The sequence below is a fragment of the Pleurodeles waltl genome, chromosome 4_2 (genome assembly GCF_031143425.1).
Source record: "Pleurodeles waltl isolate 20211129_DDA chromosome 4_2, aPleWal1.hap1.20221129, whole genome shotgun sequence".
NCBI classification, from domain to species: Eukaryota; Metazoa; Chordata; class Amphibia; order Caudata; family Salamandridae; genus Pleurodeles; species Pleurodeles waltl.
The window spans coordinates 117,853,600-117,986,078 of NC_090443.1; the positions used below are offsets into that span (position 1 = coordinate 117,853,600).

General features: G+C 45.1%; 1 protein-coding gene across 1 annotated transcript; it reads right to left on the reverse strand.

The window, feature by feature from the left end:
- Window positions 1–36,689: 36,689 nt before the first annotated feature.
- LETMD1 (LETM1 domain containing 1) lies at window positions 36,690–121,643 on the reverse strand. The gene is made up of 9 exons (XM_069230909.1): window positions 121,364–121,643; window positions 94,343–94,518; window positions 92,099–92,214; window positions 90,443–90,525; window positions 64,661–64,847; window positions 63,729–63,830; window positions 58,540–58,692; window positions 55,635–55,731; window positions 36,690–38,762 (listed from the first exon to the last, which is right to left on the reverse strand). Exons 1-9 carry the CDS (start codon window positions 121,438–121,440, stop codon window positions 38,689–38,691), a joined length of 1,065 nt encoding a protein of 354 aa, XP_069087010.1. The 5' UTR covers window positions 121,441–121,643; the 3' UTR covers window positions 36,690–38,688.
- Between the last annotated feature and the right edge of the window lie 10,836 nt (window positions 121,644–132,479).

A 132,479-nucleotide genomic window follows, 5' to 3' on the forward strand; every position in this document is an offset into this window, starting at 1 on the left:
CAAAATAATAAAACATCACATACATACAGAGCAGTCTCAACTAGGAGATCAGTAGGGGAAATTTCACCAAAATTCAATACATTATTCACTGACGAAGCCATAATATTCCCATTATTTAACCCAGATATTAGTGTTTGTGGGGCATCCTCTAGCTTTGTAGATGGGTTCTTCAATCGCTGCATGTAGCTCCAGAAATAGGTGGTGCCTCTGCATTTCCATCACTGTGCAATCTCTTTTAGCCAGTAATGTGGGAATCCCAACCAAGGTATACTTCCCCGATGCGAGGGCAGTGCTTATTGCCAGTAAATAATTTGAGATCTCCGGGCACATCTAAACCATATGGAAGACTTCAGCACCTGGGCATGTACACCAAAAGCATGTAAGAGTAGGAAGCTTGTTTGTTCAACGGGCCAGAGTCATCAAGGGGTGAAACAGGTATCAAAGTATTTCATCTGGTTAATCATCAAGTTGGAAATTTCTTGTGGGACCATCTTAGCATCCCTCCAGTCAGTTTCATCTAGGTGTCCTACCCATGTCTCCCATTTCTCTTTCAGAGCAAGAAATCGATCTGAAGTATTAATGATCAAAGATTTGCAGATCTGTGACATCCACCCCTTGCCCAATCATGGTTTTGGGCTCTAAGGAGCTACATTCTGGAAGGTTAGACTTTAAGGGCCGGTGACTAGTGTGACACATTGGGTTTTCTTTTTTTTTTTAGAGTATTCTCTTTTTTTTTTCCTTTTTATTAAGTTTCACAAAGAACGAAGCCAGCCTGTCCCACAAGAATGGCAAAAACAATTCCTCATATGTGACAAAGCAAAAATCAATTAACAGATATATAGATCAGCATTTCCAATATCAATTACATGGAGCACTCGACCCCTTGATCCTGTCGAACATGTCCGGTTTCTACACCCACCAACAGGCGTGCTGAAACGTTGACTATCACAAAGGCAAGGAACAGCACCTGAGAAAGATCCCTAGGGCTGTAAAACACCACCCACAACAAACAGAAAGAGATAGAAAAGGATAGGATAAAAAGAGACACAAAAAGCAATGCAATCATCCATTCCAGTACATCGGCCAAGGCACATGGATGTTAGAAGCAGGATTCTAAACCTCTGTACACGTGGCGAGGTGCAGCTCCCAATCTACAGTCTCACAGGTTGAACTCTAAGAAAGAGCGTTGCGGAGACCCTATATCCCTAGGCCGGGATCCCTCAGGCATCAACTCCCAATAGATCATTAGTTGTTCTTGGCAAAAAGAGGCATCCCGCAGCCATTCAGATCCTTTGGGGGGGCCGCCCACGTCCCCAACACATTGCAACTCTGCACTTAGCCAACAGTAGCAGTAGCAGTAGACCCACCAGCCTCTTATGAGATAACGGTATCTCCTCCACATAGCCAAGAAGCGCAAGTTTAGGGGTAAAAGGCAGAACCAGACCAGTCATCTCCTCAATCATATGCAGCTCCTCAATCCAGTAGGCACGCACGTCCGCACAGCTCCACGCTAGATGTAGAAAATCTGCATCCAGGACACCACACCTTACGCAACAAGAATCCACACGCAGACCCATACCATGCAAACCACGGGGGTGTAGTACAAGCGATGCAAAAATTTGAATATGGATAAGACGCAGTCTATAATTGGGGGACAGCACCCTCATATGTGTGCAGCATTTTCTCCACATCTCAACAGATATGGCCTCACCAATGTCCACTTCCCACCGCGCCTTAGCAGTAATTTCTGTTCCCATCTTCTCACTCTGCAAGCAATTATGTAACTTAGTAATGAGCTTGCGTGGAGATTGCGCACAATACATCAACTCCAGAGCCTGACACACCAACAGGGCCTCAGGGAAGTGTGTACGGAGCATCGCACCAATGCGCAGCACATACAACTGATGTAATGCACAATCTCGTCCATCCCCCAGCACTATCTCCGATGCGATAAACCGCCCCTCCACAAACCAGTCCCCCAATGCAGTTAAATTCGATTCACGGAGAAATTCACGCAGCCGGACATCCAGAAACATCCGCTCATCCATGACATCAAGTACCGACATCGATGGGGCGAATGGCTCGCGTACACCAGCCCGACGCAGCAAAGCAGTCCAAGCCCGGGCCGAACAGGCCACCGTATCCACTCCACGCGGCCTGGGCAGAGACGGGTTCCGATCACCCGCGACAGTCCGTCCAGCCACACCGCATCACTTTCTGGCGCAAGATGCAGTAAATATCAAACAGGACATATCCAGAAATGTGCAAAGTGAGCCTGCGTGCAGTGATAGTAAAGCTCCAAATCCGGAGCAGCAAGGCCACCCAAATCAAATGGGAGTGTCAACTTCTCCCAAGAAATTCTGGGCTGCCCGCCCGCCCAGGCCAACAGTATCAGCGCAGAGCGGAGTCTCTACAAAAAGCTTGCAGTAAGAATAGGAGGTAAGTTCACAAACAAGTATAAAAATTTGGGCAGCACCACCATTTTAGCTATCGCGATATGTCCAGTAAGCGAGAGCAGTAGCGAGCGCCACGTCTCTACCCAGTCTTCCAGCCACACTATTGCCTTACCATAATTTGCAGACCAGAGTGTCTCCACCTCTCCACTCAGCCAGACGCCCAGGTAACGCACCGGGCCATCAGCCCATTCATTAGGATACCTGGAGAAAAATGGTGGCGTTCCCGCGGAGAGGGGTATCACCACTGACTTAGACCAGTTGATCGTAATTCCAGAGAAAGCACAAAACCGCACTATCTCATCCAGCAGGACATCAAGATGATTCCGCGGCTCGCGAACATACAGCGCAATATCGTCCGCATACATGGATATTAATATAGGGTGTTGGCAAAACGCAAGTCCTCTCTGGTTATGGTGCTGTCTCAGACACGCCACCAGTGGCTCCATTGCAATTGCGAAAAGCAGCAGAGATAGAGGGCAACCATGTTGAGTCCCCCGAGCCACCCGAAAGGAGTCAGAAACAATTCCATTTACTCACAGCCTAGCAATAGGCTCCAAATACAGCAGGCGAATCAATTGTACAAACCTCACGCTCATTCCTACTCTGGGTAGCAGCGCAAATATATACTTCCACACCAGAGAATCAAAAGCCTTAGTAGCGCCTAAAAACACTGCTGCCGCATCATCCTCAGCTTCAATCGTACTCGCAACAGCGAAGTACGTACGTATGTATGTACGTAGATTATATGATGTAGAGCGGCCCGATAATAAAACCAGACTGGTGCGGTAACACCAGCTTCGGGAGCAAAGGCTGCAATCGCGCTGCTATCATCTTAGCTAAGATTTTATTATCTATATTAATCATGGAGAGCGGTCGATACGAGTCACAGCTGCACGGATCCTTAACAGGTTTTAGAACTGAGACAATCAAGGCCTCACGGAGAGAAGCGGAAAGAACCCCAGTCTCCATAGACTCCGCGTAAACCTCCAAAAGGTGTGGCATTAGCATATCTGCATATTACTTATAAAAGGACGGAGTTAGACCATCCAGGCCAGGAGCCTTATCTCCTGGCAGACTGCGAATCGCCTGTTTGACATTTTCCACAGAGAAGGGGACATCAAGATAGGACCTGTGCAAATCATCAAACCAGGGCAAGCTAATCACGGAGAAGTAGTCCTGTGCTGCTACAACGTCCAGTACAGAAGGTGTCGCACTGCAACGCACCGCACGAGCCGAACACTCGGCTCGGGCCGTGGTCCGCGGCGGTGGGACATGCCGCTCCCCCAGCCTCTCCTGTATAACTTGAGGCCCCAAATTTGTCATGGGGCCTCGTTTCTCTTCTGGCGCGGCACGCCCCCATTGAATATTAGCATTTCCCCCACCTACCTTCTATTGTATTCCTTGCTCTCGCCCTCGTTTTTTCTCCTTTTCTCCCATCATTCCCCTCTCTTCCCAGGATACCTTGGTTCCCTACTCACTATGGTGCCTTGTCTATTGCCCTCTATGTATTGTTCCCTATCGAACATGGTGTCCTTTTACTTCCTGTCGGTCGTTTCCTGTTCTGTGGGTATTTAAGGGCTGTGATTTCTTTTTCTTTTTGCGCTGCAACACTTCCTTTTGGATAGTGGTCTTCGCTCCTTCTCCTTTGCATCAGATACTGGCTCTGCTTTTCGTTCCAGTTTTTCCTGTTCATTTTTGGTCTTGTGTTCTGAAATTATTGATCTTTTTGCTCTTATTTCAGGAGGTCCTTTTTGAGGTTTCTTCCCCTTTTTTATGGTTTTTTTCTCCCTGGCATTCCTTCTGAAGGACACGGACTGCCCTTGGCGTTCCCATCGCCTGCAGCACAGTGGCTACCAGAAAGAGCTGCCCCTATCTGGGCCAAGGCAGAACCTACAAGAACAAGAACCTCATCACTCGTTCTGCGGACTCCAGGCACAAGCAACGAGTAAGTCGTGACAGATTGCAGCGCCACATAAACCTGACTTTGTCAAGCAGAATGGATGATACAGTAGCGGCGGCTGCAGACCCTGACCAGTCCCTTCTGGCAACCATTCAGCAACAGGCCCAGGAACTGCAAAAATTCCAAAACAAGAATGCTGCCTTACAACAAGCTTTGGCCTTCCGCAGTACAGATGTTCCTACCGTTTCTACCTCAACTCCTCGGTTTTCTGATGAACCAACTAAGCTGCGAGAGTTTTTGGATGCGCTGACTGTTTACTTTGCTTTCAGACCCACACAATATTCTCACAACAAGACAAAAGTGGGTTCTCTCATCAGTGCCCTGTCTGGTCCTGCCTTGGCCTGGGTGACACCGATTGTAGCCTCCAATGACCCAGTGTTGTCTGATTATCCAGCCTTTGTGAATCATTTCAAACAAATGTTTGGCCGCCCAGGATGAGAGACCTCCGCTGAAGAAGCACTCTGTGACATCCAACAAGGCTCTCAAGATGTCCTCCAATACATAACACGCTTTAGGCAACTGGCTGCCAAAACAACATGGGTGGAGTGTACGTTGGTTACCCTTTTTCGTAGAGGACTACGAGAGGAGATTAAAGACGAACTAGTGCACTCTACCCGAGTAGAAGATCTTCGCGGTCTGATGGATTTAGCTCTTTCCATCGAATACCGTCTCCAAGAACGACGTTTGGAGAAAAGAAGAAATAGAGACCTTCCCAGTCAAGCACCTCATGTGTCTTTGTGCACCGTCCGGAGGAACCTCGACCTCCCTTAAGAGAAACCGAAGGTGAACTTATGCAGGTGATTACTACTCATAGCCCACTTTCATTCAGTGAACGGGAAAAAAAACGGAAAAAAGGATTGTGCCTGTATTGTAGTGCTGCTGGTCATATGCTCCGTACAGGCCCAGTTCATCCTCTAAAGCCATCAGGAAATGCTACTTCCCGTCCTCTGTAAGAGGGAGGGGACGGGATCATCTGCAATACCTTCCATCAGTTCTTTCAAGGACAATGCCACCAATTTGTTCATGTTACCTGTGACCCTGCAGTTACCTGATGGTCGTGAAGAAAGGACACTGGCCCTACTGGATTTTAGAGCTAGTGGCATTTATATGGATATGTCCTGGGCTACAACACAACGAATACCAACACGGCCTAAGGATGTCCCGGAACAGGTACACACTGTAGATGGGTCCTTAATATCCTCTGGTCCAGTTGATACTACTACCCCGATTCTAAGTCTACAATTTGGGAACCACCAAGAACACCTCTCCTTTGACTTAATATCTTCCCCCAATCATTCTATAATTCTAGGGATTCCTTGGTTCATAAGACATAATCCTTATGTAAATTGGGAAACCAGGACTATTTCTTTGTCCTCTCAGTTTTGTCACGAACATTGTTATGCCTCAGACACTTACTGGTCACCCAAGAAAATTATAGCCTCTGAACCTACTACAGGCTGTTCCATAAATACAGTCCAGGGGGTTCCTGACCACTATTTGGACTTTTAAGATGTGTTCCAAAAACCATCCAGGCCTGTTTTGCCCCCACATCGAGATTATGATTGTGCAATCCTCCTGGAGCCCGGGGCGATTGTTCCCTTTGGGAGAAAGTATTCTCTCACTGAACCTGAAAGGGAAGTTCTCAAAGACTACCTCCAAGAAAATCTTCACAGTGATCTTATTGTACCATCTTCATCTCCGGCGGGGGCTCCCCTTTTTTTTGTACCCAAGAAAACTAAAGATCTTCGCCCCTGTTTGGACTTTTGTGGTTTAAATAAAATCACTATAAAGGATCATTATCCATTACCTCTTATCAAAGATATTCTGGAAGCGGTGAGAGGGGCACAACAGTTTACCAAATTAGATCTTTGTGGAGCCTACCACCTTTTGCGCATCAAGAAAGGAGATGAGTGGAAGACTGCTTTTCAAACTCCATTTGGGCATTATGAATACAGGGTTATGCCTTTTGGCCTAACTAATGCCCCCTCAATATTCCAAAGATTTATGGACTCTGTGTTCTCCGATTTGTTGAACCATACAGTTGTGATATATTTAGACAATATTCTTATATATTCTAGATGTCCTGAACTTCATTCTACACACGTTAAACAAGTTCTACAAAGACTCGAGCAACATCAACTCTACTGTAAACCAGAGAAATGTGAGTTTGATAAAAACCGAAGTCAAATATCTAGGCTATCACATCAGTCCCAATGGTCTATCAATGGATCCGGAAAAGGTTCAAGCCATCCTAGACTGGTCCTCCTTTTCATCTATCAAGGAAACCCAATGTTTTCTAGGGCTGGCGAACTTCTATCGTCAATTTATCTTGGACTTTGCGGAACAGACCAGTCAAATTACTCAAACACTAAAAAAGGAGAATCTACGAAATGGATTTATCTGGACAGAAGCGGCTGAAGCAGCTTTTCAAAACCTAAAGAAGGCCTTCACTCAAGCACCGATACTGAGACATCCGGACACCAACAATTTGTTGTTGTTACTGACGCGTACGAAAGAGCCATTGGAGCAGTATTACTACAACAACAAGATGACGATGGTTTAGAACATCCAGTTGTTTATCTGTCCCATGTACTCTGTGTGTCTGAACGACATTATTCTTTCCTGGAAAGGGGATTATTAGCCCTTAAAACTGCTTGCCAGGAGTGGAGACAATTCCTTATGGGTTCCAAAGAACCTTTTGAAGTGAGAACCGACCATTGGAATCTGCAATGTTTACGTAACTTTCAATGCCAAAACAGTCGTCAGGCTCGTTGGGCTTTTTTCTTTAGTCAGTACGACTTCTATGTCACCTATATTCCCGGATCCCAAAATATTCTGGCCGATGCCCTGTCTCGCCGTTATCCTGATTGTACTCCTACCACACCACAGTATCTACTTGAGCCTAGCAAGATCAATCATTCCTGGATGAAGTACAGCTGGAATACTCAAACCTTTCTGAACAAGAACTTGGGGATTTATACCCCCAGATACACAAACAGAAGGGATATTATTATTATAGGGACCTTTTGTTCCTCCCCACAAAAAGGGTGCATGAAAGGGCGCTTCAGATGTGCCATGATTCTCTGATTGCTGGTCATAGAGGTATCAAAGCCACGCAGTAATTACTCTCGCTATCCTTTTGGTGGCCTACTTTGAAACCGGATGTCAAAAGTTATGTAAAGGCCTGTCCGATATATGTCCAAGTAAAAATACCCCGTACCAGGCCAGCAGGATTACTGCAACCGTAACCTGTTCCACCAGCTCCCTGGCACACAATTTTGACCGATTTCATGTGTTCACTACCTCCATCAGCAGGAAATCGGGTTATCATGGTAACAGTAGATTCCTTTACGAAAATGGCTCACTTCACTGCCCTGAAGAAATTACCTACCTCACAAGAACTAAGTCAGATATTCATCCACCAGATTTTTCGTCTCCATGGACTCCCACACAGCATTGTGTCAGACAGGGGACCTCAATACATCTCTCAGTTTTGGAAACATTTCTGTAAAACCTTGAACATCAATGTAGCATTGTCATCTGGATTCCATCCCCCAAACCAATGGGCAGACCGAACGTCTCAACCAAGGACTAGAGCAGTATCTTTGTTGCTTCTGTAATTCTAATCAGAGTAACTGGAACACTTACCTTCCTATCGCAGAATTCTCTTACAACAACTCCGTCCATAGTGCCTCCAAGGTTACCCCTTTTTTCTGTTCCTACGGCTATCATCTTACCTCTTTTCCTACTACTCCTAAATCTACCTCTTCTCTTCCTGCTATCACCTCATTTTCCAAACGACTTCAGAAAATCCATAGACTGATTCAATCTAATCTGCTGGACACAAAGAGATACATGAAAAGAGTGGCAGATAAGAAATGCAGTGAGGCTCCAGTGTATCACATACAGGATAAAGTCTGGCTTTCTTTGAAATTTCTGCCCCTGCGGCTCGCTCAGAATAAGTTTACACCTCGTTACTACGGTCCTTTACATATTCTTCAGTTAATTAATCCTGTCACTGTCCGTCTCTGCTTACCTCAAACCTGGAATATCCATCCGGTCTTTCATGTTTCTCAGTTGAAACCCTATATGTCTGGTCCTTACTCTCAGCAGTTCCCATGTCCTCCTCCCTTGTTGGTGGATGATGCACCAGAATACGAGGTACAGGAAATTTGTGACTCTCGTTTCTTTCGAAACCGTCTTCAGTATCTGATTCATTGGAAGGGTTACCATCTTAGCGAATGCTCTTGGAAGATGCTTCTTCTGTTCACGCCCCTCTTCTGATTCGTCAATTTTACCGCTTGTTTCCACACAAACCTGGGACTCCGGGGGTGTGGGGGAACCTACTGTTGCGCTGCAACGCACAGCACGAGCCGAACACTCGGCTCGGGCCGCGGCGCACGGCGGTGGGACACCCCGCGCCGCGCCCCCAGCCTCTCCTGTATAACTTGAGGCCCCAAATTAGGCATGGGGCCTCGTTTTTCTTCTGGCGCGGTACGCCCCCCCCATTGAATATTAACGTTTCTCCCACTTACCTTCTATTGTGTTCCTTGCTCTTCTTTTCGCCCTCGTTTTTTCTCCCTTTTTTATGTTTTCCCTTTTTCCCATCATTCCCCTCTCTTCCCAGCATACCTTGGTTCCCTACTCACTATGGTGCCTTGTCTATTGCCTCCTATCCAATATGGTGTCCTTTTACTTCCTGCCGGTCGTTTCCTGTTCTGTGGGTATTTAAGGGCTGCAATTTCTTTTTCTTCTTGCGCTGCAACACTTCCTTTTGATGGTGGTCTTCGGTCCTTCTCCTTTGCATCAGATACTGGTTCCGCTTTTTGTTCCAGTTTTTCCTGTTCATTTTTGGTCTTGTGTTCTGAAATTATTTATCTTTTTGCTCTTGTTTCAGGAGGTCCTTTTTGAGGTTTTTTCCCCTTTTTTTAGGGTTTTTTCCCCTCTGGCACTCCTTCTGAAGGACACTGACTGCCCTTGGCGTTCCCATCGCCTGCAGCACAGTGGCTACCAGTAAGAGTCGCCCCTATCTGGGCCAAGGCAGAACCTACAAGAACCTCGTCACTCGTTCAGGGGACTCCAGGCACAAGCAACGAGTAAGCCATGACAGAAGGCTCTGCATACAATTCCGCAAAAAAATCAGTAAAGACCTGCATGACTACATTCATTCCCAGCACCCGCTCGCCAGAGGCACTGTTCAGTTCAACAATGTACTTACTGGCCCATGGCTTACGCAGCATACTCACCAATGTACGCCCGCCCTCTCTCCCTCCCCATATCTCCTTGCCTTAGCATGTTTCCCCAAAAAGCAGATCTTGCGCAGAGAAGCCTCCTCATAATTGTAATTGTAATTGTAATCGTATTTATATAGCGCTTACTACCCCTGACGAGGCGTCGAAGCGCTTTTCGATGAGTAGCACGCTACTCCGGTACCCAACAAGAATTAGTGATGGATTAGTATAATTTAATATGGAGTACAGTTTTAGTATTATTATGAGTTAATTTGAGTTGCGGATATGAGAGTTTGTTAGTTAGATTGACTGGAGTAATGGAGGGGTGGAGGAGGAAAGAAATCCAGAAGTGTTAATTGGGAGTTTGTCCTTCATTTGCTCAATCCAAAGGCTTGAGATGAATAAAAGGGGGGCGGAGGGGAAAGAGGATGTGGAAGGGTTAGGGAGAGCATAGTAGCAGGGTGAGATGAATGCAGGAGAATTTAGTAGGGTTGTGTTGGAGGTCACAGAGGTAGAGTGAGGTTTGGTGAGTTAGATGTGGGGGTGGAGGGATGAGCTTAGGCAGAGATATTTAGGAGATGGAAGTGGTCGAAGGGATTTGGGATGAGTCCGAGTGAGAATGGAGGATAGTTTGATAGAGACATGACATAAGAGCGATGAGTAGATAAGTGTGATAAAAAGAGAGCAGAAATTCATAGAAACATGCCAGGCACAGAAACAACATATACACATATATATATATATTTATACACACACACACACATGACTATACACACACATCTGCACATACAATACATAATTAGAAACATGGGTAAAAAATACTTAGTCGTCCATCCATCATCCTGGTAAAAAGGCGGGAACTCCCCCACCTACCTCGAGGGTGGACGGGGCGTGGCCCAGCGGGCGGAGCCCACAGGTGCTCCACAAAGGGAGAAAACCTCCACTCTGTGTCTCCAGCAGAGGAAGACAGAAACCGCGCGTCCCAGTCAGACACAGACCACGCTCCAGCACATCATCAGCTCACCTCCAGGAAGGATTCCAGATCCCCTCCGCCATGGGATCTCTGAGCGCACAGCCCCGCCCGCCCCATCCCTGCTAAGCCCAAGAGCCAGGGTGGGCCGTCCTTTCCAGAAGGTGAGCTTCAACCGCGGCATCTGCCGAGTCCACATTGTACACTAGGGTACGTGATGGGCCACGGGGGCAAAACGTCTTCAGCAACCTTGTGTGCCCCCGGCAATGTCATTGCCACTAGTGCGTCCCCGCGGAGATGTCCTCGCGCCCCTGCGCATCAACAACGCACCACGCGAGTCGGCGGCAAACGCAGTGGGGTCGCCTTGGAAAGCTGTCCATCATTCTGGCAAGAGGCGGGAATTCCCCTACCTACTTCGAGGGTTGACGGGGCGTGGCTCAGCGGTCGGAGCTTACAGGTGCTTCATAAAGGGAGAACCTTCTACTCTGTGTCTCCAGGAGAGGAAGATAGAAACCGCGCGTCACAGTCAGATACAGATTACGCTCCAGTACATCATCAGTTCACCTCCAGGAAGGATTCTGGATCTTCCTCTGCTATGGGACCTCTGAGCGCACAGCCTTGCTTTATCTTTGCCAAGCCCGAGAGTTAGGGTGGCTTGTCCTTTCCAGAAGCTGAGCTTCGACTGCGGCACCTGCTACGTTTATATTGGTAAGTGCTTCCTTTGAGGTTTAGTTTCTGTAAAATGAGCATCGTGTCCTACACAACCGGAGTATTTTCTACGAGTATGTCAGTAAGCGTTACCTAGCATGTTTTATATACCCTGTTTATATTGTACACTAGGGGTACGTGATGGGCCACGGGGTAAAACGTCTCCAGCAACCTTGTGTGCCTTTGGCAATGTTAATTGTTACTAGTGCGTCTTTGTGGAGGTGTCCTCGTGCTTCTGCGCATCAACAACACACCACCGGAATCGGCGGTAAACGCGGTGGGGTCGTTTTGGAAAGCTGTCCATCATCCTGGCAAGAGGCGGGAATTCCTTTACATACTTCGAGGGTGGACGGGGCGTGGCTCAGCGGGCGGAGCTTACAGGTGCTTCATAAAGGGAGAACCTTCTACTCTGTGTCTCCAGGAGAGGAAGATAGAACCCGCGCGTCACAGTCAGACACAGACCACGCTCCAGCACACCATCAGTTCACCTCCAGGAAGGACTCCAGATCTTCCTCTGCTATGGGATCTCTGAGCGCACAGCCGTGCTTCATCCTTGCCAAGCCCAAGAGCCAGGGTGGCTTGTCCTTTCCAGAGGCTGAGCTTCGACTGCGGCACCTGCTACGTTTATATTGGTAAGTGCTTCCTTTGAGGTTTAGTTTCTGTAAATGAGCATCGTGGCCTACACAACCGGAGTATTTTCTACGAGTATGTCAGTAAGCGTTACCTAGCATGTTTTACACACCCTGTTTATATTGTACACTAGGGGTACGTGATGGGCCACGGGGTAAACGTCTCCAGCAACCTTGTGTGCCTTGGGCAATGTGATTGTTACTAGTGCGTCTTTGTGGATAAGTGTTTCTGCGCATCAACAACGCACCACCGGAAACGGCGGTAAACACAGTGGGGTCGTTTTGGAAAGCTGTCCATCATCCTGGTAAGAGGCGGGAATTCCTTTACCTACTTCGAGGGTGGACGGGCGTGGCTCAGCCGGCGGAGCTTACAGGTGCTTTATAAAGGGGGATCTTTCTACTCTGTGTCTCCAGGAGAGGAAGATAGAATGTGATACAGTGCTTCTCAACACTGCTAGCGTATCCCCAGACCAGTCAACAACCAGACATTTTTCCCAGTTCTACTATCTGCACCTCCAGGTCAGCCAAATCCCGCCGCAGCATCTTCAACACGCCATGCTGTTTAGAGGGGCATAAACCACAAATTACCACCTTAAATGCCTCCCATAGGGCTCCAGCAGAACTCATCGACCTGCATTTCTCAGCAAAATAATGAATAATGGCCTCACGAACTTCCTCCCAAAACACCTGATCCTGTAGTGCCCCATGCGGTAAACGCCACGTGTATGCACGGCCAGGACCTCCCGGCACTGCCAGCACTAGCTTGGCCGGCGAGTGATCCGACAGGGTATGCGCCATGTGCTCAACCGACTGCGCCCAGAGCTCCATGTCCCTCGTACCCAGCCATCGATCAATGAGGGACCAGCTATTTTGAGCATAATTAACACAGGTGCCCTCTCTGACAGACCCGTGCTTTGCCCTCCATATATCCACCAGGGAACCCTCATCCATTACAGATAGGGCCTTAGCAGCTGCAACCTGCTGCACCCTGGCCAGGCTCTCGCGGTCTGCCCATGGGTCCAGAATCACATTAAAATCCCCCTCAGATCAATGTACCACTCCCCAATGACTCAATCAGCCACCACACTTCTCGGAAAAATTCGGGGTCATCGGTATTAGGACCATAAATCGAAACAAGCCTGCATGCTCTGTCTAATAAAGTGCCACTCAACATGACATATTGGCCAATGGGGTCCACTATTACTCTCTGAGTGCTCCACTGCAGTCCCTTCCGCAACAGGATCACCACCCCTCTTGCATAGCGCGAGAACACTGCTTCGTGGTACTCTCAAATCCAGCCAGCCTTCAACCAATTCTGAGTCGCCGCCACTAAATGAGTCTCCTGCAACATGCATATGTCAATCTCCTGCCGCTTCACATAATCAGACGGTAGCCGCATCTTATGCCCATCATTCAGACCACGCACCTTCCAAGTGAGACAGCGCACCGGTGTCACATTTCCACGCAAAATCGCATCCTCCAATCAAACATACGGCACATCCACAGCTTCTCATTATAATTGCCTACCACATATATGCAAAAGAGCAAAGTGAGAGAAAAGAGAAGTAAACTAGACCCAGAGCATTCCCCTCCCCCACCCACGCAGACCCCCCCCAATCGGGTCAAAGCAAAGATCTCACCTCCCCTCAAAACTGTAACCCCAGACACAGCAGTTGACATAACAGAAGGACTCATCCAAGGGGCGTGAGCCAGGCCATCCAACCCACCATCCCAGACGGGACAGGTGGGAGGGGGCAAAGGGCCCTTTAACAAATTATACATCAGAGCAGCCAATAAGAATAAGTAACACAGTAACATGGCACCCCCATACAGCCACCAGAGAGATAACCCCAACCATCACCACCCCACCACTTTAGTAATTATCACTTAGTGTGTCTCTCTCAACTCCAGAGGCCTCCGGACCTCCCGATGCTGTCTTTTAAGGCACTGTTTTGGCAAACTTAGCTGCCAATTTCGGGTCCGTGAAAACATGCAGTGTGCCCCCATGTTGCACTCTCAGCTTTGCAGGGTAAATAAGAGAGTATCTAGCATCTGTCTGGCTCAGAGTGCGTTCAATTGGCAAAAAAGCTCTACGAGCAGCCTGTACTCCTGGGGTATAATCAGGAAATATACACAGTTCAGTGTTCTTGTAAATCACCGGTCGACGCTCCCTCGCCAGCCTGAGAATAGTATCCCTGTACGGTAATTCAACAATCGAACAATAATAGGCCGTGGCGGCGTACCAGGCGGAGGCCGAGGACCCAACGATCTATGAGCTCTCTCTACCACCACCAGCCGTGAGAGTTCTCCAGGAAAGAGGTCAGATAGCATGATTTCCACAAAATCCTCCATCCTCCCCATGGCCGTGGACTCCAGAAGGCCAACTATGCGAATGTTAGTGCGGCGTGACCGTGCCTCCAAATACTCGTTTTTATTATGAATCACTTCCAGTACGCGCTGCATACGCAGCAATTGTTCCCCGTCACCACAACGCTGATCCTCCAGCTCCGACGTACGTGCCTCCAGATGGTCAAACCAGGAATCATGATCATCCACCCGAGCCTTAATCCGGACCATTTGTTCCGCCAGGTGGTCAAGCTTAGCGTCAATGCCTGCAAGGCTATTCTTGCGGTCCAGAAACATAGCCTTGACTGAAGCATCCGGGGCCCCCTCCTCCGCAGACATCTCCTCCGACTGGGAGCAGGATATTCCACCCTTCTTCCTACCCCCATCAAATGTGAGCTTCGCCTGTCTCTGCTACGCCTTTCCCATCCTCCGCTTCTATGTGGATCCAGCAGCAAGGGACTCTCTGCAGCCGACTTAAGGAGACAGCAGAGGGTATGAAACCCACGCAGCCAGAGAGCACCAACAGCTCCCCCAATGCGGCAGCAAAGTTCAGCACCACCAGGGAGATGAGCAGCACCCCTACCCCAAACACAGTCCCTCCACCAGTCCCTGCTGGTCAGCAGGGAGTCCCACCTCGCCTATTCAGTCCAGCAGTCCCTTATATATTGCGGCACTCAATACACTGAGCTGCCGCAGCCGGGCTCCCAACAGCTGGTGGTCCAATTCTCGTCTACGTACTCCGCTCAGCTGCCGCTGTGCCTCTAATATCGGTGCAGCCCAAGAAGTAGGGTTCCAGAGGCTGAATTTAATCTAAGCAGCCCCCCCCAGCACACTAGAAGGCCGCGGTCCGACCTGACCGCCGAAGGAGCCCCCAGCTGGGGAGCCCAAATCACCCACCTGCTCACCGCAGCAGCCACCGCCAATTCACCGCCTCAGGCAGCAGGATCCTGCTCTATAGACGCTTCAGGGTCCTCCAGCGTCGCAATCCACCAGCATCGAGGCACCAATCACCTCCCGAGCGGCCGGGCCCATCCTCAAGGGCAGGGAGAGAACCCCCACTGAGGCCTGAGCCACACTCGAGTGGCCCCAGGTGCAGTCAGACAGCCCACACTTGTCTCCCCCCTGGCAGCTGAAGCCAGGAGCCCCGGCACAAGAACCCAGCGCAGGCCCCACTCCCCTCCAGGCCGTGGTCTGACCCGACTGTCGATCCGGTATCTAGAGGGCGAGCCCACTGCTCACCTCCTCCTCTCAGCCGCCACTCCCGCAAACGGCACCGCTAACCCAGCAGAGCCCGCCAGGGTAGACAACGCACCCCCCGGCACAGCGCGATCCAGACGGCCGCAGGCCCCGCCTCACTCATAGGCTCCAGCGAAGCTCCCGCGCCACCAGGCCCGCCTCCTCTCCGCCAGGCGCACTCGGAGCCAGCCACCACCGTCAGGCCCGCGAATCCAGCAGAGTCTCCGGGGGCCTCACACACAAAAATCTGCACCCAAAAAGGCCACTCTCCAGGATAAATTGTAGAATTAGGCCCCCAGCCCAGAAGAGCCTCACAAGGTGATGGCCATCTTGCTGGTCGGCCTAGCCACGCCCCTCCTTGACACATTGGGTTAAGGGTTTTGGAGGGGGTCAGCCTTTCTCAAGCAACAACTACAATCTCTTTCAAGATGAACCACTAGGGTAAACAAATTAACCTGTGCTTAACCCTCTGGTTGCTTGGCACAAAAGCTGTCAAGCTTAACTTAGAGGCAATGTGTAACGTATCTATGCAGGACACAAGCAGTAACAAAGTGAAAATACAACACAATAAAACTCTCACACCAATTTAGAAACATAGAGTACATTTTAATAAGTTATTTGGTACCAAAATGATAAACATCCAATTAGTAGAACTGGAGATACCAATTTTAAATGGCTAGGTAAAAAGAGTGCTTAAAAGCACAAAGCTCTAACTGTGGTTATCTGGTTGCGCTGGGCTGGGACAAAGTCACAAGTTAAGGATGAGTGCGGGACGGACAAAGGGACTAGGTTATGCCAACTGAGAGTTGTACCTAATGTCTCCGATGCAAGGTCCTTCTTCGAGGTGTGTTGTGTAGGGTTGGTTCCGATGAGCGATGCGGGGTCCTGCATCAGGTCGCTTTGTGCTGCGTTAGTTCAGAGGAGGAGCTGGAAGACGAGGTGGGTGTTGAGCTGCATTGCGCTGTGCCTGTTTTGATGAGGAGTTGTCACACCGCTTCGGATCTGATGGGGACCATATCAGGGCTGGCAGAGCACTGTAGTACAACTTCCAAGGGTCCAGGATGGGAGAGGCACCACTTGGGAGGGTGGGGTTGGGGGTGGCGGGGAATGAGAACTCACAGCAGCCACAGTCCAGGTTCAGGGTTCAAGATGGTTGGACCCATTTCTGTTCCTGGGTCTATGATCAGGATGCCAGCCAACCAGCCCTTGTAGTCACTCTGGTGGTCCAAAGTTCAAGGTGCAGATCCAGTCTTTCTTCTTTGAAAGCAGACCACTTCTTCCTGTAGCAGAGTAGCATGTAGTAGGGCAGCAGAGCAGTCTTTCTTTTGGGTCTTCCAGAGATCCAAAAATTATCTGAAGAGTGGGTCTATGGATCCAATATTTATACCTGGTGCCCACTTTGAAGTTGACAAGCTTTTGGAGTTTCCCCCTACAGACATGTCTGGAATTTCCTGCCTCCCTGCCCTGGTCCCAGCGTGTCCGGGGGCACAGTAGGCTATTGTTAAGTCCTTTGTGAGTGAGCTGAGCCAGTGCCTTTCAAGTGCAAGTGTGGCAACAGCTCCGCCCCACCCCACATCAAGTCAGAAATGGCCCACCCAGACCCTCTATTGTGATGCTGTCTGGGTGGAATACACAAAGGCCAACTGCCAGCTACACCTAGCCCAGTGACCAAGGACCAAATAATTAGGACAAGAAAGTGCCAACTTTCCAAAAGTGGAATTTTCGGAATTGTGACTTAATATTCAACTATGTCACTAAAGAGGATTTTAAATTACAATTCTTAAGACACCAAACTTGACTTTTCTACATGCTCTCAATCAAATGTTAGCACTTATTAAATGTAACAAGGTAACCCAATGTTATCCTATGGGAGGTCTGCCTCAGAGTAGTGAAAAACGTATTTGTGAATTTTTCAGTACCAAGACACCTAAAACTTTAAAGTACATGTCCCACTTTTTAATTACAATGTACCCTGCCTTATGGGCTGTTTAGAGCCTTCAAAGAAAAAAACAAAAGGGGCGGATTTTAGACTTGGCAAGGGGGTTATATTGCAGAGTAGAATTGGCAGCTTAAAACAGCTGGCAGCCTGCAATGGCAGGCCTAAGACATTTTTTTTAAAGGACTACTTAAGTGGGTGGCATGATACGTTCTGCAAGCCCACTGATAGCATTTAAGTTACAGGCCCTGGGTATGTGGTATACCACTTTACTAAGGACGTATAAGAAAATTAAATATGCCAATCAGGTATAAGCCAATATTGCCATGTTTAAGGGAGTAAGCACAGGCACTTTAGCACTGCTTAGCAGTATCTAAGTGCAGAGTCCTAAAGCGAACAAAAACAAATTCTAGGAGGGATGAAGGGAAAATGTTGGGGGTAAGGGAGACAAGCCTAGGGCTGACAGATCTAACAACTAGCAAGTGCATGCTGGAGTCGTAGATATTTACAGAATTGCAACTTATGTAGGTCAAATACTACTTGCAACTCCTGGAAAAACCTCAAGTGCAAGCCCTGCCAGACTTCTTTCCAACCTAGAAATGCCGATACCCATTTTCTAAATCTTTCCAGTTGGGTAGTGTGACATACCAAATTACCACATCCCGCCACAGATTAGTCTCCTGCATCTGTCTCTGCTTCCAGTCAGATGCACAGATAAGCCAGACTGGAAAAACAGCTCTGTAAGGAAATGCCTCCTTGACATGGTTACCCCCTAACTTTTTGCCTTTGCTGATGCTAAGTTATGATTTGAAAGTGTGCTGGGACCCTGCTAACCAGGCCCCAGCACCAGTGTTCTTTCCCTAAACTGTACCTTTGTCTTCACAATTGGCACAACCCTGGCACTCAGGTAAGTCCCTTGTAACTCTGTACCCCTGGGTCCAAGGGCCCTGATGCCAGGGAAGGTTTCTAAGGGCTGCAGCATTTCTTATCCCACCCTGGGGACCCCTCACTCAGCACATTCACACTGCCTCACAGCTTGTGTGTGCGGGTGGGGAGAAAATGACTAAGTCGACATGGCACTCCCCTCAGAGTGCCATGCCAACCTCACACTGCCTGTGGCATAGGTAAGTCACCCCTCTAGCAGGCCTTACAGCCATACGGCAGGGTGCACTATACCACAGGTGAGGGCATATGTGCATGAGCACTATGCCCCTACAGTGCCTAAGCAAAACCTTAGACATTGTAAGTCCAGGGTAGCCATAAGAGTATATGGTCTGGGAGTTTGTCAAACACAAACTCCACAGTTCCATAATGGCTACACTGAAAACTGGGAAGTTTGGTATCAAACGTCTCAGCACAATAAATGCACACTGATGCCAGTGTGCAATTTATTGTAAAATACACCCAGAGGGCATCTTAGAGATGCCCCCTTAATACCAATCCGACTTCTAGTGTAGGCTGACCAGTTTCTGCCAGCCTGCCACACACCAGACATGTTGCTGGCCGCATAGAGAGAGTGCCTTTGCCACTCTGTGGCCAGGAACAAAGCCTGTACTGGGTGGAGGTGCTTCTCACCTCCCCCTGAAGGAACTGTAACACCTGGCGGTGAGCCTCAAAGGCTCACCCCTTTTGTTACAGCGCCCCAGGGCATCCCAGTTAGTGGAGATGCCCGCCCCTCCGGCCACTGCCCCCACTTTTGGCAGCAAGGCTGGAGGAGATAAGGAGAAAAACAAGGAGGAGTCACCCACCAGTCAGGACAGCCCCTAAGGTCTCCTGAGCTGAAGTGACCCCTGCCTTGAGAAATCCTCCATCTTGAGTTTGGAGGATTCCCCCAATAGGCCTAGGGATGTGCCCCCTCCCCACAGGGAGGAGGCACAAAGAGGGTGTAGCCACCCTCAAGGACAGTAGCCATTGGCTACTGCCCTCCCAGACCTAAACACACCCCTAAATTCAGTATTTATGGGCACCCCAAATCCCAGGAACACAGACCCCTGCAACCTGAAGAAACAAGAAGGACTGCTGACCTACAAGCCTGCAGAGAAGGAGGAGGATGACAACTGCTTTGGCCCCAGCCCTACCGGCCTGTCTCCAACTTCGAAAACCTGCAACCAGCGATGCATCCGACAGGGACCAGCGACCTCTGAAGCCTCAGAGGACTGCCCTGGACTAAAGGACCAAGAAACTCCCGTGAGCAGCGGCCCTGCTCAAAACCAGCTACTTCTTTGCAACAAAGAAGCAACTTTCAAAGACTGCACGTTTCCCGACGGAAGCATGAGACTTCACACTCTGCACCCGACGCCCCCGGCTCGAGATCCAGAGAACAAACACCACAGGGTGGACTCCTCGGCAACTGCAAGCCCGTGAGTAGCCTGAGACAACCCCCCTGAACCTCCACAGCGATGCCTGCAGAGAGAATCCGGAGGCTCCCCCTGACCGCGACTGCCTGTAACAAGGGACCCGACACCTGGAACCAGCACTGCACCCGCAGCCCCCAGGACCTGAAGGAACCGAACCTCAGCGCAGGAGTGACCCCCAGGCGACCCTCTGCCTAGCCCAGATGGTGGCTGTCCCAAGAACCCCCCCTGTGCCTGCCTGCACCGCTAGAGTGACCCCCGGGTCCCTCCATTGTTTTCTACCTAAAACCCGACGCCTGCTTTGCACACTGCACCCGGCCGCCACTGTGCCGCTGAGGGTGTGTTTTGTGTGCCTTCTTGTGTCCCCACAGTGCTCTACAAAACTCCCCTGGTCTGCCCCCCAAGGACGCAGGTACTTACCTGCTGGCAGACTGGAACCAGAGCACCCCTGTTCTCCATAGGCGCCTGTGTGTTTTGGGCACCTCTTTGGCCTCTGCACCTGACCGGCCCTGAGCTGCTGGTGTGGTAACTTTGGGGTTGCCTTGAACCCCCAATGGTGGGCTGCCTATGCCCCAGAACTGAGTCTTGTAAGTGTTTTACTTACCTCCTAATCTAACCTTTACTTACCTCCCCCAGGAACTATTAATTTTTACACTGTGTCCACTTTGAAAATAGCTTATTGCCATTTTTACAAAGACTGTATATGATATTGCTTTTATTCAAAGTTCCTAGAGTATCTAAGTGAAGTACCTTGCATTTAAAGTGTTTACTGCAAATCTTGAACCTGTGGTTCTTAAAATAAATTAAGAAAATATATTTTTCAATATAAAAACCTATTGGCCTGGAGTAAGTCTTTGAGTGTGTGTTCCTCATTTATTGCCTGTGTGTGTACAACAAATGCTTAACACTACCCTCTGATAAGCCTACTGCTCGACCACAGTACCACAAAATAGAGCATTAGAATTATCTAATTTTGAAACTATCTTACCTCTAAGGGGAACCCTTGGATTCTGTGCACACTATTTCTTACTTTGAAATAGTATATACAGAGCCAACTTCCTACAAACTCTGATCACCCTTGCGAGGTACAGAGGTACAGGGTTGCTATAATGCATTACCATGACATTGTCGACACCCATGAGATCCAACTCAATCTGCGTGGCTGGGTCGTCCCACCCTCCACAGAGCCATCAATATGTGCAATGCCCAAAATACAGTCCCTGATTGGTCACACCATTATAAGTCAATTGTCGACATTTATGGAAATATGATACGGAGAGGGTGGCCCACCCATAGCAAGAGCGGATTGTCGCCCCTATTCTTGTGAAACATTGTGGAAGGATTATCAAAGGGAGATTTTGTAGTATGTAGAGAAATTGTGATATGATCATCATTTCGAAAAAAGCTACCCTACCCAGGATGTGTAGCTGGAGTTTGGCCCATCTTGTTAGGTTACGTTTCATCCTAGCCGCTAGAGGGAAGAGGTTAAGATTTCATTCGAGACCAGGCTTAAGAGCAATATGCACACCTACAAGTTGGAATCTAAATCTTCGTATTGGAAGACAGGTCTGCCAGTCCACTGTCTCCCTTGAGAGGGACAAGAAGAACATTGGCCCAGTTGACCTTTAGGCCAGTTGTCTCCCCATAAAGTTCTAGGATTTGGATAAGATAGATTCCTGATAATTGAGGTGGGACAGAATAGGTATGTCATCAGTGTAAAGTGCTATTCTAACTTCTATGCCCTCTTTCAAGTGCAAGACCCACATCTGTGCATCACAGCAAATTCTCTGCGCTAGAGGCATTATTGCATGAGCAAAGAGGAGTGGGAACATCGGGCACCCCAGACTGGTCCCCCATCAGATTGGGAATGAGGGTGACACAATGCCATTTATTCACACTTCTGCAGAGGGCTTGGAGTACAAGACTTGCCATACTTCCTGAAGTGGGAGCCTAAACCCATGTGAAACAGGATTTCCTTTAAAAAAAAAAAGAACCAGTCAATGGAATCCAATGTCTTCATAAAGTCTATGAGCATGAGTTCGCAGGGGTCTCTAATTTAGGTGAGTTTTGAAGGATCCTAGTTATCACAGAAATGGGGCAAAAGGCGGTACACTGGTTCAGAAAACGGACAGTTTTGTGGATGACCATGATAGTGGCCAGATTAGCTTGGGAGGAAAGGAGCTTCTCTCAATACCTTAATTATACATATTTAGTATACGGGGAGAGACTGCCTCTTGAAATTTACACTGTAAATGGTTGATCGAGTTTATCCCTGAAGGGTTGATATGCAAGAAGCAGTCTAATGCGTTTCAGAAGTGTCTGCCCTTAGTAGGCCGTGAACACAGAAGCAATCTCCACTGTTTTATACATTCACAGGCCTTCTTGGTCCAGAATCTCTGGGATCACCCTGGAAGCTGTCGTTGGTGGCCAGCCAGAAAACAGCTTCCTTGTTTTGTTGCCCCATTCATAGACCCACAGAGACGAAGTGATCCAGCATAGCTCCAATTGGCGATGGATTTTAGCCAACAGCTCCTCCAGGCACTGACATTCAAGTGCCAGAATTTTGGCTTTGAGCATGGCAACCTAACGTTGTTTGTCTTTCTCTTTGAGTGTAAAGTAGGCCCGTGCCATCCTTCTGAGGGTAGCTTTTCCGGCTGACCACAGGTTACCTACCGAGGTCACTGTTGCGTGGGTTAATTCAAAGTAGGACTTCAGCTCTGTCAGTGAGTATTGTTCATATACCAGACACTGAGATGCCAAATTGGCCAAAAATCCCTCAGCGGGCACACCTACAAGAGTGTTTCCTCCTCTAAAGGTCTTATTGGCTTCTCTCAAAGAGATATTGGCAAGAAAGGGGAGTAAAGGAAAAGCTACCTGGGTGGAGTCAAGATAGCAGCCTGTGTGGATGCTTAAATCAGAGCTCCGTGGAGGCCCCTGAGAATTTATCCTGCCGTCGCGTTGGACATGGACCAGGACGCACTGTACTTTGCGCACAATCCAGAGAGAGGCATCTGAGCCTCAGAGCGACGGCCGCGCTCTGCGCGATGGAGGCAACACGGACGCTGAGGCCCTGAGGCCTAGAGGAAGCAGAGTGCTGGGCCTGCATTGCGGTGATCCGGGCCGGCAAGGGGGACAGCTGCACGTGGGCAGCTGTATCAGGCAGCGGCCCACGGGTTGCTGCCGGACCTGCAGCGGAAGGTGTGCGCCCCGCACGGGTCTTGGTGTCACTGGCAATACCGGTGGAACCGGTGCGGAGCCGAGCGGTAGCGGAGAGTCCGCAATTGTGTCATGAACCAACACCAGCTGCTTTCTCTCGATTTATGGAGCCGCGAACTGGGGGTTGCCACCTGCCGGATCGGGAGTGTGTGACTGCTGGCACTGGGAAACTCTGAGGCACCTCGTGGTGGTAACCAGGGGGCCTTGCAGCAACATCTGGTGAGTTGAATGGAGGGTCACACATGCAGACAGAGTAGTGTCCCGCAGCACCAGAAACAAGAGGGAATTTCAGCTAACGGCCATCCACCAGGGGTGAACCCCCCTTTTCCCCCCCCCCAACCAGTGCAGAGGGATCCTCTGACTGAACCCCAATCTGCCTGGAAATTTGAGTTGCACCTCCATATGTAATACCCCTAATTCAGGGGGGACTCTGCACATTGGGCCTGTAAAGGAGACGGGAGCCACACCAGCTGAGGTCTGGGCATGACAGTAGTGCTATACCCACCACACAACCTCCTACAGCCCTACCTGTGCTCTTAGCCACTGTCTAGAGCAACTATCTGTGAATATTGTGGTAGTGTATTGAACTTCGGCGAGAGGAAAGGCCCCCCTGGTGACAGACGACCCTCACCCCCACTGTGCTGAAATGATGGGTAAGGTTAAAGGCTCCAAAAACATAGGGCACAACCCAGACCAACCCCTGAGAGACAGAGGTGCGCTGGAGACCCTTACTCAATTAGACACAACGCTCAAATCTCACCCTGCTCAATTTGATAGAGTCCTCCAAAACATTCTATACACAAAAACTTCACTGGAAGCTAGGATCAACGCAATAGCAGTAAAGGTTGATCTGCTCAGGGTGGATCATAGTAACTTGGCAGAACGAGTGTAAGGAGCGGCGTCCTCGCTTGCCACCTTTTTCCCTGCGGTACAGGAACTTCAGGTCAAGATGACACAGGTGAGGCTGGAGATGACTGCTCAACACAGGCGGTGGAAGATGCAGAGGGGAGGATCCTGCCGCAACAACATTAGACTGGTGGGATTCCCTGAGCGAACGGAAGGCTCCAGTGTGGAAGTCTTTGTAGAACAATGGCTAATTGACACCATTCTAAGTGGCAGCCCCTCAAAGTTCTTCTCAGTTGAAAGGGCCCACAGGGTGCCAGGCAGGCCCCCTCGCCCCGGTGCACCTCCACGACCTATAGGAGCCCGTCTCCTTAATTTCAGATACCGAGATTTAATCTTGCAACTCTCCCGCTCCAATGGACCGTGGCGTCACAACAATGCAGAGATCTCAGCTTATCCGGACTTCACCTCTGAGGTGCAGAAACAGCGTAACTCCTTCGTTAAAGTGAAACAACGCTAGAGAGAACTGAATTACAAATACACGCAGTCATTCCCTGCAAAACTTCGGGTGATTGATGGTGAGGCGACACAAGTGTTCAACTCTCCAGAAGACGCTTGTACCTGGCTGCATGCCAAGGGACTAATGCACCCCTCTCAGGAGTCTCAAGAGGATGCGACATGGCTGACCTCATGAGATAAAGAGCGCAAACAAAAATCCAGCAGAGCGAGGCTATCCAGAGCCCAGGCAGCCAGGGAACGAGAAGAGGGCAATAAAAGAAGCATCGCAGCTGTCCAATAACCCCTTTTTTGCACTGGCGGACAACCCCCTGGTTCCCTCTGACATGGATACAGGAACCCCATCGCCCTCTGAGAACTCACTTGAAGAGGAAGGCCCGACATTAACCCCACGCATGGCAGATGACCTCTGATAATACCGGCACTCTGTTATTGTCCTCATGAGCCAACTAATCTAATGTGGGAAGGAGGTTCCCACGGACCAATGCCTTCCATCCCTCAGGTTTGCTGTTTCATCTGGTCCTGGGCTTGGGCATGTTCTGACCCCCCCGGCCATACAACGCGGACATGCGGTTCATATACAGCTTCCTTCAACACCCCCCCGAAGAGAGGGAACGAAAGGCCCAGTGCCTTGACCGAAGGGACGCATGTATATTACAGTTCTTAAAGCAAAGTTTGAATGTTTGGAGAATTTTGGTATGATACTTGTTGTGGATCAGGCCTGGGTTTGGGGGAGTTGTTTCTCTTGTTCTTACTGTTTTTAAGTGCCTGGTGGACAAGGAGGGTGCGGATTGGATGGAGGGTCCGGGGGGGCTGGAGGGGGGGAGTGGATGTGGAATTGAACATTATCTGTTGACCTAATGGCTGTAGAATATGCTGTGTTACCTTGGAATATTCGGGGAATGGGTAATCCTATTAAGCGATACAGGGTGTACTTCTAACTTAGGCAGATACATTTTGCGGTTCTACAAGAGACATATTTGACACAAGCGGAATTACTTAAGCTTAGCTGTCGCTGGTGGGCGGGGGAGGAGGGGCAAATTTGTGGTACTGAATATTCAACATACGCCAGAGGCACGTTAATTTGGGTAGTGCCGGAAGTGTTTTTCATTAAAACCAGGGCGCATATAGATCGGGAAAGGAGATACGTTCTATTAGAGGGACAATTAAATGGCCGCTCAATTATGCTGGCATTGATATATGGCCTTAACACTGCGCAAGGGACTTTCCTAAACAAGTTGACCTCGACTTTATTACATGACCCGGGGGCCTGGGGGGAGAATTTATTTGTGTACAAAACACAGCACGAGATTGCTCGACCCCTCCTCTACCGAACACCCCTGGCCTACAAGCTACTAAAAGTTTCCAACACTGGTCTCATTCCATGTGTTTACATGATATCTGGCGGTTACACCATCTCGAAACTAGGGAATACTCTTATTACGCGCCGAGATACCAAATACACACAAGACTTGATTATATCTTCTGTGACACACTCCTATGGCCCTCTATCTGTGGTTCTAAATACCTGGGCAGAACTCTATCCGACCATAACCCCCTTAGGGTTACTCTTAAGTGGGGTAAATCCAAGCCGACAATGCCACTGTGGAGGCTACGGGTGGAGACCCTGCAGGATGTGGCATAAAAAAGCACAATAGGCACCACTATCACAGAGTACTTTCAGCAAAACTCTGGATTTGTAGGTGAACCCAGAGTGGAGTGGGATGCGATGAAGGTGGTTTTGCGAGACCATTGTATGGCCACCTCCTGGGGGGTGAAGTCTACCCTAACAAGTAGTATACTGACTCTTGAGCATGATATACGTCAGCTGGGAAAGGAGGCTATATGTGACCCCTTGGCATGTCCGCTGTTGCTAGCTCAACGCTGTCAATACTGGGAAGGATTGCATAGGCTTCGTAGGGTAGATTATAAGGCGTATTTGACCAAACAGTATAAGGACGGTGACAAGCCAGGACGCACATTGTCCTGGCTGCTGCGTTCAGAAGTGCCCCTGGGAGCGATTCGGAATGATGGAGGGAAGTGGTAAATACCCAAGAGGCAATTAATGAAACCTTTACACAGTATTATGAAACATTGTATACAGCACCACCTACACCCACCACCTTTCAGAATCACTCAATACTGCAAGGTCTTCCATTGCCCACCCTGACGCAGCAGCAAAGACATGACTTAGAACAACCAATACAAATGGCCAGAGGGAAGACCCCAGTTTGGATGGGTTCTTAATTGAATTTTATGCTGCCTAAAGGGACATTCTTGCGTCTCAGTTGCTAGATATGTACAGGACGTCATATCAACGAAGGGATCTCCCGCCGTCACTGTGTGAGGCACTTACTGTAGTACTACTCAAGCCAGGTAAAGACCCGCTGGACGTGAGCTCATATCGACCCTTATCTATGCTTACCATTGACTTTAAGATACTAAGTAAGACCCTAGCGAAAAGATTGCTCCTGATGATTACTAACCTGATACTCCCTGATCAGAATGGATTTGTACCGCGTAGGGCAACATATTACAATACCAGACGTCTGTGTCACATCATAGATGCGGTTTCCAGCAGTACGGGCCATGCTTCCAGTGATTTCTACACTGATACACCCTGATCAGAATGGATTTGGACCCTGTAGAGCCACATATTACAATACCTGATGGCTGTGCCACATGATAGATGCGGTTTCAAGGGGTACGGGCCAACCGGTAGCTGGGTCCCTGGATTACGAAAAGGCATTCAATTCGCTTGGGTGGGCCTACTTACTGTGGGTGCTGGAACAATTTGGGCTGGGTCCTCGATTTATATTGTGGATACAGTTACTCTACACCGCCCCTCAGACGAGAGTACGCACTGGCAACCAGGTATCTTGCACCTTTCCCATTCAAAGGGTGATGCATCAGGGCTGTTCGCTTTCCCGGGTGCATTTAGCACTCGCTATGGAGCCGCTGGCGGCACGACTGTGGATGAAAGAATTAGAGTGGGGACTTTGGGTGGACGGACGGTGGCATGTTGCATCTTTTTCTGCAGACGATGTCTTAATTTATCTGCGTGAGGCTGATAGTGCCCTCCCGGGTTATTTGCTCTGTTGGATCAATTTAGCGAGGTGGCAGGCCTTAAGGTAAACTGGAGTAAATCGTGTGTATTCCCACTGGGTGGGGCTGGCGGCATGTCAAACCAGCTGGCAAGCGACGGGCTACTTGCATGGGTCACAAGGACCTTTCGTTATTGAGGGATCAATATGTACCACTCAGAAATGGATATAGTGGAGGGTAACTACGGCAGGTACCTAGCCTCCACCCGACAATCTTTGTCCTTCTGGCGCGCCTGCCCCTTTCCCCTATGGGTAGAGCGGCCTTTGCCAAAATGTTGATTCTCCCTAGATTGCTTTACTAATTTATGGCATTACCGGTTCCGCCATGCATGCAGTTTGCTGATAGCACTTATATGGGGATCTGGACGCAAGAGGGTGTCTCTGGATGCACTCCAATACCCTTTGCTTGAAGGTGGCATGGTGGTACCACATATAGAACTATACTATGCAGCAGCCCAACTTCAGTGGATGATGTTCTGGTTGACTGGAAACCAGACAATAGAGGGAGATATGGTGTGGAACGCAGTGGCCGGAGGGTGGGTTGCTCAGATGGCTCCTTGCACCTGACGTGCGGTGCGGAATCAGGGCTCAGTCAGCCTGGACTCGATATATTCATCCAAGAAGACAGTTGCTCCCCTACTCACCTCGACTCCCGATATACCTTGATTACAAGACCTTACTCAGATGTATGACTAACACATGAAGAGAGGGTGGCCATATTTATATATATATATATATATATATGGAAAATGTCACTTACCCAGTGTACATCTGTTCGTGGCATGAGTCGCTGCGGATTCACATGCTTTGCACATCCCGCCATCTAGTGTTGGGCTCGGAGTGTTACAAGTTGTTTTTCTTCGAAGAAGTCTATTCGAGTCACGAGATCGAGGGACTCCTCCCATTTCGGCTCCATTGCGCATGGGCGTCGACTCCATCTTAGATTGTTTTCCCCGCAGAGGGTGAGGTAGGAGTTGTGTATTATAGTAATAGTGCCCATGCAATGCAGTGAATATGTATGTACATAATGTAGTTTAAAGTGATATTTACAAAGTTACAAATGTTCAAGCTCAACTTCGAAACGGCTACAGGCTCCCGGGGAGGCGGGTGGGCGCATGTGAATCTGCAGCGACTCATGCCACGAACAGATGTACACTGGGTAAGTGACATTTTTCATTCGATGGCATGTGTAGCTGTACAGCTGGTAGTGACAGCTGTACACATGCTTTGCATAGACTAGTAAGCAGTTATCTCCCCAAAAGCGGTGGTTCAGCCTGTAGGAGTTGAAGTTGTTTGAAACAATGTCCGTAGTACTGCTTGGCCTACTGTGGCTTGTTGTGCCGTTAACACATCCACGCAGTGGTGTTTGGTAAACGTATGAGGCGTAGACCATGTGGCTGCCTTACATATTTCAGTCATTGGAATATTTCCTAGAAAGGCCATGGTAGCACCTTTCTTTCTAGTCGAGTGTGCCTTTGGTGTAATAGGCAGTTCTCTTTTTGCTTTGAGATAACAAGTTTGAATGCATTTAACTATCCATCTAGCAATGCCTTGTTTTGAAATTGGAATTCCTGTATGAGGTTTTTGGAAAGCAATAAATAATTGTTTTGTTTTCCGAATTTGCTTTGTTCTGTTAATGTAGTACATTAACGCTCTTTTGATGTCTAATGTATGTAGTGCTCTTTCAGCTACAGAATCTGGCTCTGGGAATAACACTGGTAGTTCTACTGTTTGATTCAAGTGGAACGGTGATATGACTTTTGGTAAGAATTTAGGATTTGTTCGTAAGACTACTTTATGCTTGTGTATCTGAATAAATGGTTCTTGTATGGTAAATGCCTGTATCTCACTTACTCTTCTTAGAGATGTGATAGCAATTAGAAATGCAACTTTCCATGTTAAGTATTGCATTTCACACAAGTGCATAGGTTCGAAAGGTGGACCCATGAGTCATGTTAAGACAATGTTGAGATTCCACGAAGGAACTGGTGGTGTTCTTGGTGGAATAATTTTCTTTAGGCCTTCCATAAACGCTTTTATGACTGTTATCTTAAATAATGAAGTTGAGTGCGTAATTTGCAGATAAGCTGAAATTGCGGTAAGATGTATTTTAATGGATGAAAAAGCTAGCTTTGACTTTTGCAAATGTAGTAGGTAGCTTACAATGTCTTTAGCAGATGCGTGTAATGGCTGGATTTGATTATTATGGCAATAATAAACAAATCTTTTCCACTTATTTGCATAGCAATGTCTAGTGGTTGGTCTCCTAGCTTGTTTTATGACCTCCATACATTCCTGTGTAAGGTCCAAGTGTCCGAATTCTAAGACTTCAGGAGCCAAATTGCTAGATTCAGCGATGCTGGATTTGGGTGTCTGATCTGTTGTTTGTGTTGAGTTAACAGATCTGGTCTGTTTGGTAGTTTGACATGAGGCACTACTGAGAGGTCTAGTAGTGTTGTGTACCAAGGTTGTCTTGCCCAAGTTGGTGCTATTAGTATGAGTTTGAGTTTGTTTTGACTCAATTTGTTTACCAGATATGGAAGGAGTGGGAGAGGGGGAAAAGCGTATGCAAATATCTCTGACCAATTCATCCATAACGCATTGCCCTGAGACTGATCCTGTGGGTATCTGGATGCGAAGTTTTGGCATTTTGCGTTTTCTTTTGTTGCAAATAGGTCTATTTGTGGTGTTCCCCATCTTTGGAAGTAAGTGTTTAGTATTTGGGGGTGAATCTCCCATTTGTGGATCTGTTGGTGATCCCGAGAGAGATTGTCTGCTAACTGATTCTGAATCCCTGGAATAAACTGTGCTATTAGGCGAATGTGGTTGTGAATGGCCCAATGCCATATTCTCTGTGCCAGGAGACACAACTGTGTTGAGTGTGTTCCTCCCTGTTTGTTCAGATAATACAGCGTTGTCATGTTGTCTGTTTTGACAAGAATGTGCTTGTGGCTTATTATGGATTGAAATGCTTTTAACGCTAGAAATACTGCCAGTAGTTCTAAGTGCTTTATGTGAAACTGTCTTTGGTGAGTATCCCATTGTCCCTGGATGCTGTGTTGATTGAGGTGTGCTCCCCACCCTATCATGGAGGCATTTGTAGTTATTACGTATTGAGGCACTGGGTCTTGGAAAGGCCGCCCTTGGTTTAAATTTATATTGTTCCACCATAGAAGCGAGGTGTATGTTTGGCGGTCTATCAACACTAGATCTAGAAGTTGACCCTGTGCCTGTGACCATTGTGATGCTAGGCACTGTTGTAAGGGCCGCATGTGTAATCTGGCGTTTGGGACAATGGCTATGCATGAGGACATCATGCCTAGTAGTTTCATCACCATCTTGACCTGTATCCTTTGTTTTGGATACATGGCCTGTATTACATTGTGAAATGCTTGTACCCTTTGTGGACTTGGAGTGCCAATCCCTTTTGTTGTGTTGATTGTCGCCCCTAAGTATTGCTGTGTCTGACACGGCTGAAGGTGTGACTTTGTGTAGTTGATTGAGAAACCTAGTTTGTGGAGGGTTTCTATGACGTACTTTGTGTGTTTTGAACACCGTTCTAGCGTGTTGGTTTTGATTAACCAATCGTCTAGGTACGGGAACACATGTATTTGCTGCCTTCTGATATGTGCAGCTACCACTGCTAGGCATTTTGTGAAAACTCTTGGCGCAGTTGTTATTCTGAATGGCAACACCTTGAATTGGTAATGTACCCCTTGGAATACAAACCTTAAGTACTTTCTGTGTGAAGGATGTATCGGTATATGGAAATATGCATCCTTTAGGTCTAGTGTTGCCATGTAGTCTTGTTGTTTGATCAGTGGGATTACGTCCTGTAATGTCACCATGTGAAAGTAATCTGATTTGATGTAGGTATTTAATGTTCTGAGATCTAATATAGGTCTTAGAGTCTTGTCTTTTTTGGGTATGAGAAAGTACAGAGAGTAAACTCCTGTTGCTTTCTGTTGAATTGGTACTAATTCTATTGCTCCTTTTTGTAGCAGCGCTTGGACCTCTAGTCCTAGAAGGTCCAAGTGTTGTTTTGACATATTGTGTGTTTTCGGTGGGACGTTTGGAGGGAATTTGAGAAATTCTATGCAATAACCATGCTGGATAATTGCTAGGACCCAAGTGTCTGTTGTTATTTCCTCCCAATGTTTGTAAAATTCGGTTAGTCTCCCCCCCACAGGTGTTATGTGTTGGGGATTTGTGACATGGAAGTCACTGCTAGTTTTGAGGAGTTTTGGGACTTTGGTACTTCCCTCTACTCTTTTGGAATTGTCCCCCTCTATATTGTCCCCGAAAACTTCCCCGCTGATACTGGCTCTGATAAGTGGGTCTTGTTTGTGAGGTTGTGGGTTCTGTAGTTTGTCCTCGAAATCCCCCTCTAAACTGTGTTTTGCGAAATATGCCTCTGCTCTGTGGGGAGTAGAGTGCGCCCATGGCTTTGGCCGTATCAGTGTCTTTTTTAAGTTTTTCGATAGCAGTGTCCACCTCCGGCCCAAACAACTGCTGTCCGTTAAAAGGCATATTCAGCATGGCTTGTTGTATTTCCGGCTTGAATCCTGACGTACGCAACCATGCGTGTCTCCTTTTGGTTACTGCTGTATTTACTGTCCTAGCAGCTGTATCTGCTGCATCCATTGCTGACCGTATCTGGTTATTTGAGATACTTTGTTCTTCCTCCACCACTTGTTGTGCCCTTTTTTTAAACTCTTTGGGTAAGTGTTCAATGAAATGCTGCATTTCGTCCCAATGAGCCCTGTCATATCTTGCCAGCAGTGCCTGTGAATTGGCAATGCGCCATTGGTTGGCCGCTTGTGCTGCAACCCTTTTCCCTGCAGCGTCGAACTTGCGACTCTCCTTGTCTGGAGGTGGTGTGTCTCCCGAGGTGTGAGAGTTTGCTCTCTTGCGAGCTGCCCCTACTACCAGAGTCTGGTGTTAATTGCTGCGTAATATATACAGGGTCTGTTGGCGGTGGTTTGTACTTTTTCTCCACCCTTGGAGTAATGGCCCTGCCCTTCACGGGCTCCTGAAACACCTGTTTTGAGTGTTTTAGCATTCCAGGTAGCATAGGTAAGCTTTGGTATTGGCTATGAGTGGAGGACAGTGTGTTAAACAAAAAGTCATCCTCAATAAGTTCTGCGTGCAAGGTGACATTATGAAATGCTGCTGCTCTTGACACCACCTGTGTGTAGGCTGTACAGTCATCAGGTGGTGACGGCCTCGCTGGGTAACAGTCTGGGCTGTTATCTGACACCGGCGCATCATAAAGATCCCATGCGTCGGGATCATCCTGACTCATTCCAGTATGAGTTGGGGATTGCATCAGTGGTGGAGTGGCTACCGGTGATGTGTGTGTTGATGGTGGTGGAGACGGTGGCGGAGTTGTTTGTTTTGCCACCTTTGCCTGTGGCTGCTTGTCCTTTTCTTGAAAGGCAAGTCTTTTTTTCATTCTAATTGGTGGAAGAGTACTTATCTTCGCTGTGTCCTTTTGGATGTGGAGCCTTCTCTGAGTGTAGTCTGGCTCCATTGACTCTAGTTCTTGTCCGAACTTATGTCCTTGCATTTGGGAGGACAGTCCCTGTTCCTCTGTGTAGGAACCTGATTTCGGTTCCGAGGCTGGATGTTTCAGAATGGAAACCTTTTCGGTAGCCTTTTTCAGCTCCGACAACACTTTCTTTACTTTCAGTGTCCCGGTCTCTCGGTGCCGACTCGATTCGGTGCCGCCCTCTCGGTGACGAACTTGCTCGGACCCGCTGTCTCCGGGTCGAGGTTGCTGTGTTCCGGTATCTCGACCAGAGTCGGATGACTTCGACACATGCGTGCCCTTTTTCGGTGCCGATGATCGGTCACCTATTTTTCGGGTTAAGCCATGACCTGTTGGCGGTGGCGTCCCCTGGGCTTTTGTGGTCTTCTCGTGAGTTTTGTGTGTTGATGTCTTACTCACGGTTTTAGGCGTCTCTTCGGGATCGAGCTCGTCCGAGTCAGACTCCTGGATGGAGAAGGTTTCTTCTTCCTCCTCGAAGTGTCTTTGTCCTGTCGGCGCCGACGCCATTTGCAGTCTTCTTGCTCTTCGGTCTCCTAATGTCTTCCTCGACCGAAACGCTTGACAGGCTTCACAAGTATCTTCTCTGTGTTCTGGAGACAAACACAAGTTACAGACCAGATGCTGATCTGTATAAGGATACTTGTTGTGACATTTGGGGCAGAAGCGGAATGGGGTCCGTTCCATCAGCCTTGAAGAGACACGTGGTCGGGTCGACCAGGCCCCGACGGGGGATCGAAAAAAACCCGAAGGGCCACCGGAGCTCTTCCAAATATTGGTGTTGATCTGTTGTAACTAACCCGATACCAAACGCAAACAATACCGTCAAATTTTCCGAGATTCTAACTATCTTTCCGAACCGAAACACGGAGCGAAAAGGAACACGTCCGAACCCAATGGCGGAAAAAAACCAAATCTAAGATGGAGTCGACGCCCATGCGCAATGGAGCCGAAATGAGAGGAGTCCCTTGATCTTGTGACTCGAAAAGACTTCTTCGAAGAAAAACAACTTGTAACACTCCGAGCCCAACACTAGATTGCGGGATGTGCAAAGCATGTGTATCTGCAGCTACACATGCCATCGAACATATATATATAGGCAACCACTATGAGGAAAGGCGACTGCGTTCCTTTACGAACTTATGCAAGACATTTGGTCTGGATGCAGGGCAGTTTCTTGGCCATGCGGCACTGCAAGCAGTGATCGGGAAAGTCTTGCAGTTGGGTTCCCTGGAACCCGCAACACACCATGGTGTACATTATATACTAACAGGAGGATCAGAGAGGAAGGCGGTCTCTAACTTATACATACTATTGAGGGGGACACAGGGCGTGCCACATCCCTGTAGCAAGGATCGGTGGGACGACTGGGCATTGATTTAACCGAACAGCAATGGAGAATGGCGCTAGAACGTGTGAGGTATGTGTCACAAAATGCCAGACTGAAATATTTGCACTTCAATTATGTCCATCAAACTTACCTGACGCTACATCGCCTTCATGTTATATTTCCGGGAGCTTCTCCGTTGTGTCCATGAAGATGCCACTTTCTTACATATGACATGGGGGTGCCTGGTGTTGCGCAGTACATGGACCCACATTACATAACATGTATCAGACATAGATATATGCCTCCCACTGGACCCACTCCTCTGTCTACTGGGGATAACCAAGAGAAACAAAGAGGCTAAACACTATTTAAAATGTATAGACCTTGCTTTTGTATTATTTAGACGACTTATTGATATATCCTGGAAGGCAACCCACCCCCAATGTAAAGGTCTGGCTGCAAGCAGTAGCCCGTTGGGCTACAGCAGAAGCTAGCGCATTAGAACAGGATTGACTTGTGCAGGGTGGAGGTGGGGGTGCAACACTATAGGACAGCTACCTGATGAAACTGGCGAACAAATTGACCCCACAGGAGACAGACAACACCAGCCCATTAGGATCATCCCAGCCAGCAACGAGAACTTCCACTAAACAAACAAACACTCTATGACAAAACTACATGCTTGTTAGAGCCCGAAACTCTTCTTGCCCCTGCCCCTCCCCGCTAAGAGACCATACACTTCCCTGGTTGCCTCATCAGACCTTTGAGATCTTTGAGGGGTCGGGTTGGCTAAACACCCTATAGGCGTGCTGGAGGGACACTTTGAACATTGCTCTGGGAGTACTGACCCCGGATTGCCCGCTCCTCCCCCTTCCTCCCGACTCTGACTGACGATTACCCTCGGGGGTCAGAGTCCCGACTGAGGGACTCACCGGGGATACCCTCTGCACTGAACTGCGCACACCAGACACTCCATATAGTTCTTCTTTTCTCCAAGTTGTGTTCCCTTTCGCCGTATTCCCTCCACAAGGGCCTTACAGCAAGTGACGCTGACTGACTACATTGTTCACTTTGGTTGATAATTGGGGATTGTGATATATAACAGAAACTGCTTAGTAAAGCGATCACTATATTTCTGTTATTAGGGTGACATAACAGTGCTATAAGTAAACATGAGACGCCGCTGTTAGATTACTGTGTCAAGTTACCAGCTGATATATGATATTCTCTATCCTATCACAGCTAAGAGACCGTTTTTTTATTATGACTGGCATCATTACTATTGGCTATCGACCTCGTACTGTTGAAATCTAATTAAAAAAAAAATATATATATATATATATATTTTTTTAAATAAAGGAAAAGCTATTAGTTGCATCTTATTTTCAGTTTGCACTGGCCAAAATTTACAAACCACTGCATTTGGTAATTTGCGACTCCCTCCTGTTAGGGTCAGATTAGTAGATTTAGATTTCTATTTTTACTTAGTTATTCAATATCAATTTAGCATTTTCGAATAATGTGTAGAGTTACAAATCGCAGATGTTTTGAACTAAAACCAATATCTAGATTTCTTTTTCTTCTAACAGGTGGAGTATTTTCTCTATGCCCCTTTTATCTTAGTGGTGTCACTATATCCCTCACACTTAGTTTTGTGTCCCCCCTTCTATTCAAATACTTCTATCTTCTAATCATATCTGATTCCTTCAATGTGCGTTCCCCAGTTCACTCCCTTGCACTACTCGTCTTCCCAGCTCTCTCCTTTCACTTCTGTCCCATTCAATCTTGCCCTGCAGCTGTTTCCCTTCCCCGTTTCTCTTGTATGCCTCTTCTCTCACAGTCCAATGCAATCTTTCTGGTAAAAACACAAAGTGTGCCCTTGTCTGTCTTGTAAGCAACTCGAAGTAGATTTACATTTTAGTGGAGAAGTGATTTGTTTTTGTTTCCAGTGGTTGAAATGAATGCAAATTGTGATTCTTCTCCGTGTTATTCATCCGTGGTAGACCTCACCTCCAACATCTCCCCTCGTTTTGAAAAAGGTTTTCAAAACATGTTTAGCCATGAAGTGGCAAGAACTGTATTTAGGGTACAGGTTTCACATTTCCTTTACATACCGGGTTTCACCTTTCAAGTCCAACCACATTACAACCCCGTCCCAATGTTTGGATCGAAGGATTATATTGACTTCCCTATCTGTTAGTCTTGGGCCTACTCATTTGAAAGACACTTGGGTGATAATCAGTCCTGTAATCTGAAGCACAATTCTTCTTTTCTGCTGCTTACAAGAAACAACAGACAGAGCAACATTTTGTGTTCACAGCCTACGCTTATTTAATTAAAAGATCATTGTCAAAAAACATAAATACATGGTAGACCAGTCCATAAATTATTTATATGCATCTATTTCCCCCATTCAAACACTATAGTGCACATATGGTTAAAAAAGATAACTTGTAAAGAAATACGATATTAAAAAATAAGACAAACCAGTGGTACAGAAAGGCAAAACTAGGCAATTATCATCACACATTAACCTGCGTGCATCACTGAACTTTTTGTACTATTGCTCATAAAAACAATTCCTTTAACATGCAGGCTTACTACCGATTTAAACCCTGTGAAGACATGGCAAAAGGATCCTCTGAAAACCAGAGGCGAGTAGGCTTGTGCATTTAAGGCTGACAGAATAAATTGTCTTTGGAATGTGGCCTTTTGACTACCAGTGCATTGAAGGAGACAGTCTCAAACAGACTTGTAGCAACATTCCCCTTGGGTCCCCAAAACACAGCCTGAGCCACCACCATATAAAGTGGGGCATGTTCTTTCTTAAAAGAATCTAGATATTAAGTTGTCCCATGACAGGTGTGACTAGTTTGTACAATCCCTCCCCTTCAGATTCTTGAAAACCTGGCCCTGCACAGGATAAAGGAAAACCCACAGGCACCAGAATGCAATGAAAAAGTATGAGTGGATGAAGATATTCCCAAATGAGATCCTATAGTTTTACCTTTTTTGTCACACTTGCAGTCAGGTCTCAGTGAAATGTGCAAACTGATGAGCAGTGTGAACGAAAGTTGATCTGTGAGAGAACTAAGGGCCCGAAGTACAACAGTAGGTAGCAATTTGCAGAGAGTAGTAAATAAAGGTGCACCAAAGCAGAAGCTCTTATCAAATGCAAAGCCTTATTTCCCCTTCCAAAGAGTCTCATATTTGGGGAAAATGGAAAAAGCTGTTTTTCGTTGTAAAATTAGGTAACAGTTAACTGGTATATGCCACAGCCTTGCAATTTTTTAAAGATAAACAATCGTCATAATTTAGACAAACCCTACCAACCACAGAGGAGCCACCCAAAACTGAAAAACAATCTTAAAATTGGCCCAATGGAGGCCCTAAGCCGAATACAATATTATTCTTTAGTTATCTATTTGATTCCTATAACATACTAAAAGTAATTACAAAAAAAAAAAAAAACCAAAAAAAAAAGGAGGTGGTTACCTGATTAACAAGGATGGAGGCACTTTGAAATTAATTACCTGAAATTGATATTAAGATGTGTTTTAAGCAATTCTTCATTGTTACCTGACATATATTAAAACAAACTTTAAGGACTCATGCACTTGGTTGCTCTGTTACAGATACTCTCAATTAATGGATAGCAGTCTAATGCTAAGAAACGTTGCTGCTCCTGGCTTGTGCTTCGCTCCTTGAGTAACAGACAGAGGGGAGGGAATAAATGCTCAAGATCTCAAGAAATAGGCCGAAGAAAGAGTGGTTTCTGTTCCACTGCTAAAATCTGGTCGTCTGTGATGGAGCAAGATTCTTTCACGGTCTAGGATGATGCATGCAGGATGCAGCAGTCGGTTTCCTGTGGTGAAATCAAGGGGTGCATGAGAACGTTTGGGTGCTCCTCAGTTCTTTTTCACAAGTAAATATATATTTCAGCAGGCAAAATTTAATAACATGGAAATAATTTACATGTCTTCTATCTATGCCTTTTTTAATGAAACGTGCTTTCAGTCTGTAACTGATGATCGGAGTGTCAGCTCAAATACTTGTTTTGAAGCACCCAGCAACAATGAACTCTGAATAATACCCACGGCTCAGCTTCTGTGGTGTTCAGATGTGTATAAAAAATTGTGTCTGCACAGTTACCAGAACAAAGTTCAGTGTAATGCCTTGGCATTTTGTGTCTGAATTGAAACCTCTGACAAACAAAATGCCAGGTCACTGTTAAGGAAAGGGACTGGCCAACATATTATCCTTTTATAAGTGGTGAAGCAGGACGCGTCCAAAGGGTCAGCATCGTCATCGCTTGGTGGCATGGAGGTAGTTGGCGGAGAGTAAAACCACGCAATGTAACAACAGCGACGCTTCAGACTCTGAAATATACAATCAGAAAATATGGCTCTTTACAATGAAATGAGGCTCGCTTACAGGTTTAAGGCACTGAGGCATTACTAGTAGCCAATAAAAACATACGGTCAGCGAATGATAAACACCAGTCTCTAAACATGTTAAAATCCGTCACCTGTTACTTCAAACCCATTACTCCAAATAAAAATCTGCACTGGATTGCCTCAACGATGCTTGTACCATGCATTTAAAGAACTTCATCTGTGGAATGCACCCACACCATCCGTATGTAATATATACTACAATTTTTTCATTTGGGGGAAGTTGTAGAAAGGGAGGTGTAAAAAAGAAAAACACAACCTATCATTATTATTATTAACGGAGGTTCAAAATCCATGATGCTGCAATGCCACTGTAGCTGCAAAATAAATGGGGGAAAGCCCTAGTAACCTCACCATACCTGAGCTAATCAACAGTAATAATACAGAACTGATGTACAGTAGGGAAAGATACCCATGAATAATGCATCACAGTGAAAAACCTAATTAATCACTGGAAAAATATTTTAATTCAAAAATATATTCTTTATACAAATCAATATCCCTTTGTCTTGCCCTTCTTCATAAACCACAACACATATAATAAATAGTCAAATACACATCACTAGAACAAATATATACATAGATATCACACCAAAATATACATAAGAGTTTACAAAAAACAAAAAGCAGGTACTAACACCCCACCGCTGCATACGTAATCTCATATTTATGTTGGAGCACAACACGTAGATTAGGTCATGTCTAGCTGTACCATACTTTTCAATAAATCTGGCCTCCATTTAATTTAAAATGGTTTTCACCTTCATTCCTGTCGTTTTATTTCTGCCACATATAATACTGACCACCAAACGTCATCCCCTTTGTGTTCTTCATCTATAAAGTGTTCTACCCGGGGGACCCTTGTACCGAACATCTAATTCTAGATCTATATTGTAAAATACGTGATTTAACTGGTTGTACAATTTGGCCAATTAATACCAGTGGACAAGGACATCTTGGACAATAGATAACGTTTTTCGTATTGCAGTTAGAAAATCTAACCTGTTTGTGTATTTTTCCATTGACACTTATCCCTACTATACATCAGTTCTGTATTACTATTGCAACGCCACTGTAGGCAGTGTCACAGCATACTGTGTCAAGCTTGTAAAACTTCAATCTGTGGGGGCCCTGGCCAACGAGGCCATCATGGCAGAAGCAGTCTGCTAGAGCTTTGCTTGGGAACCCCCGTAATCCCGCATAAATCCGGTACAAACATGACCATCGGATCATGAAGCGAGCCCGCTGGCCTCCCTGGGTGGACCCGCGTAAGAATGCCAAAGAGCGACAACCGAGGTCGGGTTGTGAGAGCTCCAAATGCTTGGTGGAGAGGGCTACGGCCGCAATCGTGATTGGAGCAGCCTTGCCCCTGACTTGCAGCCAGCCCTGAGGAGAACCGGACCAGGAGCCCATGACAACGACCCGATGTAAAGAAATGGGGACGGACATGCGGGCCCCCTCTTGTGGCCATGATGGCGAGGGCAAAGCCGCATGGGCCTGGTCAAGCCAGCCACCTGCAGGGGAGAGCTGGGAGCGTGCTTGGCGGTACCTCCCTCCCCCCGCTCTGCCCGCCGCCCAGATCAGGCACCGAGAAGAAGGTGCGGAGTGCCATGAAATGGAGCCTGGAGTCAGACCGGTTGCGGTCCACTCCGTGCATGCGGCCTGCCCCGACTGGGATGGAAGGACTGGGGCCCGCGCTGGAGAGTGAGGTAGGAGCCCTGACACTGGAGCTGGAGCGTGTGAGGGGAGGACGACGTGTGGAGCCTCGCTTTCCCGCAGAGGCAAGACAGAGATGAGGCAGCGTGCATTACACCACCGGGGCCACAGGGCGGCCCGTGCCCTGCCAGGTGAGTGCCTGGCAGTGTGGTTCCCTCCACACACTACCTGCCCGCCAGATCAACGCCCCTGACCCCAGTGAGAGGACCCAGGGGTGAAATATCGGAGAGTGGTGGCTGGGCCGCAGTGAGTGGATCCGGGGTTGCAGGCGAGCAGCTGCGGCCGCAACCGAGAGACCCTGGACGGCCGTCCTTCGCTGGGGGAGGCGGACGTGCGGAGCTCCACCCCCCCCCCCCCGCTGGACTGAGCTGATAGGAGGCGTGTAGCCTGGCATGGACGTACCTCACGATCCTCCCGGTGGAGCCAAGTGAATGTCTACAGTGTGCTACTGCCCATCCCCACCAGTCTCCTTACAGTCCACACAAACTTTGCTCTCCTATGCTGCCCTGGCTGGTTGGAGCTGGGGCCTTGAGGGGTGCGCCACTGACAGCAATCCATGGCACTGGGGGGCGGAGATGGTTGGCCCCCTGGACTCTCCCCTCCTTTTGTAGTGGCTGAAGTGGTGACCCGCTCTCGGCTGGGTGCAAGGACTTCAGTGGAACTCCCAAATGACAGAGAGGGCCGTGACCCCGACTGTCAATGCGAGGTGCAGAAAAGCCCTGAGGGAGATAGTCTGAATTATCTGCAGTTTGTTTTGGGATGAACTCTGCCCGGGTCATGGAGACTGGGGGCCTGCCGCATGGAGGTGCAAGGCCCTATGAGACTTCGGCTGGATCCTTGGGCCCTGCAACCAAACTCCTGGCTGTGGAGGGGGTTTTCTCCCCCATTCCCTTCCCATTTCCTTCCCTCCCTGTGAGGCGAGGTGAAGGGAGTGTGAGGTCGCCTCCCGTTGACTGAAATGCTACCTCAAAGGACAGTGCTTATTGCCCATTGGCCACTGAATTGAATATTACAGGGGACCAAGACTCTTGGTGTGGGACCTGGTGCCGGAGGTTTGTGGGTGTGCGCCACACACTATCCCAGAGTGGTGGGGTGGTCCCGGTGGAACGAGCTGTGTGGTCCTTGCCCAGAGAGTGCTGGGGATCCTTCTCCACTCAGAAGTTCAAGCGGAGACCACTGGACTATCATCGAAATGGGCAATGACAGACACACTCGCTGTACCATGTCCTGAACACAGATTGACCATGGGGCTGCCGGTGGCTTCCAACGCAAAGGACTCATCAGTCTCCCTGTCCAGTGACCTTGCTGTCACTCTCCAAGCCATCCAGTCATCCCAAGCGGTGGTAGAGACGAAGTTTGGAGGAGTATGCATGAACGTGACACTATTTCGATAGGCTTTCTGAAATGCCACTGCAGGCATCGTAGAAACGGAATCCCATATATCTACAGTGGAAGATGACATCACAATGCTTAAATCCTAGGTATCCTCGTTACTCACCCCCACCGCCAACCTCTACAGACGGGCTGAGGATGCTGAAAATCTCTCCGGGCGCAACAACCTGTATGTGGTGGGTCTTTCAGAGGGAGCCGAGGGTGCTGATCTTAGGAAGACAGCTGACTTCGTGGAAAAACGGATTAGATCCTGGGTACCTCCAGATCTCCTGTCACCCTGGTTTGCAGTGGAGAGGGCTTACCGGGCACTGATCCCCTAGCTGCCTCCTAGGCCCCCCAGACCTATCATTGCACGTATCCTTAACTACAGAGACAGACGTGGTCCTTAGGGAGGCCCGTAAGCAGTCGGACCTCCGCTGTTATGGCACCAAAGTTCTTATATTTCCCGACTACACCTGTGAAGTACAATAAGAACAGAAATGATACACAGACGTTAAGCAAAAACTTAAGAGCTATGGGGCTTCAATATCGTCTGTTGTTCCCAGCCCAGCTACGGGTCATCCACAAACAAGTCACATTTCTTTGACGTTCTAAAGAGGCCTGGCAATGGCTCACTGAAGACTGCCACTCCGGAGACCATCCGCCAACTATGAACACATCTGAATTGAAACATCAAAACCCACTGACCAAGCAAAAGAGGAAACGCAACCGATCCCGGAGGCTACGAAGGAGTGCTCGCTCAGCGTCCCCGCCTCGATCCTCTCTGGGTCAGGCCTCACCCAGGCACCACTCGGCATCAAGGCCGATCCTGGACGGAGATGATCAAGAGAGGGATGCGGCTAGATCCAACTCACCCCAGTCACCAGCCGCATTAACTCTCCAAGTTGACTCGGATCTGTCTCGTAGCCTGGCCCCTAGCCCTCGAATTCCACCGGCCGGCGGGCCTCTCCATGGACACGGAGGACTTTACGATCGAGGAAACCATCCTGACAGTAAGGATATGAACCGTGTGGAGCTCTCTTGCAGGAACAGAACACTGAGGATAAGGGTTACATGAGAAATGCCTTGATATTGTTTGCTCGCTTTGAGCGGGTGTTCCCCCCCCCCCCCCCCCCAAATCAGATGTTTTCCTAATGGAACATAATGTGCCAGTTTTAACCTTCGTGGGTAGAAGTATAGGGAGGGGTGGGAGTTGGGGGGGGTGGGATGTTGTATGCTTATTATTGCTTCACCTTGGCTATTTAATGTACGTGCTACATGTCCTGTCTCTTCCTTTTCCCTCAAAATGCAGCACACACTTCAACAGAAGCCTGAAGTGCGGCTTAAGTCTGCTACGGTTACACAACACGGGGTCAACGAGCCCCACTTCTAAAATGGAGCTTGTGGGGGGTCCTCCCCCCTTGAAATCTGATAGGCATTATCGATCACCGATCCCAATGGTATTTAGCTTTATAAATTATTGATTGATTGAATGTCGTGGAATGTTAACGGTCTCTTGGATTGGGTGAAGTGTGCAGATGTATTTACATTTGCTCACCGCCACCTCCCTGACATACTACTACTCCAGGAAACCCATCTTAAGGGATCGAGCTGCCCGTTCCTTGCCCGCAAGGGGTTTGACTGAGTCTACCACTCAGGATATACCTGGGGTGCCATTGTCTTGAAACGCTCCTTCCCCATGACAGTCACAAGTGTGTTCCACGACCCACAGGATCGCTTCATAGGCCTGACAGGGACCCTAGAAGGGCAGTTGGTGCACCTTGTCAGTGTATGTGCAGTCCGCAACTCTTCTCAATTGCTTTAACAGTCTATTGGAAGTCCTCCTGAACCTCCCGAAGCACATCACAATTTTAGAAGGAGACTTCAATGTGGTCCCAGACCTGGATTTTGACGTTTTGGGATCCCCCTCGAATGCGAGACGGACTGGGACAGGCCACCTCAGGGGATGGGTCGGTAGGCTCGGCTATGTGATGCTTGGAGGACCAGGCACCCGTGCAACCGTCAATTCATCGATACTTAGGCCATACATCGTGTCTGCTCCAGTATCAACGGATTCTCCTACCGTCTATGTCCTGCAAGCTCTTGTCCCAAATCCAAATCCTCCCTTGCAGGATCTTGGACCACTCCGCTGTCCTGTCTAGTGTGGGCTTCCCAAGACTTGACCAGAGACCAAAGTGGCACCTCAACAGCTGGTATCTTCGAAACGACCAGTTTGTCCAATTTCTGCAAGAAGAATTACAGGCGTACTTCAAATCGAATGAAGGGTCTTTCTCACAAGTCACCCCACTACGGGTCTTGCGCAAAGTAACCATATGAGGACATGCCAAGGGTCGGATTTGTGACCAGGAGCGCAAGAGAGCCCAATATACTACCCAGCTGGAGGCACGGGCCCTTCGGCTGGAGAGGGACCTCACTTACGACTCTCGGGAGGAGATCTCCCGCCAGCTAAGCCTGGTCCGCGAGGAGATATCCCAGCACTCACTGGAGGCTGCCAAGCACCTGTGGAGAGCCACTACAGCCCAGGTCTACGGTGGGAGGACAAAAGCGTTAAGTTGCTGCATTGGTTAGCCTCACATCATCACGCTTCGAGAATTATACCAGAGATCATTGATGAGGAAGGCATGCAGAGGCGCTCTCTTCCAGAGATTGCCCAGGCCTCTGCCCATTAATATGAACAATTGTACACTCCCCGGGGCAGCGAAGTTCACACTCCAACAGTCATTTTCTGGAGGCAATACCCCTTCCCCGTCTGTCCCCTGAGGAATCACAAGTCCTAGATGAACCCCTTGCTGATGTAGGGGTTGGGGATGCGATATCTAGATTAACAGCCGGTAAGACGCTGGGCCCCAATGGTTTTCCATCTTAGTACTATACATGGTTCTGGGATATCCTTTTTCCCCATCCGTTCTCATGATATGGTTAGGCCTGCCAGCTTCCCTTTAGAGATGGACCAAGCTACAATAGTACTTTTTCCTAAAACACAGCCACCATCGACATCTTGCAAAGAGTACCATTCCATATCACTCCTCAACATAGAAATCAAAATGTTTGCGACCATACCGGCCAATAGACTTGAAGCAGTCCTCCCTAAACTGATCCACCCAGATCAATGTGTCTTTATGCCTTTACGCAGCACAAGACATTGTTTTTGAAGATTTCAGGTGGTCCTGACCCACCGTCACAGGCTATCAAGGGGCTGCTTCTAATTGATTTTGAAAAGGCATTTGACATGGTGGATTGGGAGTACATTCAGTCAGTGCTGACACGTGCAGGTCCGGGGACCTAGGTTCCGGGCCATGGTGAAGGCGCTGTACTCTACACTGTCGGCTCGAGAGCAGGTTAATGGGGTACTGTCAAAAGCCTTCCCAATACGACAAGGAACCAGACAGGGATGTCTACTGTCGTCACTCCTCTTCACGCTGGTGATCGAGCCGCTGGCCCACCTCATTTGTACTGATACACAGCTCAGAGGGTGGAGGTGGGAAATGACGGAGGAGGATTGTATAGCGTTGTACGGAGACAACGTTCTACTATACTCTCTATACTTTGAGGACACCGCGCATAACAGCCTCCGCTGTATCCACCTGCTCCATAGGTTCGGAATTCAGTTGGGCCTTAAGGTGAACCCAGAGAAGTCAGTACTGATACCCCTTAGCCTATCAAAAGACTGCTTTGACTAGCAGACTAATATTCCTGTTCATAGACTAAGCTTTAAATACCTGGGTGTGTGGGTCACGTTCCACCCAGAGCTTGCCTGGTCTCTCAATCTCCAGCCGTCGGTTAAGAAAGCTAAGACCGACCTCACCCTTTGCAATCTTTCCCCCTGAACATGATGGGGCATATAGCCCTGTTCAAAATGATGCTCCTCCCCGTTTCTTGTATGTCTTTCAAAACCTGCCACCTCACCTACCCAGATCATGGTTCAATGCTTTTGAGAGCATGGCACGGCATGTTTACAGGCCATGCTCTATGGGTCTCCCATACCTGAATCCACTCCCTTGGTAATCCAGGAAGTCTTCCAGGACTGGAGGGCAGCATTCCGACACACGATGGGGTAACCAATTCACTCACAAGACCCTCCTTTGCAATGGTACCTGGTTGGGGGAGGTTGCAGCTCTCCCGGGGTTTGGGCCCGGGACCGAATAGCAATAACATGATTAGGAGATATATGGTCAGGGACACTGATTCGTACCTTTCAAGACCTCCAAAGTAACTTTGCTCTCACTCTCCCAATTCTACAAGTACCTGCAGTTGAGGCACTCTCTCCAGGCCCAGATTACAATGTCAGACCCATTACCTGAATTTAGCCCCATAGAAGCAAAACTCCTTATGGGTTACCTGGGGCAAGGGGGTATCTCCCAAATATATCATAGATTGATTGCCAATACGCCTGACACACTGGAGTATCTGCAGAACAGGTGGGAGGGATGGATTGGCACCCTGGCGGAAGAGGACTGGTGCAATGCCCTGGTGACCCCACGGCAGCTTGCCTTTTCCTACAGATTGCAGCTAGTGCCGACATACTAGCTACACACTATCTTACGCCTCTTCGTATGCATAGGCCTGTCCTCCGTCCCAAACCATCCTGTCCTAAATACGGGCACGAGTCAGCAGATTTCTACCTCATGGTGTGGGTCTGTCCGGTAATCACACTTTATTGGGCCGGAGTAACGCAGGAACTGACACAGACCTTAGGCTGGGAAGTGCCCCTTTCTCCCAAGCTGATATTACTTGGGGTGATGGAGGGCAAGGGGGGCTCGAGAGCCGAAAGATTATTCCTGGGTACAGCTCTGCTGGTGGCCAAGAGAAACACTGCTGCACGCTGGATGTCATCCTCCCTCGCGCCTCATGTGAGTGGCGAAGAGGGGTGGACTGGTTCGCCCGACTGGAACGAGTGGTGTACGAGGCCCGAGGGTGTCTGTGGAAGCACGATAGAGTCTGGGGCAAATAGCGGGGCCTATTGGGCTAAGGTGGTTGGGACAAGAGGGGGTGGGGGAGGGGGGCTCACGAGTAAAAATACTCTCATACTGTGATCATACTGATGGAAAGACAAAGGTGGTTGTTCTTCATTTCCAGGTGCCTGGTGAGCTGCTTTTGTGTCATAATCTTAATGTTACTGCTTTTGCATGTATAATAATAAAACTCAATAAAATTGGCTTATCAAAAGAAAAGACTTTGATCTGTGAAATAAATAGCCTGAGAATTCTTCCATCACAATATATAAGTTTTCGAAGTTCAACCAAAACATGAACCTTATCATTTCTTAATGTGGTAATTAGAACTCATTAAAATGCCTAAATATGATGTCCTGAACGCCTTGCTAATTTTGTAACTTCCAACTGTGATTTCTAAAAACAGTTGTTCAGTAAGCTGTTAAAGGATTTATCACCAAACAGTTGTGAACATCTTCACAATATCGAGTTTCATTAAGTAAAATAAACTTCTCACCAGAACAAGCATGTATGTTTAGGATACAGGGATTACAACTTTTCTAATGAACAAAAGATTTATTCTTGGAAATGCATGCATCACATATAAAACCGTTCCTCATAATTTTCTGCCACACATTGAACAGAAATGAAATATTTTGAGAACAAAAAGACACTCAAAGACAAAAGAAACGTCACTGTACAATTCAAGAAACAACAACCGTCAATTTTTCAAGTACTGCACCAAGAATCTGACCTGTCAGGCCCCAACAACAACCTCTAACACGAACTTCAAAATACGGATGACAAAGTTCTTAGTAGACTGTAAAACAGAAGGCCAGTCTACCATCCTAAGCTCAACCTTACAAACATTTTAACATAGTGAAACATAGCAAAAGATTAGCTGAATGACCATTTTCACTGCTTACAACTGCAAGCAAGTTACCCTTAAAGTAAATAAAAGTTCTGAAAAGCGTGACGTTTTCTTTGACCTTTTTATACCAGTATATGCGTAACCTCACGCAGTAGCATGATAAGGACCACCTAAATGGCAATGTCGGGCACATCAGAGTAATAGTCATTGGAAGGAGAGGAACAGAAGGGAGGCTGATGCTGAAGGCAGTCTGGGTGGCGGCAGAGGGAAACCAATCGGAAGAAACGTTCTTCATGCATTCAGAGACAGCACTCACATTGTGCCTAGACAAAAGAGCACAAATGGATAATAAAAACAGCCACAGGTAGAATGTCTCACAGAAAGCCATGACGGACCATGATGCACCAAAGAAAACCTAAGAGGTCACAAAGGTAGATTATCAGAACCTGCAATGAGGCCAATTAAGAAATTTAATTTTTATTTTGTGCATTAAACTCAAATGTTACCCAACATAAATTGTTAGGCATAACTAAACTGGCCATGACATTAAAAGTTGAAGGAAAGTTCTGGACACACAAAATAAGAGTTGGGAAAACTAACAAATCCTGAGACCATATATAACTCAGACACACTAAGAAAACAGTAAACATTATGGGACACATTTTCAAAATATAAAGAAAAAAAACAAATATGATGAACTGCTTACAATATGCACAAAACTGTGAAAAGAGCAGGACTGGGGTGGTCTATGTTTCTGGGGTGACCAAGGAGGAACCTTGTTCTGGACTTTAGTTGATGATATGGCATTGCGCTGAAACTGCAATCAACATAAAGCTTATGAGTACAGAGAGCCACATATTTACCATGCCACTACTCACTGTGACCACCGGCAGAAAGTGATCCATGAAGCAATTAGAACCCAAAACACCCCAGTGCGATTTCTGCTTTTGCTGCAGTGCAAAAGGCAGCTAAAAACAACTTTAAAGACTGTGCAATGGAAGAACAGATATGACAAAGGAAATACAAGTGACTAGTGTCTAAGCAAGGCCAAATAAAAGCTTCATCTTGTTGAGAACTACAACACTGAATGCAATGCACTCATCTATCACAACGTTAAGTAAAGTAAAGGACAAGTGTGATAGTCTTGAAAATCATTCAAGACAATATAAAAAGAAGAAATGTGGAAGGATCCTTGAAATGGCAAACATTGAGAACTTCTGTTCTATCACGATTACTTTGCAGGTATAGTAAAAGCACACACAGTTGGGGCATGGAGGTCTTCAACAGGATCTCGCTGAGAAATATTTTGGCCCAATTAGCTTCTTGTTCACCTAAAGACAAGCCGCTATAAGTAGCAAGAAGATCTAACACCATTAAGTTTAAAGACTCTTAAATACCAAGTTCTATCACTAATATCGGATTAATAAAAGGACAGCCCTAATGGAAGTAATGAGAAAATTCAGAACACAACAGATTGGATACAAATGGGAAATTCAATCTGTTATGTGGTTTCAGTCAGATGGAACATCTCACACAATTATTAAGAAGGAAAAACAGATATCCAGTTAGCTGAAAGAAAGGCTTCCGATTCTCAATGCAAAAGATAGCAGGAACCCAGAAATGGAGGGAAATGGAATCAAGTTTGAAACAATCCGAGAAGAAGTGGTAGTAGGAGTTTGCTTACTACATAAACTGACCTGACTGAACTGACAGAGAAAGAACCCAAGATTGCTAATTAATTCACAGTTCCTCATTAGCTGGTGAAGGCTGGCTGGCTAAGGAACTGAATTCACCACCTTGTTTACGGTAACACTATTCAGGTACTGTAAGCTCAGGGAATATCTGCTAAACCAAGTTGAATTTCCATCGAGGGGACGTAAGGGAAAAGAGTGGGAGGGTAAAATGGAAATTTAATGGATATCACAATCAACACCCCCCAACCCGATGGTCTATTTTATCAAACATATGTGGATGCCAAAGACCTTGATTAAGAACCTTAAGATGTAGGGAGCTCGGATCCCCAAATCCCTAGATACATTATGCACACAGGACAACAATCCACCTTTCTAAACATACCAGGCTAATGAATCAACTTCTATTTGACTAAGTTTCAAAATTCAGCCAAACAAGAGGCATGCAGAGTAATATTTGCAATGCATAAAAAGCTATCATTCGAAGTGATTAATGTAATTAGAGATAAAAAAGAAGGATAATGTGTGATGGCTGTGGGAAAAAGAGCGGGTGAAATTGAACTCTAGTTATTTATCCTAAACGCAAATCAATAGAAATTCTAACTCTCTAAAACTGACATAAGGGAGGGAAAGAAGGATGGATGACCTAACAGGTTTTGTAACTTCAATTTAATAATCCCCTTCTGTTAGCAAACCTCTGATCAACAGGTACCCAGGTTGTGGAATATCTTAGATTAATTTGATACAAACTGAAAAATCAGAAAGAACATTCCTTAGAATTAAACAAAGGTTCTATGAAAAAAGAAGGTAAACATTTAGGGCCAGATATAAAAAGCATTTTTGCTGTCACAAATCCTACAATTCCCAAATATCACAGGGTTTGCAAATGCAAAATGGTTTTTGTGATCCATTTCAAATTGTATTTAGGTATAGGAGTGAAAGTGGTTGCAATGGCCTATATCAAACCACTGATCAGTCCAAGAGAGATCTAAGGTGGTGCTAACTGCTTCACAACGACATTTGTGAATTACGTTAGCAGCTTTGGGCAAAGTAGGAAGCATTCCAGGGAGATTGATGCCTCCTTCCCCGATGGATGATTTCTCAAACATCTTTTTTTCTTTTTTTAAAGCAGGACCATCTCCTTATGGAAAACATGTTGCTTTGAAAAAAAAAAAAAAGATTCCCGTATGGAAACACAAACACAAAGATGGTGATCCACCACCCCTGTGTTTGTAACAAACCATTGGGGGGGGGGTCAGTCACATATAGCCAGCTGCCTAATAAATGTTAATTAGGTAGGTCGCGCTTGGAAAGACCCAGATCAGTTAGGATTTACAAAAAACACAAGCAAACATTTGGTAATATAAAACCAGTACTCCATTTGACTGACAAATCATACAAGCAGATTATACAAAGCCAATTAGACATGTCAGTCAGTCAAAACTTTTATTGTATGCCTATTTAAAATATTTACAATTACCACCTTCTTTCTTAATCAAATGGAAGATCATGACAGATGAGCAAACATGAACAATAGTACGTACTTTCGGAGACAAAACAAAGCAACAATTATTCCTTCTCATCTTAAAAGTATCACAAAAGTTAAAAAGACCCGGACAGATATATAGAAAATGATGATAAAAGGCCTCTGGATACTAGTAGTACAAGTCAATAACACTTTGCCAGAAGGAGAATACAATCTGCCCAGTTATCTCATGTATTACAGTTTAAAAGGGTGCACGCTAGATAAGTTGAAGTGGAATTGTCCAGTATTCTAGTTTGAATACTGCTCTGCAGTCTGATTTACCGGGGTAATAAGTCTAACTAATCTTGGAACATTCTTTCAGAAGTTTTTGTAATTGGTGGATGTACTTTCCAAATCTGGCCCAATCAGATGGCTCCTGCAGATAAAAACAAAGATCCTTGCCTCATTAAAAGTTCTTATTCCATGTGTCAAAAACGGGGTTTTACCAAAGTGTGACATGCGTTTAACAGTGCCGTACAGCAGCATAATAGGTGGTTAAAAGACTCAGATTGATAGCCACAAAGCCTGCAGTTCAAGATCATAGAGAAGGAATGCCATTTTGGGTTTGTGTCCTTAATGTGGAGAGCCTGGAGCCTTGCCACCATGATTTGTGTCAGGAAAACTTTCCCAATTGCACACTTTAGATTTGGCTGCGGCGTCAGGGACTGTGGATATTTATCATAGGAAAGTGAAATGGCCGCTGTCACCGGTGAGCTGTTCAGTTTCACCAGGTCACTTGACATGGAGAGAGTTTTTATCTGCTTTTTCAGTACAGCTTTAAGCGCAGTATGGGAAGGCACCTTCTGATCTATTTGAAGGGTTCCAAACGCTTTGGATAAGTACAGCGCCCAATGGTTAATTTTTGAGTCAAAGATTGAAGGCAGAGCTGCTTTCAGTGTATTTGGCAGGGCTATGATGGTTCTGCAATAATACTGTAAAAAACGCCCATATTAGCCCACTTCTCACCTTCCAGGCCAAGTTCTACTCTGATCAGACAACCTCATAAAGACCGAGGTAACATAAACACTCTATTATAAGATTTAACTTGTATTTTTTCACTGTTGTAGTGAACTGCCCAGGAAAAGCTTCATGACCATAATTTACCACCGGTTAAAGTGAGGCCCTCGGCATGCGTCGTATTGGGAATGACAAGGGGCTTTCCAGTAGAGTGTTAAACTTTCATACTCTTGAAATTATAAATTCAGCCTTAGCTTTGAGATGAGACAAATGGGTAAGTCAGCCACACTCCTAAGGAGTTATATGATTCTGCCGCACTAATTTTTAAAGGGCCCATATTCCGGATGTTTTGGACGAACCCCTGAAAGTTATTTCTTTGGTCTTCGCTGTGTTTGCCTTCTTTTTATTTGTCTTGTTGAAGTTGCTGAGGGCGGTTAATACTTTTTGAAGCCAAATTCTGGAATGGTCTAGCTAGCAGAACAATATCATCCGCTTATTGTAACAGCGTGGCTTTAAGATCTCTAAATCTTGGTGGAACCAAGTTGGCACATTTTAAAGCTAGGATCATATCCGCTGTATACAAGTTAGCAGTGGGGCCAGGAGGCAGCCTTGCTTTAGGCCATTGTTTGTGGGAATTTTCCTAGTTGCGATAGTTTGTGACAACTTGACCCTCACCCAGGTCGACATATAGAGTGATACTATTGCCAGCAGCAGATTATTCGGGATGCCCCAACCTTGTAGCTTCCTCCATAAAAGGATTCTATCCATTGAATCTAGGAGGAGCAGAATAATCGACAAAGCAGGCATGGAGGGGAGGAGACGTCTTGCTCGAAGCTTGATGTAAAATGTAGGAGAGAGCCACTATGTTGTCCGTGATTGAAGAGTTCGCCCTGAAGCCTGTTTGCCACAGCAGGACTATCCCATTTGCATCCACCCAATTTTCCAGCTCTTTTAGAAGGACAGAGGAATACGCCTTGGCTTCCATGTCCAGAAGGGAGATAAGGCAATAGTTAGCTCTGTCCTGCTTGCCACCTTTCTTGTATATTGGATGTAACATAGAACCCCTCCAGCTGTTGGGTACCTCCTGGGTCAACACGCATGTGCAGTAGTGTTGAGAGTGTTGTAGACCACAGCTCTATATCATTCTTAAAGACTCGGGCAGGAATATCTGTTGTGTGAAATTAAACAAGATCTTTATAGATGGCAGTCTATTTTTATATCTTGGATAAATAGGAAATCCGTCCTAAAATTAATATTCTCCTAAGATTACTGTATATGTTGCAAGCAGTGTCGGTGTTGATTTCTAGACCAGAAATGTTAAGCACTTAATAAGCCTGTGATGCACTTGCATGGCAGAGGAAAATAAAATGGTTACCAAGGAAGCTAATGCAGAGGGGACTAGGGCTTCTGAATATTGAACACTATCATAGTGCTGCACAAAAGAGTAGTATTAGATGGTCCTTATAGGCCACAGAAAAACAATGGCCCTCATATAGACTGCACACTAACAAGCATATCAACGTGGGACCTCTTGTCCCTTCCTAAGCAATACAAACCAATTATACCATATGTATCTGAAGCAGTGCTCACTCATTGACATCGGAGACAAATTATCGAAAAACGCGAATGCCACATTCCTATCTCCCTTCAACCCAATACTTTGAAACCTGGATTCAGCATAGCACTCACTGGAGACTACTTCATGATATAGAAGGAAGGATAGTGTCATTTGCTGATGCCCTATTTAACGAAGGGCAGATCAAAATGTGTGAATCTTTGAAGAGGGACTATTAAGCTGAGGAACAGGAAAGGCTTTCCTATAGACAACTCGGGCTTTGGGAATTTTTCCTGATTAATAAAGAGGCAGGACAGGAATCCTATAAGGGCCTTACCGCTAATTTATAAGCTGCATTATTATCACGGTGTAGGGCACGCCGAATTGGAAGGTTATGACCACATGGGAAAGATTTGGGAAAGAGTCATTATTTCAGAATAATGGGAAAAATTGTGGCGGCACTTGCCAAAGAACGGTGTGCATATGACACCAGACAAATTAAAAAAATATATATCTTTGTACTTGTGATTGTGTTGAAGGGAATGCAGGAAGAAGGAGGATGAGGATATGGTGGTCATGTCCATGCTTATAAACATATTGGAGTGAAGTGATGAGTCCCATCAAAAAATCTTTAGGATATCCAATACCAAATTAACTCTCTAACAATAATGGGCATACGCCCGTGAACAATGAGAGGCTTGTCAAGAAATGTTGACACTCAGATTATACATATTGTTGGCAAGAAGAAAATAGCAACAAATTGGCAAAAAATACATTGTCCCTCTATAAATAGTTGGTGAAGAGAATATGGACAATCACAGTGATGGAAATGCCGGCACATGATCTGAGAAACTAACACAATGTGTGATTACAATATATTGGGACCCATATTAAGCGTCCGAATTGCGAAGACATGTGTTATGCAAACTCCGATGTTTTGAAAAGATTTGTACCAAATAACATTAATCAAAGAGAGATGCCACCCATAACAAGATGTAATAAGCTTTTTCATTTCAACCTGTTCTGGTAAAATGGGCCTAAGGGTGAGGGAAGAGGTTGGTTTTTACCAGGTATAAAAACAACCTGTCTAGAGTAAATGGGAAAACTCTAAAGCTTTATGTTTCTGGATGGTCAATTTATGTTACTGTTAAAATCAATAATACATTTTCAAAAAGATGCCCTTAAAGAAAACAATGGCAAGCGAAGTGGCAGTATGTGGGTCTTGAAGTATTAAAGAGCCAGTCCTCTACCAATAAAAATCATTCACTTTCCTGATACCCAGGTACAAACCAGAGAAAGCAAAACATTTCAGGCTTCATATGTAACATCAAACTCATTTTGGATTTCAAGGACTAAATGCTAATAAAATGAAGTACAGATTTATAAACAGCTACAACTTGAAACAAATTTAGTAATGCTATGTAGTGTTCAAAGAAAAATGCTCTGTATGTATTATACATTTTATCCTGTGGAAGGGAAAGCAGTGCCTACATCCTGATACTCCAGGAAGGATTATCATTCCAGTGCTTAAATAACATTAAAGGAGCAGACTGAATTAGGGGTACGACAGGTAAAGCATGTAATATAGTGCCCTGCCTGGAGGGACTCAAAGAGTGCTGAAGTTCACCTCCTACTCCTCACACTACCTGTCAACCTCACTACAAAGTAAGACTGGATTTAACCATTAAAGTAACTCTGTAACCACTCCATCCTCACCGTGCCCCCAAGCCTTAAGGGTGGAATTATGCAGTTAAGATTTTGTAGACTATTCAAGTATTGTGCAATGTTTTCAGTGAAAGAGCAGCTGGTGGATGTGTCTAGAGGTGGATCCTGTCATCCTGCATGTTTTCATGGAATGTTGCTGATGCATCATTATCATCTAAAGGACACACTCTGAATCGCTACTCAAGTGTGAACAGGGTGAAGAGGTATTAGTTAAAATCAACTTTATTCCCCCAAATGAAAAAATACATTATAGAACACAGGCTGGTCGTTACTTTTTTAAGTGCTCTGTTCTTGAAATTCAGATTTCAAAGAATACTCACGTTCTCTTGACTTTTTGCTACATTACTGGTAAGCTTCTTGCCTTGACCTTAACCGTGATATGCCAATCAGATATGACTTTTCCGAATAATACTGTAACAAATAAGTAATTTTACCTTTAAGGTTGTCGGAGAGTTTGAGCCACTGGGTCAACCAAGTTCTGCATTCTGATGAACTAATTTCCACAGAGTTCAGTCCACGGACATAACAAGCCTGGGGAGTAAATTAAACAAGCAAGTAAGATTGTGTAAGGAACCATATTTGCTTCAGAGCAGTACAGAAGATTGCTTCTTTTATCCTCACATGTGGGCCACAAGGGACCAGTAATCATGCTTTGAAAATGTTCCCGTCACTATGAAAGCAATTTAACAGGTGAGCCTGTACTTTTTAAAAGCATTAGTTGTTCTGATAAGGACAACAGAAAAGGGCTCCCTGGAAACTGTTTCATGCAGGTGCCCAGTGAAGCATATGCCACCAATCAAAAGATCTTATTCATCTTAAATACTGCAGATCATCAGCTTTGTCACTGTTGCAGTGCGAGTCACTGGGTGAGTAATAGCATTAATAGTGAGGGAGAAGCAATTAAGGTCGGTCCTGGTGTATTAGCTAGCAGCACTGACCACGCATGCTCTGACCTTCAGAGCCCTGGGTGTAAGGGTGAGGGAGGTAAACTAATACACCTGCATCTCTTCGGCAGAGTGATAAAGGACAAAACTGCTTGCAGAAGTCTCCCTCTACTACCTTCCTACCAGAGGCCTTGCATAGGTTGAACTTCTTTTATAATAAGTTCATATGCCTACTTCTACAGTTGGCGCATTCTGGAGAAGTGCTTCTGAAACAGAAGTCACATCCTCGGGCTCATAGAAGTGAACAGTTCGGACAAATCTCGAAGGAGGCAGAGGAGAATCTTTAAGGAAATTAAAGCTACGGCGAGAAGAATAGCAGGATCTTCTCACAAGCAGTGTCTCCAATATACAGGGAGTGCAGAATTATTAGGCAAGTTGTATTTTTGAGGATTAATTTTATTATTGAACAACAACCATGTTCTCAATGAACCCAAAAAACTCATTAATATCAAAGCTGAATATTTTTGGAAGTAGTTTTTAGTTTGTTTTTAGTTTTAGCTATGTTAGGGGGATATCTGTGTGTGCAGGTGACTATTACTGTGCATAATTATTAGGCAACTTAACAAAAAAATATATATACCCATTTCAATTATTTATTATTACCAGTGAAACCAATATAACATCTCAACATTCACAAATATAAATTTCTGACATTCAAAAACAAAACAAAAACAAATCAGTGACCAATATAGCCACCTGTCTTTGCAAGGAGACTCAAAAGCCTGCCATCCATGGATTCTGTCAGTGTTTTGATCTGTTCACCATCAACATTGCGTGCAGCAGCAACCACAGCCTCCCAGACACTGTTCAGAGAGGTGTACTGTTTTCCCTCCTTGTAAATCTCACATTTGATGATGGACCACAGGTTCTCAATGGGGTTCAGATCAGGTGAACAAGGAGGCCATGTCATTAGATTTCCTTCTTTTATACCCTTTCTTGCCAGCCACGCTGTGGAGTACTTGGACGCGTGTGATGGAGCATTGTCCTGCATGAAAATCATGTTTTTCTTGAAGGATGCAGACTTCTTCCTGTACCACTGCTTGAAGAAGGTGTCTTCCAGGAACTGGCAGTAGGACTGGGAGTTGAGCTTGACTCCATCCTCAACCCGAAAAGGCCCCACAAGCTCATCTTTGATGATACCAGCCCAAACCAGTACTCCACCTCCACCTTGCTGGCGTCTGAGTCGGACTGGAGCTCTCTGCCCTTTACCAATCCAGCCACTGGCCCATCCATCTGGCCCATCAAGACTCACTCTCATTTCATCAGTCCATAAAACCTTATAAAAATCAGTCTTGAGATATTTCTTGGCCCAGTCTTGACGTTTCAGCTTGTGTGTCTTGTTCAGTGGTGGTCGTCTTTCAGCCTTTCTTACCTTGGCCATGTCTCTGAGTATTGCACACCTTGTGCTTTTGGGCACTCCAGTGATGTTGCAGCTCTGAAATATGGCCAAACTGGTGGCAAGTGGCATCGTGGCAGCTGCACGCTTGACTTTTCTCAGTTCATGGGCAGTTATTTTGCGCCTTGGTTTTTCCACACGCTTCTTGCGACCCTGTTGACTATTTTGAATGAAACGCTTGATTGTTCGATGATCACGCTTCAGAAGCTTTGCAATTTTAAGAGTGCTGCATCCCTCTGCAAGATATCTCACTATTTTTGACTTTTCTGAGCCTGTCAAGTCCTTCTTTTGACCCATTTTGCCAAAGGAAAGGAAGTTGCCTAATAATTATGCACACCTGATATAGGGTGTTGATGTCATTAGACCACACCCCTTCTCATTACAGAGATGCACATCACCTAATATGCTTAATTGGTAGTAGGCTTTCGAGCCTATACAGCTTGGAGTAAGACAACATGCATAAAGAGGATGATGTGGTCAAAATACTCATTTGCCTAATAATTCTGCACTCCCTGTACACTTTAGAGCTGCCTTTATAATCATGGCAAGATACATGTGGGTGTGGAAGGCAGACACTCTCTACTTCAAACCAAGGACTCTCAAGCAGCCTGCCGTTCTACCTTTAAATGCTGCCTTTACCCCCAACACAGAGACTCGATTACGGATTAATCATGACAGGATGGAATGTCTGGTCATGATGTGGCAAGTGTGCAAATGTCACTAGCAAGGTCAACACACAAACAACCCTACTATTCCATCACCATCCAATAGTAGACTCGTGAGGAACGATACCACCAGAGTTCACAATTATCAAGCAGGAATGAAGTAAGTAGGTTTGCATGACATAAGACTATTAGCCATAAGATAATGTCAACTGTAGTACAAAGAACAATTAAAAAGCAAACACATTTTGCAGAAAATGAAGTTAATAAGCAATATGTTTTAAAAATACATCACAATTTCTAAGTAACTGAATAGGTTATTTCAACGAGCTCTTACAGTTCGTAATTCTTCATCTGACAACTCCTTCACTCCTAATTTCAGCAGAGCCAGGTCCAACTGATGAAGTTCATAGATATGACTTAGAAGTCGCCGACGTAGAATGAAGCTCGGATAGCGAGGGGTAAGGAACATCACCCGGCTCAAAGCTTTCTGAACTTGCCAAAAAAAGAGAGCAGTTTATTAGGACACTGAGAAAGGAAATATACCTTTCACTCAGCACTAGCTACTAGGCAACAGTTGTAAAGAATGTTGCCTGCAAAACTGATAATCTCCTTCAGCAGTTTAATTAAAAAAAAAAAAAACATTTCCAAGAAGACAGTCACTGAAGTGCTTAATAAGGAACCGAACCCTGGTAGATTAACAGAAAAATATGCCTCATTAAATTTGCACAATTGGCTATTTTTCACATTGCTGTAAAAAAGCAGTGACAACAGAAGTGTAGGATTTTCTATCCAATAGCATTTAAGCCCTACTGTTCAGGCACACTTTATTAAATAGAATAGGAGAATAACGGTGTCTCTAAAAGAGAGAGTTAGAAAAGATGGACAAATTATAATGCAGATAATCATGTCTACCTTACCACAAGCTGCCTGAAGAACTATTATCTTACCAAATAGTTCTCTGTCTTTTACAAGTTCTAAACCAAGACGCTGTATAAGCCGACACAGTCTGATAGTTTGGAATCACTATCAGCTGTACACCATCTCTTTGGGAACCAGTTCCCTGCAAGGTCCCATTTGGAGCCTACAGAAGTGGCAAATTAAGTAAAGACTTGTACCGAACATATAGCAATTTATTTTCGACACAATCACTAGTCCCATATCCAAAACTGTTGATTTGTACAAGCGTCCTATCATTTACACCTCAAAGGTCTTGGCAAAAATCTTGAAAACTGGAATGCTTACAGACATGCACAATATAGCCCAGACACAGAACTTAAACAAGCATATAACAACAATCAACAAGTTACAGTCCAGTAAGTGAGTTTACCTAAAAAAATACTTTAATCAGTACAAGCAATCTAAGGACATGAAATACAGAAGGCAAAGTGATACACCAGTTATGAATGAAATGGCTGGGATATTGGGTCAGCTAGTACTGATTCCAGGCTGCTCCCAGACTCTTACAGGTAGGGAACTCTGATACAAGCTCAGCGCACACTATTATTAATTGGTCGAGAAGTTTGTGCAAATCAACCTACTTTCACTTTCTCAGGGCTATAGAAACAATTACAATGCTGGCAAGATAATGCTGCTTTAGGAGATACTCGTTACAGCCATGGTTCTGGTTACGCTAGTCTCGCAGGGTCTTTGTTATGAACTATCTTTAAAACATCAATGGTGAGGTTTTCTGCTTTAGTCTGCCGGCCCTTGGCCGTGGAGCGCTGCTCACACTTGCTTATGGACAATGGAGTGTCACCACTAATTCTGCCCCACCCAGACAACTCCCAACAACCTCTGCTGACCCGTTGATGTGAGGACTGCCTGGGCACAACAAAGGGGCGGCACTCTGCTCACTCCAGCAAAGGGAGTGGAATGCCTCACCTTGGATCTTAATTGGGCCCAAACTCGAGCCCACCTCCCAAAGGATAAGTCCACATAGTTAGCAGTGGTGATCTTGCTGGGTGCTGAAATCAAACTGCTGGATGCAATTATGATTACCATACCACCACGCCATCACAGTGCTTCCTCTTCTCGTCTGTCTCTTGTAGTCACTTGCTCATTATCTGTCTGTGTTGCAAAGCTTTCCCCAGATTGGACAGGAAGAGATCAAAGTGCCCAAGCACATGCTCTGGAAGCAAGCAAGCACAATGCAAGGAAGCCAGGGACACAGGACCTCACCACGCAGCCTGGAGTGCTGATGCTTCCCTGAATTACGGTGGGCCTACATCCAGTTCTTCCTGCGCAGCACTCCTCTAGGTGGCTTTTACCTCCAGCACCTGTGCTCCTCCATTTGACACAGTTCAAGGTAGCTTCTTTGAGCAAGATCGAGTGCTTTCAGATTCCAGCCCACAAACCTGGCAAGGGGAGACGGCAGTTAAAGACTCCAACCCCAGGAGTATGCAACTCCTCAGGTGTAGGCAACAGGTTAAAATGCTTATTCCTTCTGCTATAAACAGTTGCTGTCACCATGGCACATCAAGATGTTGTTAGTCCCCCTCAGAAAAGCAGGTTAATCCCTCTAGATACAAGCCTGTCTCGGTTTCATGCCATTTTTTCACACAGGCCTTCAGCGCACACATATGACTGTCCTATTTGATGAGGTGAAGCATGAACAACTACACAAATGTGCTGTGAGGGCAAAAATCAAGGCATGGGTGCACTCTCTACCGAGCCATGCAGGAGCACATTTCTGTCCCAAATCAACAGAATGATTACCAATGGAGCAACAAAAAGATGGGATACTAAGCTTGGCAGCTAAATTGAGTTTAACACTGCGCCAAATCAGGGCCAGTGGAATTAAGCAACAGAGAAGGACTACATTTTGTAGCAGGCTAATGCTTGACTAAATTATGCAGCAAGAAAGGACAAATAATGAGAAGTAATGCAGCACGTGTCCGTATCACTTCATAATTGTGTTATTTTTACACATGTTAACACTGTCTGCGCAAACATTTTCCCTTTTAGTACCACTTTAACATCCAAGTTATGTAATGAGCAATGAAAAGGTGACCAGTTAACCTTAGTGTAGGGCAGTGGTTTTCAAACGTTTTAATGCAGAGTCCCCCCCCAGAGGGGAAAAAAACATCACCCCTCACCAGAATTTTCCACAATTACTATATTAAGTTGGCAATGTTTAAATATGTCTGGATTTATTTAAACATTGCAGTTAAATTCTGTTACCTTTTTAATAATGCACTCAATGTTTTTTCTGCTTAAAACATAGCACTATTATCTGCATAATGCTTCTTTTGTTTAGAGGCTGGCACCCCCTCCCCCCCCCCGGGATCCCTTGAGGCACCCCTATGGGGGACCACCCACAATTAAATGCACCTGGTGTGGGGCCTTCCACAGTACAGCAACACGTGTTGCCACAATTTTAGAAATTTTTGATACTTTGTAGCTAGAAACAATGTTTTTGTCAAAATCTGTAAATTATGCAGTATATTATGGATTGATTATGTGGCACATGAAGCAAATTCATAACCATACATAAATGCTGCAGGTGCAGAATAACATTGTTCCAGTGACCCTATACTAAATAAATGCAAATCACAAAGATGAATCTAAATATGCATCCAACAAAAATACAGAAATGAATATTCAACAATGTCCTTAATCTTTAGCGATGCATAATGCTACAGTGCTCAACTGACTTTTTGGAAGAGCCTCTCTAGAGTAAAGAGCTGATAATGAGATTAATAGCTATTCACTGTTCCATTAAAAGATCAATAGCACCTGCACTTTTCATCCTGCACTGGTTTGTTGGTGTGTTCTGATAAGGCAGTATCTGTGGCGCTATTCCACAAGAGGGTACTGTTTTTCAACTTCCAAACGGAAAACTGTCCATTAAGGGTAAAGATACACAGCTATATTTGCATAGGTGACTCCAAATTAATAAACTACACTTTTAAATGTAAAGATAGTTTAACTTGCACTCTGGGTTCAGTTTTTGACCAGGATCTGTCCTTCGCCCATTACATGAGTTTAGTGGTGACCAACTGCCATTTAGGAATACTTTGCAAAGTACAACTACTGCTTCAGACAAATCATGATTATATGGACCTTGTGATGGCATGCTAAAGTATTATGTGGTGTACATGGGCCTACTCAAAGGGCTCAGTTACTGAACTAAAATAGTGCAGAATCTGGGGAGCAACTACGCCTTCCGTTGAAACAATTAGGACCAAATAGACAATGTCACATCACTGGCTATTTGTAGGAGTCAGGAAGCGGCACCACTGCTGTTACTTCAGGGTTGGCGTGATGTAGTTGAAATGTTTCAAACTCTTTGATGAGACATGCTGCAGCTTGTAGCAGACCTTTACTTAGTGTCAGGAATACTGTTGAGCAGAGGGTTGGTTTCCTTCAATCAGAGAACTTTATTCTGAATTAGTTTTTTGGTAGGCAGAGTTAGTACCATGCTGTCTTTGTTTGTTTTGGTAATGGTTTCAAAGAGGGAGAAAACGTGAATCCTGGAGTTTTGCTTTGGATGTCAACTATTGGGTGACTGTTAACGTTCATTTTGGAATGCCAGGCTGGCTTTTCTAGTCTGATGTCGTTAGTGAAAGAAAGAAGCTCTCTATTATTTCCACTGAGTTTTAAGGACAAGTTAAGCATTGAGTTCTAAATGGATTTGACGTAGGTTTTGAGTTACTCAATGGCATGACTAGAGAGAATTACATCAAAGTGTTCATTTACCTCAATGGTGGTGTCAGTGAGTACCATTCCACAGGCTAACATGTAGAGTTGAATATACTGTTGGGACAAACAGGGATCTGTTGGGTTTTCTGAAGAGGAGCCACTGACTTCTTAATATTCTCATCTAAATGAACTGATGGCAGTTGGTGAGGAAGGAGGCGAACCACTGTAGGACCATGTCAGAGAAGCTCATGTGTGAATCAATGCTTCATGGGTGACAGTGTCAAAGCCTACTGCAAGGTTAAGCAGGATCAGAAGGCATGAGTCTCTCGTCAGTGATTAGGATGCACACTGCCCACACTGTCACTGACTGCAAAACATTCAATAATTAACTCACGGGGAGCAATGTGCTCTTAAATCACCATAAGACTATGTAAATAAATAATCTCAAAAAGGTAACTGGACCTTCTGACACAAACAGATTTTTTTTTAACTAGCAGCTGGAAAGTAACAAGCCACAAAATTCAGTAATGAACCAGAGACTTTACTTGTCACCCAAAGCTCAAGCACTAATTTATGATTTCTTAGCAGCTTAAACAGCCAACTGGTAAAATACAGTCATATACAAAAAATGGTTGCCTCCTGGAAGTATATTTGCAGTGTACATTATCAAAGATAGAGCTATCTGACTATTCCTATTCTGCATCAATGATTTAACTGCTTACGGCTAAATCTAGCTCTTCCTTCACAGACGAGAGATCCAACGTCGAGTCCAAGCCTTTAATAGTTTGCTCATCTTTGATATAAACTAGTATGCTCTTTTGCTGCATGGCCACAAGTGAATCACCTGTTGGTAGTTTGAGACCACAACGAAGTAGCACTTACCATTTGTTGAGTTTTAAGATGGCTCATGCTAAGGGGAGATACTGTAAATGCTGGTGCCACTGCTTGGAGATGTGCGGTCTCAGGATGAGAACCTTGCTGAATCTGTAACAAGAAAGTTTCTTTATTTTGAAGAAAAACATTTCCTTTCATACAAACCGTGTTAGCATGCATCGGCTTATCTGACATCAGAGGATCAGTGCCACGTTATATCGACATTGAGGGGGTCATTCTGACTGCATCTCAAAACAATAGCAGACTTCAAATATGTGGAGTCACCAAAATGCCAGACAGAACAAGTGATATCATGCCCTCTTTAAAACTTTGCTAGAGTTGGAGATTTACAACTTACCTTTCTGCATAAGAATGATATAGCCTTCCAGATTCCAGCACCAGCTTTACTACAGCTATGCACCTTCAAACAGACTACATTAGTACATTCACCAAAAACATTCTCCCAGTCTCCTTTATTACGGGTGCCAAGGAGCAGATTACCACCATAGAAGAATTATCCAAAGAAAAACGAGTGACAACTCAATGCTGCTGAAGTTATGTGTAAAAGAAGGCTACCAGAGTGGGAAATTACTCACATATGAGGCTCATGCCAGTTTGGATAATGTTTTACTCTCAATGACACCCTACACTGGAGCAATGCTTGCCCCGTTGCATACCAAGGCATCAGAAAACACAAGCCGCTCACAGAAGTGAATGACAACAACTTGGATCCTCCAGCTCATCCACTAAAGAGTGCAGTAACAGAAACTGGAAAGTGAAAATTTGACTTACCATATCTTTCCCCAACTCCGCCTATTGAGACTGCTAATATATTGAGTGGATGATTGTCATATTACAGATATCCGCCCACTAGAACTTCAGGAGTCTGGCGCATTTCTGCAGTAAAAAGGGTGAAATCCCAGTAACGAAATGTGGAGTACCTGTATCACTAGCTGTTGTAGCCGCTCTTGAACTGTCTTCTCTCCAGCACTTGGCACAGCCTGCAACAAGCCATTCATGATTTCTGGGTAGGCTTCTACCCGCATTCTATGGTACAACTTCAGGAATTCAGTGTGCTGGTTGGGGTTCCAAAAATGTCGTATCAGCATCTGCCGTGGAAAATAGTACCTTTAAAACAGAAATTAAAAAGGAGAGTCATAGGTCAGAACATATTTAGGGCTCCCATGGCATATATTTAAAAACGGTTTGGCTCCACTCTTCTTCGACGTCTGCACTGTCTTCACCAGCCATAACAGTAGGAAAAATGAGGGGATCCATGTTTTTAGGCACAGCATCGTTCCCGAGTTGCCCTTCCTTTTGCCAACAATGGTCATCTGATACTTAAATAAAACTGGTGCAAACTATGTTAATAAAAAAAGACTTCCAGAATGCAATGGATTAAAAAATAAAGTCCCAAGACTAGAAATGAGCTACTCCTATATGGATGTATTAAATAATCACACCAAAACATGCTAATAGTAATTTTATCTAACCCTACACCAGAGTTCACTAAAGTTGCTATTTAACAAAAAATCTGTATCTAAAGTCTGAGAGAAGAAAAGACAAAATCAGTCAACCATACATAGTTTGGTATTTTTTTAAGTGTGTTTGGTTGGTGTGTGTATGTATGTGTGTGTGTGTGTGTGTATGTGTACACCTTCTGATGTAATGGTGCTGAATCCAGAGACAAAGGCATAGAATGATTTATTTTGTGCAACAAACGTTTCTGGTATTCATGACCTGCAAGTGACAGGAACTATCTGGAACATTTTTTGTTAAGTGTTTTGCTAAATGGCAACTTGCTCTGACGATGAAATCAAGGACCAACAGATTTTCTAGCACGACAGAAAAGTACTAGATACAATAAAAGCAGATATGCTTTGGGGATTTTATGAAGAATAGGGGATTGAGCATGTTTGGGGACACTGTAGAATGGTTTAAAAAACACTGAGCTCCACTGAAGCCTCTGGGGGCCCGTAGGTCATGTGAGACAGGTTCATAATTGCAAGCTTAAGACACCACATGGACTCTTATAACCTGCACTAATTGCAATTCTGTTAGGAAGGATGCTCAAATATCCATTTACTGGCTATTCCCACAATCCAGGTTTGAAACCTTTAAGAACTATGATGGATGTCATAAGTCGCTCCTGATTGAAGGTAAGTGCTGGTGCTTGCACAAACGTAAGGGCAAGACTGGCACTGAAACTTCTCCAGATTATTAAACAGAGACTACCTTTTTGAGGGGACAAGAGTGGGCAGTTGGAAACGTGAGAGCTACTTCGTGAAACGAGAGGAGGGACTAATACCTCCCAAGTTACTCAATCAAGATCTCTGAGAGAGACTGTGCTGTTTTACATTGTACAATATTTTAAAAGTTGAACTTACTGAACATGTTTAATACATGCTCAATATTTAAAATGCTCTAGCTGTTCATTTTGGTGCAGACTGTAAAAGTGAGTATGGAATTGTGGGTTTTGCAGATGCTATTAGAGCAGGAGAAGGACATGACAGCAGGGGCAAAATAGAACTGTTACAGGAGGTCACTGAAAAGGCATTTAGGACCTCTATTGATCACAAGCTATACAGTAAGCATAAGGGGTCGAAAGGGATAGTCCATCAAGTACATAAGAAAGGAAGTGCTTCTGACCTGTACTCCCAGTTCTCTCTTAGGGGAACCTCCACTGAAGTCATAAGAACAGAATAGTCCCGCCCACGTGTGGGAATCCTGGAGCAGTTTTTCATAATATACCTTCTTAAGTGTGGATGTTTGCCTTTCTTCATGAAGGCCTGTAGAAACACTTGAGAAAAGAAAATTGTGCAGCCCATAAGGAAGGCTATAATGGCCAAATTCTTCAGATTGCTTGTAAAAAAGGGTACGAATGCCCAAGTATACGTATATTTAAGGCCAAATACTTTGGTAGAATGTTTAAATCTCCTTCAGAAACCATTTTAAAAAAAGAGAAAGATGAAGGAAAAAAGGACAGGGTAGCCCTATAGTCTGCTATTATGTGAATGTAAAAAAGCATCTGAGCCTTTAAGGGCCCAGAAACCACCAGTATCCCATCATGCCCAGCAGGTGGCAGTTGCATCAGTTCTTTTCGATGAGAGATAGCAGTATCAGATAGGTCAAATAATTGCCACTGTCATTTCCACTGGAGAGAGAAAACTTTAGTTACTTACCTTTAACTCTTGTTCTCCAGTATTGGAAGCTTTCATAGATTCACATGCTTGAATCATCCCTGTTCTTGAGATGAGAGTCCCACGGTATATACTAAAGCAGTGCAAGTATTTAGCATAGCTTACAGTAGCAAAAGACAATGAATTAAAAAGGTTTTGTTCACATCATTTAAAAAGAACTGAACAACAGCCTATCAGGTGACAGCACCATTTACAACACTCCCAGCAGAGGCATCTTCCCTCAGATATAAGAAGCACTAGTGTGAATAATTACCATGGACCAATAAGGAGAGCCTCTATGGGGAGGAGGGCCGATCGCATGTAAAGCTATGAAAGATTCCAATACTGGAGAACGAGTAGCAAGTAAAAATTTTTTTTTCCAGTATTGAAGTATCTTTAATAGATTCACAGCTTGAATAAGAGTAGCAAGCAGTTATAAAAATTTTTATATAAACATATCATGCTTATAGTAGCGGATGGTAGGTGCAATTTATACATTTGATAATATGAGGCTCACCTTATTGGAAAAGATGCCGAAGTACTGCTTGTCCCACAGCTGCATCCTTGTGGAGATCTGTATCTAGGCAGTAGTGCTGCATGAAAGTATGTTTGCTTTTCTACTGTGCAGCACAGCATATACTGTTGATAGAAACACCAACGAACAGAGCCACCGATATTGCTCTAGCAAAACGTGATTTGCCTTTAAAATGAAGACGCCTGCCAGCCCCTGAGTGACAGAATTGGATTGCTGTTCCGATCCATCTTGCAATGGTGACTTTAGGTACCAGAACTCCTTTTTTATGGCTACTGTACGCTAAAAACAACAGGACCTTTTTGCAGAAATCTTTTTTACACTATATATAGAACTTTACACATCTTAACATCAAGAGTATGAAAAGTAGTTACTTACCTGTAACTGCAGTTCTCCAGTATTGGTATCTTTCATAGATTCACATGCTTGAATCATCCCCGTCGTCGAGGTGGGAGCCTCACGGTAAACTTAAATATATAAAAAGCAGTAAGTCAGTAAAAGTAAAACCAGTAGGCCCTAGTAGGCCTCATAGGGTATTTTACAGTCTATCCACTTTGTTTTGTGAAAAGACCCAAACTTGAGTATCAACCAATCAGGATTCAGCCCCTCCCAAACACTCCCAACAGAGGCTGAATTCCCTCAGATTTTCTAGTAGGAGTGTGAAGTTTAATATCTGTATAATAGGGGAGCCTCTGAGGGGAGGAGGGTGGGTCGCATGTGAATCTATGAAAGATACCAATACTGGAGAACTGCAGTTACAGGTAAGTAACTAATTTTCTTCTCCAGTATTGGATCTTTCATAGATTTACATGCTTGAATCAGAGTAACGAGCAGTAATGTTTTCTTACTTATTGAATTACATTGACTGTAATTCCATCGTAATTCTATACGTGATGTGATTCACATTAGTTCAGTTTTAAATATGCACTTACATATAATTATATTTATATTCATAAACATCCGAATATAAGAGCAATAAAAGGTGTGTGGCAAGAAATCCTGACACAATTTATGCTATTATTATGGAGAATACGACACGTTAACACAGTATAAGAAAATGAACCATTAATGACCATACCTCAAGTGTGGTGGTGGGATGTGTAAGAGGCTCACCTTAACGAAATAGATGCCTCAGCACTGCTTGTCCCACTGCTGTATCGACCTGGTTAGTCTCCTCTAGACAGTAATGTCTTGTAAATGTGTGTTGGCTGGACCATGTCGCTGCTCTACAGATGCTATGTAGTGGTACACCTGCAAAGAGTGCAGCTGAAGTGGCTACCGATCTTGTAGAGTGGGCTCTCACCCTGGTGTGGAGCGGCTTTCCTGCTTTTGAATGGCAGAATTGAATCGCCAGGCCAATCCATCTTGCTAAAGTCTGTTTGGACACCGCGTGTCCCTTTTTTGTTCCGCCGAATGCTACAAATAATTGATCCGACTGGCGGATGGACTGAGTTTTCTGTAGATAAAACTTTAAACATCTTTTAATATCGAGAGAATGTAATGTTTTTTCCGCCACTGTTTGCGGATTTGGAAAAAAGGTTTTTAAGATGACTGGTTCATTTAAATGAAATGTTGAGGGAACTTTCGGAATGAATTTAGGATTTGTCCGCAGGATGACACCTGAGTTTGTAAACTGGAGGAACGGCTGTTTGATAGTGAACGCCTGAATGTCACTGACTCTTTTTGCCGAAGTAAGAGCTAACAGTAACGCTGTTTTCCATGCGAGGAATTTTAGGTCAGCTTTGTGGATCGGCTCAAAAGGAGCTTTCATGAGCTGCATCAACACAACATTCCATGACCATAGAGGCGGAGGTTTCCTAATTGGCGGGAAGACCCGAAAAAGGCCCTTCATAAATTGTTTGACAATTCTTGTGGAACACAAAGAGAGTCTGTCTGGTGATCTGCGGTATCTGGAAATTGCTGCCAGATGTACCCGTATGGAAGAATATGCAAGTCCTGATTTTGCCAGGAGCAGGAGATATGGAAGTAACTGTTCCGGAGTAGAAGATAAAGGATGTATATTTTCCGCTGCACACCAAACACAAAACCGTTTCCATTTAAGTCTATAGGTTTTGTTGGTAGTGTCAGCTCTAGCTTTTGCTAAGATGTCTCTACACTCTGGGAAAATTTTGAGATTTAAGTATTCATTGTGTTCAGGAGCCAAGCCGACAAATGAAGAGACGACGGATGTGGGTGTGTGACTTGTCCCTGGTGCATCGTTAAAAGAGTCGGACTCTGTCTGAGTGGTAGATGTGGTCGTTCGGAGAGCATGAGGAGCTCCGTATACCATATTTGTCTGGGCCATCTGGGAGCTATGAGTAGAAGTCGACACCCCTCCGTCTTCATTTTTCTGATGACTCTCGGAATGAGCGGGATCGGAGGAAAAGCGTAGGCATAAACTCCTGACCATCTCATCGAAAACGCATTCCCCCACGAATCTTTTTGGGGAAGCCAACTTGCGTAGAACTGGCATTTCTTGTTCTCGAGAGTGGCAAATAGGTCTAAGTTTGGTTTGCCCCATAATAGAAACAGGCCATTGAGAGTTTTCTGGTCTAGCTCCCACTCGTGATAAGGAATCACTGTCCTGCTCAGGGTGTCTGCTAGAACATTGATCTGTCCTGGCACATGCTCCGCTTTTAGTGAAATATTGTGTTTGATGGCCCATGTCCAAATTTGTTGGGCTAGCTGCGAGAGTTGTAGGGATCTTGTGCCTCCTTGCTTGTTTAGATAAAACATGCTGGTCATGTTGTCCGTCCGGATTAAGACGCTTGAACATTGTATCTTTGGCAAGAAAGCTTTTAGAGCTAAGTGTATTGCTTTGAGTTCTAGATAATTGATGTGGAGCTGGCTCTCTTGCTGATTCCAGATTCCGCTGATTTGCAGGTCCTGGCAGTGTGCACCCCATCCTTCGAGAGAGGCATCCGTTGTTACTATGTAACTTGGTGTTTGAAGAAGAAAAGACAGCCCTTTTGATAAATTGGTTGGAGTCGCCCACCACCTCATAGTGTTCTTCATTAGAGGCGTTATGCGAATCTTGTCTTCGAAGGAGCCGTGGACCTGTGTCCATTGTATGTCCAATTGCTCTTGCAGGGGTCGCATATGGAGCCTGCAATCTGGGACTAGCGGAATGCACGATGATATCATTCCGAGCAATGATTTGTAGATGCGGACTGAAACGAACTTTTTTCTGGATAGGTTGTCTGCCAAAGAGGTTAACTTTTGTTTCCTCTCGTGTGATGGGTACGCTTTGCTGCGTACTGTGTCCAAAATTGCTCCCAAGAAACTCAATTCTTGTTTGGGGTATATCTGAGATTTCTGGTAGTTGACTACAAACCCCAGGCTGTGTAACAATTGAAGGCAATAGGAAATATGATTTGTTACTTGGAATTTTGAGGGTGCCTTTATAAGCCAGTCGTCCAGGTAAGGGAAGACCTGGATACCTGACTGGCGAAGATGTGCTGCTACTGGAGCTAACATTTTTGTGAAGATTCTGGGGGCTGATTTGAGACCGAATGGTAGAACCCGGAATTGGAGGTGCATACTTCCTACCCTGAACCTTAAAAATTTGCGATGTTTGCGATATATGGGGATATGAAAATAAGCATCCTGGAGGTCTAGGGATGCCATCCAATCTCCCGTGTTTAAGAGACGCAGGACATCCTGCAACGTTACCATCCTGAACGATTGTTTCTTTAGAAACTTGTTTAGTGCTCTCAAGTCCAGGATGGGGCGCCAATCTCCTGAGGGTTTCTTTAGAAGGAAAAACTGGGAGTAGAATCCTTTGTTCTTTTGAGATAAAGGGACTGGTTCTATTGCTCCTTTTGTTAGCATTATTCTTACTTCCCTGAGAAGTTGGTTCAACCTCGGAGGCGGTGTACCCGATGGAGGGACACTTGGTGGTGTTTGCATAAATTCCAGAGTATGACCTCTGGTCACTACATCTAGTACCCATCTGTCCGATGTTATAGCCTTCCACTTGGGGAAATAAGAATTGATTCGACCTCCGACCTTCAATATTGATTGGGGAGGTGTTGAGATTATCCGCTGGTCATTGCTTTCTGCCTGTATCTCTTCCTCGGGCAGCTCCTCTTCCTCTAGCCGGATGTTTGTAAGCTGCGGCTGGTGGTAATCGATAATGCTGCTGTTGTTGATGGTGCTGATGTCCTGGTCCTGTGGAGGAAGATGGATATTGTGACCTGTATTGTTGGTATCCACCTCGAAAGGAGTAATTACCTCTACCCCTTGCTCCACGAAAAGGTAGTTTTTTATACTGCAGGGTACCTAGGGATTTTGCTGTATCGGTATCCGTCTTGATAGCCTGCAGCATGTCGTCGACATGTTTGCCAAACAAACTCTCTCCATCGAAGGGCATGTCGAGAACACGAGTCTGGACTTCTGGTCTGAATGAAGTAGCTTTAAGCCACCCTTGTCTGCGAAGGACTGCTGCTCCAGCTAATTGTCGAAAGCCAGTGAGGGAAATATCTATTGCACTGTCTATTATCTCTGCGGAGACCCTTTCTCCCTCCTGCAAGACCTTTTTAGCTTCCACCTTGAGATCTTCTGGCAGTGAATCTACAAAAGCGGACATGTCTGCCCACATCTGGCGATCGTACCTTCCCAGGATGGCGAGGGAATTGGCCGCCTTGACCGTTACTGCAGCAACCGAGGAGAATTTCTTACCGATATTGTCTAGTCTCCTTCCCTCTTTGTCTGGGGGAGACGCAATAGGCGTAGAGGGGTTTTTGGATCGTCGTTGAGCCGCCTGTGATATAACCGAGTCAGGTTTCGGCTGTGAGACTAAACAGGCCGGAGAATCATCTGGGGCCTTGTATTTTTTCTCTAGCCTTGGCATTTGTGAAGGCACTGTTGCCGGGTTTTTCATTGCCTTCAAACCCTCCTGCCATAAGAAATCCACAATCGGTATGGCTCTTACAGATCTCTTTGATGGCTCTTTAAAGCCATACAAAAAACACTCAGTTTCATGGGAAACAATTGCCAGGCCAAAACGTTTCGCCGCTCTCTCTATGATATTATGGAAACCTCCTATGTCTTCTGGAGGAGAATCCACTGGAGCTGCTGGAGGTGGAGATGGTGTGGGAACGAGATAATTGTCCCATTCACTAGCCGCTGAATCTGCTAGCTCGCCCTCTTCCCTTTCGTCGTCCGACGAGAGGTAAGCTTCCGGAGCTTGGCTAGTTACAGGTCTACTAGCCTGTGGCTTTTCGGAAACATTAGTAGTTTGAGCTTGCTGGTAACTTTGAGGTCTAGGTGGCGTGGACTGAGTTGACGGTGGGAACCTTTTATAGTAATCCTTCAACATATGTTGTAAATCTGTCACTAATGTGCTAGGCATAGCTAGTGGCGATGGTTGGTTTGCCTGTGGATAAGATGTTGAAGCATAACTATGCTGGTAATGTTGATCCTCTTCTTCATCAAACTCTTGACATTTGACATTTAGTTGGGACGGGCTACTAGCTGCCCCAAACATTCCTTGATCCTCATCATCATCATCGTCTAAAAGATGTTGCGGTGGGTATGGCAGCACTTTACTTGGTGATGTATGCATCGGCAAAATGTCAGATGGCTTGTCCCCTATATTAATAAGGGAAAGGGGTAAGAATCTGGTGGAGTCCTCATGATGGTATGAGGAATGATCTGGTGAAATGTCCAAAGGTTTGTAAACTGTTAATGCTGTGGTGATCGTCGGTTCCATCGTCGACGGTTCCCTCGTCGACGATTCCCTCGTCGACGGTACTGTCGTCGACGGTACTGTCGTCGACGCTTCCGTCCATGACTGCGTCTTTGTCAATGGGTCCTTAGTCGACGGTCCCTTCGTCGACGGGTATTTTACCGACGACGGTCGCTTCGCCGACGTATCTTGCGTAGATGGGAGTGCCCTGGATGATTTGTGAACCCAGGAGGCCTCCGCTGTCGACGCTGTGGTTGCCGACGAAGCTCTTTTGAAGATTTTTGCAGTAATAATCGTCGTCGATGACAACGGCGACGACGTCATAATCATCGGTGAGGATGGTGTTGTGAACGTCGACGATACCGTGGTCGCTGTTACCGTCGACACTGTCGTCGACGGGGCGGTCGTCGACGGTTGTTTTTTCACCGAAAATAGTTTTTCTGGCTCTTTTTGTGGTGACAGAGACAGGGATGGTTTCTTTGAGGTGCTTTTCCGGTGTATCGGCGTAGTAGGTTCTGAATGAACCTTTTTTGGTCCATGTTTAACTGCCTCTTCAGTTAAGACTTGTTTTGTCTTTTTGTGCATTTTTCTTGGTGGTTCATCCGCACCTCTATCTCTCTCACCTGTTCTTTTCTGAGGGCGAGAAGTTTGTGGTGACTCTTCGCTGTCTGATGAAGGATGCTCTAAGGCTTTCTGTTTTTGCAGCCATAAGAGAAGTCTACCCTCTCAGTCTTTGAGGGTTTTTTTACTAAAGGTGCGACAGATTTTGCAGTCTCTCACACCTTATGGTCTGGATGAAGGCAGTAAATACACTTCTTGTGGGGGTCATCAATATGTAGTCTCTTCTTCCCACAGTTGTCACAGTCTCTGAACAGACCCTTCTTTGCCTTTTCAGACATAGTAAAGTTGTAACTAGTTTCCTGAGAGAAAAAACAATCTTCAGTCAGAAAATAGGAAAAAAAAACTGAGCAGAGCTCAGGGAGACTCCCTTCACACGACGTGCGGTAGAAAATCTGAGGGAATTCAGCCTCTGTTGGGAGTGTTTGGGAGGGGCTGAATCCTGATTGGTTGATACTCAAGTTTGGGTCTTTTCACAAAACAAAGTGGATAGACTGTAAAATACCCTATGAGGCCTACTAGGGCCTACTGGTTTTACTTTTACTGACTTACTGCTTTTTATATATTTAAGTTTACCGTGAGGCTCCCACCTCGACGACGGGGATGATTCAAGCATGTGAATCTATGAAAGATCCAATACTGGAGAAGTAAAGTTCTTTCCGCAGTTTGGGACGAAAAGTTCAGAGAACGACAGGTTCATAGAGGTGGAAGTCTGTTGGTACTTTAGGTATGAACCTGGGATTAGTTTGAAGAATAACCTTATTGTCTTTGTGTTGCAGAAAAGGCCCCTTAATTGTGAAAGGTTGAAGCTCACTCATTCTTCTTTCTGAAGTTAATGCCAAAAGCAATGCAACTTTCTTGTCAATCGGCTCAAAAGGTGTGTTCATAAGTTGAGACAATAAAGTGTTGAGTCGCCGTGCTGTGGAGGTCATTTTATTGAAAATCACTGGTGTAACGTTGGATTATGTCAAATGAGCCACCTACATAGAGCCACTGCATATTCAGGCCGAAGACATCATGCCCAGTAGGGATTTGAGACAGTTAACTGAAGCGGATTGTCTTTTTACAAGATCCCTGGCCAGCGCCAACAGTTTCTTTCATCTCTCTGTGGACAAGAATGCTTTGTCTTGTAGTGTGTCTAAGGCTGCTCCCAGAAAAGTGGTCCTAGTTGAGAAGAGTAGAGATTTTTGAAAGTTTATTGTGAGTCCCAATGTTTGAAGTGTCTGAAGGCAAGTTGCTATATCCACAGATGCTTGATGAAAAGACGGTCCTGTTATCAGCCAGTCATAGAGATATGGAAAAACTTGAAGGCCTTTTTGACATAAGTAACCCGCTACTGGGGCAAGACATTTTGTAAATATTCAAGGTGCAGCCCTGACACCAAACGGCTACTGTGAACCTAAGAAAGTTTCCATGTCTGAGATGTATGGGAATATGGAAGCAGACATCTTGGAGATCGAGGGCTGTCATGAAATCTCCGTGATTGAGAAGACAGAGTATTTCCTGGTGTGTAATCATACGAAAAGGTTCTTTTTTCAAGGACTTGTTGAGTTTCGTGAGATCCAGAATGGGACACCATTCTCCTGTGTTCTTTAGGATCAGGAAAAAGCGTGAATAGAAACCCTTTCCTGGATGTGAAGATGGAACCTTTTCATCGGCACCTTTGGCAAACATAGCCAATGCTTTCTTCAAAAGAATATGAGGTAGGAAGGCAAGAATTGTGTTGGTGCTGTATGGGGTGGAAATATGGTGAACTCCAGGGAGTGCCCTTATTGGATGAGATCCAGGACCCATTTGTCTGTTGTGCTCTTTTCCCACTGGGGTTTGTAGCTTGAAAATCGGGCTCTGACTCGGTGCTCCTTTGTAGAGGTTGTAACTGGCACTAAAATCTCGCCATTGCTTCCTGCTGTTGTCTCTGGCTGAAGCGGTTTTCTTTCTCCTAGGCTGTTGTTTGGAGTAAGCAGCTGATGGTGGTGTTGATAGGTCTGACTCTGGTGAAAAACAGGTTGAAAGGGCTGTTGGAACGATTGATATGGCGGATACCGCAGGTATTCCCCTTGAAAGGAATACATTGCATGTCCTCGAGCTCCACAGAAGGGTGTCTTTTGGTACTGAAGATTTTCTAAGAATCTAGCAGTTTCGGTGTCTGACTTGATAGTGAGCAGTGCATCATTGTGATCGACAAATAAAGCCTCGCCATCATAGGGCATGCCCAAAATTGTTATTTGAACCCCTGGATGGAATGCTGTAGTTTTCAGCCAGCCCTGCCATCTGAGAACTGCTGATCCTGCTAATTGCCTGGAGCCAATAGAGGCAATACCCATTGTACAATCAATAATTTCGGATGCTGACCTTTCACCCTCATACAAAATCTTTCTTGCCTCCAATTTTTTGTCCTTTGGCAAAAAATCCAAGTATGTGGCAATGTCCGTCCACATCTGGCGATGGTAACTACCAATCTGCAAAGAATTGCCAAGGATTTTGCTGCTCAGACAGAAGTGGCTGCCATACTGGAGAATCGTTTCCTGACAATATCCAAGCCTTCTTTGTCAGGAGGCTTGATAACCGAGATGGATGGATTTTTTGATCAGCGCTGCACTGCCTGGGGAAATCACACAATCCAGTTTTGGATGTCCTGTGAAGCAAGCAGGTGATCCTTCTGGCGTCTTCTATTTGTTGTCGATATGAGGTAGTACTGCTGCAACCGTAGCCAGTGTTTTCATGATCTTGATTCCTTCCTCCTAGATACAATCTATTATAGGGATTGCCTGTACTGTCCTTCTCACCTGTTCTTTAAAATCATAAAGAAAGCAATCAGATTACTTCATGGTGATTGGTAAGTGAAAACGTGTTGCTGCCCTTTCCATAAGTGTGTGAAATCTGCCAGTATCTTCAGGTGGGGAATCAATTGGTTGGGGCACAGGAGGAGAAGGTGTTGCAATGGGATATTCGTCCCACTCATCTGTTAAAGATTGTGTGTCATAAATGTCACCTTCTTCTCTATCTTCTTCATCTTTAGGCGAAGACGAAGATGATGGGTCATCCCGAGGAGGCACAGCAATATGCAGTCTTGGAGTCATCCTCGGAGTAGGTGGTGGCACTGGTGCGGTAGTTTCAGAGGTAGGCCGCGCTCCTGCTGGTGCCAAAAATAATAATCTTAAAGCATACCTTGTAGATCTTGAACTAGGGTTGCTGGAACTTGTATTATTACTTGTGATGAAAGGTAATGCTGGTATTGATCATAGGTTGACGCATCTGGCCACCATACTGATGGCCTTGATACATAGGCTCATAGTATTCGCCTTCCTCGTCATCATCCTGGTACAGCTCTTATGGGCTGTGAGCTGTACTAAAGGGACCTTGATCGTGCTCATCTGAATCGTGAACATCGAGCAAGTGGCTAGGTGGGAAAAGAGACAGCTTGTTAGGTGGGGTTAGCTCTGGACTCAGTATTAAGGGGGTAGACTGCAGCCTTGTTGATGTCGTCGTTGATGAGGGCAGTGTAGATAGTGGCTTCCCTGCTTTATTTTTTGAAAATGTTGCAACCTCACCTAATTGTAAAGTTTGGTCTCACCGACGAGGTCTTTAGATGCCTCGTCGTCGATGTGGTCATCGACAGTAAATGGCGTGGTCTTCGTCAACAGTATATTGTTCGCCGACGGTGCTGTTGTCGTCGAAGTCTCTGTTGTAGTCATTATCGATAATGCGGTTGTCATTGACGATGGAGTAGTTGGCAAGCTGGTCGTAGACTGTGCCATAGGGAGCATTTTAACTTTCACTGTCGTCAACGATGATGGCGTTACATCTCCCTCTTCTTAGATCATGATTGAGAGGTGGCAAAACTATCACTATCCTCCTCTTCAGATATAAGTACAGTTTGTTTTTTTTGCTTCTGGAGCCAAATCAAGAGACGTCCCTCTCTATCTTTGAGTGTTTTTGTACAAAAAGTCCTGCAGATTTTGCAATCTTTTACCTGGTGGGCTGGGTGAAGGCAATATATGCATTCCTTGTGAGGATCTTCTGAATGTAGCCTCTTCTTACCACAGGTACCACATGGTCGGAATAATCCTTTTTTGAACATTTCTGACATATTGGAAAACAGTAGAAAGTATTCTAGTAGAACCTCTAAAGAAAACTGAGCAGAGGTCAGGGAGACTCCCTTTCACAGGACGTGCGCTAGAAAATCTGAGGAAAGATGTCTTTGCTAGGAGTGTTGTCACCTGATTGGAAGCACTTTTTAAATTCTGTGAATAAGCTATTAAATTCAATGTCTTATGCCATTGTAAGCTACGCTAATTACTTCCACTGCTTTAAAACCGCTGGACTCTCACCTACATGACTAGGATGATTCAAGCATGTGAATCTATGGAAGATACTCTAATGCTGGAGACTGGGATTATAGGTAAGAAACCATTCCTTCGCACTCCGAGGATCTTCACTCAGTCATAAGCGCTGAATACAGTAGCAAGCCCTTCCCCACCAAGTGCGGTGGAAAAGACAGAGGAACGACCAATTGAGCAAATCATGCAAATAAATATATTAGGGAGGCCTGACCTAGGTGAGCATCTGTTCTTGATTCTTAATCCAAACAATAATGTTTGGTAAACTTATGAACAGATATCCATGTAGCCACTTTACATATTTCAGCTAAAGGGACATTTCTCATTATAAGCGGCAGTAGCCACTTTCTCTCTAGTAGAGTGAGCTCTAGGTGTACTGGACAGAATCTTGTTTGCTTTCTGAAAGTATAATAGAATGCAAGACACTACCTACTGGGAAATGCACTGTTTTGATGTGTCGAGACCTGTATAGACCGGTCCATAATTAACAAACAATTGGACCGATTTCGGATAGCTCTCATCTGGTCCAGATAAAACTTTAAAACTCGCCTAACGTCTAGAGAATGGTGAGTCCTCTTAGTGGGTGTAGAAGGGTGCTGAAAGGAAGTGGACAAGGAAATAGTCTGATTGACGTGAAAGTGCGAAATTACTTTATGTAGGTATTTTGGGTGAGTCCTCATCACTACCTTGCTGGAATGGAAAACAGTGTATGGTTCATGTGAACGCAACACCTGGATGTCGCTAACACTATGTGCTGATGTGATTGCTACGAGGAAAGCAGTTTTCCAAGAGAGATGTTGCCAGGACGATTTGGAAATAAGCTCAAAAGGAGCCTGCACGAGAGGACTATACTGAGCTCCCAGGGAGGAGATGGGTGTAACCTTTTTCAAACCAACTTAAAAAAAAAAAAAAAACGCCGATAATTGGCATTTTTTAAAAAGAGGTTTGTGATGGAACATTTTCTGTAGGCAGTAACAGCTGCGAAATGAAATTTTATGGAAGATTTGCCCATTGGAATGTTTGTGAAAGGTGCAGATGCCCATACTGCATTAGCTAAGGAGCCATGCTGCCAAATTCAAGGAGTAGATATTGAGGCAAACAATTTGACCTCAGAATTTTATGAAATGATCCTGTCTGCATGGCATCTTGAGATGAGGATGCTCTGACTGGTGAAGAAGGCCCCTGAATCACCACTGACGTGGCCAATCCAGAGCAATCAAGAGATCATTCTGGCTCACAGGTAAGAAAGTTTGATAAGCACTGTCGGGGTCAGAGAAATCTGAGAAAAGGCATAGAGAAATTTGCTGGCCCAGGCGATAAATAGGGCATTCCCCAGTGTCCCTGGTCAGAAGTAATTCAAGACAAAGTCTGGGCATTTTTTGTTTTCTGTGGTGGCGAATAAGTCGATGTGCGGAAAGGCCTATATTCTTGAAGATGTTTTGCACAATGTCGTTGTGAAGGACCCATTTATTGTTTTCTTGCAAGGCTCTGCTTAAATATTTTGGACACCTAGGAGACGAGCTGCAGTGACACAAGTCTCTGGATATCAGCCACCTCCAAACTGTCTGGGCCTCATGAGATAAAGGTCTGGACCTTGTTCCCTCCTGCTTGTTGAGGTAGTATATAGTAGTTTTGTCTGTCTGAGCAAGCAGGGATTGCGTCTTGAAGGAAGGGACAAAAGCCTTCAACGCTAGGTGAACTGTTCTTAGCTCGAGGAGACTGATGTGATGGGTCATCTCTCTCTGAGACTATGTTCCCTGGAGTTAAAGGTGATCCATGTGGGCTCCCCATCCTAGTAACGATGAGATAAAGGTCTGGACCTTGTTCCCTCCTGCTTGTTGAGGTAGTATATAGTCGTTTTGTCTGTCTGAGCAAGCAGGGATTGCGTCTTGAAGGAAGGGAGAAAAGCCTTCAACGCTAGGTGAACTGTTCGTAGCTCGAGGAGACTGATGTGATGGGTCATCTCTCTCTGAGACTATGTTCCCTGGAGTTAAAGGTGATCCATGTGGGCTCCCCATCCTAGGCATCTGCTACTATGGTCTGGGAAGGGACATCCTGATGAAATGGCATCCCTTGAAGCAGATTCGTCAGAGAGAGAGCACCACCCTTTCAAAGACTGCTTTACACTGGTGGAAGAGTGCAATCTTGCCCTCCCAATTGTCCGTAAGTTGGTCCCACTGATCCCCAAGACACTCCTGGAGAGGACACAGGTAGAGATGGGCGTTTGGAGTTAGAAAGATACACAAAGCCATTGAGCCCAGGAGAGATGTCACTGTTCTCACTGAGGGGAGAAAGACTCATGAGAGAGTGACACTTTAGATGACTGATAACAGTCTCTCCTCTGAAGGTCACAATGCAGTCTTTGGACTGGATTAGAGGTTGATTTGGCGTGATTAATATGCAGCCCTAATCGATGGAGAAAATTGCTGGTCAACTGGTAATGTACTTGGGCTACTTGCAGTACTGACGCCTTGATCAGTCAGCCGTCCAGACATGGGTAGACAAACATTCTGAGCTTTCTGAGGTGTTCAGTTACCACGGTCATACACTTGAGAAAGTTCTGGGGACAGATCTGAGGCCAAACGGAAGCACTTTGTACTGGTAATGATCATGACCTGCAATGAACCTCAGGAATTTGCAATGCTTTTTGGCTATGGGTATATGAATGATGCATCTTGGAGGTCTATCAAAGAAAGCCAGTCTCCCCGATGTAACTGGGGACAGATCTGATGCCATGCCAGAATTCAGAATTTTTCTCGTGTCATCCTGTAATCCATTTGATGGCCAGTTTCAAATAGAGAATGGATCTGAACTGGTCTCTCGGACCTTTTTTTCACCAGGAAATAATGGGAATAAATCCCTGTGCCTTGGTGTTTGGGAAGAACAGTCTCCACTGCATGCTTTGCAGAATGATGTTTACTTCAGAGTACAGCATCTGTAGATGAGGAATGAATGGCTTTGGTGGAATTTTTGGCAAAGGACTGCTGAACCTGAGACAGCACCCTTTTCAAACAATATTTATTACCCAGGCCTCTTTGTGATGGATTGCCACTCTGCCAAGAAATGATAGCTTCTTCCCCTACCAGTGTGGGTAACAGAAGAGGGGGGGAAGTAGAGATTCATTGCTTACAGTCTGCTTTAGAGTGGCTCTTCCTGTGGGCTGGCAACATTGCCGTTTGATGGTAAGGTCTGTGCTATTGGGTTTTCTGGCGACCTTGGTATCACTGAAGGGTTTGAACCCTAGTGGGTAAAAATGTCACTGGTAGGGTTTGAAGGGCCTTTGCTGCTCGTTCTGCTTTTTGAAGCTTACTACCTTCAGTGTCTCCATCTTGGACTTCATCCGCGGCGTTTCGTTGTCCATATGACTGCCGAAAAGTGCAGATCCTGATAATGGAAAGTTGATAATCCATTGCTGGATTCATGTTTGAGAGTCATAAGGCGGAGCCATTTATGTATTCGCAAGGCCATCCCATAGCAGTATTAATAGGCTACTAGTAATGACGAATCAGCTGCAGCACTGGTGATCTGGTTGGAGTCCATCATACCCTTGTTGACCACTTTGAGGAAGTCATCCCTCTTGTCTCTGCGGGGGTCGTCAGAATTTTTTTGCACAGACTACCACAAGGCTCTATTGTACCTGTCCAGGAAAGCCGATGCACTTGCTGCCTTCATGGAGGTGGCAGATGTACCCCAAACCTTGCGCCCGACTGAATCCAACTTTTTACTCTTATTGTTTGGGGGCACAATAGACGAAGGAGTGGTGGAATGGTGCTTATTTGCCACAAAGATGACCACAGAATCTGGTCGAGGGTCAAAGAGGAGAAACAATGGGTCCTGCTCTGGAGGTCTGTATTTCTTTTGAAGCCTTGATGGAGCAGATTTGGCTGAGGCCAGTGTAAATAACAAGTCCATTGCTGGTTCTAGGAGGCCGGGAACCAATAGCCTGGATGCTGATCTGTAGTGAAGCATCTCAAAGATTACTGATGTGGATGGTGTAGGAGCTGGCATAAGAAAGTTTAATTTTGAAGCACCTCTCATCAGCACCTCCTGAAATGTGTTGATACCATCCAATGGAGAGACCCGTAGTTGAGGAGAATCAGACAGAGTTGGTGAATATCTGCCTGCGGTGGAATAATAGGTCAAATGATGTCTTGACCTTGTTTGTGACTTGGACCGGGGCGCATGTTGATGATGTGAGTATCTGGATGATGACCGAGATGAAGAACGCCAGGATATGTGGTGATGCCTGGAGTGTCGCGAACAATGACGAGATCTGGACCGCAATCGTTGCAGAGTAGGTAGAGGACTCTGAGGAGGGGCTTCCACAGGCAGTGGTGTTGGAAGATGTACTGGCGCTGTTGGTGGAAAAAGGGCCGGAGGAGGAGGTGGAGGCAGAGGAAGTGGTGGTGGAGGAGGAGGAGGAGAGTCTGGCAGTAGTATAGAAGATGACAGAGAATACACCTTGGAGTATTCATTGTTCAGGGATGATGGCATGCATCTCTGCCTTAAGTTTCCAGCCTTCTTTGCTGACCTGGATGGTATCGACATCAAACTCCTTCTGTGCCTTGAAGTCGACTGACCACTTCTTGGCATTGACCCTCGTCTCCTCTTCGACATCGGCCCAGCTCTCGATGGTGAACAATTTGGTATGGTACCTTTTCTTGATGTCCACCTGGAACAGCCTTGTTTTTGGGCTATGCATCTCTTTTAGGACCTTCCATTCCTGGGGCCTACAGAGGAAGGTGGAAGAGCCCTGATAGAGAATAGTCCCTCTCTTCACTCTCCAGATGTCCCACCTTTTGACTGCCTCTGCTGCCTGCAACGCTCCTCTGTGCCATGGAGGAGAATCTTCTCCCTTTCCTGCTGGGTGCGCCTGGAAAGCTTCCTGCGGTGTGGACATCTGTCAGGAACATGGCTCTCAGGTAAGCCGATGATGTAGGCATCATGAGGCAATGACTTTCTTCTTTCTTCGACAGGCAGGGCACTTGTCAAATAAAGATGGCATTTTAATCGACTAAGGACAAAAAACATTCAGTCAGAAAAAGACAGAAAATTCAAAAGGGACAGATGAAATCTGTTGAGTGAATCACTTGTTACAAAATGCTATGTAAGATTTTTGAAGAGGAAAACCCAAAAGGTAGAGCTTAGTGATTCAGATCCTGTCACCAGGAGCTCTAAAAAGGAACTGAAGCAACTGCTTTCTGCTGGGCATGATGGGATACGAGTGGTCTCTGGGAACTTAAAGGCGCAGATGCTGTTTTTTTACATTCACATAATGGTAGCCTATAGGGCTACACTTTCCTTTATTCCTTCATCATTCTCTTTTTAAAAAAGGGTTTGTGAAGGAGATTTAAGCATTGTACCCAAAGTATTTGGCCTTATAAACATATATGGAAAATGTCTCTTACCCAGTGTACATCTGTTCGTGGCATGAGACGCTGCAGATTCACATGCTGTGCATTATCCTGCCATCTAGTGTTGGGCTTGGAGTGTTACAAGTTGTTTTTCTTTGAAGAAGTCTTTTCGAGTCACAAGACCGAGGGACTCCTCCCTTTCGGCTCCATTGCACATGGGCGTCGACTCCATCTTAGATTGTTTTCCCCGCAGAGGGTGAGGTAGGAGTTGTGTATATAGTAAAGGTGCCCATGCAATGGAGTAAGTATGTATGTACATACTGTGTATAAAAAATAGTATATATTTACAAATTTACAAGTTTCATTCAACTTATAACGGCTACAGGCTCCTGGGGAGGCGGGAGGGCGCATGTGAATCTGCAGCGTCTCATGCCACGAACAGATGTACACTGGGTAAGTGACATTTTCCGTTTGATGGCATGTGTAGCTGCAGATACACATGCTGTGCATAGACTAGTAAACAGTAATCTCCCCAAAAAGTGGTGGCTTAGCCTGTAGAAATTGAAGTTGTTTGAAATAATGTTCGTAATACAGCCTGTCCTACTGTGGTTTGTTGTGTTGTTAACACATCTACACAGTAATGTTTTGTGAATGTATGAGGTGTAGACCATGTGGCTGCCTTACAGATTTCTGTCATAGGTATATTCCCTAGAAAAGCCATTGTGGCACCTTTTTTCCTAGTGGAGTGCGCCTTTGGTGTAATAGGTAGATCTCTTTTTGCTTTGATAAAGCAGGTCTGAATACATTTCACTATCCATCTGGCAATGCCTTGTTTGGATATTGGATTTCCTGCATGAGGTTTTTGGAAGGCTACAAACAATTGTTTTGTTTTGCGAAACTGTTTTGTTCTATCAATGTAATACATTAGTGCTCTTTTAACGTCTAACGTATGTAAGGCTCTTTAGGCTAGTGAGTCTGGTTGTGGAAAAAAGACTGGGAGTTCCACTGTTTGGTTTAGGTGGAACGGTGTTATAACTTTTGGTAAGAATTTGGGATTTGTACGGAGAACCACTTTATGTTTATGTATTTGTATAAAAGGTTCTTGTATAGTAAATGCTTGTATTTCACTTACTCTCCTAAGAGATGTGATACCTATCAGGAAGGCTACTTTCCAAGTTAAATATTGCATCTCACAAGAGTGCATGGGTTCAAATGGTGGTCCCATGAGTCGTGTTAACACAATATTGAGGTTCCACGAGGGGACTGGTGGTGTTATCGGGGGTATGATTCTTTTTAATCCCTCCATAAATGCTTGGATGACTGGGATTCTAAAGAGTGATGTTGAATGTGTAATCTGCAGATAGGCAGATATTGCTGTGAGATGTATTTTAATAGAAGAAAATGCTAATTTAGATTTTTGTAAGTGTAATAAGTAGATTACAATGTTTTTTGCGGAAGCATGTAGTGGTTGAATTTGATTATTATGGCAGTAATAAACAAATCTTTTCTATTTGTTTGCGTAACAATGTCTCGTAGTAGGTTTTCTAGCTTGTTTAATGACCTCCATACATTCTTGTGTAAGGTCTAAATGTCCAAATTCTAAGACTTCAGGAGCCAGATTTCTAGATTGAGCGATGCTGGATTCGGGTGTCTGATCTGTTGTTTGTGTTAAGTTAACAGATCTAGTCTGTTTGGTAATTTGATATGATATACTACTGACAGGTCTAGTAGTGTTGTGTACCACGGTTGGCGAGCCCAGGTCGGTGCTATCAGTATTAGTTTGAGTTTGTTTTGACTCAATTTGTTTACCAGATAAGGAAGGAGTGGGAGAGGGGGAAAAGCGTAAGCAAATATCCCTGACCAACTCATCCATAACGCATTTCCCTTGGACTGAGGGTGTGGATACCTGGACGCAAAGTCTTGGCATTTTGTGTTTTCTTTTGTTGCGAATAGGTCTATTTATGGTGTTCCCCAGCGTAGAAAGTACGTTTGTAGTATCTGGGGATGAATTTCCCATTCGTGTGTTTGTTGGTGATCTCAACTGAGATTGTCGGCCAACTGGTTTTGAATCCCTGGGATGTATTGTGCTATTAGGCGAATGTGATTGTGAATCGCCCAATGCCAAATCTTTTGTGCTAAGAGACACAGTTGTGATGAGTGTGTCCCTCCTTGTTTGTTTAGATAATTCATTGTTGTCATGTTGTCGGTTTTGACACAAATGTGTTTGTGGGCTATTAGTGGTTGAAATGCTTTCAATGCTAGAAACACTGCTAACAGTTCTAAATGATTTATATGCAGTTGTTTTTCGTGAACGTTCCATTGTCCCTGTATACTGTGCTGGTTGAGGTGTGCCCCCCACCCCATAATGGAAGCATCTGTTGTGATCACGTATTGAGGCACTGGGTCTTGGAATGGCCGCCCTTGGTTTAAATTTATAGGGTTCCACCATTGAAGCAAGAAGTGTGTCTGGCGGTCTAGCAACACCAGATCTTGGAGTTGACCCTGTGCTTGTGTCCATTGCTTTGCTAGGCACTGTTGTAAGGGCCGCATGTGTAGTCTTGCGTTTGGGACAATGGCTATGCATGAAGACATCATGCCTAGAAGCTTCATTACAAACCTCACTTGATAATGCTGGTTTGGGTACATGTTTAATATTATAGTTTGGAAGGCTTGTACTCTTTGTGGACTCGGAGTGGCAATCGCCTTTTGTGTGTTGATTGTTGCTCCCAAATATTGTTGTATTTGGTACGGTTGTAGATGTGATTTTTGGTAGTTTAGAGAGAACCCAAGTTTGTGTAGGGTTTCTATGACGTATTGTGTGTGTAGAAGACACGGTTGCTGAGTGCTGGTTTTTATTAACCAATCGTCCAAGTAAGAGAATACGTGCATGTGCTGTCTCCTGATGTGAGCGGCTACTACTGCAAGGCATTTTGTGAATACCCTTGGGGCTGTTGTTATCCCGAATGGTAACACTTTGAAGTGGTAATGCACGCCTTGGATTACAAACCTTAAGTATTTCCTGTGGGAAGGATGTATGGGTATGTGGAAATAAGCATCCTTGAGATCTAATGTTGACATGTAGTCCTGTTTTTTGAGCAAGGGAATCACGTCTTGAAGTGTTACCATGTGAAAGTGATCTGATTTGATGTAAAGATTCAGGGGGTCATTCTGACCCTGGCGGTAAAATCCGCCAGGGCCAACGACCGCGGGAGCACCGCCAACAGGCTGGCGGTGCTCCCTTGGGCATTCTGACCGCGGCGGTACAGCCGCGGTCAGAAACGGAAAACCGGCGGTGTACCGCCGGTTTTCCGCTGCCCTGGGGAATCCTCCATGGCGGCGCAGCTTGCTGCGCCGCCATGGGGATTCCGACCCCCATACCGCCATCCTGTTCCTGGCGGTTTTGGCCGCCAGGAACAGGATGGCGGTATGGGGTGTCATGGGGCCCCTGGGGGCCCCTGCAGTGCCCATGCCAATGGCATGGGCACTGCAGGGGCCCCCGTAACAGGGCCCCACCATGATTTTCAGTGTCTGCCATGCAGACACTGAAAATCGCGACGGGTGCAACTGCACCCGTCGCACCCCTTCCACTCCGCTGGCTCCATTCGGAGCCGGCATCCTCATGGAAGGGTGTTTCCCGCTGGGCTGGCGGGCGGCCTTCTGGCGGTCGCCCGCCAGCCCAGCGGGAAACCCAGAATACCCGCGGCGGTCTTTTGACCGCGCAGCGGTATTCTGGCGGTTCCAGCCAGGCCGGCGGCTTCCGCCGCCGGCCAGGGTCAGAATGACCCCCTCAGTGTTCTGAGGTCTAATATGGGTCTCAGCGTTTTGTCCTTCTTTGGAATTTCGAAATACAGGGAGTAGACACCTGTTCCTTTTTGATGGTTGGGTACTAGTTATATTGCTTGTTTTTGTAACAATGCTTGGACTTCTAGTTGTAACAGGTCTAAGTGTCGTTTGGACATATTGTGTGCTCTTGGAGGCACATCTGGTGGCAATTGTAGGAATTCTATGCAATAACCATGTTGGATAATGGCTAGGACCCATGCGTCCGTAGTTATGTTTTCCCAGTTATGGTAGTATGCAGTAAGTCTCCCCCCCAACTGGTGTTGAGTGGTGGGGGCTTGTGACATTGAAGTCACTGTTTGGTTTGCGGGGTTTTTGGGCTCTGGAATTTCCCTCTTGCCTTAGGGAATTGTCCACCCTTATATGTTCCTCGAAAACCTCCTCTCTGATACTGGCCCTGATATGTGGGTCTGACTTGTGAGGTGGAAGGCTCTGTGGTTTGGGAACGAAACCCCCCCCTCTGAAGTGCGGCTTTCTAAAAGTGCCTCTGCTCTGTGGGGAGTGGAGCGCGCCCATGGCTTTGGCCGTGTCTGTGTCCTTTTTTAGTTTTTCTATTGCTGTATCCACCTCCGGCCCAAACAATTGTTCTTGGTTGAACGGCATATTCAGCACAGCCTGCTGGATTTCTGGTTTAAAACCCGAGCTCCGTAACCATGCATGCCTACAAATGGTTACTGCAGTGTTCACTGTCCTTGCTGCTGTGTCTGCCGAGTCCATAGTCGACCTTATTTGGTTGTTTGAAATAGTTTGTCCTTCCTCAACAACCTGTTGAGCACGTTTTTGGTACTCCTTGGGTAAGTGCTGAATGATATGTTGCATCTCATCCCAATATGCCCTGTTGTATCGAGCCAGTAGAGCCTGAGAATTGCCAATCTGCCATTGATTGGCTGCCTGTGCTGCAACCCTCTTGCCTGCTGCATCGAATTTCCGACTTTCCTTGTCGGGCAGTGGTGCGTCTCCTGAGGATTGGGTGTTTGTTCTCTTTCGGGCTGCTCCCACTACCACTGAATCAGGAATTCATTGCTGTGTTATAAACACAGGGTCTGTTGGGGGAGGTTTATATTTCTTCTCCACCCTAGGCGTGATGGCTCTGCCTTTTACTGGGTCCTGGAACACCTGTTTGGCGTGTGTGAACATGCCTGGTAGCATTGGCAAACTTTGGTATGAGCTGTGAGTGGATGCCAAGGTGTTAAACAAAAAGTCGTCTTCTATGGGCTCTGTGTGCATTGCTACATTATGGAATGTAGCTGCCCTTGGAACCACCTGCATATATGCAGTGCTGTCCTCAGGTGGTGACGGCCTTGCCGGGTAGCAATCGGGACTATTGTCTGAGACCGGTGCATCATATAAGTCCCATGCATCCGGGTCATCTTGTGTCATCCCCGTGTGTGTTGGCGACTGCATTGGGGGTGTTGCTACCGGGGGACAGGTGTGGCGAATGCAATGGAGACTGCTGTGGCGAGAACCTTGGTGGAGTTTATCTTTTGCCACTTTTGCTTTTGGCTGCATTTCCGTCTCCTGGAATGCTAGCTTTCGCTTGATTTTTACTGGAGGAAGAGTTTGGATTTTCCCCGTGTCCTTCTGTATGTGGAGCCTCCTCTGGCTCTCCCATGTCCAGTTCTTGTTCAAATCTGTGCTGTTGCATCTGACTTGAAAGGCCTTGCTCTTCTGTATAGGAGCCTGGTTTCGGCTCCGAGGCTGCCTGTTTCGGCACCGAAGGTTTTTGTACAGTCTTTTTCGGTCCCGAGGAAACCTTCTTGACTTTAGGGGTGCCGAACTCTCGGTGCCGAGATGGTTCGGAGCCGGTATCTCGATCGGAGTCACATGTCTTCGGCTGCTGGGAGGCCTTTTTCGGTGCCGATGTTTGGTCACCGTGTTTTCGGGTTAAGCCATGGCCTGTTGGCGGTGGCATCCCCTTGGCCTTAATTATTTTCAAGTGAGACTTTGCCAGGGCTGGTTTACTCACAGTTTGTTGCTGCGTCTTCGGCTGTTCACTCTCGGACTCGTCCGAGTCCGAATCTCGAATGGAGAATCTCTCCTCTTACTCGACGTCGATCTGCTCGGCCGGTGTCGACGCCATCTGGAGTCTTCTAGCTCTTCGATCGCGGAGGGTCTTCTTCGATCGAAATGCCCGACAGGCCTCGCAAGTATCCTCCCTGTGTTCCGGAGATAAACACAGATTACAGACCATGTGTTGGTCTGTATAAGGATACTTTGCGTGGCAATTCGGGCAGAAACGGAAGGGGGTCCGGTCCATGAGGTTTGAAGATGGACGCGGTCGGGCCGACGAGGCCCCGCTGAAGAGTGGTCGCCCCGAAGGACCGCCGGAGCGCTTTTTTATTTTCAGTGTCGATGTGCTAACACTAAACCGGTACCGAGCGCGAACAATACCGTCAAATTTTCCGATAACTAGCTAACTTTCCCGATTCGAAAACGGAGCGAAGAGGAACACGTCCGAACCCGATGGCGGAAAGAAAACAATCTCTAAGATGGAGTAGATGCCCATGCGCAATGGAGCCGAAAGGGAGGAGTCCCTCGGTCTCGTGACTCAAAAAGACTTTTTCGAAGAAAAACAACTTGTAACACTCCGAGCCCAACACTAGATGGCAGGATAATGCACAGCATGTGTATCTGCAGCTACACATGCCATTGAACATATATATACACACATATATATATATATATATATATATATATATATATATACACACACACACACATACACACTTGGGTATGCTTACTCTTTTTTTAAGCAATCTGAAGAAACTAGCCATTATAGCCTTCCTTATCTGTTGCACGATATTCTTGTCTTAAGTGTTTCTACAGGCCTTCCTGAAGAAAGACGAACATCTACACTTAAGATGATCTATTATGAAAAAGTGCTCTGGGATCCCCACATGCGGGAGGGACTATTCAGTGCTTATGACTATCAATGGAGATCCCCTGGGAAAGAACAACCATATACATTGAAATACAAAGGGTGGGGTATGTGGGAGAGATACAGAGACAGCAAAGACAGTGAGGGATTTGTATTCCCCAACAATTTTGATATAATCCAGTCCCTTCATGGGGAGATGGAGGGAATTTAATTCTTCAATAAAAGCATGCAAAAACAGCAGTTTTCCTCTCCAAGGAGAAGTCTTTAAGAATAGCCATACTGTCTCTACTTACATCAACACAAACACAAGGTAGTTGGCAAATGGTGGTATCGAAAGCAGGATCACTGGGGCTGCCTTAATAACATCTCTGCGAAACTGAGAAAAGATGCTGCAATTAATGTCAGGACATCAGGGGTTTACACAGAATGCATGTAGGGTGCTGAGCTCCATCTCCTCTGAAGTAAGCCCAACCCTGCTCTAAAGCGTTTTCAGTGTGAAGATCTCAAAACCCCCAATGCCCACAAAACTGAAAAACACACTGCCCTGCTGCAATTCCAAGCTGGCCACTGGGGTATCATGGCGAGTTACATGTCAGCAGAGTGCCAAGATGCTGTCTCACGGTGACATGCTTCAACCTACAGGATTCCCAGAATAAATAAGTATTCATAGCAGTCCGCATCATTACAAGATAGCTTGTGCTAATGACCAGATTAATGACATGTATCAAAGGAGGGAGGCAGCTCATTTATATTTTCATCCTGATGTTCTGCTGCCTGAAGATTCACATTGAAATAACCAAGCACCCATCTTCTCATATGCTTCAGTATCAGCCAGTCTACTCCCTACCTGCTGAGTTCCCAGACAAATAGGGCCTCTCTTTGGTCCCTGGTCTTTTCTTAAAACATACAAGTGTCCTAAACATACCTCATATAAAGTCAAGCATGCTTAAAGAGATTGTCTTGAACCTAGTGGCGTAAGGCATTCATTCATTAACTTTTTTTTTGTTTGTTTTTTAAACCGCTGGTCTGTAACATTCAAACTGCATTGTTTGACATTCGAGAACGTCCATGGACTCCCCAAAACTTTCCAGAAAATAGATATAGAAGTCTGAGTCTCCTCTGTGTTGCTAAAGGCAATTTTAAATGGAGAGAAAACAGGATATTCTCTGTACTTGGCCTCAGATTGTAGAACTTGCTGCCAAGAATTTAGTCTTTTGATCTAATAAACCTCAAAAGCATTGAAACCCTTTTTCTTTACACAATGAGAAATACATGGTTTTATTGTTCATCCTTAGCTTCCTTTGCTTCTGTTCTTGTTCTATATCTTTATAACCAACATGGAGGATGATTACAGGTAATACGGTTTGAAGGTTCGGATTATAAATAGTTTTACCTTCGATTCCAGGGTAGAAAAAGCCATGAAATGTTTGTACCCATAAATGTAAGAGTATGTATTTTTTCCATTAATTTTGAACAGCCAACAACTCCTGTTTACGTCCATAGGCTTTGCTCAGTGTAGAAGAAAAGCTGCCGCTCTAGCTCAATATTCAAACAAAAATATTTGCAGACCCCAATAATATGAGTTAAGATCTTGAAACGTAGCACACCCATTTCTTTTTTTGCAGCCAAGCTCACTTTTGTTTCAAGGAAAACATTTTAACATGAAGCTCCTTTTTCATTTAGAACATGCTCCTTTCCCATTAAATGCATACTTCTGGTACCTGGCTGTTAAACTCAACAAATGACATAATAAAAATCAACAGTGTTGCCTCTATCTTCATAGTTCCCGACATCTATAGTCCAGCTGTGTAGGAACCTTGCACATCTCTAACACAGCTCATCATCTCCAAAAGGTCTGTAGTACCTGTCAAGGACTGTGATTCAGGAGTGCTTGTGCTCCACCTGGTCACACAGGTTTGGGGCCCTCTAGGGTTTGTACGTCCCCGTACCTGTCTCACTTTCTCCATTTCTCTGTAAGGCAGCTCGTAAAACTGGAGGTTTTCCTGTGCCATTTTGACCTTTATTCGTCCCACTTCTTTGGCTTCTGACATTAGCAATCGAAAACCTGTGTTAATATTGAAAAACAGAGGAAAACAAATGATTACTGTTTCTAACACCAAAGGCCTCCAGACAAGATGTAAATTGTCAAGTGGGAAGGCGATGGGCTAAATCTGGTTGGAAAGTCTCTAATCTATAGACATAAAACAAAATAAGCAAGTCTACTGGGATGAGGAAAGGGACTTAAGAACACTAAAAACTTCCATAAATAAAGGAGAAGGTTGATCTCAGTCAAAGCTAAGTTATGAACCAATATAAACTGAAAGCAGGACAGAAGTCGATGCAGCTATTTTTGTATGGAACCCCCAAAAAGTGGGGAAAATGCAGGTGTAAAAATCGCTGTTTCTCACTTATCTTGTAGAGGATTCATGGTTCATATGTGCTGCCAGACCACAATCCCTCCAAGACCACGGATATGGCACTGAATACAACGTAGTAATGTCTTATGGTCAGTTGAAATTTGTTCTATTATGATCCAACACTGGATTATGTTCAGTTTGTTTTAAAATGGCTAATCAGCTTTGTGATATGATTACCTACAAAGATACTTCTTTATGTTCAGCAATCTAAGGCGTGTTTATTGACTTGCCATACTCAAAAAGCAGCAAGTATAGATGAGTACAGCATAACTTAACATCTATAGTGGTCCTTGGATGACAAATGAGCTTCGACTGGCATGTACCTGCGATCCTAGTGTACGCCAAGTCACCTCTCTCACCCTAATTTAGTTATGTTATACTCGAAACATTTGTAAATCCCCAAAGTTTGGAATATGATCTGTTCACTGTATTTTAAAGTAGTACCCATTTGTGTGCCAAATATAATGCTGGAATTGAAACACTTGACAGACTGAAAGAGTCATATGAATTCACAGCCCATGAAGTGATTTGTTGATTTCCCCACGTCACCTTGCAACCACTTCAGAGTACATTGAATGCATAACAGATGCTGCATAAGTACAAGACAGCCATGCTCATCAATTTTTTTGTTTCTTATCTTCTGTAGTAATTATTAACAGGGAACACATACAGACTGCCAAAATAAAGTATTTTTATGGGCCAGCCAACCGAGGTGGTTGTGCATTATTACAAATTAAATGTGTGAACATTCAAGAAATACAAGTTTCTGCCACTTCCAACATAATCTAGCTTTGCAAAGTTCTGAATATGGCAAGCTATGATTTCAACGTTGGTCAACACTTTTATTGATAATTATATTCACTGTATACGAGTGTCTTGTATGTGGATTTTCTACAAATCGTTCATGGCCCTGACCCACGTGGACAACAATGTACACCCCTGTTTTTAAACAAGTAGATTTTGGCAATGTAATAGTATACACAACCAGGTTGGTTGTGATGGATTGACCAATCGCAATAAGTAAGATATGACACAAGCCAAAATCAAACATGGTCATCAATTCCATCTTTCACAATGGAACAATTTACAATATGCTACCAAGACAAGCAAAATATACAACAGAAAGAAATAATGTGGGGCTTATCAATGACGTAGCCAAACATACAGCCTACAGTCAAGGACAGGAGTTAGAGGGGTATGGAGACATCACTGTGGTTTCTACTGGTTGGGAAAATGTCCACAAATATGAACATCAGTAAGTACTGCACCAATAGGGGGCATACAAATCATAAATTCCATACACCAAGAAGGAGAGCCCTAACTCGTTTAAAAGTCACAAAAGGTATTTTATCATCAAGAACAGTGTAGCACAGCTTACTATGAAATAGCATTCCCGGGGTGCATTAAAGCATGTCGGGCAATGCCACATGTACATATTTTCTTATTCAAGGATGTAAACATTAACAGCCTCCTTCCAAGTATCCCGTTAAATATCAAACTAGAGGCAAACAATGCTTGCACCTGATTTGATTTTATCAATATTTGCTCCTAAATATGGGGCAGGAAAAAAACAGAGCCAAAAGAGAGACAACTTAAAGTTTTCTCATTCTGTAAACCACATCCGCATGCCAGCCTTCATTCTGAGGTATAACTCAAGAGGTGAAACCACCCAGGGGAAAACTACAAGATGCAGCAACAGTATTTCCAGGGGCTGTTTTATGTTCTAACATTTCAGATCAGTTCGAATCAAGGGCCTAGAAATTATTTCATGCTTACCTTTCATGAAAGTTGAATACAACAAGTAAAACTTCGGGAACTTCCGTTCGAGAAACCGCTGGTATTTCTCATTGACATATCTAGCTTTTGCAGCAATGGCTGAGAACAGGCCCCTGGACCTTGTGCTGGTTGAGAACAGGATTGAAGGAGGTTTGTTGAGCAGACATGACTGAAGGCTGTGGAGCAAAAACACAAAGTTTGTATTTAAGACAGAAAGAGGATGATAAGCTATACCCCAGAGGGCCCGCCTCATCCTCGACGTACCCCGCAACAGCCACATCTCCGCACACCTGAGACACCTGCATTGGCTCCCAGTCAGCAAAAGGATCACCTTCCGACTTCTCACCCACGCACACAAAGCCCTCCACAACAAGGGACCGGATTACCTCAACCGTCACCTCAGCTTCTACGCCCCCACCCGTCTACTCCGTTCCTCGGGCCTCGCGCTCGCTGCCGTCCCTCGCATCCGCCGCTCCACGGCGGGTGGGAGGTCCTTCTCCTTCCTGGCAGCCAAGACTTGGAACACCCTCCCCACCAGCCTTAGGACCACCCAGGACCACTCCGCATTCCGGAGACTCCTAAAAACCTGGCTTTTCGAGCAGCAGTAACCCCCCTTTTTTTCCCCTAGCGCCTTGAGACCCGCACGGGTGAGTAGCGCGCTTTATAAATATTAATGATTTGATTTGATTTGATTTAAACATAAGGTCAGTTGTGAGGGGGCAGAATGAGGGCTATCTTGAGTAATAAAGTTTTGTTTATTTTTTTTTGTAAAATGAGGACTTGTGAAGACAAGATTGTAATACAAATCATTATCGAAAACTTAATGCATTTAAAACAACTCGGATCCCTCTCTGCAATTTGATAGGAGTGCTGGCCTGGATACAAATGAATTTATTTTGAATAACAATAACATTCTTTACTATCAGAGGATTCTATTTTAAAAAATAGACCCCCTTTCTTGAAGCAGTAAATTAAAAAATATGCATTGAAGAGAATCCACAAAGAAAATTAGGGACAGCAAAGGGAGAAAATGCAGAGTTAGGGAAGGGGAGTGACTCAACTCCACCGGGAAGCAACAGTCAGCAGGGAGGATTGGGGTAATAATGGAGCAGGTGATGTGTTGGGTAAGGGAATTAAAAAAAAAAAAAAAAAAAAAAGCTGAGTGGGAACAGAAGGGGTAGCAACAGATGAGCTGGAGGATAGCACCAGGGAGAGTTTTGGGAACAGTGATGCGAGGGTGGATGCAGCACAGAAAAAGGAGAGCAAGAAAACATGCGCTCCTATGGAGGGCTAAACAAAAATGACAAAAGTGGTCCTCAATTGTATACTGCAGAAGGATACAAGTCATCCAATCTAAAGGACACAAAGGAATCTATACCCCAGAGGGCAGGCAATAAACACAGGAAGAGGAAAGAAAGCCACTGAATAAGAAGTAAGCAATTGAGATTGATAGAAATACCAACCAATAATAACAAATGTTGAACACAAAATTGTTTACAATAGCTCTGTTAAGCCCTTCGGTGCGCATGAAGGAACTGTTCCATCATGTGCACTGGTGATCGTGTCCGGAGGACTGAACCATTCCGTCCTTGTACCTGACTGCGGTGGAAGCGCTGGTGCTCCTCCTGTGGGCAGCCCACTTTCACCCTCCCACCGGAAATGGCATACGCAACCACCCCCTCATCAGCGATCTGATGAAGTTTGCGCACTCACAGTGCACCATTGTCATCAAATGCAGCCAGGGATGTGCAGGGAGCCATTTGCTTCCAGCACGCACTGGGAGAGGACGTAAAGGTAAGTCCTTCTCCTCTGAAAGTGGGTTTGAGGGGGTTTGGTTTTACAGATGCAAGGGAAAAGGACTTTTCCCCTATACCTGTAAACAGTGGATTTCTGCTCAACGGTCGTGGGTGGTGCCATGATCGTGGAGCAGGAATCCTCCCCACTGGGCCACCAGGGATTTATTTTTTTATTTTTGGGGGGAGCGACCCTTTAGGCAAGGGGGCATAATGTGTGTCAACCCCCCGGGCAGATTCATCTGCTTTTAGGCCAAATCAGAGGTGTGGGGGGGACCCACTAGAAGCCAGGGAATATTATTAATGATTGCGGGGAGCAACCTATTTGGCAAGGGTCACTCCTCTTGGGGGGCATTTTTGTATATATCCCCCCGCCCGTGATGCTATTAATTGTGTTTGACCAATGACTTTGTGTTTCACCACTGCGCATATTAGTTGCTCAATGTTCACCAGTAGCACATTATATGTTTTGTTCAGTTTAGCCGCCTATTGGCTTTGACATGGCATTAGCCATTACTTTCTGTATTCAGGTTAGCCGCCTATTGGCTTTGACATTGCATTAGCCATTACATTCTGTATTCTGCCTATTGGCTTTGACATGCTGTATTCAGTTCAGCTGCCTATTGGCTTTGACATGATATTAGACATTACATTTTGTATTCAGCCTAGCTGCCTATTGGCTTTGACGTGGAGTTAGACATTGCAGTTGAGAATCCAAGCTGTATTTTTCCAAGCTGTGTTTTTCCACAAGATGAACCAAGCTGTTTTCTTCATACAAGACTAGACCTGATAAGAGAGAGTACATTTGGTGTTTTCCTTTCTGCTCAGGCTTAAGAAGAGGAGAAGTCTAGGGGATCTGGCCAGTCTCCAAAGGCTTGCGTAGTTTTCCCAAGTCTGAGAGGAGGTGGCACGCTTTTGTAAGGATGACTCGGGGCTTCAGAGATTTAGATTCGAATCTGCTTGACTTCAGGCTGGAACTTGGCACCAGTTGCCAGTCTCCCGTGTGGGTAGATAATCTCTTTCTCGCAGTTGACCGGAGTCATAAACTTGCAGACCCCAGAAAGATGAAGCTGTATATAGTTTCTCACACGGTGAAGAATTTAATTTGTTTTGCTTTGCATTGAATATCTTATATATATAACCTGCTGTGTACATTGCAACTGAGAAGTGCTGTGATATATTTTGTTTTCATTGCTGCGACCACTTTTGTGCTTGAAATCTATTAATTCGTCTCTCAAGAACTTGTGGGTGGGGAAGAATTAACAACAATAAAGGTCTTCTTTGAACTCAGAAGTGCATTCCAGAGATGTTCTGTAAGCTCTGATATGAGATAAGTAGGAAGGCAGAAGACCCCCCCCACCCCCCAAGTGCAGACTGGCTGCTCTTAGACCTTATCTGCCACCAGGTGGGGTGGGGTGGGGTGGGGGGGAAGCGGGGGGAGAGGGGGTGCGGAAGGCTACTGGACACCAGGGATTTAAATTTTCTATGTTGGGGAGTCATCCCTTGGGCAAGGATCGCTCCCCTTTATTGGGGAATTGCTTTGGCTGCTTTTTGCCCCCCCCCCCAGAGCATATTGGCCATATTTTTAGGCCCATCTGCCCTTGGGATAGAAAGCCACTAGACACCAGGGATGTTATTGCTGTATGTCTGGAGTGGCCTCTTGGGCAAGGGTTGCTCCTCTTCATTAGGGAAATGTTTTGCCCTTTTTCAGCCTCCCTGAAGGGCAGGTTGGCCATATTTTGGATGAAGTGACTTTTGCAGGAGAACACTGATGTGCCGATTGCGCAGCAAGAGGCATCTGATTTGCAGCCTGCAGCTGAAAGGCTTCCCATTGAAAGAGCTGACCTCTGGGTTGCCCCAAACATAGTGCAGCCAGCATTTCCTGACTTTACTGGTGTCGCAGGGTGTAGAGTGAATACTCAAAGCTTTTTGCCTGTAAATTTATTTCAGTTGTTTATGGACAATGTATTTTAGATTAGATTGTTGAATAGACTAATATGTATGCTGAACAGTAGTTGAGGGATAACAGTGCCAGACTTAGGCCCCTCTCTAGAGCTACACAGAGGACTCTCACAAATCGGGATGAGAGTAATACGTTTTTGAGTAAAAAAAAAAATTGACTGGCATGATAAGGAAGCTGTCGCTATCTTCATATTGGTCTACTAGTCCCTTGATGGCAATGGCTAAAATCCCTGCAACCATGAGTCATCAGTCATGATTGGTGTTTGCTTCTGCTTCGGTTGCTGCATTTTGTTGATAACGCTTTAGAGTTGCCACAAGATCACCCTGATTGCAACCATCTTTTTAAGTTTTGGCCTGTCCTTGATCACTGTGTAGATCAGTTTTCCCAGATCAGCATTCAAGGGAGAGAAATAGCTGTTGACGAGCCTTTGATCCTGTTCAAGGGACATTTGTTTTTAGGCAGTACATTCCCAGCAAGAGGGCACGTTATGGAATTAAGATGTATATGCTGTCTAAGAGTAGGACTGGCTGTGCCCATAATTTCTCAATATCCACTGGCAGGGATTCCAGTATTGACCCCCTGGTATTCCGTCCACTTTTCGAGTTTGTCAAAAAGTCCTTTACCAAATTCACACACAATCTTCTCACTAAGGTCACCATTTATATGTAGATAACTTGTACACCGGTGTGCAATTGTTCAGGGAATTGGTCAAAGTGGATACTGTTGTGGCACAATCCACTCTAACCGTAAAGGTTACCCAAGAGAGCTTGTTTGTAAATAACCTGAGAGGGGACAGTGCAGTGCTTTGCGTAGTGATGAACTCTTAGCTGTGAAATTTGCAGACGAGAGAGATGTCTACATGCTGACTACCATCCATGATGAAAGTACTTCACCTGTGACTGTTTGGGGTCAGGTTGCTGAAGTGTGCAAACCTGTGTGCATTTTAGAGTATAATAAGCACAAGGGTGGTGTTGCTACAGCAGATCAAAGGTTGGAACCTTAAACTGCTGTTCTTAAGGCTTACATTTGGTATAAGAAGTTGGCTATCCATTTATTACACTTAGCAACCTTTAATGCTTTTGTTGTATTCAAGGATTGTTCTCCAGAGTCGGGGATTACATTTGCTCAGTTTCAGCAGTCTGTGATAGGCAGTGTTGTGCAGTGGAATAGGCAAGTGTTCCTAGATTTGGTGGGGTGGAGGATGTGGCTAGATTGAAAGATTGCCACTTTGTTCATCACATTCCTCGCACGCCCAATAAAGAATTTCCCAGTAGGAGATTTACAGTCTGTATGCAAAGAGGTGCGCGGAAGCAGCATTTTATGTACTACCCTGACTGTCCTTCTAAACCTGGGGTGTGTGTGTGTCTGATTGTTTCAGAATGTACCACACCCTAAATAATTTTTGGGAGCCACAGTAAGCATAAAAGTGAACTGCCAGTTTTATATTGTTTGTTCAGTTTCACAGTTAGCATGAGTGTCATGTATTTAGTTAAAGCTTTTGTGCTAGTTCATATTTACTTACAATTAGTTTGTGTTTTCTTTTTTTTTTTTTTTTAAACAAAAATGTGATGGTGGTGTGTGAGAACTGGCCCTTGGCTGGTGGTGTGTGTGGAGTTGCGCTTGGCTGGTGGTGTGCATGGAGTGGCACTTGGCTGGCGTTGTACGTGGGCTGGTGCTTGGCTGGCAGTGTGTGACTACTGACTTGCTGCTGGTCACTATATACACTGCTAACTAAACCCCAGTCCACACACACACACTGTCAGCTGGTGTGATTGCTGCGTTGGGTTTGTGGGTGTATAATAGTGATGGGCCCTTGAATGGCGCGGTCTGTTGATGCGAGTGTTGTAATGTGCTGGGCCCGCAGCTGACAGAGTGAATGGTCTTGTGGGTGTCAAAGGTGTGTGAATGGACTGTAAAGCGGTTGGTGCCTTAGCGCGGCTTTACAGCCCACGAGCTGAGAGTTACTGGTTCCGTTTTTTTTTTAGAACATCTTTTTATTAAATCAAAGCTCAATACAGTACAGAAGTAGTGAATATAATAAACTCTTATATCTTGGTCAAGGGTCTCAGCCTTCATTCAAACAAGCATGTCTACAGAAGATGTTATGACAATCATCAAACCTGCTATCTGTACCTTACCCTGTAGCCCACTCTGTATCTCCCCATAGGCACCTAGACCCTTCCCTCTACAGTCCTCTATATCGTCCCCATTGCAACCATATTTTATCACATTTCTTGGAGAAGCCCCTACCTCGGTAGACTACCCGCTCAGCATGACGACACCAGTCCATGTTCCTCTCCCAGTTTTGGATGGTTGGCGGCTCTGACGCCCCCAGGACCGGGCAACATCCCGTTTGGCCACCCCTGCTGCTAGTGTCAAACAAGTCTTTTGATGTTTCGACCAGATTTCTTCCCCTGAGATCTGGAGTATTAGCCATCAAGGGGCCTGAGCAACCCTGAGTCCCGTGACCTGGGCCATTATGTGTATTATTTTCCCCCAGAACAGTTGTATGATCGGACAGTCCCACAAGATATGAAAGAACGTGCCCACCTCACCACACCCTCTTTGGCATAGATCTGAGTCCCCATTTCCCATGTGATGTAGGAGGTTTCTAGAGTAGTATGATCTATGAAGGTTTCGGAATTGCACAAGGCGGAATCCCGCCAGGATCGAGACCTCTCTTGGACTCTGGAGGGCATCTTGCCAGTCATCATCTTCAATACGCCCCAAATCCCACTCCCATGCCTCTCGGAGAGTGTGCCCAGTGTCGGGCGAGTTATTCATCATTTATTTTTATAAATTAGAGAAATTGCTTTCTCCGGTATGGGGTCCATCAACAGGTTGTCTTCCAGTGGGGATAAATCAGGAACTTGTTCCCCTGCATGTAGATGCCTGCCCAGGGCATGGCTCAGTTGGATATGCTTGAATGTCTCAGAGGGTCCCAGGTCATATTCAGTCTGTAAATCTGTGAATGTAATCAGGGAGCCCTCCCTCTAAACACCCCAAGTTTGTCAATGCCAATTAGTCTTCAAGCACAGAAGCCCTTTAACGTCCGATGTTTGCGCAGTTGGTCACTATACCAAAGTGGAGTCTCTGCCGTTAATCTTCCGTCCCAACTGAAAAACTTAGTGGCCGCTCTCCATGCCCTTACCACTGCCTGTGTGAGAGGCAGGAGCAGGCCCTCCACTCTCCGGGAGTACAGCACCAAAGGGTATCCCTTGCCTCCCATGGAGTCCCTGTCTATTCTGTAGGCGGGCTCCTCTACCTCCGCATGGACCCAGTCCCCAATCGAGACAAGTTGGGCCGCCCAGTAGTACGCCCTCATATTAGGGATCGCTATACCACCCTCATATATTCTTTTCTGTAGTTTCGGCAGCGATATTCTCGGGCTTCCCCCCGTCACAGGAGCCTGCGTATTTCGGGGGGTATTTTATACAGGGTATTTTGGAACACAGAGTAGGCGAGGTAGGAACATCATTTTAAATAGGGCGGCACAGCCCATCAGAGACATGGGGAGCCTCTGCAAATGGAGGACATCCTCCCCAAGTCGGGCCAGCTGGGGGCAGAGATTCTTCTTGAGGAACCTCTGTTGGGTCTCTTGTCACGTAAAATTCCGAAGTACTTAAATCCCTCGGCATTCAACTGGGCCAAGCATCGCGGTGGCAGGGAGATGTCCCCGGTCGTCAGAGGGAAGACCAGCGACTTGTCCCAGTTTATTTAATACCCGGAGTATGTACCAAAGAGCTGAAAAATGTGGATTAGTCTATCTATGGACCGGTGGGACCGTGTGACATATAAAGAATGTCATCTGCATATAGTGATATCCAGGCTTCCCACCCATTCCCTCCGGGTATACCCCACACCAGGGGATCTTGGTGTACCCACACGGCCAGAGGCTCCAGCGCGAGGGCAAACAGCCACGGCGACAGTGGGCAGCTCTGCCTAGTTCCTCTATGGAGCTCAAATGAGCAGGACAACATCTCATTCACCCTGACTCGTGCCCGTGGTCCAGTATTTAGCAGGCGGACCCATGCACAAAATCCAGGGCCAAACACTAGCCTGGTCAGGACCATGTGAATATAAGGCCACTCCATACTGTCAAAGGCCATTCTTGCCTCTAGTGAGAGCACATCTACCTCTTCCGCCCCCGGTAGCATGAAGGATCCCATAAAGGCGCCTTAGATTTAGCCTAGTGCTCTTATGTGGCATAAAACCAGTTTGATCCCTATGTATCAGGGTGGCCATGTGGGGGCGTAATCTGTTTACCAGGATTTTTTGACCTCCAGGTTCAGGAGGGAAATGGGGCAGTAGGAGCCAAAGGACATTGGGTGTCTGCCCTCCTCATGTATGACCACTATAGTGGCAAGTCTTTGGTCTTCCGGGAGAACTCCCTTTGCCCCAGCCACCCGAAATATTTCCAACATATGGGGGACCATGATATTACCCATGGCCTTAAAAAGTTCCACCGGGAGTCCACTAGGGCCTGCTCCCTTCCCCGAGGCAATCTCTCCCAAAGCCTGCTGCACCTTTTCCACTGTCAGTTCCTGATCCAGCAGTTCCCAATCATTTCCTGTCAATATTGGTTCTGTTTTTTGACCTTTCAATTATTAGCAGTTCTTTTCATTTTTGCAACATTTCTTGCTAATAAAATGTTATATATCAAACCATCACACACCTTCATGCCAATTCCAACCAGTATTTGTGTGTACTTGATGGCTATATGGTTGTTCAGTGATAATTGTCTTTCCTGTCTTTCTCTGCCAGGGTGTACATTGTCTCTTGCTGTGGATGTTGTAATGTGCTGGGCCTGCAGCTGGCAGTGTGAAAGGACTTGTGTGTGTCGCGTATGAAATGAGTGTGAATGGCCTGTAAAGGGGTTGTTGTCTGTCCCGGCTTTACAGCTCACAAGCTGAGAGTCATTGGTTCAGTTTTTGACCTTTCAATTATTAACAGTGCATTTAACATTTGTGAAATCTTTTGTTAGTACAATTTTATATTTTAAAAAATCACTCACCCTCGCGCCAAATCCAACCAGTATGTGTGTGTAAAAATAATGGCAGGTAGCCACAATACTCATTTATTGCACTTCTCCTCTCAGTTCGGAATTAAAATCCCAAAAAAACCTGCTCCACTGTAATCAGGCGGTGAAGCACACCTCTGGCAAGCAAGGTGTCTCGGGTGGGACCCCAATGACCAACCAGATTGGTGGGCGAGGGGTCTTTTTTAACAAAGCAAGAAAGGGCTTTGTTTCACAATATGAGTGTTTGGGACATCACAGAAGTAAGAAACGTGGTAGTGCTCGCTTCTTGTCTATGGAAAATCTAGTGACTTTAGATATGTTAAAAAACTAGATATCCAGGGGAGTGCAGGGTTGTGTGCCTCTCATGGATCCCCAACAATTTTTCTTGCCCACAATGCCCTCCAAATCTCAAAATGTGACTAAAACCACAGATTTTCCTTGCATTTATATGCCATATTCTTCCACAAACAGAAATAAACCACAAATTTCCTACCACCCAGCGTACCCCTCGGTCTCCCTATAGAAAAATTATACTTCACTTGCAGTGGCAGCTGCCACGCAACGGAGGGGGGGTGAACATTTTTTTTTTTTTTAAGTATTAAAAAACGCTTACATTTTGGGGAGACACAATCATCTCCCTCCATCCTCGTCCTCTTCCCGGCTGCACACAGGCTCTCAGCCAGTCACAACACTGCTGTCAAGCGCATGATAGCAGCTTCTTGATTGGTCTGAGCCGCCTTCTTCGCCGCTCAGACTGGGAGTGGGAGCCTGTGCAGGTTCTCCGCATGGCTGTGCAATACAGCCGGGCAGAGAACATGCAAAGTGTGCATGTCTCTTTGGCCTGCCCAATACGGCCGACCAAACAGACAAAACCCTTCCTACTGCCCTCCTCCGGCCCCTCCCTCCAGCCCAGCCCTGCCCCTTACTCCCAGGAAAAATAAACTGATAACACTGAGTTATTATCATTTTATTTTTCCTTTTCCCGCACAATCCAGTGGGAAGATGCTCCTCTGCCTTAGCGGAGGAGCCGCCTTTGCTCACTTGTGTGGGTGCCTAAGGCAGAGTCAGCCTAAAAACCTATAAAAAAACTGCACTTATGAACACACTTTGTGCCCCCTTAATCTGTACACGTCTTTCTCACTTCTCTGTCGCAGGCACTTGGCCCACCCACACAAGTAAGGTATCATTTTTATCAGGAGACTTAAGGGAATGCTTTCCATTATTGGACAATGCAATATTCCCGACTTGTACATATCCCTTGTTTGGAGTGACATTGGCAAAGGTGCCTAATAATAAGATGCTGAGGGCATTATGGTTGCTATCTGTCCTTTCAATGAACATCACATCTTGAACAAGAAACCAACCCTTCAAATCAATTAAACTGTAGTCAATCTGATTAGTGTGGCCATGACTACTGATAGTAGATTTGCTTTCAATATCAGATTTTGTTCTGCCATTTGCTGCTCTTAAATCAAAATTTTAAATTAGCGCAAACAACAGTGCAGGTCGGGACCATTTCCCTGGGAGGAGGTCAATGGGGGGGGGGGGGGGGGGGAGGACTCCCTGTTTCACACCCTCTTCAGCCAACATGTCTTGATCAAAAGGCCTAAGGGGTTCAAAGGTAGAATTCACATCACCTGCTATTATAATCTCTCCTTTACCCTTGTCAGATAGTAAGAAATTATTTAAAATGCTTATAGCCTGGGTCCCTTCTTTGCCCCTTTGACTTGGTTATACACATTGATCACAAAAAAAAGAGGGACAGGGAGAATTGTAGTCAGGTCCAGTGTGCAGTCTCCCTAAACATTAGTCTACAATCAAAAAGAGCACACAGTTCCTAAAAGAAAAGCAGGAAAGTATGTGCAGCCCAACGTGGAGCAGACCCAATGATGAAGTGTTACATCCAATGGATGTGTGAGGGTTCTAGCTTCTAAATTAGAAGTGCCCATACTTTCCCACTTTTCTTTTAGGAACTGTGTGCTCTTTTTGATTGTATACACATTGATCAACACCACTGAATTACTACTCGAAAAGTCTACCCTTACAGCGAGCACATTCTGTAAATTAAATGGTAGAACTGTTACTATGAACTGTAATTCTGTCTTAATCCATGTCACCAGCCCCCCCCGAAGATCTTCCCCATGACGAATATTGCATTAATGCAAAATTAAGTGTATCCATTCCTAATCACAGGTACAGTGCTCCATGGCTCCTGAAAGAGGCCGATGTCATGCTGGTCTATAAACCGCCCCCAGTCTGTATTCCCCTGCTTATTGCATATTCCAGCCACATTCCATGACTTTTGTTGGCTTGGTGGCATGTTCAAGAGAAGCTTCCTTATCACAGGGGACATGAGCCCCTCCCTGCGTAGGAAGCCTATTTAGGTTTTCAGGGGCCATCATTAGACCTATTAACCCCTTCAGTTCCAAAGGAGCTGGTAACCTGGACCCAGTGGCAGAGCACCACCCCCAAATGTGAATCTCCTTGGGTCCTAGGCCCACAAGCCTATAGCCACCTGACCTTTGCCTGTGGGATTTGCCAGGGTAGCTGAACTACATAGTCAATCAACATTCCTCAAACTGCTATGCCCACCTGAGCCACAGCTTTCAAGCCTAGGGGTATGCTGCACTGTCAAGTCTGATCTGTACCTAATCTGGGTTTGGGTGTTGGCCTTCGAGATGCTACAAGTGTCCATAAACAAAAAGACCATAAACCACAATTTGGTCCTTCAGGGCTACTCTCGCTACATCATGGAGAAGATACGAAATCACAATCCGCTCAACTCCTATAAATGTCACTCTTAATAAATGAGTAGTAGCTCTTTACATGTCTAAACCAATGGGTGGTCTTGTTGGTTAAAGAGTCCTTATCTTCCTAGCAACCCTCACTAATCCTGGGAACTTGGTACCAGAAGATCTATCCCTCTTCTAAAGGGTGTTGTAAAGGGTGTGACCTGAATTTGTGAGCCCCCAGACCCTACCCTTGGGTGGCAACTTGTGTGGAATGGCTTTGTTGTAAACTGGGCAGCCCCACAACATTCTCCCCTCCGTACATTTCTGTGACTATTAAGGGATGCCCCTTGCTGCTTCTTTCCAACAGCCAGACCACCACCCCTCCCCTCCCTGATGTTCATGCCTCTGTGGTCATGAACTCTAGAGGTCTATGATTTGGATTTAGAATTCGAGCAAGCTTGGAGGCGGGAACCATTAATTCATGAGTGTCTTCGGTGTTGTGTGCCACTTCCTCATACACCTGAGGAGGAAGAGAGGGCAGGATTAGTGCAGGGATGTCTGTACCCTCCTGCGTCAAGGTGGGTAATGAATGCTTTGGGGCCTCCTTAGGAAGATTTGCCTCAGCTACTTTCCTTTCTAGTGTCATAATGGCCAGTCTCAAATCACTCACCTTGTTCCTCAGCCCCTCACTCACCCCCATTAGTTTGGCTAAATCTGGGGACACATTGCATGGTGTGACACAATCAACAGTGGATACACCTCCCCCCTCCCCCCTCTCCCCACCCCTCGTATACCAAAAACTTCAAACCTGTTTTTGCAAGGAATGGCTGGGTTAACTAGTTTCTACATTCTCTCCAGGCTTCAAGGTTCCATTTCAACAAGGCTGCTCCAGCTCCACAGGATTGTCAACGGGGGTGAGATCTGTGTGGAATCCTTTTTCTTACTAAACATATCTGGTACCCTCTTCTTCAACCTTTTTACCTTTGTCACAGGGGATTGGGGTTTTTGTTTAACTGATTACATGGGTAGTTTTGTGTGGTGACACTGTACAGGAGTGACCAACAGGTGCCATTTGTGATGTACGGCTTTGTGGGGGCGGAAGGTTAAAAGTTGACTCAGGGCATTTGGGCAGATTTACTTAATGACTCCATGTCCCCTAAAAATGTATAGCCCACTTAGCAACTACTTTTCACATACAAAGATCTCATGTTTCTCAGGCCAATTAATGAGCAGCTTATCCAGTCAGGTGTTTTGCCTTTTATTGTGGGACTCGAAGTTCTATGTAGCTTTTAATAAAATCTGGACTACAAGTACCAGACCTAGGTAATTGACTGGATCAGCTACTCACACATGGAACTAGGAATGCTATGATCAAACGTTTTTGTCAAATTAATTGCATTGCTCTGAACCATGTCTACAGACTATTCGTCAGCCTTCAAAGCCTTCTCTCTCTCAGATCTCACGTAACCCCTTGCGTGCAGGTGTTGGCCAATAGCCAAAACCCACACACCCTCCCCAGTGGCAACACCAGGGAGGGCTGAAAAGGATACAGAGGATTCCTTTATTTCTTTTAAAAGATGAGGGATATGCGGAATTGCTACGGTGTCAGCCCCCACCCTCTTCCAACCATCTGTAACATCACCATGCCACATGACAGAGATAATGCACCAAATCCCAGCTGGAGCAGTGAAGCGGCAGGTAAGAGAGCTGCTCCCACGTCTGGTGAGGGATTTCTCTTGGTAGGATGCCTCCATATGTTTGTGAGAGGCATTTCTTTAAAGGGGAGATTCTCCCCTTTCCAGAGATGCCTTTCACAAACCTACTCCTGCTCGGTGATCCCACTCATACCGCAATCAACAAGCAGGAATACCACTAGGTCACCAGCAATCTGGTTTGGTGGGGGGTTGTCGACCCATTCACCAAGTATATATACATACACACATATCCACAGGCAACTCCAAAAATAAAAGATGACGGTACTCAAGACGATGTGAATACAATAAAGTGTTGTCATTTATTATTTTTGGAGTCAGCCTGGATTTCTACGACGTAATAGCAGTAATGCCATAATCGGCACTGTCAGTGATCAAGCAGCAGGCTGGTAACTGCTGAAGTTTGCTTGATATACATTCATAGACACACATACATCCTCAGCCCCTTCCCCAAGGGAAAACACCCCTCAACCTCTCCCCTAAAAAATGAGGGCCAAGAGGGGTCAGCCTTTTTGTCAGGATGGCAGACTCCCTGACAATTGCACTTATTTTTTTTCATAAGCACATAAACATTTTTTTTTAAAAATTCTCTCTTGGGGGGGACATGGCCATCCGCCCAAACACTTGCCCCTGGTGCTTCTTAAGATCAAAAGCTTGATCTGTGGCATCTGGAAATTAATTTTATACTGGCAGCAGCACCCCCAACAATAATGTTTTGCTTAAGCCATGGAAAAAGTATGTTGTGATATTGGGTTTGTGGCAAGGTGAAGTAATGCTGTATCTTTTTTTGTCTATTTTTAGTGCCTTTGGATAACCAGCAGATTTTCCAAAACAGTATGTTTTTTGTTTATTTACTGTTGCACACATCTAACAGATGCACACCCCCACAGACTGATTTAGATTTAGAGCAATACTTCTGCTTTCTACGTAGGACAGAGTTTTAGGCTGAAGGTTTTAGCCAGTCAGTAGAGATGGCATCTCGGTGGATGACTGCTGCCCAGGCCCTAACTCAGGTTCTGATGGACAGCTCTTAGGTAGGATCAGAGACTGAGGCAGCAGATACTGAGACAGCATCTGAAGGAACAGAAAATGGAGCAGAATCTGGGTGTGATGTTTCAGTCAGCAGAGTTCCATCAGTGACAACATGTGTGAGTTTTTCGAGCTGTTTCAGGAATGTGATCAGCAAAGAGTTGATTCTGCAGCCTTGCCACTTCCTCCAGAGCATGTGAAGTGAAGACTGCTTCTTCTGTAGCAGTAAGACTTTCAATGATGGACAACTGAAAGTCAAGGAAAGACATGAGTCTTCCCGTGGTTGTCCGATGATAAACAAATGCATTGTATGTTGCCATCTGGATCAGGTGGGTTAATATTTTCGAATACCAAGAGCAAGTTTTCACGACTCGCATTGTATGGCTGAAGAACCTGGTTGTTCTTATTCACTCTGTGAGGATTTGGGTGTACTATATGACATAGCTGTGAGGCCTTATCGCACAGTACACTCTCAAATACTGTCTTGGGTCCAGACAGGTACATTTACTTAACTTTAACGCTCAAACCTCTGTAGCTGTGGCTAGGAGGAGTAAGGCTTAGCAAAGTGTAAACCATTTAACCCCTTCGTTGCCAGGCCTTTTCCCCCTCCTGTGCCGAGCCTTTTTTTGGCTATTTGGAGCAGTTCGCACTTAGGCCCTCATAACTTTTTGTTCACATAAGCTACCAACGCCAAATTTGCGTCCTTTTTTTCCAACATCCTAGGGATTCTAGAGGTACCCAGACTTTGTGGATTCCCCAGAAGGAGGCCAAGAAATTAGCCAAAATACAGTGAAAATTTCGTTTTTTTTAAAAACAAAATGGGAAAAAGGGGCTGCAGAAGAAGGCTTGTGGTTTTTTCCCTGAAAAGGGCATCAACAAAGGGTTTGCGGTGCTAAAATCACCAGCTTCCCAGCTTTCAGGAACAGGCAGACTTGAATCAGAAAACCCAATTTTTCAACACAATTTTGGCATTTTACTGGGACATACCCCATTTTTACGATTTTTTGTGCTTTCAGCCTCCTTCCAGTCAGTGACAGAAATGGGCATGAAACCAATGCTGGATCCCAGAAACCGCAACATTTCTGAAAAGTAGACAAAATTCGGAATTCAGCAAGGGGTAAGTTGTGTAGATCCTACAAGGGTTTCCTACAGAAAATAACAACTGAAAAAGAAAAATATTGAAATTGAGGTGAAAAAAACATAAATTTTTTGCTACGTTTTACTCTGTAACTTTTTCCTGCAATGTCAGATTTTCGAAAGCAATATACCGTTACGTCTGCTGGACTCTTCTGGTTGCGGGGATATATAGAGCTTGTAGGTTCATCAAGAACTCTAGGTACCCAGAGCCAATAAATGACCTGCACCCTGCAGTAGGTTTTCATTCTATGCCGGGTATACAGCAATTCATTTGCTGAAATATAAAGAGTAAAAAATAGCTATCAAGAAAACCTTTGTATTTCCAAAATGGGCACAAGATAAGGTGTTGAGAAGCAGTGGTTATTTGCACATCTCTAAATTCCGGGGTGCCCATAGTAGCATGTGAATTACAGGGCATTTCTCAAATAGACGTCTTTTTTACACACTGTCTTACATTTGGAAGGGAAAAATGTAGAGAAAGACAAGGGGCAATAACACTTGTTTTGCTATTCTATGTTCCCCCAAGTCTCCCGATAAAAATGATACCTCACTTGTGTGGGTAGGCCTAGCGCCCGTGACAGGATATGCCCCAAAACACAACGTGGACACATCACAGAAAACAGAGCTGTTTTTAGCAAAGTGCCTACCTGTAGATTTTGGCCTCTAGCTCAGCCGGCACCTAGGGAAACCTACCAAACCCTTGCATTTTTGAAAACTAGAGACCTAGGGGAATCCAAGATGGGGTGACTTGTGGGGCTCTGACCAGGTTCTGTTACCCAGAATCCTTTGCAAACCTCAAATTTTGGCTAAAAAAAAAAAAAAAAACATTTTTCTCACATTTCGGTGACAGAAAGTTCTGGAATCTGAGAGGAGCCACAAATTTCCTTCCACCCAGCGCTCCGCCAAGTCTCCCGATAAAAATGGTACCTCACTTGTGTGGGTAGGCCTAGCGCCTGCGACAGGATATGCCCCAAAACACAACGTGGACACATCACAGAAAACAGAGCTGTTTTTAGCAAAGTGCCTACCTGTAGATTTTGGCCTCTAGCTCAGCCGGCACCTAGGAAAACCTACCAAACCTGTGCATTTCTGAAAACTAGAGACCTAGGGGAATCCAAGATGGGGTGACTTGTGTGGCTCAGACTATGTTCTGTTACCCAGAATCCTTTGCAAACCTCAAAATTTGGCTAAAAAAAAAAAAACACATGTTCCTCACATTTCTGTGGCAGAAAGTTCTGGAATCTGAGAGGAACCACAAATTTCCTTCCACCCAGCGTTCCCCCAAGTCTCCCGATAAAAATGATACCTCATTTGTGTGGGTAGGCCTAGCGCTCGCGACAGGAAATGGCCCAAAACACAACGTGGACACATCACATTTTTTCATAGAAAACAGTGCCTACCTGTGGATTTTGGCCTCTAGCTCAGCCGGCACCTGGGGAAACCTAGCAAACCAGTGCATTTTTTAAAACTAGAAACCCAGGGGAATCCAAGATGGGGTGATTTGCGGGGCTCTGACCAGGTTATGTTACCCAGAATCCTTTGCAAACATCAAAATTTGGCCAAAAAACACTTTTTCCTCTCATTTCGGTGACAGAAAGTTCTGGAATCTGAGAGGAGACACAAATTTCCTTCCACCCAGCGTTCCAAGTCTCTCGATAAAAATGGTACCTCTCTTGTGTGGGTAGGCCTAGCGCCCACGAAAGGAAATGGCCCAAAACACAACGTGGACACAACATATTTTTTCACAGAAAACAGAGGTGTTTTTTGCAAAGTGCCTACCTGTGGATTTTGGCCTCTAGCTCAGCCGGACCCAGGGGGGGCAGAAATGCCCTATAATAAATTTGACCCCCCACCACCCCAAACTCCCCCTGCCCGGGAGCGACCCTTGCCTACGGGGTCGCTCCCCCTACGTGACATTAGCGCCAAAAAACAAATCCCCGGTGCCTAGTGGTTTCTGCCCCCTTGGGGGCAGATTGACCTAAAATCGACCAATCTGCCCCCAAGGGGGGCAGAAATGGTCTAAATACAATTTGCCCCCCAGGGGAGCGACCCTTGCCTGAGCTCCCCATCTCTAAAAAAACAAAACAAAAAAAAAAAAAACACAAAAAAAAAAATTGCCCTGGAGCCTAGAGGTTTCTGCCCCCCCTGGTGGCAGATCGGCCTAATAATAGGGGGGGTAGAGATGGCCTAAAATAAATTTGTCCCCCCCCCCCCCAGGGAGCGACCCTTGCCTACAAGGTCGCTCCCCTTGCGTGACGGCGCAAAAAAAAAGATCCCTGGTGCCTAGTGGTTTCCAGATTGACCTAAAATCGGCCGATCTGCCCCCAGAAATGGCCTGAATATAATTTGCCCCCTAGGGGAGCAACCCTTGCCTAAGGGGTCGCTCCCCACCTACAAAAATAAAAGAAAACATAACAAAAAGAAAAAAAAAAAAAAAGAAGAAATGATCCCTGGTGCCTAGAGGTTTCTGCCCCCAGGGGGGCAGAAAAGGCCTTCCAAAAAAAATGCCCCCCCCTGGGAGCGACCCTTGCCCAAGGGGTCGCTCCTGTTGCGTGAAATTCACGCAAAAAAAATAAACTCCCTGGTGTCTAATGGTTTCTGCCCCCCTTGGGGGCAGATTGGCCTCATCAAAATAGGCCAATCTGATGGCCTAAATATATATTGCCCCCTAGGGGAGCGACCCTTGCCTAAGGGGTCACTCCCCACCTAAAAAAAAAAAAAAAAAAACATTACAAAAAGAAAAAAAAAAAAAGATCCCTGGTGCCTAGAGGTTTCTGCCCCCCCCCCCCCCCCGGGGGCAGATCGGCCTAATAATAGGCCTTTTCTGCCCCCAGGGGGGGTAGAATAGGCCTTCCCAAAAAACATGCCAGTTTCAGGGAAAAAAAAAATCCCTGGTGTCTAGTGGGGCAATCCGGCTTTTGAAACCCTGTGAGAGACTTCAAAAGGGAAGGAACTACATTTCCTTCCCTTTGAAGCCCCTCCGGGCCTCCCCCATGGGTTTGAAAGAGAAATGCTTTGCACCCTGTGACTAATCAGCACGCGCTTGCGCGCTGACGTCACAGGGGGGGTTGGGGGTGGGAGGGGAAGGGCTTCCCCTTCCATCCCTGATTTGGGGGGGGGGTGGGGGGGAACCCCACAGATGGAGCGCTAGCGCTCCCTCTGGGCTCTGTGCACAGGACGTAATGGTTACGTCCTGGGCACAGCAGCACTGTGCCTCAGGACGTAACCATTACGTCCTGGGCACAGAACGGGTTAATAGCACCAAACAACAACAAAAGAAAGTCACACAACACGACAGAAATGAGACACCAATTTATAAAAATAGCTTATGTATTTTATGAATTTTTAGAGATCCTATTTAGGGCTACCGGTTTTATGGTATTTATTTTTTTAACATTTCTGTCCAGATTTATTGTTTGGTCATCTTATTTGGTATTATCCATATTTATTTTGGGGTTTGTGAATAAGTAGAGTCAAAAATGGTACATTTCCACATTCATTTCACTGCTAAACATGCACTCAATTTTTGATTCCTTTAGCGTTTTGGCAAATTCAGCAGCTAAATATAGCAAAACGTGACGCCCACAGGTAAATATTAGCAATTTAGCACAAATATATTTTAACATATGCCTGTATTTAAAACTGTTTTTAACTTTCCATGCTGTGTATCTACTCATATATGTTGTCTTGGAATTCACACCAGACTGCATGGAAAGTCACTCATTAGAAGCACAATTTTCAGTATTTTTCCGCTTTTAAAAATAAATACAGGCAGGAAACAAATTGTTTTCTGTCTGTTTTTATCTGTAAAAATCTTTAAAAATTGAAAACTGGGAGCCTTAATTCTGATACAAGTTACTAATTGATTTTTCACACTTTCAAAGCAAAAGCAGAAGTGTGAGTGAATGAGTCCCACAGGACATTTGTTTGGCTTATTACTTTAGGGAACTTAGGAAGTATTCCCCAGCATGTTTGCCTTAGTTTCAAAGGTAGATATGCTAACTCAGTTTAAAGAATGCAGCCTCAGAGGCACACTCGGACACCACCAACTTGCATCCACAAACTGGAAGGAGTTGGATTCAGCACAGTGAGTGCGCTGAAGATGCATGAAAGACATGTTTTCTTGCGCTTCAACAGCTAGCGACGGAAGGCGTTAATATAGGTTCACTTGGCAAGTATACAGGATTAGTCAGGACTCTGATGAGGACAGACACATGAACAGGTAAGAAAAGCTTAGCTAGGTGTGCTGTCATAGGGATATCATAGGTAGAAGACAGCTAGTAAATGTAGTACAGATACACATGCCATCACTTCACCTGCACCAACGGATTCTCACCCTGATACTGAATTACTCCCTCACTTAACTAAGCAGATGACTCCAAACCATACAGAACGCAGCAGGGAGCCTCCTCCCTCAACATCCCAACATGCACACACCCAGCACCTGAAACAGCTTCACTGACTCCCAATCCATAGCTCTTTTCAAACTCCTGGAACACACTTTCAAAGTCTTACACAGCATTAGTCCTGCATATCTCAATACTAGATTTCAGAAGCCTTCCAGACGACTTTGCTAAGCATAGGCAGCACCAAAAAAGAATAGAAATCTCCTAATTGGCTCCGAAAGGGCCTCTGCACATATGTGCAAGCTCTGAAATGAGTGCATTCCACATAAAGCTGAACACTTGGCTCTTCCACATGCTTACTCCATGAATCAGCCCGACTAGTCTTGCATTGGCGACAAGATACCCTCTTTGGTGATAGTGCACTCTAGAAAACTGTAAACCCAACACTACACATATGGGTAAAATGTGTATCTTGCTTGCTATGTTCATCCCACATCAGAACTTAGTATATGTTCAATTTACTGTATGACATGTGCATTACAATCACCATACTGCACATAATGGTGGTGTGATATATGCTACGTTCTCGCTGACTGCACTATGCGTCAAAACTACTGTTCTTCACAGTTTATGACATTCTCTTTAGGGAACTTCGACAATATTCCAGAGCATATTTGCCTTAATTTCAAAGGTATATGTTCTCACTCATTTAGAGGATTAAAGCCTAAGAGGCATACTTAGAAACCCTCAACTTTGAATTAACTAACTGGAATAAATTGGATTTCCGATAGTGATTCCGCTAAAGATGCATGTCATGTAAGACATGTCTTCATGAGCATCACATGGCTGTCATAGGAGCCATTAATAAAGGTTTACTGGGCATGCGTTTGGTAATGGTCCGAACAGAGGCAGTTACTTGACATGTGGTAAAAATGTAGTCAAACTGTTTTTTCATTTGTGACGGGTGTGGATGCATCAGCTGTCAATGTCTGGACATAAATGAGGATTCTGTCCTGTTGCATATGAATGTGAAGGGATCTCATCTGGTGGCTGTATGTTGATGTGAGGACACTGATCTGCTGGACCGGGCCTGTGGCCGGCAGTAGGAAAGTTTTGTTTGTGAATAGCGTGTGAATGGACTGTAAAGCGGTTGGTGCCTTGACAACTTTATGGCTCACCTTCAGTATCCTTAGTTTCAATATTAAGATACTTTGAAAAGTATTTGTGCTGTGAAGCTAGCATTTCTGGAGGTGCTAAAACCAACTAACCTAAGTGGTGGATTAATTTTCAAACATCTGTTCCAGATTTATATCTGTGGCAGAGGATGCTCTGTCACAATGGCAACTGAGTATTATTACCATGAAGATAATCGCCTGATATGTATGTGGATACAGCATTGGTGTAGCCGTGGGGAAGACTACTGAATCTGTGGGCATGGTTGCACGCCTCCCAGGTCACGACTGAGTAAGGGCCATCTGTGGCCACCCTCTGTGTCCACTCACCTAATTTAGATGTGCACACATATAGGTCCGTTTTCACTGCCCATCACCACTGGGAAAACCATGGCGGTAAAGGGCAGTGATAATTGTCTAATGCCCCCTTGCCATGGGAGATTACTCTCATGGTGGGAGAGCCATTTTCTTTCCAAAAAGAAAATCTGGTTTTGGTATTTTGTTTTTTAAAAAGGTTAAAACAATAAAATAGATCCATCACGTTGATGAAATAGTGCAACAAAATTAAAAAGCCTCCTGTGAATGTTTCTGTATTGACAGTCAGCTTGGCGGTCATTTCTAAATTTGGTGGGTGGAGTAGTCTCTATATGGCAGATGTCAAGTCCTTCGCCAAGGCGATGGAATCTTCTTTGATCGTCAAAATATAAATATGGCGCTTACTAAGAATGCCTTTTTCCTTCCAACGTGGGTAGCTGTGTATTTTGGGCTGTAGCTCAGCCAGTGCCTAAGCAAACCTGCAAAACTTTGAAAGCTAGACAACCAAGGGAGCCTAGGGAGTGCATGACATGCATGGCTCCCATCAGGTAATTTCACCTAGAATCCCTTGCAAGCATCAAACTTTGGTAAGAAACACACATTTTTATCATATTTTGGTGACGGAAAGACATGAGATCTGCGAAGAGCCACAGGTTTCCTACCACTCCGAGTTCCTACTCGTCTACTGATAAGAATGGTACCCCACGTGTGTGGGTGAGCCAAGAGAAAACAACACAAAAGGTCCAAAATCGCTATGTTGAGAGACAAGCCTCAGGGGTGAGTGCTATATTTGAGGTCATCCTGTGGCGCCACCCATGCAAACCTACAACCCACAGACATTTTTGAAAACTAGACAACCAAGGGACAACAGGGTGGTGTGCCTTGCATGGATCCCACAAGGTTTTCTTACCCACAATGCTCTGCAAACCCCAAATTCTGACTGAAATCACACATTTTCCTTCCATTTCTGTGATGGAAACTTCTGGAATCTACAGGAATCCACAAAATTAATACTACTGTGCATTGCATTAGCCTACTTGCACTAATAAAAACGCTGCCCCACTTGTGTGGTTGGACCTAGTGCCCACAATAGGAACTGCTCAAACTAAGGTCAATGGGAGCCTTCGCACACCTTGGTTTGACCTGTTTCCGTCACAGGCACTAGGCCTAGCCACACAATTGAGGTACCATTTTTATCGGGAGACTTGGGAGAATGCCAGGTGGAAGCAAATGTGTGGCTTCCTACAGATTCCAGTACCTTCCATTGCAAAAATGTGAGAAAATGTTTTTTGTCACAGGTTGAAGTTTGCAAGGGTTTTTGGTAAAACAAAAAAAAGAAAAACAAACAAACAAAAAGAAAAACATGGTAAGAGACACAAATCAGCCCACCCTGGATACCTTTAGGTGTCTAGTTTTACAAATGTACAAGTTTGCTAAGGTTTCCCTAGGTACCAACTGAGTTAGGGTCCAAAAATCTACAGCTATCCATATTCGAAAAAAAAGGGTTTGTTTCCAGTGAAAAATTGTGATGCGTTCATGTTGCATTTTGGGCCGTTTGCTGTTACAATCACTAGGCCCAGCCACACAAGTGAGGTGCCAATTTAATCAGGAAACTTGGGAAAATGCTGGGTGATTGGTGCTCCCTCAGATTCCAGAACTTTCCATTACATAAATGTGAGGAAAAATTATTATTATTTTTTTTGGGGGGGTCAAAGTTTGAGGTTAACAAAGGATTCTGGGTAAAAAAAAAAAAACAACGTGATGACAGCCACGCAACTCGTGGTTACCCCTAAATGACTAATTTTCACGATGTTACACATTTGCTAGGTTTCCCTAGGTGCTGGCTGAGCTAGGGTCCAAAAACTACAACTCCTGACACTGGAAAAAACGGTCAGTATTAATGAAAAAATGTGATGCGTCCATGTTGCACTTTGAGACGTTTTTGTCATGGGCATAGGCTGAGCCATAAAATTGAGAGTGCAGAATGGAAGGAAGATTAAGGCTCCCTGCAGATTCCAGAACTTTTCACTACAGAAATGTGAGGAAAATGTGTTTTTAGTCAAAGTTTGAGGTCTGCAAAAAAATCTGGGTTAAAAAAAAGACCTGGTGAGAGCACATAAGTCATCCACCCTAAATACACCCAGAGATGTCCAGTTTTTTTTAAATGTACAGGTTTGCTCGGTTTCCTTAGGTACTGGCTAAGCTAGGATCCAAAATCTACTCACTTCACAAAAAACGGGTCAGTTTTGAGTGGAAAAATGTGATGTGCCCACGTTGCATGTTGGGCTATTTCCTCTAAGACATTAAGCCTACCCACCCAAGTGCAGTACCATTTTTATCAGGTGATTTGTGGGAGCCTGAAATAGAACATTTTGTGCTTTTGAAATGTAAACCAGTGCATAAGAAAGAAGACATTTTTAAAAAGACCCTGTAAATCATATGCTAGTTTGGGTATCCACAAATTCAGAGATGTACAAATAACCACTGCTCCTAAACTCCATATCTTGGGCCCATTTCAGAAGCACATCTGTTTCCTAGATACACATTTTTCACTCTCTCTCACTATATGAATTGGTCTATACTTGTTACTCAATGAAAAACCATTGCATAGTGAAACTCGGTTGTTGGCTCCGTGTACCTTCAGTTCTTGGAGAACCTACAAACCTTATATGTACCCGCCACCAGAAGGGTCTAGCAGATGTAATAGTATATTGCTTTTGTAAAATCGGCCATTGTGACAACAAGTTACAGATGAAAATGCTGTCACAAATGGCCATTTTTCCTACTGATTTTCAATATTTCTTTATTTCAACAGTTATTTTCCTTGGTGGGAAAACCTTGAGGGATCTACACATGACCCTTTGCTGAATCCAGAAGGTTATCTACTTTTTAGAAATCTATAGCTTTCCTGGATCACCAATGCATCCACCACAATCTAGAAGTAGGGTGAGGGTAGAAAAAAAAAAAGGAAAAATAAGCTACTGCTTTGAAAAATGCCAAAACAGTGGTACAAAATTATTTTTTTTGATTCAGTTCTGCATGCATGTACATGAACGCTTGGAAGATGGTGACTTTAGTACAGCAAACTGTTGGTTAACACCTTCCTTTAGGGGAAAAAAACAGACACTTATCTGAGCGTTTTTTCACTATTTCTTCTAAAAAAACTCACAGTTTTGCTATATTTTGCCAATTTTCGCTGTCCCCTACAGGGGAACCCACAAACCTTATGTATCTTTAGAATTCCCAGGCTGTTTGAAACAATGATTTAAATTAGGTGTGGATACTTTATGAGGGAAACATGTTATGGAGCCCTAAGCGCGAACTACCCCAAATAGCCAAAGAAGGGCTCAGCATTAGGGGAGGAAGCAGCCTAGGGGTTAACTACTCAACTTCTGCAAAGCTGCTTCTTATGAAGATGATGTTTTACCATTGTCCTGCATCAAAACTCTCTCTGGAGGTGTTCCCTTATTCCCATCCACTGCCAATGCCTTCTCCACTCAAGGCATCTTGCCAGAAGCTCTCAATCTAGGCCAAAACCTCACATTCCTAAAGAAATATACACTAGACACAGATGACCTCGTCAACTACTGGCCCGTCACTCACCTATCATTTTCATACAAGATCACTGAAAAAGCAGTCTACGTTCAGCTCCATGGCCATATATCAATGTTAACCGCGACCTGAATGACTAATCATCTGACATCAGATTATGCTGCATCATGAAGGCTGCTACGTTACACATCTTAGACGATGCCCTCTTTAGAACAGATAAAGATGGCCCTTGCCTTCTGATATTACAGACCTATCAGCTACCTTCTACACTGTAGCCCATCAGCCCCTCATACCCACCAAGGTGTCTCGAACGAGATTTACCAGCAATGTCCAGCACTGCCTTTCCTCCTACCTTTACAATCAAAACCAGTTTTTTTCACAAGGACACTTGCATACGGTTTCCTGTCTTTAACCTGTACATGGAGCGGATTGGTATTCTACTCACAGATAACACAATCAAACCAGTATGCAATGACACACAACTCTACTAAAAAGTCTCTTCTGCTTTAGATATCCAAGGCCTCAAACACCACTCACATATCATCAAGACTTGGATGCCCAGCACCTCCATGAAGTGCAGCCCAACCATGACAAAATTCCAGGTATTTGTCAAGAACAAACAAGATAGTGCAAACCTGGCTCAGTTACATGAACCTTGAAAGTTTTGAAACTCAACTTCTACCAAATGCAAAATAACTTAGTCACCCTAGGGCACCCCGTCACTCTCAAGGAACACATTGCAAAAAAATAAATATGTAACAAAGGTCAAACCATTTCTTTCAGAAAGAGACTTCAGAACTGCTGTTCAAGCCCTTGTACTCTTGCATCTGAATGGTTTTAATGCCAGTTGTAATACCATATTTTATGGCCTTGATACTCCATACCGGCATTCATTAGGAGCTACCTACACACTAAGCACCTGTCACCCAGGGCCTAAAGGAATATGATCACATCACTCCCATCTTGATGGAACTCCACTGACTCCCCTTAGCGACCCCCATCATCCTCAAAATCAGTTGCATCATTTACAAAGCCATCATGAATAGTACCCTCTGCTTATCTTGCAAACTCAACAACTCTTGTGGTTCTCAGCACACCTGATGCCAGGACACCATCACACTACAGACTAAGTGTAAAACTTAAAAAACAGGGTTCAGACCTTTTCCTTCTATTCAGCCAAGAACTGGAACAAACCCCTTGTATCTAAGAGGACGGCTCCAATTAGAATATTGTTGAAGGCTCACTTCTTTAAAGCACACTAATTCACTATACATTAAGCATCCACAATACAGCATACTCTGCTATTTCTTGTTGACTTTATGCTTATCTTTGACTAATAAAGAGCACTCTGCTGCCTTTCGGCTAGGTTGGCACTACAGAAATACCATATACATACAACTCCCACCATGCATTAGGTTAGGTCTTCAAACTTGGGGGCAGGCTTGAGTTGTCTGCAAAGGGGTAATGAAGCAAGGCACTATTCACGGGGAGCATCATGCTCACGACCGTCCTGTAGAAAAAAACTGAGAGGGAGTGAGCCGCTCTGTAATGGGCCATTTGTACCATCTTTTGTCAGTCACTCATGCCCTGCCTTGAAGTAGGTGTCAATAGGAGCAGGTCATCCACATAATCCACAAAGTCCCACCCCTTTTTCTGATAAAAGATCACACTGTTCTATACTTGTAGACTTTGGGGAGACCAGGCAACCCACAGCTGTTCTCAATCATGTACTTATTGCATTTTACAAGGGATGGCTGAACATAACTGCAATGTGCGAACAATTGGATATGTTTGGTGCTGCGAATTTTACAGCATAACTGTGGAAATAATGTTTATCATTCTGGAGGGGCGATTATTAATATTTTTACAGAGTAAGGGTATATAGCACGGCATTAAAATGTTTGAAGACTATTTCATTACATTGACAAAATTAAAACACTAACCCCAGTGATCTGATGCTATTTGGTAACAACATTTCGGATCAGAGCTGAAATTCTGAGCGATTCTTGCACTATTATTATTAAGCAGTATACTTTGATCCAACCTCAACGGGCTTCTGATATAGTGTAAACACAAATACCTTTGAACTGCATTATGTTATTGGGCAATATGCTAATCAAAACCTCTATTTTATCTGGCGCACATGTTGCCAAAGGTTTTCCACTGGGGGGATTGTTTCTGCTGCTCTCTAATCCGCCTAACAACCTCCGCATCCTCTACATTCTAGCACTGCTGCCTCCCCGAGCTCACCTGAGGCCACGTCTCCCCGCCCCACTGCCCAGCAGCAGAAGCCGGGAGCAGCGGTGCCAACCGGTCACAACCGCCATCTTACAGGAAGAAGAACGATAGGCAACGGCAAGGTGACAGGGAGCAAAGGTCACGCGCTGTCAAGCGACGTCTACCTCTCCCTCTGGGGGCAAGAAGCGTTTGCGATGTCCCACGAGCGCCACTAAAACAGAAGCTCTATCACAGACTCTTCCTTCTCAGAGTGGAACTCAACCGACGCCAGCGGCCATCTTGGATTGAAGGCGGATGTTCAATAATGCATGAACTACGACATTGCTGTGATATTTACAAAAGAGTGGATAAACGTATATCGATTTATCTTTCATGGCCGAAATCTTAGTCTTTATTTATAAAATGCTGCTGTATTATTTTTTCTAAAAAATATATTAAAATAATTGAAATATAGATAATCTCATAAAACATGTTAATACGCTGACTTTATTACCTTCAATGATTTCCCCTTTTCCTTATAAATTAGTCCTGGGAACACAATCTAGCACCATTCTAACGTGGCTTAGGTAAATCATTAATGGAGTTTTCAGAAGGTTGTCCTACTTTTATGTTCACCATTTATCAGAGAGAAGGTCAGGAAAGCAAAAATTGTATTTTCTGTTGGTGACCGTGGTATTTAGGTGCCCTTTCGCCACAGTGCGTTTTTTCGGTGTTTAGGAGGGCGCTCATCGTTAGCGCACACATGCTCTGCGTAGCGGTGGCTGCTTAGAAATTAGTCCTTATGTTTAGGCTACATTTAGAGTGCAGTGTCTACCTTCATTACGCATCGTGTGACTAAGTTGCAAAAACGTAATATGCCTATTCCGTGCTTTTACTGACGTGTACTGCAACATTTTCGGGTGCAACGACGACTTTCTCTCTTTGCCGTACACTCAGGGGCGTATCTTAGTCAATATTGTTAGGCCTGGAAGGGGGGTGGGGTTGCTTGTCAGAGGGTTCCAAAAAGGTATCGTAGCCTCCCCAACTCAAGGACAGGAGCGGGCATGTGACCGGAACCAGAGCTGGGAAAGAGTAGGTATCGGTATTATTAATGTTGCAACAGGCAACACGGTGATGGAAGGAATGTTTGAATTAATCTCTACCACTAGTATTTGTTCAGGGAACATTTCAGCCCTTTGTTTTTCACCCACTATGTACTCTAAACAGAGACCTGTTTTGGTCCTGCTCAACTAGCAGGCCAGCTGAACTGACAGACCAGGACCCCTTTCAAATGGGAACCTAAGCAAGCTCCGACCGGATTCACCCAATGTGGGACCCTTCAATGAGGTATATTTCCAGTCCTGAGGCACAGTGAGTATGGGACCGACAGCTAGTCATACACGCTGCACCGAGGGAATCTACTGCAACAAACATCAAGGTGATGGAAGGAATGCTTTAAGAAATTTCAGTCACAGCTAATTGCTCAGGCTGCATTCCAGTTTGTTTTAGCTTTCTGAAGACAACAGGCATAGGAGCAGTACCAAGAGTGATTTGCATAACCAAGAGTGATTTGAATATGGCTCGTTTTTATTTAGAGTGGCATAATGAGTGAGAAACAATTGACTATTAGTGGACCTGAGTGACTGCCAGTGGCTGAGATTATTCCAGGCATTTCTTCAGTCACATTTATTCTGGCCATGCAGCTCCAGCAAATCCTTCCACCTATGTCTAAGAGGGGAGAACTGCCACAAGAACACAATGCTGCAGTACCCATGATTTCAATGTGTGTGTTTTACAGAGGGGCAGCTTGCAGGGGGAAGATGGAGTCATTGTTTCCCTCTCAAGCATGGCTTGGCTGCAAAAGCCCAAAATTATGAAAGTTTCTTTTTATACACAGATTGCTTATTGCGTCTCTAAGCATTGTAAATACGAGTAGTCACTCTTATCCTTTTACATGCTGATAGCATCACTGGCTTCATCTCAGAGTAACTTCGACTTTGTGACCCGAAGATCACTAAATGAGTCTACACTACGTTTTCAACTGGCTGTACCATTGCATCAATTTGCAAACAGACAGCATTATGGTCCTTTATAAAAAAATGTTAAATCCACCCAAGAGAACAATCTTTGCCAACCTTAGAATTATGAAATATTTAGTTACCTTGCAGGTTATATGCAGTTAGTTGTATGCAGCTTTTTGCAGGGGGCACAGGACTTCCTGAGCTACTTTACCACTTTGTAACTTTCAAATTACACAAGATCTATACAACAACTGGACTCCCCCTTTCTGCCATCACCATTCCCATAGACAGTTTGTGATGGCCTGGTGCAGGGAGATGAAGCAGGACTGATGCAAGAAGATTGGAAAATCTGAGTTCAAGCCAAGAGTCTCACAGCAACCTCATGGTCCCCTGCTCAAAAAATAAGGGCTCTGAAGTAGATGAAAAGGATGCAGTAAGTGGAAGCAGAGGTCAGATCTTAGTGCGAGGGCTTCATTTCAATCAGCAGCACATGGTGGTAGAAATTCTCCTTCATATCCTCTTCAATGGGATGTCAGAAAAGTACTTGAACACTGACCTCCACCCTGCTACTCGAACCTGTATGCAAAGAGCAGTTAAACAAGGGCTGGGCCTGTCCCTAACTCCTTGCAGCATGGCCATACTCACCTTCCTCCTCCTTGTCTAGATAAGACAGACCAAATTAAATGAGGAACAAAATGAAAATGGCAGAGGCAAGGATCCTGACGTGATGGCACCAGTAGAAACACTTCTATGTGTTTATACAGTAATAATAAACATTCATATAGCATCAGTTTTGTAAAGTGGGTGGATGCACTGGATCCTCTACAGGCAGCTATTTCTGGTTTGGATTTAGGATCAGACCGATACAGGAATTACGCAGCATTTGTCCTTGTCCTCGTGTCATTTTCCAAAACCAAGACACAATTCAGCAGCCCCCACATGTTGTCCGCATTCCTTTTGGTTCAGCAACCAGTATGCAGCAAGGGGTTTTCTTATTTTAACAGCCTGCTGGGCACAAACAAAGGCCTGTTTTAAAGGGCCATCAGCTCTTCTATTGATCCAGTATCACCAATGCTGGGAGCTCTCTGGTGCCTAACCCCTAGATGCCAATGCACCTTAAGGAAACAAGTGCACACAGCTTATCACTTCACACGTTCTTTAGAGAAACTATGACTTACAGGCAGGTTTTGAACTTTGTTAAACCCCAGTATGTAAGGGGTGTGCATGCATTATAAAAATGCAAGATTTATCTGTGTGCATGAGTAATTACACAATGATTTAATTAGCACCTACTCATTTATTTTTAATTTAATTCTTTTATAGTGCTACTCGTCCCAGTGTATGGTGTCAATGTGCTTTACATCACACACAGGCACACGGTAAATCGTAAAAGTGTGTAAACCAATGTACAGGAATTCTTTTAAAGAAAATTAGAGTTATAACGTGTAGTAATCACATCTTATCTATACTTGTAGACATGATATGTTAAGAGTGAACGGTCAGGCGAAACACAAAGTCATGATATAAGGTGTAAAGCTGGGATTGGGGTTGACTGTATTAACAAAAAATTATTAATTCCCAGAGAAGCTCTTCTTTGCAATCTGAGAAAAGCAACACATTGAGAAAAAAACAATGAGGATCTAAACCTATGACTTAGTTTGCATGCTGCTCCTTGATGCCGGCAAATAGAGCACTGTACTATATTAGAAGAATAGCAACGAGTGAAGTGGAAGTAGCAAAATACTCTCAGTGCCAAAAGCAGTAGTAGCTCACTTACCTATTTACACATAATAGAAATCTGTGATCTGCATGTTACACAGTGTGCTTTGCAGCAGGCACAATAACACTCTGTGCTACTTATGAGTCAAAACTGTAATTGGATAAAACACAGAACTCTTCCAGAACTGCATAAACCACCAGAGTTATTATACCACTACTATAACCCCCTCAACATTGCTGGTCACACAATGATCTGTGTAGCATGTGTCTTAATCCTGTAAAATAGTTTAAAATGCAGCCTCTTTGTGACCAAATAAATAAGCTGGAATTGATTTGCTATCACATTTGTCCTTGTTGCCAATTTATTTCCAGAAGATTTTTTAAATAATTGTATAAGTTAACTGTCAGACTCTGTGTTTGAACTCAATACAGTTACTGTAGTAACCATCCGAGTCATGATCACCACCGTTAATACCCATTATTTAGTGTTTAAAAATAAAGTTGCTGCACTAAGCTGTACTATAAAAATTAATCGTAGTGTGGAGACATTCTCTTCCTAAAAGTGTACTTTTCCCTAAGTGAGATCAGGGTCATAAATGGAATGTACTGTGCCGAACCCTTGCATCACTACAGTCACAGGCATGGATGGGAAAGGACATGCTGAAAGAGAGCTTGAAAGCCAGGAGCTGCAATGGTCTGGGACTCACTGATTATGCCCTGCGCCGAGGTACCACAAAAGACCACGGGTGTGCAGGTCTGATGTGCCCTTACAGGCACTGGCACAAGAAAACCTTTGCTAGTACAGTGAGTGAACTGAGACCCAACTTTTTAAATTGCTGGAACAAAGAGTAGTGATCCAAGATACAGCTCCTACCAGACGTTCACGTCTGTGCGTCAGGTCACAAACGGTCACAAAATGATCATTCATCCACTGCAAGTGTCAAGCAGAGAGAGAACTGGGATACCTGCACACACTTTTTAAAAATGGAATCCAACTCATGCTTGTCCTTCCTGGGCCCTGCCTCCAGTTAGGAGCAAACAGTTACAAATCTCACTAGCATTACTAATGGTTGAGGAAAGCAAACTGGCCTAGACCAAGCCGATGGCAGTCGTCCTGCCTGACTCTGCAAGATTGTTCAGGGTGTAATCCACCCCATACACACCCCTGAAGCTACGCCCCTGTGTACACTCAAAGGGGTCGAATGCAGTCGATATGGAAATGCTGTAGTTCTACCTTGCACTAAGTATACCTAAATAAATAAGCATTGGCAAAACCAATAGGTCTCGCTTATGCAAAAGCTATTGGCTTTGCCATTGTGTTTTTAGCCATTTTGTACACCAGCCTGGCTGCTGTTCAGCATGGATAAAAGAGGCATACAGGAGAGTGGCGTGGAGTTTTGTAGAGTAGAATGGCAAATAGTGGAGTAGGGTATTGTAGAGTGGAGTAGCAGAGAGTGTTGTGAATTGGAATGGCATAGTATGGAGTTGCATAGAGTGGCATACACTGGAGTGGCATAGAGTAGAGCGGACTGGTGGAGAGTGCATTTGCATAGACTGTTTCAGAGTATAGTGGCCTGGAGTTCAGTGGCATACAATGCAGTTGCATAAATTAGTGTGGTGTATAGTAGAGTGGAGTGGCGCAGAGTACAGTGGCACAGAGTGGTCAAGAGTAGAGTATAATGCCATGGAGTGCATTGGTGTGGAGTAGTGTAGAGTGGAGTTGGGCAGAGTAGAGTGGCATAGAATGGAGAGTGAAGTAGAGTGTCATAGAGTGCAGTGGCTTAGAGTAGAGTAGCATAGAGTGGTCCAGAGTGGAGTATAGTGCCAAAGGGTGCAGTGGCTTAAAATGGAGTAGCGTAGAGCAGAGTGGAGTAGAGTTCAGTTCAGTGGTGTAGAGTGCAGTGTTGCATAGCAGTGTCAGTGCAGTGGTGTAGAGTACAGTGATGTAGAGCAGAGTGCAATGGCATAGAGTGCAGTTGTGTAGATTGCAGTGGTTAAAGGTAGAGTGAGGCAGAGTGGAGTATAGTTGTCTGGAGTGCAGTGGTGTAGAGTAGATTGCTTCAGAATAGATGGAAGTGGCATAAAGAAGAGTGGTGTATGGTAAAGTGCAATTGTGCAGAGTGGCCATAGAGTGTAATGGCATTGCGTAAAGTGGTGTAAAGTGCAGTGCATAGAGTGTAGGGGTGCAGAGTAGATTAGAGAGGTATACAGTGGATTGTCGTAGAACGCAGGGCCGTAGAGTTGAATGTTACAAAGTAAAGTACATTGGTATAGAGTATATTAACATAGAGTGCAGTGTTTCAGAGTGGCATAGAGTACAGTGGTGTAGAGTAGAGTTGTGCAGAGTAGATTAGTGTGACCTTTACTGGAGTGGTGCATCTGTATAGAGTGGAGTGGCCCAGGATAGAGTACAGAGGAGCAGTGTGAAGTGGCATAGTGTGCAGTAGCATAAAGTAGAGTAGTGCAGTGGCATGGAGTGGTGTGGGATAGAGTGCAGTGGTGTGGTGTGGAGAGGTGCAGAGTGAAGTGGAGTGGCGTACAGTGGAGTATTCATGGTGTGGTAGCACACTGCCATTACAGACAATCCATTTTCAATTCTATTTACCATTACATTTGAACAGACATACAGTTTTACTAATAAACCTGTGCAGTGCACAGATGAAAATGTGTGGAAACTGCACCACCTGGTGTAGTGATTTGTTTTGACCATATTAAAGTATTTATTTCCAACACACTTCAGAAACAACAAGAAATGTGCTTCATTTGTGTTCCTAATTCTATATTCTGAAAGACATACAGTTCCTACCCTCGGTATCCAGCAAGACTGTCACATAAATCGTCTTACTTTGAAGTCAGAGAAAGAAAAGTAAACAAGCGCCTTCGGAAGACAGGGTCTGAAATTTGACCTTAGTCTTTGAATGCGCAGCACTCAGAAGAATACAGTAAATAGAGTTTGGGCAAGGGAAAGTACAAACTGAAGGTGGACAGCATAAAAAAAATAAAGCTAGTAAATAGAAAGCAAGAAAATGTGAGTTACAAACAACAAGCCAATGACAAGCAACAGGGAGCATTAATTCCTAGGTCAGCTTTCTGAATGTCCCCACATTGTCCTTAGCTATGCTGTCTGGTAGGCTGCAACATAAAAGCGTCTTAAGAGGGTGGGGACACAGTCCTTGTGAGGTGAGGAAAAACGCTAGTTGAGACCAGTTTAACTTTCATATTTGTTTGTGATATTTGATTGCATTCCAAAAACCTAAGGAAACCTGTAATGCATTGCCAGGATGCACTTCATACCATATATTAAAACATGTCACATAGTGTAGACATTTTGTTATGGGGAAGGTTACATGAAGGCCGTTGTTAGTGTGTGGGTGGAGGCCTTTCAGTTTGATCCCACATCTTTTTATGTCGAAGCCTTCCAGGCAGTAGCTGTCTGGTTTGCTAGACATCTTGAGGACTATCGGAAAGCTTCCCTGGGAATGCATTATGCCTGTTGTTTATTACTGGCTCTGTAACTCACATTTACTTGCTTTCCATTTGCTGGCTTTATTTGTTATAGGCGTCCAGCTTGAGTTTATCCCTTCCCTTGCCCAAACCGTATTTACTGTATTAGTCCACCAGTACTCGATTTCTGTAAATAGGCCTTTCAATTTTGTTCTTATCTTGTCACATTTGATGCACATTCAAAGACAGAGGTCAAACATCAGGTTCTCTCTTCCAGAGAGCTTGGTGTTTACTTTTCTTTCTATAACTTCACAGTGAGAGGATTTATGTGCCAATCATGCTGCCTACTGTAGGGGGTGTGCTTGAGGAAGGCTAGCACACAAGAAAAAGTAAATGTCTGTAAAGAAAAGCAAATATTTCAGAATTAAAAAAAGCCCAAATGAAGAACATTTTTGGTAATTCTGAAGTGTAGTGAAAACAAATATTTTAAAACGATCAAAACAAATCAATACACTAGTTAATGACATTTCCACTCATTACTGCTTGTGCGCTGTGTACTTTTATCAGTAAAACTGTATGTCTGTGAAAATGTAATGGTCATTTCAATTGAAGATGTGTTGTCTGTAATAGAATTGTCCTCCCACACCATCCAAATTCCACTCTACGCCACTCCACTCTGCACCACTCCATGCCACTGCACTCTACTCTGCACCACCCCACTTTACACAACGCCACTACACACTACTCCACTTTGCACTACTCTATTCTGTGCCACTGCACTCTATGCTACTGCACTCTATGTTACGCCCGTGCTCTATGCTCCTGCACTCTACCCTGCACCACTCCACTCTACGCCACCTCACTCCACCCCACACCACTCTATGCCACATCACTCTACTCTGAAACAACCTACTCTACGCCACTGCACTCTATTCTGCCACCACTGCAATCTACGCCACTGCTCTCTACTCCCCTTCATTACTTTGCACCACTCTACCCCACTGCACTTTGCCACTCTACTTTACTCCACTCTGCTCTACACCACTGCATTGTATGCCACTGTACTCAATGCCTCTTTACTCTGCACCACTCCACTATGCACCACTGCTCTCTAAACCATTGCACGCTCCTGTCACCACTCTAATCTAAGCCACTGCATTCTACGACGCTGTATTGCACTCCTGTGAATTCTTTGGCACTGCACTCTCCATCACTATACTCTGCAACACTTTATGCCAATGCACTCTACACAAGTCCACTCTACACTACGTCACTCCACTCTACTGTAACCCACTCTATGCCATTGCACTCTACTCTACACCCCTGGGTGCTACGCCCCTCTAAACCACGACCCTCTACCCTGCAACACTGCTCTCTATGCCACACTAGTTTGCACTACTGCATTCTTTGCCAATGCAATGTACGCCACTGAGCTCTATGCCACTCGCTTGTGCATCACTCCACTCTACGCCACTTTACTCTGGAGAACTCCACTCTACGCCACTTCACTCTGCAGAACTCCACTCAGCGCCACTGCAGTGTATGCACTGCACTCTAAGTAAGGCACTATTCTCTACTCTGCAAAGCTCTACACCACTCTACTCTGCACTACTCTATGCTGCACCACTCTACGTCACTACAGTCAATGCCACTTTTCTTTGCACCACTGCACTCTGCGCCACTGCACTCTACTATGCAACACCCTAATCTACCCCACTGCATTCTACAATGCTGCGTTGCACACCGCTGAACTCTACGCTGCTGCTCTCTGTGCCACTGCACTCTATGCTACTTTACTCTGCAACACTCTATACCAAGACACTGTACACCAGCCCACTGTACTCTACGCCACTTACATGTATGCCACTGCACTCTGTGCCAATCCAATACACAACACTCTACCACTCCACTCTACGACACCCTACTCCACATTTCACTATTCCACTCTACGACACTCCACACCATTCTCCTCTGTGTCACTAACCTTTAACCATGCTGAACAGCAGCCTGGAGCATTCTTATAAATCTGCAAGGACAGCAACATCACCTGGCAAGAGAGGGATCCCTGCAATTGATGGCATGGAGGATTACCAGGGACAATTGAAAATCCCACGTCTCTAGGAATAGGCTCAAGATATGATCTCTAAAGCATGGATGGAGAGTATTGTTAAACGCTGCACATCACCCTAGAAGAGATGGGTTGGTTGTATCAAAGAGGTAAGGATCCCCTGGGGAGGGGTCTTGTCCACATGTTTAATTTCCTGTCAGAACTGATTACACTGGGAATGCCTTACAGGTCAGTCACTACCTTTAATTCCCACATATCAGCTGATCACATGCTAGTGGATGGAACATCAGTCGGGTAATACCTGATCAATATGAAATTACTGAGAGATGTACGCCTTTCTCTTGCTCTGTGCCTACAATATTCTGAATAGTGGGACGTTAGTAGGGTTCTGAACCTAATTATGCCTTGGGTAGATTATAGATTCCTTTCGAGGAAGGAATTATCAGGTAAATTGGCAATCAGCTTGCAGATGAGTCTCAGATGTCAGGGTTATGGACATATCTGGGAGAAGTTTACTCTGGATGGTATAGTATTGATGGTGAGTAGAAGATCTAAGACTAATTCTAGATTGATATCCTATCCTGTGTTTACAGATAGCAAAAACTTTGTTTTCTGCAGTGCGTCAAGGCATACGAGGCAATGACTGAGGAGGTATTTCCTCCTGGGGAGAGACAACTCTTGATCTTTTTGAAGAGACCATTCAAGCTGATATCCTCACCTACCATTGCCAGCGTCATGCATTAGGTTATGAATAAAACCGGAAATAATGTGAACAAATTTGGAGCCAGTTCAGCAAGAGGCACCATGACCTCTAAGGCTTTTGCTCTTGGGCCAAGTCTGAAAGATACTATGGATGCTGCCAACTGGTCTACAGATTCTACATTTAAAAGGTTTTATTTTGAACTGAATGGCCTCACTGGTGGTGGGCAAGCTTTGAACTGGTATAATCCTCACCTGTGGTCCTGACATATACTATAACATTTCCTAGCTAGCATTAAGGAAATGTCCACTTCTATTTAGGACCCAGAGGCCAGGATTATCCTACCCTTCTGACTGGACTATCTGTTTTTTTTCTTCCTGTTTGTTGAGTAGTAACTAAACGAAAACTATCATACTCTGGAAGTGGCACCTCGTTTAGAGGAACTAATACAATTATGGGATATGCCAGTGAATGATTATGTCTGGCATCTTGTGACTGTATGATCGTTATGATGGTTTTGTCTTATGTGATTTGGATACATTCAGTATTTAAGTTACATTTAGTTTTTCATTGACAATGACCATAAACAGGACTAAAGAAGTTCTATATATACACAGTGGTGGCTATTGTGCAAAGAAAGATGAGGCACAGGAAGTTATGAAGTTTCTTCTAGGTCCTGGGATATTGTGATTGGATGAACTGTTGACTCTGTTTTCCATATGTTTCATAGGAAATATTGTTAATTGACGTTTTTGAAGCTCCTGGTGTAATAAACAAAGAAAGTTTTAAAGCTTAATCCTTGCCTCTGTGTCCTTAATAGAATTGAAACTTTCTTTCCCGCTACTAGAAAATGTTATGTTACTAGCATAATAGGGGTGTTGTTTAGTGCTCCCGCAACGACAGTGTGTCTACGCCAGCATCTCTAAATGTCTTGTTCTTGTAGTCAATGTTTTTCTTATCTGAATGGCCACTCCTCATGGGTACCAGCTGCACGAAGGAAGCTAGGAAGTTGTGCCCTATCTTCTGGTAAAATCAGGTGGGGCATTTCTTGCAGTAATGTAACATGTGTCTGTGTCTCTGCATAGAAGCAGTTACAAGCCTTTTTTTTTGTGATCATTTAGTTCCATCACATTCCACAGTATGAAAGTGATGGGTGCATCTAAGTGTTTTCTGCTTTTTGGAGGCATCTAAATGTGC

Excerpts from the sequence above, each read along its gene's own strand:
- LETMD1 (XM_069230909.1), bottom strand. The coding sequence starts at position 121,440 with ATGGCGGTTGTGACCGGTTGGCACCGCTGCTCCCGGCTTCTGCTGCTG. Across the intron at positions 58,693-63,728 it reads ATCTTAAAACTCAACAAATG|AAAGCTTTGAGCCGGGTGAT; the intron begins GTAAGTGCTACT and ends TGGCAAGTTCAG. Across the intron at positions 55,732-58,539 it reads CAGATGAAGAATTACGAACT|GCTTGTTATGTCCGTGGACT; the intron begins GTAAGAGCTCGT and ends TTTACTCCCCAG.